This window comes from Pinus tabuliformis, chromosome 3_2, assembly GCF_031772625.1.
Source record: "Pinus tabuliformis cultivar Carrire ecotype Pingquan chromosome 3_2, CPIR1, whole genome shotgun sequence".
In the NCBI taxonomy this organism is placed as follows: domain Eukaryota; kingdom Viridiplantae; phylum Streptophyta; class Pinopsida; order Pinales; family Pinaceae; genus Pinus; species Pinus tabuliformis.
The window spans coordinates 806,413,941-806,558,119 of record NC_142302.1 but is presented as its reverse complement, the minus strand read 5'-3'; the positions used below and the strand labels follow the sequence as shown (position 1 = coordinate 806,558,119).

At 39.3% G+C, this 144,179-nt stretch overlaps 2 pseudogenes; both read left to right on the top strand.

Moving 5' to 3' along the window:
- Nucleotides 1-64,384: 64,384 nt before the first annotated feature.
- On the top strand, nucleotides 64,385-119,137 carry LOC149183050 (uncharacterized; annotated as a pseudogene).
- A 2,145-nt stretch (nucleotides 119,138-121,282) lies between these two features.
- LOC149183049 (uncharacterized) lies at nucleotides 121,283-124,898 on the top strand (annotated as a pseudogene).
- The last annotated feature ends 19,281 nt before the right edge of the window (nucleotides 124,899-144,179 follow it).

Below are 144,179 nucleotides of genomic sequence, written 5' to 3'. Positions count from 1 at the left end.
ACTTCTCTCAACCAATTCACAACCCTAATTCTAGTCCTAATTAGTCCATGATTAAATTTGAAATTAATTAAATTAAGAAAAACTTATAAAAATTAATTTGAAATTAATCCAAAACATATTACAAATTGAATCAAAAGTGATATTAACATCACCTTCATCAAATTAAACAATTTTGAATACACCAAAATTTAAATATACCCAATAAAATTATAATTATATATCATTCCAAAAATTAAAATTAAAATTAATTAGAATTAATTAAATTTGAATTTAATCAAACTAAGAAAAAAAAATTTAAATAATTAATTTGAATTAATCCTAAACATATCATATATTGAATCAATCATTAATCAACATCACCTTCACTAAATTAAATAACTTTGAAAATACCCAAAATTTTGAAGTATATAGAATGAAACACACACAAGAATTAAAATAAAATAAAATAAAAATAAAAATTAATTAATTAAATTCACATAAAGCAAATTTATAAAGATCCAATATATTAATTATAATTAATTAATATCACATAAATTTCATTAATTCAATCAAAGAAAATTTATTGTTTATATAAAATCAATTATAAATAATATAATGAATTATGAATTTAACAATATTATTAAAAATAAAAATTCTTATAATTACAAATTAAAAGAAACTAAAATTAATATTAATTACAATTAAAATAAGTTCAATATTGATTTATAACCCTAATAATATTATAAGATGACTAACTATAATAATTATTAAATATTATTAATTACTAATTAACCTAACCTAAAAACATGTCGACTACCATCATTCCCATTCTCTCACACCTCTTCATATACATCTCATTGAGATATAGCTTATACATATTTTTGATCTATCCTGATGATGAGCCACATGTTGGAAATAACACTGAGAAGGGGGGGTGAATCAGTATTATCTAATCAATAATAACTTTTTCATTTCCATATTCAGATTCATATACACTACTTCAGTTAAGGATACCCGCGTATATATGCAACTGTGTTTAATGCAACTAGCGTATATCCAGTAAACTTATGATTCAATTAGTTGATCTTCAAATGAGTGCATCAGAACATTATTAACCATATTAACAGTAAACAGGTGCAGTAAAACAAAACAGATCATCACACATAAGGAGCACACATGAACACCATGATATAAGGTGGAAACCCAATGTGGGTGAAAACCACCTGCTGCAATTCGTCTCTATCTTCTTTTAATAAGAAACTTCTTTTTACAATAGTACTGGTGCAGTCTTATACCAGTACACAAGCTTCTACCTGCAGAAGGCTACAACCTTCTTAGCTCTTGTACTAGCCAATCCATTTACTAGTACGTAGGCGTCGGCCTACTGAAGGCTCCAACCTTCACTCGTTTTCCAGCTGCTCCTGGAAGGGAGCTACAACCCCCTGGCTCTTGTACTAGCCGATATGTTTACCAATACGTAGGCGCCGGCCTACTGAACTCTACGATCTTCCAGGGACCACGTTTCATACATTTTCATACTGGATCCATAAATACAAAATAATCACCACTGCAATACAATCATCAACTTATACCTGCATCATCAATCTCTGAATCATCCAATACTGAACCACTGAAACCAGAACACAGAATAGACATAGAACTCTGCAACAATAACCAGATCCAACTGCAACTTCAAATATCATATCTCATAATGTATACGCTACTATGAAGAATCAAACCAATGTACATACGCGCTTTTACCAAAGCCAACCCGCGTACAGATCTGCAAATACTTACTCATAACTTTGCAGCTATTCCAGACATCAGTCATACCCAGATCATAACATTCATACAATAAAACATGCGTCAATAATTTAGATCTAGTCTATGATAATGATAATACATTCCAAGCCTTATGATCCCGATCCATCATCCATCATCAACAGCATAGGTGCATCCTTGATTCAGATCAAGCACAACATCACAAACCCATAACCAGCATCCTAGATCTCACACTTCATCAGATATTCATTACTTGCACCTTACCCTTGGCCTAATGATCTTCTCTTTATATAGGTTTAGGCTTCTCTCAATACCATGGTCCAAAACCATGTTGAACCAATACCTTGGACCCAATACCTGGGGTCAACACTTTAGACCAAATACCATGGACCAATACCAAAATACCATGGACCAAATACCACGGACCAAAACTTAGTTTTCCGACATGTACGCGCCTTTCATTCTGTGAACCTGCGTGTGTATGTATACGCGCCTTTTGTTCTTCTCACCTGCGTGTATATGCACTTTCATCAAGGTTAACCTGCATATATCTCTCTCTTGACCTGCTGTACTAAGATCTGTCCTATGATTGAGTTGCCATCACCTGTATCATACCTCTGAGTGAGTTTCCATCAAGGACAACACTTATATAATAATGCCAACAATCTCCCCCTTTGGACTTGATGGCAACCACCACACCAAGTCACTCTCCCCCTTTGACATCAAGGGCAAAGGGTGGCCCAAGATATTCTCTTCTTTGACATACATTCTGCTGTCCATGCTCCCCCTGAGTACATGCTGAAGTTTCTTATTGAGCTTCCCCTTTGTACATGCCAATTTGTACCAATCCGTCCATGCTCCCCCTGAGCACATGCAAGGTCTACAAATGCATAACATAACTCTATACATACATCATCCATCCCATGCATAGTGGGGTAGCAAGATACATTATATGACTCACAAAGACTAGGGACCTAAACAAGACCATGATAGTTATCAGTAGCTATCATACACCATATGATCTGCACTATAAGCATCTTAACCTGCAATCCATTCTCTTGGTCAATCAACAATCAGTAGCAAGATATGTCAATAAGTATCATCACCAAGGACTTCTAACCATAATGCCAACAATGCATTATTCGAAGCATATGCTCCCCCTGAGCCTGTGCCAACCATCATATACCACGACAGAACCATTTCCTAAGTCTGTTCTGTTGCTTTTCTTCATATACGCGACCATGCAGCATCTAACTCATGTATATACGCGACTTATCTTCATGAAACCTACGTATGATATTTAGAACACTGATGTTCCACTCTTCCAGCTTCCCCTGAGTCTGTCATGTCTATGTACTTTTCCATGCCACATCTTTCTGGATGTACTTCCTTTTTCTTCCATATCTTCAACTGTGATGATGTTTTCTCCTTTTGGTATGGTGTCCACAACCTTCTCCTGCATTCTTTTGCTATATGTCTAGGCTTGTTGCATGCATAACATCTTACATATTTCATAATCCTCCTAAAACAGTCAATGGATTTGTGACCAAACATATTGCAAGAAAAACAATATCCCTTAAAATATATGGAACGTGATGATCTTTCTAAGTGATGGTCTTGAACCATTCTACTTCTGCATCTGGCTGCAACATGTCCAAGATTATGACATACATAACATTCAACATTATTCATCGGAGGAAATAATCGTCTATCACTTCCACAGTTAGGAGCAAAAGATATTCTTTGAGGAATTTCTTTCCTTGGCTATTGATGGGGTTGTCTTCTCATCTCCTTGTTGAGCATTTCAGATTTCTCATTAGAGTTCCTTGCCTCACCTTCAACAGATTCATAAAAACCAAGACCAGTTTTGATAGCAGGCGACCTTTGACTACTAAGAATATCATCCAAAATCTTAGTACTATCTTGAAATCGTAATAGTTTATCCTTTTCTTCTAATTTACCTTTCAAGATATTTACCTCAACTTGATGTTGTTCTTCCTTTTCCAGACATTGCTTCTTCAAAATTTCCTCAGACTTTCTTCCTTCTTCCATTTGTTGCCTTAGTTTGAGAATCTCCTTTTCTTGTTCTTCATTCAGCTCCTGCAGCATTTGATGAACTCTGAAGGCACATTCCAGCTGAGCTTTTAAGTTGATAATTTCTTCTTTAAGGGCACTCTCCCTTTTGCTAGGTAGATCTTGTTGATCTGATGCTTCATTTGCTTGTCCATCTTCAATTTGAGGTGATTCAGGATCTGAATACTTGCTTCCACTCAACGGCAGGCTGTCATTGTTCCTTTGAGCTGTCTTCTTCTTTTGACGTGCTTTCTTTCCCATTGTTCTACGGATCTCCTTCAAGCGATCAAGCTTCTACCAAAGGACCTGCTTTGATACCAATTGTTGGAAATAATACTGAGTGGGGGGGGGTGAATCAGTATTATCTAATCAATAATAACTTTTTCATTTCCATATTCAGATTCATATACGCTACTTCAGTTAAGGATACCCGTGTATATACGCAACTGTGTTTAATGCAACTAGCGTATATCCAGTAAACTTATGATTCAATTAGTTGATCTTCAAATGAGTACATCAGAACATTACTAACCATATTAACAGTAAATAGGTGCAGTAAAACAGAACAGATCATCACACATAAGGAGCACACATGAACACCATGATATAAGGTGGAAACCTAATGTGGGTGAAAACCACCTGCTGCAATTCGTCTCTATCTTCTTTTAATAAGAAACTTCTTTTTACAATAGTACTGGTGCAGTCTTATACCAGTACGCAGGCTTCTACCTGCAGAAGGCTACAACCTTCTTAGCTCTTGTACTAGCCGATCCATTTACTAGTACGTAGGCGCCGGCCTACTAAAGGCTCCAACCTTCACTCATTTTCCAGCTGCTCCTAGAAGGGAGCTACAACCCCCTGGCTCTTGTACTGGCCGATATGTTTACCAGTACGTAGGCGCTGGCCTACTGAACTCTACGATCTTCCAGGGACCACGTTTCATACATTTTCATACTGGATCCATAAATACAAAACAATCACCACTGCAATACAATCATCAACTTATACCTGCATCATCAATCTCTGAATCACCCAATACTGAACCACTGAAACCAGAACACAGAACAGACAACAGAACTCTGCAACAATAACCAGATCCAACTGCAACTTCAAATATCATATCTCATAATGTATACGCTACTATGAAGAATCAAACCAGCGTACATACGCACTTTTACCAAAGCCAACCCGCATACAGATCTGCAAATACTTACTCATAACTTTGCAGCTGTTCTAGACATTAGTGATACCTAGATCATAACATTCATACAATAAAACATGCGTCAATAATTCAGATCTAGTCTATGATAATGATAATACATTCCAAGCCTTATGATCCCGATCCATCATCCATCATCAACAACATAGGTGCATCCTTGATTTAGATCAAGCACAACATCACAAACCCATAACTAGCATCCTAGATCTCACACTTCATCAGATATTCATTACTTGCACCTTACCCTTGGCCTAATGATCTTCTCTTTATATAGGTTTAGGCTTCTCTCAATACCATGGTCCAAAACCATGTTGAACCAATACCTTGGACCCAATACCTGGGGTCAACACTTCGGACCAAATACCATGGACCAAATACCACGGACCAAAACTTAGTTTTCCGACATGTACGCGCCTTTCATTCTGTGAACCTGTGTGTGTACGTATACGCGCCTTTTGTTCTTCTCACCTGCGTGTATACGCACTTTCATCAAGGTTAACCTATGTATATCTCTCTCTTGACCTGTTGTACTAAGATCTATCCTCTGATTGAGTTTCCATCACCTGTATCATACCTCTGAGTGAGTTGCCATCAAGGACAACACTTGTATCATAATTCCAACACCACAATGGATGGCTCAAAACGTTGATTTAAACAATCATGGATGCGATAATCCCGATAGAAGAAAACACTACACAAGAGACTAATCGCAAAATCCTCATAACAATGAGTTCCAGGTGTGCTAAGGAGTGAGTAACATGGTATGTTAGGCATCGCTAAGTCATGCTAGAGTGGTAGGGCAACATGCGCACAAGATGTTCTAGGTTCCAGGGTGTGCCATCATGTGCTAGGAAGTGTTAGGGAGTGCCAAGGAAACACAAGAGAACACTAGGTAAAATTAGTGCATGCAAATGAATGAATAAGATTTTGTGATAGGAAGTGTGAATGAGGTCCAAGTGTGCTAAAAAGGGAGTGACAAGGTCTATTAGGTAGTGTTAAGGCATGTTAGAGGTCAAAGCAACATGCCAAGATGTGTTAGGTGCCATGGCATGCTAATGCATGCCAGGGAGTGTTATGGAGTGCCAGGAAACACAAGGGAGCGTTGGTTTTAAATGCATGGAAATGAATCAATAAGAGTGTGTGACAGGGAGTGTCAGTGAGTTCTAGGTGTGCTAAGGAGGGAGTGACAAGGTATGTTAGGTAGTGTCAAGGAATTTTAGAGTTCCAAGGCGACATGCCAAGATGTTCCAGGTTCCATGGTGTTCCAATGCGTGCCAGGGAGTGTTAGGGAGTGCTATGGAAAAGAAAGAGAGAACTAGTTCAAAATGCATGGAAATGAACATACGAGAGTGTGTGATAGGGAGTGTCAGTGAGTTCCAATTGTGTTAAGGAGGGAGTGACAAGGTTATATCCTAGGAAGTGCCAAGGCTTGGTAGAGCTCCAAGGAATGTAGGGGATGCTAACATGTGCAACATAGTGCCAAGGGATTGTTAGACGTACAAGGTTCTATGGCATGTCAAAATGTAAACTATGTTTCTTAGTTGTTTTATGGCCATGGTTGGACATGAGCCTTGACTTGGTAAATTGCTAAGTGGGGTGAGCTGAGATTGAACATGAGTAGCTTCAGATGAGTTATAGGTAGTTCTTAGGTGAACAAGGCGTAGTATAGTTGTAGTCATTGTAACTTGGTCAAGTTGTTGTAGTCGAGGCAGGACTTGGTTGCGTTCCTGAGTCTAAAAAAAATTAAGGATAATGTGACGGCATGATAGCTAGAGAGGTTTAGGACATGCGAAGGAATGAAAACGCACACTAACACATGTCAGAAAATGTCAATGCATGTTGAGGAGTGTTAGGCAGTTCCAAGGGAACACAAGGGAGAACTAGGTGAAAATGCTTGCAACTAAACAAATAAGAGTGTGTGTCAAGGACTGTTAACAAATTCTAGGTGTCCCAAGGATGAAGTGTTTTAGGAGAAGTTTGGAATAGGACTTGCAGGAGGCAAGCTTATGGTTGTGATAAGGTGTGGAAAAATAAATTGTAGAGAAAGGGAGACTTTGGGTTGGGCACAAAATTGTTTTTCCAATGACTTGGTTAGGTTCTGAAGTCGCAAAAAAAGTAAGTCTATCTATGAGGGCATGGAAACTAGGGAGTGCCAAGGTGTTCCATGGAATTCCATGAAGTACTAACACATGCTAGACAGTTCCAAGGCATGTTTTTCATGACAATACATGCTAAGTTCTAAGGCATGCAAATATGTGTCAGGTGTCAAGGTGTGGCTCCAACACATTCTAATGTTTGAGAGGGCCAAGTGCTAGGGAAACACAAAGGAGCACTAGTTTCACATGCATGGAAATGAGTGAATAAGAGTGTGATGGGGAGTGTCAGTGAGTTATAGGTGTGATAGGTGTCAGGGAGTGCTAGGATGTGCTAGGGAGTGCCAAAGCATGTTAAGGAATGCAGGGGATGATACCATGTTGTTATAGACATATTTGGGCACTAAAACCCCAATCACATATGTCAATAAACCAAGGGCTCTCAAACCCCTAAAAGTGTTTTTTCATACCCTAAAGGATCAAGGTCAACTGATTACATCATTTCCCATAAGTTCTCCCTGAAAAACTGCTCAGAACTAGTCAAAACTGGACCATACAGACTGCTCCATGCTGAGGGTGCGATGCATCTCACCTGTTACACATGGGGGGTGCGATGCATATTGAAAAGCCCTTCTATAGGGTGTGATGAGCGAGAGCAGACAAATGGCAGAGGCAGTTTGCTAGGTGGAAACTCAAAGAATCTTCTAGAAGCTACTCATATGACACTTGCCTCTCTGAATTCGCCCAAGGATGAGTAAGAGATCATGAAATCTCCAAGTGGAACCAAGAACTATCAGTGAAATGACACTAATCAAAATCCCAGAAGCTGACTCACTCTCCTGCAAACATCTATATATGGATCCCTCATCCTAGAGATCCAGAGGCTGGAATTTTGTAATTTGTAAGGAAGTGTTGTTGGTTTCTCTTTGAAACATTGTATTATTGGGTGATCTTGCTTTGTATGATGTGAAGAGGGCTTTCATTCTGGGAGGATGATGCTGGATCAAAAAGCTTGGTTGTAATCCTCTCTTCTACTACTTCTATCAATAAAGCTATTTGAGTTTTCCTCCATATACTTGTATATCTTTGAATCTTGTATTTGTATATGCATTTGTATGGTTAATGTACATCTGATCCTACATTGTTTATGGTTATAGATCTCTATGCTATGATAGTATTTTTCTGCTTTGACTCTACAGGTGTTCTTTGAAGCAGGACAAATGAGAAAGGAGTGGCGAAAGCTCTATCAAAGGAGAGAGGAAATAAGTAAGAAGACTAGCAAAAGACTGAGGTTGGTACTCTTTGCTTCTCTCTCATTTATCTCTGATAAAGGAAAACACAAGTGACTTTAGTTTGTTTGTTTCTAAGATAGCTACCCATCTTAGTGGGACTAGCAGCTCTGAATGGACACTAGTTTTCCCGATAACAAAATGGTGACTCCACTGGAGAGCGAATAGTTTGTTTGTTTTGTTACTGTTGTTTGTTTTATATATCACAGATGGAGCCTGAAGTTAAGCCAACTAGCCTTCGAACTGCTTTTGCTATGCAACTGCAAAGTAGATCAACAGTGCTTCAGTCAATCTCCGGGTTGGTTTATGAACTGAACATTTGACTTGCAAACATCCTAAGTGCCCTGGTGGTAGCCCAAGTAACCTCATTAGATCAGCCCCTATACTTTGTGTTTACTGTCTATCATTATCTCAGCCTAAATCCCTGAACTTAGCTACAAACTGTGAGTGAAAACCAAGCTCAGTATCATCCCTGGACCATCACACTATCTCTCATTGGAAATCTAGATGCATCGCACCTCCTGTGTGTTGCAGGTGAGATGCATCCCTGTTTTCCTGTGTAACAGGTGCGATGATTGAGTAAGATTGTTTCTGCCTCCAGATTTTGGTTTTTTCTTCATTGTCTTCAACTTTATTCAATAGTTTTGCTGTCTATGATTAGTATATCACTGTTGAAACCTTCTTCCCTTGCATTATTCAGCCTCCGTTGATAAAGAATTGTGAATGCTTTTATGTATTTTTCATCATTTACAGTTCTCCTTTGCAAAAAGTAGCTTAATCGAACTGTCATCTTGTTGTGGGGGAAAATGCCTATGCAGGACGATCCTATCCACCTAAGGTGTGACAGTACCTTAGCAACAAACAAATACAGCTACTTCGGTTTCTTCCTTTATGAAATATGAAAGAGAGGAGATTGGTAGACTTACCGTTATCTTTCGGTTGTCCCTCAATCTGGATCCTCTCCTCTTTGTGTGTCCACAGCTACTTGCCTCTTTGCTTTTGCTCCCACGAGATCACAAGAGAACAGCTACCTGTGACAAGAGAACAGCTACATGCAGCAAGAGAAGGACACAATACAAAGGCAAATATACATATTCATAAATGATTCAGGATTAGAAGTAAATCAAATACACTAATGCAAATCATACAATAAACACCAGCATATAGGAAAGAACCAAGAAGCTTTATTGATTGATAAACAAGGTTCAGGAAGAGATAGAACCCTTAAGGTTCCAACCCAGCATCTCCTTCCCAGCAGAATGGAATTCCTTCTTCAGCCCCTTTCAAAGCATAAGCACCCAATGATCTAACCACAATCCAACAGCAATTCTTTGCAATTACAATATTCCAGCCTCCTTAGACCTCATGAGAGAGCTCTATATATAGGAGTTTTGGAGAAAGGATGAGTCAGCTTGAGGCTTGCATGGAGCTGACTAGTGTCCTCTCCCACTTCAGTTCTTGAGTCCACTTGGAGGTTCTTGCTTCCACTTGGAGATTTGGAACCTCTTACTCATCACCAGTCGAATTCCCTGATCCAAGTGTCATTTTGGAAGCTTCCTGGGCATTGACACCTTGAGAAATGAGTCTGCCACTTGTCCAGTTACGCTCAGCGCAGGTAGCCTTCTTTGCAGTTGACATTCAGCGCAGGTAGACAGTGGAGCACTTGACATTCAGCGCAGATGCTCAGTGGAGCAGTTGACATGATCCAGAATTGGTCTGTTTTTGAGTGTTTTCAGGTGGAGAACTTTTGTGAATTGCTGTGGTTTGCTGGCCTTGTTCCTCTAGGGGTAGGAACAACATGTTTAGGGACTTTGGGATCCCTTAATTATTGACATTTCATGCTCAGTGATGTAAGGCACAAAAATGTCTATAACAGTTTCCCCCTAAAGTATGAGGTCGTTTATCGGGTGAAATGCTTTATCCAGGGGAGTCCGAAGTTCATCCATTTGCTGGGAGGAGACCCGTAATAAGATACAATACAATACATTATGATTCATACAGCTTTCATAATCTAGCTGAGGCGGGCATTCCCATGCTCAGCTTTATAAATACATTTTGGTACATAGAACAGACGATCGTCTGATGGTAGACTGATAATTCTGGCGAAACTATCATCCTTTGAGTAGGATGATCATCTGTTGCAATGATGTACATGTCAAATGTCTTTATATTTCCTGAATATATATCGCAGCCCGGATGGATGAAACTAGATCCGGGGTCTTCAATCTCGTTCGATCTTCACTCTAAGTACAAGTCGATCCATGTGAGAATTGCGCTGAAGTCGAACATGGAAAGACATCGCTTGATTACCGGTCAATGATGTAAACCGTTAACAAGCGCGAGAGGAATCACCGATAATGATAATGACCCTCAAGGTACTGTAGTACAATTCACGTGGTGTGAATAAAGGACTTGGCGTCGAACACCACGCAAAATCTTCTGGTCGAAGGTCATTGATGTATACCTGTGGCCGGAAGTGAGAAACTTGCCATATAGGCATGCAAGCTTCAAAGTACTGGGGGGGTTGTTCCTAGATCAACTTCTTGGATAATGAGCTGATGTCGACAAGAAGCGATCCGTCAAAGGAGGGCCTTATTGAATCCCACGTCAGTGACACAGAACGGAGCTAATGATTTTAATGGAGGTGAAAACGATCTGTGACATATGATTCAGGGTGGCGGTCATGAATGGATGAAGGATAATGTATGGCAGTGGATGGGACCTGGTTGACTCTTTCTGAACGACTTCTCTTGAACATATGGCGACACTGATGCGATGGATTGGTAGCATTACCCCAAGTATGGATGGTGTGGCAAAGACCATGGTGATGTGGCCGATGAATGAAACAACCCAACCCGATGTGATACGGAGGAAAAGTGTCATGTTCAAGAGCGACCTGCTACCATCAAAGACTTCTCGATTTTTTTCCAATTTTTCCCCAGTCATTTCTGACCAGTACCTCTTTATTTTTGTCAAGCTTGAGGAGGATAACATATGCTTGTTCTATAACCTGCCCTTCGGGCAAGCCCATCGCTATGTTTTAACGAGCCTAGCGATAGGGAAACTCGTTCTCGTCTAAAGACAAGTTTGTCGCTATTTAGTGATTTTAACGAGTCTAACGACAAAGAAAACTCGGCCCTTTTCATTTTTAGACAGTATGAAAAGGTACATAAAGTTAACTCCAAAATTCCTTTTTCGTCATCTAATCCCTTAAGTCCGAAAAAGTATAAAACAATACAAAAGGGATGAGTTTTCGATAGTTTTAACGAGCCGAACAAAACAAGCGCTCGATCTTTTTGTGCAATAATCCCTCAGGTCCAAAAAGATTAAAATCTAGAGGAGGGATAGCTCTTCCGGTCGTTTAACGAGCTGGGAGGCCAAAACTCGGCAATCTTTTCATGTTTTACGAGTCAGTTGAAAAGAGCTTAAAGAAGACTCGTCTTTTGAGGAACGAGTGATGAACAGGGATAGCAGCTGATTCCAGGTACAGGTTGGAATTTTCCAATCACGGCAGTGTCACAAGGATGGCTAGGTGAAATCACTCTTCGCAGCTGTTCCTCAAAATGGGTAAACAATCATATGGAGGTAAACGATCGGCCAAATGAAAAGTGGAGGTGACGGTACACAAACACAAGCAAGGCTTTTATGGTTGATCAGGTTACATACTCAATAGTTATTTACCGGGATGGGTTCATTTTTTAACGAGCTTGAATGCGCCAAAACACTGCTCAAGCTTATGTTTATTTTTTAACGAGCATGAATTCCGCGTTAAAACTGCTCGGATCTTGCGTTTATTTTTTAACGAGCATGAACTTTATGCTAAAACTGCTCGTTACCAGTCATAAGATAAGAGTGTCTCATGAAAGATCCCATTTTTTATAGAGCTTGCGCCTTACCAAAGCTATGCTCCCTCTCCCCTTTTTTTATGCAAGTTCGGAAACGGCTAACCCCAAAAACGGATAAATAACCGCTCTTTCCTTGTACTCCAAAAGGTTTGCATGCCCCTAGGTATAAAATACAATTTCAAGGTTGCCCCTCCTCCTTCTCACCTCTGTTTTTCTTTGGGTGTTCACAGCTACTTGTCGTCTTGCTAGTTTAGTTTTAACGATACTTGTCTTCTCGTTAATTTTAACGGGTCTATATGATACTTGTCTTCTCGTTAGCCCAACTTTTAATAAATTTTTCGCAAGATCGCAAGAGAAGAACACTACTCAAAGACAAGACATTGGTGTTATTGAGGGAGGCTTACCTCTTTCTGGTTACCCAAAGATTGTCTCGTTAGACAAAACACTTCCTTGGTCTACCTTTTTCAGGTTACCTAAAGATTGCTTCGTTAAACAAAACTCTTCCTCGGCAATGCCTACCGAAATAGACAAAGATGGGCGACGGTTCCCGTCTTTCCCAAGTGCCTTGACAAAAGAATCCTATTCTAGAACAACCCTCTTTCCTCCACGGACGGGGTACGGACTAGTCATATTCTTTCGCGGAAATTCTACCTTATACCCAAGGTTCTTTGCCGAAGCAGATCAGGACGCATGCCCCCTGGGTTCCAGTCATGTCTTCCCAAATTACTCGCGCTCATCAGGAGGACGGACCGTGGGTTGAGACACTTCTTGCGTGAATAGACCATTTAGGGATGGTATATGACTATTTGCGATGTGTGATCCAGGAAACGAAAGTTGGTCCACGAGCTTGACCATTCTTTCTCCATGTGGAAAACACATTACTCTAAAGAGTGAGGAGACTACTGCTCCCATGCAATATATATAGTCTCGTCCAAGGAGTAGGTTATAATCCAAGGGTCCTTGAACGACCATCACGTTCATTTGAACGGTCTTCCCTTTCAATGTTATTGGTACATTGGGGAGGATCCCTAAAGAGCGACTGGTTCCTTTATCAAAGCCTGATAGATTTCTCATCTCAGGCAAAAGTGCAGGCGAGCTAAGCGCTTTCCAAGCAATAGAGGAAAGGATACTCACAGATGCCCCCTCATCAATGATAGTGCCAGCCATTACCATTCTGTATATTTGACAAATAATTCTGAACGGTATACTGCCTGGCAACCAGGGTCTGCCTAGTTGGTTCCAATCAAAGGACACAACCAGGTTGCTTGGTGGTGGGACCGAGTAAACGGCCGGATAGCGCTCTGATGAACTTCCTTCCTGCGATAAAGGAATGGTGGCATTGCCCCCTTGATCATCAGAGTCGGTGCTGATGAAGAGAATCTGGACGGTGTCGTCTTGATTCTCCTCTGTGATGGTGTCATTCAAAGATGGAGCCTCTGAAGGCAAAACCGGGTCAACTGCCGTATCAACCTTTTGACTTTCGTCAGGCATGGATCCAGACGGTTCATCTTCAATGACAGGTGCTTCGGCTGACCACCTGGGTGGGTCAACCGGATTCTCAACTAGCGAGGGACTTGGCAAGAGTTTTTGATATCCAGGAGGAAGATTTGCTCGTAATATCGGACGATCTTCCAGAACTCTTTTCGCCTCATCTAAGAAGGGACAACGGTGGATGGCGGGATCGCCCTCACACAGTCTGCAGGGAAATTTAGCTTTCCCGCTCTGTCCTGGAGCTTCACTCCCACTAGTTGACGGTGAACAATCGACATGGCTATCAGAGGTCGATGCTACCGAATTGTGCAAACGGGGGGACTAGTCTCTTAGTATCTGGGGGATACATGGACAATCTCTATGGAAGTGGTCTCCCCTGCATATGACGCATGGCGATTTAGGCCTTACGAGTGCTGTGTGTGGATTTTTGTTAGATGACGCTTGTTTGCCCCCAGTCGCCTTAGGCTCCTTCTGCTTCTTTTCTTTCTTCTTCTTCTCCTTCTTCTCCTTAGGAACTCGGTTCTTTGAACGACCAGTTCCCTCAAGCGAAGAGGAAGGAGGAGAGGAAGATGAAGTGGAAGGCTGGTGGGCAACTCTTGTCTGATCTAACTGTTGACTCGACTGTTCAGGAATGGTGGTATTCTGAACGACATTGGTTGAAAAGAGGCATACTGGTAGGCCAATTGTCAGTCCTGGAAGCGACAATGTGGCCATGTGGGGCGCACCAACATCTCCCCAAGAGGAGAAAGGACTAGGATTTCCATCAAGGGGAACTCCTTGTTTGGTGTGCTCCATCTTTTCAACCTAAAGATCAACGCGGGAATAAGGGTGATTGTTCCGTTTAAAATAAATTGTTAACGACGCTTTAGACACAACTTGCTTTTTCACTTTTAAAGAGTCGAGAAAAAGCTAAAGATGACTCTAGTCTCCTTCGATGTTTTAACGAGCCCGAGGTGACAAATGCTCGGATGGACTTTTTCTGTTATAGAGTCTGAAAAAGGCCAAAAGAAACTGCTCTGGAGATCTAGGCAGAGGGTGTGCCAAACTTTTCGCAAAACCACATAATACTTTTTATGGTACGGGTGGTCGATCTTCGTGAATGCTGTGTTCACTGCATTGCGATCAGTAGGGCGGCCGACACGGCTTCCTAAGGATAAAGGATATATGCCTATAGGGGTCTCCCAATATATACGCGACGGTACGTGGGAGCACAAGTCCGTATTAGTGCAATCGTCCCTCAGGAGGAATCACCCACCTTCTTAGAGATCGACAGTCACTACATTTAACGACGCCGGAACACGTCTCTACCTAGACCTCTACTGTGAGCGTTATGTTGCAAAGCGTTGTTAGGTTCATTCAATATATTTTAAGTTGATCTTTTTAAAGTTTGTCTTTCAGGATCACCACGAGATGTATTGGTACAAATTCCTAAATGCAGTCTAATATGATAAGCAAGCTTTATAATCTTTCAACTTTGAAAATCCTAGCTACTAAGGGAAAAGAGAGCGACTATCTTTTCTCAAAGAGCAATCAGCACACTCTAATGCACTCTTCCTAAATCAAACATGCAATCTTATCAAAATGCAAATGCACAATGCAGCGGTTTGTTTTCACTTTCTTAGTATAAATGCCTACAAAGAAAGCTTTTTGTACAACTTTGAATTTGCTTTTAAATGACTGTAAAATAAACAAGTTTACTTTTTCCAAAATCAGCAAGGGTAGAAGAGATTACAAGCACTTTGCGATTTTTCGAAAGGAATACTCGTTTCGACACTTAAAAGTGACAAATTCAAACCAATAAGCAAAAGCAAATGATAATCAAACTGCAAACAGCCAATGAACTCTCTCCTAAGATCACAATCAATTAATCAATCAGATCTGAATCAAGGCTACAGGATGACTATTTCGCTCATGCAAAGGAAAACTGTAAATGACGCCACAAACACATAAAAACACTTACAGTCTTTTTGTACAAAAATGAGGCGGAATTCAAGCAAAGAAAAGGTTTCAGATGTGGTACCTATGCTGGTTAAAGGCAGCAAAAACAGAGATCAAAACAGGGTAAAAGACAACAAGGAACCCCAGCTGCACAAGGCCACACTGGTTCAGCGCAGGTAGAACACTGTCAGTTTGACATTCAATGCAGGTAGCCTTCACGGGACCTGCGTTGAAATGCAGACTGCCTTCACAGTGTCTGCGCTGAAAGGAGAAACTCTCGTTTCTCTTGGTTTCCGGGTCATAAAATGCTCAAAAATCAACTGTTTCAGGCCAAATCAGAAACACAAGCAAGGTATAAACAGAGGGATGCTTTGATAGGGTACTAAAGACTATCACAAAGGATCATCAAGTCATTTGTGAGTCCATTGTTGAGATCATAGACAAAAACCCAGTGAAGGATCAAAGCAGCAACATTCTACTTTGCGAAGCAGTTCGATTGTTGCCGTTAAGTCTATGAGGTAAACAATGATGCAAACAAAAAAAATGACTAAAACAAAGTTCTTCCCCAGCAGAGTCGCCAATTTGTTGTGGGGAAAAATGCCTATGTAGGACGATCCTATCCACCTAAGGTGTGACAGTACCTTAGCAACAAACGAATACAGCTACTTCGGTTTCTTCCTTTATGAAATATGAAAGAGAGGAGATTGGTAGACTTACCGTTATCTTTCGGTTGTCCCTCAATCTGGATCCTCTCCTCTTTGTGTGTCCACAACTACTTGCCTCTTTGCTTTTGCTCCCACGAGATCACAAGAGAACAGCTACCTGTGACAAGAGAACAGCTACATGCAGCAAGAGAAGGACACAATACAAAGGCAAATATACATATTCATAAATGATTCAGGATTAGAAGTAAATCAAATACACTAATGCAAATCATACAATAAACACCAACATATAGGAAAGAACCAAGAAGCTTTATTGATTGATAAACAAGGTTCAGGAAGAGATAGAACCCTTAAGGTTCCAACCCAGCATCTCCTTCCCAGCAGAATGGAATTCCTTCTTCAGCCCCTTTCAAAGCATAAGCACCCAATGATCTAACCACAATCCAACAGCAATTCTTTGCAATTACAATATTCCAGCCTCCTTAGACCTCATGAGAGAGCTCTATATATAGGAGTTTTGGAGAAAGGATGAGTCAGCTTGAGGCTTGCATGGAGCTGACTAGTGTCCTCTCCCACTTCAGTTCTTGAGTCCACTTGGAGGTTCTTGCTTCCACTTGGAGATTTGGAACCTCTTACTCATCACCAGTCGAATTCCCTGATCCAAGTGTCATTTTGGAAGCTTCCTGGGCATTGACACCTTGAGAAATGAGTCTGCCACTTGTCCAGTTACGCTCAGCGCAGGTAGCCTTCTTTGCAGTTGACATTCAGCACAGGTAGACAGTGGAGCACTTGACATTCAGCGCAGATGCTCAGTGGAGCAGTTGACATGATCCAGAATTGGTCTGTTTTTGAGTGTTTTCAGGTGGAGAACTTTTGTGAATTGCTGTGGTTTGCTAGCCTTGTTCCTCTAGGGGTAGGAAAAACATGTTTAGGGACTTTGGGATCCCTTAATTATTGACATTTCATGCTCAGTGATGTAAGGCACAAAAATTTCTATAACACATCTGTTGATTTTAAAGTGTAGCAAGTGTCGTTTTCAGTCAAGAAAAAGAGTGTCGTAAAGTCTTCCTCTTTTAGATAGTCGATTACACTTTTGCCATTGTATTTGATTTGAATCATTAGTATCTCAAGTGTCGAAAGCAATTTTAAATTCAAAATCGCAAAGTGTCGTCTTAGTCTTCCTTTCATTTTTTGAAGAAAATATTGTCAGTACTGTTGCTTTGAAAGAAAATGGTTCAGATCTGTACTTAGTTTTCTTTTTGTCATTCTCACATTAAGGTAACTGAAAAAAAAATACATGCATGTGCATTTGCATTTAGACTGCATGCGGTGATTGATTTAGGAAAAGTGCATCTAGTGTGTGCTCTCTACTCTATGTTGAAAGAATTTCATTCCTCTTTCCTTAGTAGCTAGGATTTTCATTGCTAAAAGAAAGTAAACGATTGTTTATCATCTTAGATTGCACATTTAGGAATTGTATATCTACATCACGTGGTGAACCTTAACGAAAAACTTCTTAAGAAAGATCAACTATAAAATAAACCTCAATGAACATAAAAACGCTTTGGAACCTAACGCACAACATTTAGAAGCCCAGGCTAGAGACGTATTCTGGCGTCGTAAAGCCTGGTAACTATCGTTTTCATCGTAGGTTGGGTGATTCTTCCTCTTTGATACGACAAGTGCCAGTATGGACTTGTGCTCCCACGTACCGTTGAGTATATATTGGGAGACCACAATAGGCTATATCTTTTATCCTTGGGAAATGTCTTCTGCCCTATCGATCGCAATCCACCGAACACAACATTCGGGAAGATTGACTGCTGTACAGTAAAAAGTATTCTGCAGTTTTGTGATTGGTTTGGTAATCAGTCTGTCAAGATTTTCAGAGTAGTCACTTTCATTCCTTTTTAGACTCCTTAAAAGAAAAGGTCCATCTGAGCACTTGTCACTTCAGGTTTATTAAAAATCAAAGGCGACTAGAGTCATCTTTAGCTTTTTCTCGACTCTTAAAAATCAAAAAAGCAATTTGTGTCAAAGCGTCATAAAATTTATTTTAATTGGAATAACGTCATTATTCCCTTGTTGGTCTTAGGTTGAGAAAATGGAGTCTACCAATCAAGGATTTCCCCTTGGGGGAAATCCTAGTCCTTTCTCCTCCTGGGGAGATGTTGGTGCTCTACACATGGCTACATGTTCCCTTCCAGGACTCACAATTGGCCTGCCAGTATGGCTTTTCTCGACCTCTGTCATTCAAAACACCGCAAATCCTCAGTAATAAAATCAGCAACCAGATGATGCTGAAGTCGCTCCCCCCCCTTCTACTTCGTTTGTTTCTCCCCCTCCTTCTTCCTCTTCGCTTGGTGAAGCTAGTAACACTAAAAACCAAGTAACTGAGAAGAAGAAGAAAGGGAAGGAGAAGAAGAAGAAGAAGCCAGCGGTGAAAGGGGGCAACCATGCATTGTATGGCGAAAATCCACACACTGCACCATCCAAACCTAAATATCCATGTGTAGTTTGCAAAGGAGACCACTATCATAGAGATTGTCCCTACATCCCATGGATCCTGAGGGACTGGTCTCCCCGCTTGCACAATCCGGTGTCTTCAACCTCTGATGATCATGTTGAGAGCACACCATCAACCAGTGAAAACGAAGCCAATGAAAAGAAAGGAAGATCTAAATTTCCTTGTAGACTGTGTGAAGGCAATCATCCCTTCCATCGTTGTCCTTTCCTAGATGAAGCTAAAAGATTCTTGGATAACCGTCCTGCTTCACTGCAGCGACTTCCTCCTGGATACAAGAAACTCTTGCTGAGTCCATCACTAGTTGAAAATTCGACTGACACACCTTTGTTGTTGGTCGAAGCATCTATCATTGAAGATAAACCCTCTGAGTCCACACCAGACCAAAGTCAACAGGTCGAGATGGCAGTCGACCCAGTCTTGTCTTCAGAAGGTCCAACTTCAGATGATACAATCACCAAAGAGGATGAGAATGACACCGTTCAAATTCTTTTTGTTAACATAGAATCCGATGAACATGGGGGCAATCTACGTGTTCCTTCACTGCAGGACAGAAGTTCGTCAGAGATTCATCCGGCCATTTATTCGGTCCCTCCTCCAAGCAATCTAGTCGTTTCCAAATCATAGTACAAGCTTACAGAATGATCATGGTTGGTACTATCATAGATGAAGGGGCTTCTATGAGTATCCTTTCCTCAACTACTTGGAAAGCGCTTGGTTCACCATCGCTTCTGCCTGAGATTCGAAATCTATCAGGCTTCAACAAAGGAACCAGTCAACCTTTAGGGATCCTTCCAAATTTGCCTATAACTTTGAGAAGGAAAACCATTCATCTAAACGTAATGGTAGTCCAAGGGCCTCTAGATTACAATCTACTCCTTAGGCGTGACTACATTTATAGCATGGAAGCTATTGTTTCCTCACTCTTTCGAGTGATGTGTTTTCCGCATGAAGGTAGAGTGGTCCAACTAGTTGACTAGCTTTCATTCCATGGTTCACACATAGCTATTAGTCAAATGCCATCCCTAACTGGTCTTTTTACGCAAGGAATGTCTCATCAACCTCCAGTCTGTCCACCTGATGAACACGAGTGATTCGGTGATAGTGACTAAACCCAGGGGGCATGCTCCCTGGTTTGCTTCAGCAGGAAAACCACAGATATAAGGTAGGTTTCCACGTAGGATTTATGACTAGTCTAACACCCCTGTCCGTTTAGGAAAATGGGATAAGACTGGAAAATGGTCCCACCGTGATTGCCTACTTCTCTTTATACCTGGGGGCATGCAAACCTTTTGCGTGCAAGTGAAAAGTGACCTTTTATTTTCTTAGTTTGTAGGCTCTCAACCCTTTAACCTCATAGGTGGTCATTCCTAGCTTGCATACAAAAGGCTCCGGAGAAAAGTTTCACATAGGGCAAGCTCCCTAAAAAATGAACCGACTAATGAGAGACATCCTTATTATACGACTGGCACGAGTAGGTTTACGCGAAGTTCAAGCTCGTTAAAAAATAAACCTAGCAATGAGCAAATGTTCCCCAGAGTTCAAGCTCATTAAAAAATGAACCCACCTTTGGTAAATAACCATTGCGATCGCATAATTATCAGCTTTTGAACCTTGGTCGTGTTCTTACCATCACCTCCACTCTTTTTTAGTTGATCATACGCCTCCATTTGATTGTTTACCCCTTTTGAGGAATAGCTGTGATGAGTGATTCTATTAGCCACCTTTTTTACACTACCGTGATTGAAAAGTTCCAAACCTTACCTGGAACCAGTTGCTATCAAAAAACATCACTCGTTCCTCAAAAAATGAGTCTCCTTTAAGCTCTTTTCATCTGACTCGTAAAATATGAAAAGATTGCCGAGCAATTGGCCTCTCTAGCTCGTTAAAGTCATTGGAAGTGCCATCCCTCCTCTATATTTTAATCTTTTTGGACCTGAGGGATCATTACACAAAAAGATCAAGCTTTTGTCTTGTTCAACTCATTAAAACTATCGAAAAGTGATCCTTTTCATATTATTTTATACTTTTTTGGACTTAAGGGATTATATTACGAAAAAGGACTACTAGAGTTTCCTTTCCGTCTCTTTTTAGACTCTCTAAAATTGAAAAGGATCGAATTATCTTTGTCATTAAACTCGTTAAAACAATAGCGACAAACTTGTCCATGCAGACAAGAGCGAGTTTCACTGTCGCTAGGCTCATTAAAACATAGCGACAGGTTTGCCCGAAGGGAAGATTTTAGAACAAGCATATGTTATCCTCCTCGAGCTTGACAAAAATAAAGAGGTACTGGTCAGAAATGACTGGGGAAAAAGGGAAGAAAACTTGAATAACTTCATTGGTAGCAGGTCACTCTTGAACATGACACTTTCACTCCATCACCATGATTGAGTCGCGTTGGGTTATTCCGTTCATCGGTCATATCACCATTGGTCCTCCGTACCATCAATTTTGCGGTTGATGCTACCAATCCATTCCAATGTCGCCGATATGTTCAAGAGAAGTCGCTCAGAGAATTCACCAACCCAGCTAATGCCTCATCCACTGCAATACCTTCACTCTCCATTTTTCATGACTGCCACCCTGAACCTTGTATCATCAGATCGTTTTCACCTCCAAAAAATCATTTTCTCCATTCCGTGTCGTAGATGTGTGATTCATTAAGGCCCTCCTACGATGGGTCACTTCTTGTCGACATCAGCTCATTATCCAAGAAGTTGTCTTAGGAACAACCCTTTCAGTAATTTGAAGCTTGCATGCCTCAATGGCAAGTTTCTCACTTCTGGTGACAGGTTTACATCAATGGCCTTCGACCGAAAGATTTTGAGTGGTGTTCGACATTGACTCATGTATTCACACCACATGAATTGTACCACATTACCTTGAGGGTCATCGTCATTATTGGTGATTCCTCTCGTGCCTGTTAACAGCTTACATCATTGGCTGGTAATCAGGCGATGTCTTTCCATGTTCGACATCAGAACATCTTTTCACATGGATCGACTTGTACTTTGGGCGAAGATTGAATGAGTTTGAAGACCCTGGATCTAGTTTCATCCATCTGGGCTGTGATATATTTAGGAAAATAAAGACATCAAATGTACATCATTGCTGCACAGATAATCATCCAAGCTAAGGGATGATGGCTCTACCAGAATCATCAGTCTACCACACAGACAATTTTCTGTCCTATGTACATGAATATGAATTTATAAAGCTGAGCATGGGAATGCCCGCCTCAGCTAGATCATGAAAATATTATGAAGATAATGTATTGTATTGTATCTTATTATAGGTCACCTTCCAGTTCGAAAAACCTCGAATCCTCGTAATAAAGCATTTCACTCGACATCAAAAGATTTACACCCTCATGCTTTAGGGGGCAACTGTTATAGACATATTTGGGCACTGCAACCCCAATCAAATATGTCAATAAACCAAGGGATCTCAAACCCCTAAAAGTTTTGTTTCATACCCTAAATGATCAAGGTCAACTGATTACATCATTTCCCAGAAGTTCTCCCTGAAAAACTACTCAGAACTAGTCAAAACTGGACCATACAGACTGCTCCATGCTGAGGGTGCGATGCATCTCACCTGTTACACACGGGGGGTGCGATGCATACTAAAAAGCCCTTTTGTAGGGTGCGATGAGCGAGAGCAGACAAATGGCAGAGGCAGTTTGCTAGGTGGAAACTCAAAGAATCTTCTAGAAGCTGCTCATATGACACTTGCCTCTCTGAATTCGCCCAGGAATGAGTAAGAGATCATGAAATCTCCAAGTAGAACCAAGAACTATCAGTTAAATGACACTAATCAAAATCCCAGAAGCTGACTCACTCTCCTACAAACATCCATATATGGATCCCTCATCCTAGAGATCCAGAGGTTGGAATTTTGTAATTTGTAAGGAAGTGTTGTTGGTTTCTCTTTGAAACATTGTATTGTTGGGTGATCTTGCTTTGTATGAGGTGAAGAGGGCTTTCATGCTGGGAGGATGATGCTGGATCAGACAGCTTGGTTGTAATCCTCTCATCCTACATTGTTTATGGTTATAGATCTCTATGCTTTGATGGTATTTTGCTGCTTTGACTCTACAGGTGTTCTTTGAAGTGGGACAAGTGAGAAAGGAGTGGCTAAAGCTCTACCAAAGGAGAGAGGAAACAAGTAAGGAGACTAGCAAAAGACTAAGATTGATACTCTTTGCTTCTCTCTCATCTATCTCTCATAAAGGAAAACACAAGTAACTTTAGTTTGTTTGTTTCTAAGATAGCTACCCGTCTTAGTGGGACTAGCAGCTCTGAATGGACACTAGTTTTCCCGATAACACATGTGCCACATAGTGCCAAAGGATTGTTAGACGTGCTATCATGTCAAAATGTAAACTATGTTTCTTAGTTGTTTTATGACCATGGTTGGATGTGAGTCTTGTCTTTGTAACTTGTTAAGTTGTATGACTTTAGATTCAACATGAGTATCATACGAGGAGTTATAGGAAGTTCTTAAGTGAATAAGGAAGTCTAATTATAGTAACTGTAACTTGGTCAAGTTGTTGTAGTCGAGGCAGGATTTTTTTGGGTTCTCAAGTTGCAAAATAAAGTAAGGGTAGTTGCGAGGGCATTAGCCAAGGAGTGTCAGGGCATGCCAGGGAATGAAAATGTGTGCTAACAAATTCCAGACAGTGTCAATGCATTTCGAGGAGTGTTGGGGAGTGTTAGGGAATCACAAGGGAGAACTAGGTAAAAATGCATGTAAATGAACAAATAAGGGTGTGTTCCAAGGAGTGTCGGTGAATTTGAGGTGTCCTAAGGACCAAGTGTGTTAGGATAATTTTATAATAGGACTTGCAGGAGGTAAGCCTACAATTGTGATAAGGGGTTGGACAAAGCAGTTTCAGACAAAGGGAGACTTTGGGCTAGGAAAAACATTATTTTTCAATTACTTGGTTCAGTTCCCTAGTCACAAAAAAAGTAAGGCTATCTATAAGGGAATGAAAACTAGGGAGTGACAAGGTGTGCCAGGGAATGCCAAGAAGTGCTAACATGTGCTAGACAACTCCAAGGAATGTTAGGCATGCCAATACGTGCCAAGTGTTAAGGCATTCCAATATGTGTCAAGTGTTAGGGTGTGGCATCAACACATGCTAGGGAGTGTTAGAGAGTGCCAAGGAAACACAAGGGAGCACCAATTTCAATTGCATTGAAATGAATGAATAAGAGTGTGTGATAGGGAGTGTTAGCGAGTTCCAACTATGCTAAGGAGGGAGTGAAAAGGTATGTTATGCAGTGCCAAGGCATGCTAGAGTGCTAGGGAAACATCCCAAGATGTACCAAGTTCCAAGGTGTGCATATGCATGGCAAGGAGTGCTAGGGAAACTCAATGGAGCACTAGGTCAAAATTCATGAAAATGAATGAATAAGAGTGAGTGACAGGGAGTGTCAATGAGGTCAAGGTGTGGTAAGGATGGAGTGACATGGTATGCTAGGTAGTGCTAAGGCATGCTAGAGTGTATAGGCAGCATTCAGTTAAGATGTGCCAGGTTTCAGGGTGTGCCAACGTGTGCTAGGAAGTGTTAGGGAGTTCTAGGGAAACATAAGGGAGAACTAGGTCAAATTAATGCATGGAAATGAATGAATAAGAGTTTGTGATAGCAAGTGTCAGTGCGTTTAGGGAGTGTTAAGGAGGGAGTGACAAGGTACGCTAAGCAGTGCTAAGGATTGCTAGAGGCCAGGGAAGCATGCTAAGATGTCCAGGTGCCAAGGTGTGCCAATGCATGCCAGAAAGTGTTGAGGAGTGCCAAGGAAATGTAAGGGGGAACTAGTTTCAAATGCACAAAAATCAATGAATAAGAGTGTGTGACAGGGACCAAGGGTTATTTCTTTCACACTCCCAAGCCTGTCCAAGCTTGTCTTGCTCAAGCTGTGGGTTTTTCAATTAGATATCTCCCTTCTAAATATTTGGGGGTCCCCCTCATTATCAACCCCCTCCACATTTCCCCTGGAAAGACCTCTGCAATAAGCTCTCCAAAAGTATCGACCTAGACCTTCCGTGTTCTCAACTTGGTAGGGAGGGCCACCTTGGTGAAATATGCTCTGCAAGCTATGTCGTTATATCAACTATCTACCCTCTTGGCCCCTAAGAGCATCTATGTTGAGTTGGTTGCTGTGTTTAGAAGATTCATTTGGAGTGGGGCAACCATGGAATGGAAGTGGCCATTAGTAGCCTGGCATAAACTTTATCTCCCAAAGACCATGGGAGGGCTCGGTTTGCATGATCCAAATGTCTTGAGTGACACCCTCAGAGAAAATATCTGATGGTAGTGGATACAAGGAGGGAATGAACTTTGGAAGACGATCTGGTCTCAGAAATATGGACAAGGAAAATTACAGGAAGCCTGCCTTCGTGAACCTCTTACAAGCACTGGATTTGCAATATGGAATCACGCTAATAATAAAAATGATCTAATTCAAGACTACTTCTTCTGGGAAGTAAGGAATGGGAAATCCTCCCTCTTCTTGTGGGAGTCCTAGAAGCATCTCCCCTGACTTGCTCAAGATCAATCGCTTTCTAACCTGATATCCCTCTTCCACTCAATATCGGCCCTCTATGTATCGGATTATTGGATGGAAGATGTGGAACACCAGGGATGACAGAGATGGAAATACGATGCTAATTGGCCAAGAGCGATCTCATGGGAGGTCATTGCATGCCTAGGGAATTATCTCTCTCAACACTGGGTCCATATATCCCAGGAGATGGACAAACTAAGATGTGGTTGTTCTACGATAGGAACCTTTTAAGTGAAAGAAGTCTATCTCATCCAGGCTAATGGTCAGGCTCAATCGAATCACCTCTTCTGGTGACACATCTGGAGAAGCAACCTATGGCCCAAGGTTGCTCACTTTCTTTGGCTAGTGGGCCATAAGCAAATTCTTACCTGGGATCGCTTGCAAAAACGAGCTTTTGTTGGCCCGTCAATATGTATCTTGTGCAAGCAAGCAGAAGAATCCCTTTCCCATCTCTTTGGAGATTTCCCCATAACATGTGAAGTTTGGAATCATACCTCCGACCTGTTTGGATGAATAGAGACCCATCTAGATGACATCCACGATCTCATTGAGAATTGGCAAACTAATCAATTCTCCAATCCAGTGGTGAACAGGGCCTCATGGTTAACCTTGGGTCTAATTCTATGGAACAATTGGAAAGAAAGGAACCGGGTCCTGTTCAATTGACAAACTATGTCTAGCGTGCACATATGGAGCTTGATGATGTTGAATATTCGAGAATCCATCCTTTCTAAATCATGGTCCCCTGCTGACTAGAACCCTGACCCATCGTAAGCCTGAATTCTTGCCCATATGAACCTCTCGTTTGCTTTGATCTACCCCAGCATGCCTATCTCGTAAACCCCCCTTTGCCTGCTCCCCCTCTTCATTCCTCCCCTCTCTGATAGTTGCCTCTAGATTAATTTCAATGGGGCTTCCAAAGGTAATCTAGGACTGGTAGGTTTCAGTGGCATCATTCGTGACTCAATAAGCTCCCCAAGGGTAGCTTACTCTGGCTTCTGTGGTATAACAACAAATAATGTGGTTGAGCTGACATGATTGGAAGTGGGTGATGAGCGCCAGTATTGCGGCAAGAATGCTCCAACTCCTGGGCTACCAACTTTACTTTTATCAACCCGGTAGTTCGTAACAAACTTGGAAGCGTCGATGTTATATGCACAAGTAATATTTCTCACTGCAGGTTGTCACTTGGTCAGCCAGCATGAGATCACTAGGAACTCAAGCCAATTTCTATAGATTTCAGAAGAAGTTCTATGTCTGATGAAAGGAACGAATGATTACTCTATAGATGCTATTCTAATTGCAGAAAGGAGAGAGACTGGAAAATAAAGCAAAACCTAGTAAACTCTAATTAACAAGTTAATTCTACTTTTGCCAAAATCACTAGGAGAACCATGAAAGAAATGCCATTACCTACTCAAGGAAGTAAACAACATCTAACCATGCTATTTCTAGAAGCAGATAAGTAAAAAACATATTTTTGGATTTTTATGTGTTTTTATGTGAATTTAACATGCATCAAATTTATTGTGTGTGAGTGTGGTAGCGAACAGGTGGCGTTAGAGGGCGATTTTGGAGCTTAGGATGATGTAGGATGGTGTGGATGGGTCCTAGGAGGTCTTAGGTGGCCTTCTGGAGTATTTTCCCACACTCAACCTTCAAAAGAAAGCCTACAGGAAAAACTACAGGAGGACATGGGAAATCTACAGGAGGAAAATAGGGAAACTACAGGAGGCCTACAAGAGGAGGCCGAGAGCAATTTCCCCTATTTTGAGGGTGTGAGAGTGGGTGGAAAAGATGGATGAAAGTTGGAATGAGGTGTTGGGGTGCCTAAGGTCTACCATGAATCACCAGGAGAGAGAAAGATGATTGGGTTTCCTCAAGGAGAGAGGAAGAAGTTCTATGAAAAATGAAGGAAACTAGGGCGGAATTAAGGTGAGGCTTGGGAGACCTAAAGGGCATGGATTAGATGAAGGGTGTGATTCCTGGTAAGCTAGCCTAATGCTAGAAGAGATATGCTGCATAGAAATTGACAATCAACCAAGAAAATCAAGCAACCAACAAAATGAGTGCATTCTAGGAAAAACAGAGTTTTACATTATAGTGGCCTAAACTATGATGCATAAAAGGAAATTCTAGGAAATGTTGTAAGGAAGGAAAGCATGTAAGAGGACTATTGTAAATTAGGAAGTGAACATGAGAAATAAGATCTAAAGCAAAGAAAAACTGGACTATTAACCTACTAAAGAGCTACAAAAGCTAGAAGTCCTAGGAATGAGGAAAATCTGTGTTTTTGGGGCAGCAAGAGAGTCTTTGCCTCAAATCATGGTCCCATAGGGAGGGAGAGAGCCGAAGGCACTATTTCTAGCCTTTTGAATCTTCTCTAATCACTGCTTAACTTGCTACAGAAAGCACAAATGGAAGAAAACTACTAAATCATCAAAAGCAACCTATTCTTAACCATAAGAGAAATACATTTAACAGCAAACTAATTTACAACTGAAGTAAAGCATACAAATACAAGTAAAGAGGAGCTTGGATACTTGGATTGGGCCTTAACCCAAGAGCTTTAGCCATCTGAGGTAACTCAGTGCTAGCTCAAAAAGGATTCCATCTTTATTATCAAAAAGTAGCCAGATTACATAAAACTGTCATAAAATAGTGAGCTCGAAATTTGAGTAGAGTCTACATAAGAAAAAATTCTGACCCTATTGAGGCCATAGGCCTCTCTACTTATACATATGAAGCTACCAAAATCTTCCTTAAAATCAGGGAGGCTTGGCTCCCAAGACTTGAGATAACTCTCAATCATCTTCCACTTGCTCGGCTACCTTCTAGTGCATGATTCGGCTGCTTGTACTCCAAGATGAATGAAGGGGAATTCGAAGTGAGGAGAAATAAATGAGGGAGATTCCGTCCTATAAGTCCTCTCCTCTGTCTACTTCGATTTATTGCTACAGTTTAACCACCTGATCCTTGACTTTGACCTAGAAATCCATCAATAATTTGCATTAAATACATGTTAGACCTCATGGCATAATAACTAACTCAACTCACCCCATAAGCGTAAATATAATCAAAAAATCATATAATAAGATAAGAGAATGGTCGATTTGACTAGGTTAGGATGTAAAATGAGCCTATATAATTACCGATTTATGACGCTCATCATCACCCCCCTACTGAAGGTGTTGCTCATCCTCTGAGAAACCTAGTCAATCTCTTCATATTTTATGGCCCTGGTGGCCTCCCTAGCTTTCCAAGCTTCTAATGTGGTCTGATCATGTTCTCCATAAAATCCTGCCTTTTTGCCTATGTCCTTCCACTACTCCTTCTCTTCTTCTTCCCTTATGCCTTCCAGCATGCCTAATAGGAGTGGAGGACTCAGTTTGAGGCCAATCCAGTTGACCTTCAGCCTTTGCATGGAGTGTTTGTACATTGGCACTCTTTTCAATGCCTCCCTCAGCCTCATGGGAGAATGGTATTCTCTGATCTGCAGGCTGTGGGGTAGGGTGTTCTATCTTCTCATGCATGCATGCAAACAATCATCCTCGAGTAGCCTTTGCATGTCTTCAAAGTGTGCAATGGCTTGTGCCTGAGTGGCTAGATATTTAGGGGCAAGCTGAGGGTCATTGGCAAGCTGGTTGTGTGTGCTGATGAGTGCCATAGGATTTAATGGCTCAGCTCTTATCATTAATGGTTCATTCTACTCTTTTATCATCAATCTTTTCGTTTCTGCTGCCCTCAATTCTTCATGGTTCATCCATGATGCCATGGCCATTAATTGCAGATCCCCTAGCTTAGCATTGGGGTCCCACACATTCAGGTCTATGAGGGCCATGTTGTGTAGATAGAACTCTGCCATCTTTGCTTTGTCCTTAGAGATGCTTTGGTCACACAAATTCATGAACTGCCTATAATCTTGGAAAGGCATTGTGCCTCTTTGTGCCAAAGATTTTATTTGGAATTGAAGCCATTGATCCTTCAGATAGAGGCCATAAGATTTGGCTGGTGTTCTGCATTTTAATGCTTCCATGGATAAGCTGGCCATGTATACCAAATGAGTCTCTTTCTCCTACAGCTGCCTCCTTAGTATTTCATTCTCATTCTCAAGGTGGCTTCTTGTAATGGCTTCTCTATCTCTTAGAGCACTCAATTCCCTGCCCATTTCATTGAGTTTTTTTTCCATGTGGCCAATATCGTCAACTCCTTTGGATTTGGCTATCTACATCCACCTATGTGTTTGCACTCTCTCTTTTTCCAATTCGAAAAACAGTGGAATTGCAAATTGTTGTGGGATTATCTTACCTCCCTCAAGTATTCTGTAATATGAGTCAAGATTAGGCTAGGGGTCAGGTTCTTGTAGCTCTTGTGCTTCTTCTTTCGCCTTTGTCTATTCTCCTATCCTTTCCTCTAGTTTTTGGGTCTCCTGTAGTTTGGACAGTGCCTCCTATAGGACTGTTTCAACCTCTTGTAGGTCTAGTTTGGGGCCCTATAGAATTTCCTTCCCCTTCCATGTAGAAGATCTTGTAGCCCCCCTTTCATAGGTTATAGGTGTCTTGGAAGGAGAGTCTTTCACCTTGGAAGATGGTGAATCCTCAATGTAAATGGGAGTATTTGATGAGGGCTGAGGTTTGCCTGTTTTGATTATGGTACTCTTCCTTGCCCTGAAATACATGGAGGTTTTTATTTTCCTCTTCCGCTTCTGCTTAACTAGTGTATTGAGGGAAGTGAGGGTAGTTGCTGCTTCTCTTTCCAAAGTTTTAGGGGACTCTTCTCCTTGCTCTACCCTCTCTGCCTCTTTTTCTCCCTCTTTTGTCTCTTTTTCCTCCTTCCTATCTTGCTCTATTATGTCACCACTAGCTTCATCTTCTCATCCTTGCTGTTCTCCCTCCTCACTGATAGCAGGACTGACATCATAGGTTAATGCCTTGATGTCATCCTCAGCTATCATATTTATGAAAAATTCCCATGCTATAGGGAGTGTAAGGGCATGGAGGCCTTCTTCTACTAGGATCTTGATTAGGCCATGGTGAGCTAGCTACTATGAATTTCCTTCTTGTACTTTGGTGCTAGAGTCAATGAGGGACTGAAGGAGAAGGTAAGAGATACCGAGCTTTTGATGTGCTAGGATATCCATGCCATATCTCAATTCTTGGAGGATTCTGAAATGGTATACATAAACAATGTTGTACCTCCCCTCACAAGAAATGTGTTTGATAACTTGGTAGCTAACCTCATCCCAGGGATATGGTATACTAACCCTCCTAACTCCATTTTTGTCTTCAACAGGGGTTTCATTATCTTGGAAAAATTTCTTCTTAACAGCCTGGCCAATTGGTTTCTCATCTTTACTCCAAGGTAACCCAAGAGGAATGGTAGTGACCCTACTGATGAATTCAGGGATTATTTAAATGGAGAGGCCTTTAATGGTTACAGTAGCAAGAGTTCTTATGTGAGGGACCAGAGAGAGAACAAATTCATGGGAAATTTCATCATCAAACCCTCTAAACTTATCACAGAAATTCATCCAGTTTTCCCTTGTAAATATGTCCACCACTTGAGGATGTGCATGGAGCCTAGTGGAGTTAGTGGGCTCTTTTCTCATAAACCCCCCTATCATACTGCCTGTACTTATTTTTGAAAAAAAATCAGATATGGAGGTGGAGACAAAGAATTTTGAGTGAACTAGAAAAACAAAGGGGACTGTGTTTTTTTTTTTTTTTTTTTTTTTTTGAAACAGAAATTTTTCTATGTATTTCTACCCTCCTAAAGACTCCTTTTACTTTCAATTTAAGACCAACCCTTTCACATTTCGGTATTCAACAGAGGGAATTCATGAACCCTACCTCTTTAGACTGAAATTCGTGCCACAAATCACGTTTCCTCCCTTCAAAATGACTCACTGCCCCTCTTGTAGAAGCCCGCTATCCCTCATGTAGGTGCTCCTGTAGAAAATGCCGAGAGCGAAAATATGGAGGAAATCAATGGAGGATGGTGGTTACGAGGTTGTGGGGGCACAAGAAGACTATTGTGTGGCTGAGTTATGAGGAGAAGCTGAAGAAAAGGTGGTGAGAATGCTCAAGGAGGAGTGCTCATTACCCTTTATGGATATTTTCGGTTATGAGTGCTGAGATGGCAAGGTGTACGTTGCCAAAATTAGGATCGTTGGTCCCCACCTGCGTGGTCATCATGCCCCCTCCTCGTAATCATCCCTCATTATTACATCGGAGTTAACTCTTCCTCCCACTACCTGTCCTTGGCATCTTTTGCTTGAGTTGACTGTGCGCACGTGTGGGTGACATCTCAGTTAAGTGAAGTCAACTAAATGAAGGTGGCCAAGTTAACTGGCCACCTTTCCCTCTTTCGATTTCAACCATCTTGTTGCCTTCGTATGATTTATAATTACAGAAATTCAAATAGAGGACTTAGTTACTTACCTCTGATCCAAGTGTATTTGCTGCCATCGACTGTGTGGTGTTGTGGCTTTCTCTGTTGCATGCCTTCATTTTCCTTCATGCATGTTGTCTCTGCTTGCTAATGTGTTTTTGTGTGTGTTTGCAGGTTCCTCTTTTGTTGGAGCTGAGCTGCATGTGCCTTTTCAACCTTCAGATGTGTTTTCCCTTGCTGCTGGTGCTGGACTTCTATGGGATCAACTGCTACAGGAATTCCTACAAGAGCTCCTATGGCTACTTCTCCCCTTGAAACTTCAGCTATTTCCCTGTGCTTGGAGCTGGAGAATGATACCAAAGGTGGAGATGCATGATGAAGGGACAATAGGTAAGTTTCAGGTGAAGTTGATGGTGCTTTTTCCTTCTTTTATTTTTGTTTTTTTTCAAAATTGAAAAACAATTTTTCTGTGTTTTTTCCTTGGAAAGGAAAAAAATAATGATGCTTGGAGTGTGATGTAGGCTTCGAAATGATGGCAAAGAGGTTTAAAGATGGTAAGAGGGATTAAGCTTTTCTTGTCCCTCAAATTGCCTTTTGTAGACATTTTTGGCTCTATGTAATTCCTACAAGAGTCTCCTGTGGAAAACATAGTTTTGGAGAAGATGAGATGGATGCTGGTGTGAATGTCAAGGTCCCCCTAGCACCTTCTCCTTCTCCTTGTAGTCCTCCTACAAACCTGCAATGCAATAAAAATTCATCTTTTTTCCTTCTCTTTTTTTTTTATGAAAACAACTAGGGCGCCTCAGAGAGGTTTTCACCTTAATTACCTGCCCTGGGCAACTCCAAGGGAGGTTTTCACTTAGGGATCTTATTCTTTTCCCTTTTTTTCTCTTTTGACATCACTGGGCCACCTCAGAAGAGGTTTTCAACCGAATGATGTGACTCAAGTTCCTCATGGAGGTTTTCACTTAAGTCCTTATTTCTTTCTCTTTTTTCTTCAGTGAGCGGGTGAAGTGGAAGCTAAGACATGTTCCACTACCATTATTGTTTTATTCAAATGTTCAATAAACTCTCGCTTGGAGATGGGTTTCTTTTAGATTTTCAACTGATGTCCATTGACAAGCATAGGGATGGCTTCATCATCAATGGTTTTGATCAGAACTAAACCATTGTCATTGTAATTGTCCACAGTGTAGGGTCCCAACCATCTTATCCTCAGCTTTCCTTTGAAATCCTTATATCTTGAATCATAGAGTAGTGCCCAATCTCCCTCTTGGAATTGCTTCTCCCTGAGATTTCTTCCATCCCATATCTTTCTCTGAAGCTGAACTACCTATGTATGGAGAAGGGCTTGTAATCTGTATTCATCCAATCCATTAAGCTGAAGTAATCTCTCTTTCTATGCATATCTGAGGTCTAGGTCTAGTTGAGCTGCCATTCTTAGGGTATTGAATTCAAACTCTATTGACAGCAAAGCCTTCTTCCCATAGACCAGTTCATAGGGTGTGAACCAAGTGGTGGTCTTCCATGTGGTGTTGTAGGCCCAAGTGGCCTCAACTAATCTATCCGCCCAGTCTTTTCTGTTGCTGCTCACTACCTTGGTTAGGATCCCTTCTAATGCTCTATTAGTGACCTCCACTTTCCCATTGGCTTGTGGATGGTAAGGAGCGGAAGTCCTGTGCTTGATCTTATGATGTGTGAGCAGGTCTTCAATCAGGTTGGAAGTGAACTCATTGCCTTGGTCTGTGACCAACTCTCTCGGATACCCGAACTTGTAGAATATGTTTTCCCTAAAAAACTCAGCTACATTTTCCTCTGTCGCTACTTTGATTGCTTTTGTCTATGCCCACTTTATTAGGTAGTTGGTGCACACCATGATGTACTGCTTCTGCTTTGAAGGAGGGTTGATAGTCCCCACAAAGTCCATGCCCCACTTCTCAAATGGCTCAAAGGTCACTTCAGGTTGCATGGTAATTTCATCCTTTGGAGTGAGTTTCCCCATCCCCTAACACCGATCACACTAGCTCGTGTATCTCCTCACATCCTGATGAAGAGTGGGTCAGTAGTAGCCTGCTTGCAATATCTTGAAGGCGATTCTTTTTCCTGCAAAATGACCTCCACAAGGCCCATCATGACAGGTCAAGAGGATGTCAAAGACTTCCTCCTCCCTGACACACCTTCTCAAGATCTAATCTCAGCCAAGTTTGAAGAGATTACCCCCAATCCATGTGAAAGGGGAACTTTTCCTTACTATCTTGCTCTTCTCTTTTGAGGATAGGTGTGGTGGGAACTGTGTTGAAACCAAGTAGTTTGCTATATCAGCAAACCATGGAGAGAGTATTGATATAGAAAATAGGTGTTCATCTGGCATTTGGTCATCCACCATTCCTTCTTCACCTGTAGGCAAATTTACTCTAGACAAAAAGTCAACAACAACATTCTCTTTACCAGGCTTATCAATAATGGTTAGATCAAACTGCTGTAGTAAAAGCAACCATCTGATAATGCGAGCATTTACATCTAGTTTGTTCATTAAATATCTAATTGCAACATGATTATTGTGCACAAAGGTTTGATAGCCTGTGATATAATGTCTGAATTTGTTTAAGGAATGCATGACAACTAGGAGTTCCTTCTCAGTCACTATATAGTTTAACTCTGCCTTTGACAAGTTTTTGCTTATAAAGTATATGGCATAAGGTAAATTTTCATCAATTTGTCCTAAGGCTGCTCCTATTGTTTTCTTCGAGGCATCTGTGTGAATGTGAAAGGGTAGGGCCCAGTTTGGGCCTATGAGAATTGGGGCAGTCACTAGCTTGCTCTTCAAGGTATCTAGGGCTTCTTGACAGTTCTCTGACCATATGAACTTAACATCTTTGCCTAGTAGGCCAAACAAAGGAGAGGCTAACTTGTTGAAGTCTTTAATGAATCTCCTGTAATATCTAGCTAAACCTAGGAAACATCTAACATCTCTCACCTTTTGAGGAGGTGGGACCCTTTGGATGATGGCAATTTTGTTGGGGTCGACCTGTAGTCCTTGTTGAGATATTGCATGACCTAGCACGGTCCCTTCAATCATAAAAAATTCACATTTTTTTGGACTGAGGGATAGGTTCATCTCAATACACTTATCTAGAACTTTTCCTAGGTTAGATAAAGTTTCCTGAAAGTCAAAGCCATAAGGAGTAAAATAATCCATATATATTTCTACTGCATCATGAACCAGTTCAAAAAATATACTCAATACCACTCTTTGGAAAGTGGCTGGAGCATTGCACAAACCAAAAGGAAGGACCTGATATGCAAAGGTACCCCAAGGACAAGTGAAGGTGGTCTTATCTTGGTCTTCTGGGCTGATTTGAATCTGATTTTACCCGCTAAACCCATCTAGGAAGGAGAAAAACTTTTTCCCTACCAGACTATCTAACACTTGATCTAAGAAAGGTAAAGGAAAATGGTCCTTTTTAGTGGCTTTGTTCAATTCCTGATAGTCGACATAGATTCTCCACTTACCATTTTTCTTTGGCACTAGCACCAAAGGAGAGACCCATTCATTGTTAGAGATGGGATAGATGAATCCTGCATCAAGCAATTTTTGTAGTTCTTCCTTAACAATATCTTTAAGTGTTGGGTTCATCTTCCTTTGAGGCTACCTGACTGGCTTGCAATCTTCCTTGATGTATATATGATGAGTACATACTAAAGCATGCACTCCCTTCATCTCCTTATAACTCCAGGTAAAGGCATCTAGATGTTTTCTCAGTATGCTGCATAGCTCCTTCTCCTGGGAAGTAGATAGGGATGGATTGATTTTCAATGTTCTATCTAAGCCGAACTCTATATTTTTAACACGGAGAGAAGTAGGGTCAGCCACACAGAGATTAGTTGAATGGTTGTTTTGGGTTTCTCTTACTATGTCTTCTAATGTTGATACACTGGGAGGTGGATTCTGAATCAAATTTTCAATCATATCATCCTCATATTACAGTTTTCCCCCCATGGCGATTTCTAATGCACAAAGTGGTGCAGAATAAACTTCATCCTCATCTTCCTCCTCCAATTAAAGAGGTAGATCGTGTTCTAGCAAGGGTTGGGCAAGAGGATATAGGATTAACTACTTGGACATGTGCCCGTTCTTTATGGTCATGTTCCTAGCTCGGCAAATGATGTAACCATTGGCTGTAGCTAACCAGGGTCTTCCCAAAATGAGAGGATACCCAGTGAGCTTTGCCTTTGGCTAGAGAACTGAGAAATCAGTAGGGTACTCCCAAGAATCAATGGAGACCATCACATCTTCCATAATCCCCTCAGGGGTCACTGTGGAGTGGTCTGCTAAATGTAGCACTATTGTGGTCTTCTTCAAGGAGCCCTGGAGGTTAGGTTTGAGCATTGTGTCCTTTGTCATCACATTAATGGTAGCTCCCAGATCAATCAAGTTATGTGGGATCATTGTGCCATTGATGTGGACATCAACTAATGGGCTTTTAGGGTCCAAATATTTTGGATAGATTATCTGCCCCAACATCAGATCTGACAGTTGTCCTATGACATTAATGGTTGTGGCATCTCTCTTGTGCCCTCTTGGATGCCTAAAGCACTTCTCTTTGATCAACCTATTGTAGATACGCACATCTTTTATGGCTTGGAGAAGTGGTATCTTCACACATAACTGTTTTAATTCTCCCAGGAGTTCGGTCTCTTCTGGGGTAGGCTGGATTGTCATGGATAGTCTCTCAAGAAAGGGTGGAGTTGCTTTAGGTTCACTTTCCTCTTTATCTTCCTCAACCTCCCTGGGTGGAGGCTGGCTATCTGGGATAACTTTCATGGATCGCAAGTTAATTTCTTGAATCTCCACAACATAAGTTGGGCATGATGGTTCCCCACTATACGCTTGTTGAGCCTGTTTGTTGTTCGGGTTCAGATTTGGCTGGGCATGCATTTAGGGTTGCCTTGGTGGAGAAGAAGGTAATGGTTGTGGTTGAGCAGGTGGTGGAGGTAGAAGAGTGGGAAGAGAGTTGTATTGGAGCCTCCACCCCTAATGAGATGCATTCCACTGAGGTTGTGGCTAAGCATAGGATTGAAATGAATTTGTGGCTGGTTGGGCATGATATTGAGATGTGAAGGACAAAGGAGGAGGCATGGACCAGGATGGATGAGTGGGGGGGGCCCAAGAAGGTATGGAGGTGACTTGGTTGGGGTTTTAGTATGCCTGAGATGTCCCTTGCATCCCCTGTTGGTATGGTCTAGGTCCATGCGGCCTCCTTTGGTTTATGTAGTAGAGCTATTCAATGACTCCCTCGGCCCCTTGGTATACAGCTTTAAGTACGGTCAAGGAAGGGCACTTATCTGTAGAATGATCTTCTTCACAGACTGAACAAACCTCTATAGAGTTCAATGTGCATTCATTCCTAGGATGCCTCTTGGTGCATCTAGGGCAAAAAATGGCCAAATCCCTCTTTGTTTCCTCTTGTTTTCTTTTGATATATAAGGCATCCATTTGGATGGAAAGAGTCTGCAGCATCTCACTCTTAAAGTCTTCCATCATGTTTCCAATTTTTCCCTTAATAGATGAATTGGAGGAAGAGGTACTGGCTATGGGCTGACTCCCCCTACCTTTCTTTCTAGCTGCTCTAGAATGGTTTCTAAAAACAGTCTTTATGTCCTCATAGGATAGTTGGTAGATGTCTCCCTTGGCCAGTAGATGGAGGGTGTCTAGAAGGTCTTCTCGAATTCCCCTGAGCAGGACCAACTTTAGAGACTCAAGGTCAAGTGTACACCTGCCCCTTTTGTAACTGAGCTAGAACCTCTCTTCATAGTCTTCCAAGGACTCATCACTTCCCATGGACATTCAGAAGATTTCTTATTTAGTATCTTTTGACCTGCAATAGTATCGATACTTGTCGTTAAAGGCCTGCTGCATCTAAGCCCAAGTTGTGATGCTATTGCCAGGTAATCCCATGAACTAGCGTAGCGCTCCGTCCTTGAGAGTAGAAGGGAACAGTTTCAGCTTTTGCTCATCTTCTGCATAGTCATAAGTTTGGCAGATGACAGCAAACTCGAACAAGAAGGTGTCAGGATCTTCTGTAGTCAGACCATAGAAGTGAGGTCGGGCTGAAGGACTTATATTCTTCATTTTGGTGTCCCCATCGATCTCCCAAATGGGGAAGGTACCCTCTATTCTCTCTCCATTCCCCCTAGCATTTCTGTTTTCAGCCATTGGCTCAGGAGGAATGTTTTCTTCTTCTTCTTCCCCTATAGGTTCCTTAAATATGTCTGGTTGTTCACCTAAGAGTTCTTCTTGATTGCAGCCACCGAAGAAGAGAGAAGGTTGGCTATGTGAAGCAATGGGGGTGTTGGGAAAAAAATTTCCTGAGTTATCTCTATTCCTACGAGGCATGAAAGGAAATCTTTTTGGTTGGTTTTTGTTTCTTTTCCCCACACTAAAAGTACCTGTAGAAACTGAAATTGTGATTGAAGAAAACAAATTACAACTAGCTGAAATGAACTTGCTGAATGGAAATTTGAAGAATTGAAAAGGAAAGCAAGGAAATGTAGAACTGAAAAAAAAAAAAATGACTTGTCTACTTTTCTGAAATAAACTATTAGCAGAATGTTGCAATAGGAAATAGAAGAAAGTAGTAATCGCAGAATACTCTAATGCTTCCCTAGAAATGGTGCCAAAAAGTGATGAGCACCAGTATTGCAGCAAGAATGCTGCAACTCTTGGGCTACCAACTTTACTTTTATCAACCCGGTAGTTCGTAACAATCTTGGAAGCGTCGATGCTATATGCACAAATACTAGTTCTCACTATAGGTTGTCACTTGGTCAGTCGTAGCGAGATCACTAGGAGCTCAAGCCAACTTCTATAGATTTCAGATTACTCTACATATTAGTCTACATATGCTATTCTAACTGTAGAAAGGAGAGAGACTGGAATATAAAGCAAAAACTAGTAAACCCTAATTAACAAGCTAATTCTACTTTTGCCAAAAACACTAGGAGAACCATGAAAGAAATGCCATTACCTACTCAAGGAAGTAAACAACATCTAGCCGTGCTATTTCTAGAAGTAGATAAGCAAAAAACATATTTTTGGATTTTTATGTGTTTTTATGTGAATTTAACATGCATCTTATTTATCGTGTGTGAGTGTGGCAGCAAACAGGTGGCGTTAGAGGGCGATTTTGTAGCCTGGGATGATGTAGGATGGTGTGGATGGGTCCTAGGAGGTCTTAGGTGGCCTTCTGGAGGATTTTCCCACACTCGGCCTTCAAAATAAAGCCTACAAGAAAAACTACAGGAGGACACATGAAATTTATAGGAGGAAAATAGGGAAACTATAGGAGGCCTATGGGAGGAGGCCGAGAGAAATTTCCGCTGTTTTGAGGGTGTGAGAGTGGGTGGAAAAGGTGGTTGAAGGTTGGAATGAGGTTTTAGGGCAGCTAAGATCTACCATGAATCACTAGGAGAGAGAAAGATGATTGGGTTTCCTCAAGGAGAGAGGAAGAAGTTCTATGAAAAAATGAAGGAAATTAGGGCAGAATTAAGGTGAGGCTTGGGAGACCTAAAGGGCATGGATCAGATGGAGGGTGTGATTTTTGGTAAGTTGGCCTATTGCTGGAAGAGATCTGCTACATAGAAATAGACAATCAACCAAGAAAATCAAGCAACCAATGAAATGAATGCATTCTAGGAAAAACAGAGTTTTACATTATAATGGCCTAAACTATGATGCATAAAAGGAAATGCTGGGAAATGTTGTAAGGAAGGAAAACATGCAAGAGCACTATTGTAAATGAGGAATTGAACATGAGAAAGAATATATAAAGCAAAGCAAAACTGGACTATCAACCTACTAAAGAGCTGCAAACACTAGAAGTCCTAGGAATGAGGAAAATCTGTGTTTTTGGGGCAACAAGAGAGTCTTTGCCTCAAATCATGGTCCCAGAGGGAGGAAGAGAGGCCAAGGCACTATTGCTAGCATTTTGAATCTTCTCTAATCACTGCTTAACCTATTATAGAAAGCACAAATGGAAGCAAACTACTAAATCATCAAAAGAAACCTATTCTTAACCATAAAAGAAATACATCTAACATCAAACTAATCTACAACTGAAGTAAAGCATACAAATACAAGTAAAGAGGAGCTTGGCTGATTGGATTGGGCCCTAACCTAAGAGCTTCAGCCCTCTAAGGTAACTCAGTGCTAGCTCAAAAATGATTCCATCTTTATTATCAAAAAATAGCAAGATTACATAAAACTGTCATAAAATAGTGAGCTCGAAATTTGAGTAGAGTTTACATAAGAAAAAATTCCGACCCTAGTGAGGCCCTAGGCCTCTCTACTTATACATCTGAAGCTACCAACATCTTCCTTAAAATCAGGGAGGCTTGGCTCCCAAAACTCGAGATAACTCTCAATCATCTTCCACTTGCTCGGCTGCCCTCTAGTGCATGATTCGGCTGCTTGTACTTCGAGTTGATTGAAGGGGAACTCGAAGTGAGAAGCAATAAATTAGGGGGATTCTCTCCTATAAGTCCTGTCCTCTATCTACTTTGAGTTATTTCTATAGTTTGACCACTTGATCCTTGACTTTGACCTCGAAATCCATCAATAATCTGCATTAAATACATGTTAAACCACATGGCATAATAACTAACTCAACTCACCCTATAAGCATAAATATAATCAGAAAATCATACAATAAGCTAAGAGAATAGTTGATTTGACTAGGTTACGAGGTAAAATGAGCCTATATAATTACCCATTTATGAGGCTCATTAGTGGGCCTGAGCCTAGCCTCTAACCTTCAATATCGAAGAACCAGAATAGTGGGGGACTCACTCCTCATCATAGATATGGTACAAGGGATTATCATTGGATCTTCCCCCCGGAAGGTGGCTAGGAGCTGGAGACTAGAATCTCAACTTTCTTGCATTCAACAAGCCCTAAAAAACTTTGAATACATTAGTACCAATTGTGTACTATGTGAAGGCAATAAAGTCGCGAACTGGTTGGCCAACTGTGGGGGGAAACTGCCACATAAAAACTTCAGGGCAGCTTGGTCAAATCTTCGCACCAAATTGGACCTGGACCCTGTGGAAATGTAGGATCTTCAAAAACTGATACATAAGGATCTAAAAGACCTCAATGGGGTGGTCCAATCAAGGACACAGGTGGTTGTGGGTTGGAGTGTGGAGGAATTAGGTCTCCACGTGCAGCATGCCCAACTTAATGGCTATTGGGAGTCTGGCTCTCCCGCAAGGGTTACTTAATGTAGGAAGGAGACAATAGGGTGGTCATTTGCAGAGGGTTAGCAATGAGTAGGGAGTGTTGGGTGAGGGAGAGAAGTGAGGTACTGGTGTCCTAAATTAGGCAGAGGCTTGGGATGACAGTGCAAGATGGGTTCGGGATTGAAGGGTATGTGGGGGACTGGAACTAGCAAGCTCTTTGGCGTGGGATCCGAGAGAGCACAGGACAAACTATAGCAACAAGAATTGTAGTCTCAGGGCTGGTATGAGTGTCTAGTAGACTCTTGCTTCCCATGCCTCACTCTGAGTCTTCTTCTGTCAAGGAATTGCTCCTTTGGAGCAACAGTTAGGCGGAGAACGTGGGGTGTGGCTCTTCCCCGGGAGTGGTTGGTCTACCTTCGTGACTTGCAATGCGCCACCCATCTAGCTGGCAAAGAGTGGGGAGGTGTACGGGAATTGCACTAGGAAACCTGAGAACTTTGATGCAAGGTAGGTAAGCTGTGTTTCTCTATGTTTAGTTCATATTCGATTGGTGTGGTGGGTTTCTCTGGGTAGCCAGGTTCATGTAATGGGTAGAGGATGAGTCGGTTGCATGCCACGGTAGCGAGGTGGTGCCCGCAGAGGAGGAGTTAGTCACCATATGGAGAATCATCCACCACAAGACATACGTAGCTCGAGCTCAGAGTCAATCGAGAGCTGCCACTCTGATGCAAAGGCATCCATATCTCTAGATCGCTCCCAAGGCCACATACAGGCCCCAGATACCTTGGACTCAATAGAGGCTCAACTGAACAATTGGGACTTCTTACCGAGGAGATCCCCTTGACATGTTTGTGGGTCTAGCACCGTAAATAGATCCTCAAATGCTAAGTTGTTTCCCCTAACCCTAGATTCCTTGTCCCTACACCTTTGTTTGTAGCTAATACAACATTTCCATCCATCACAATGCCTTATCCCCTCATTTTCTGTCATTTTCCTCTAAACCCAATCTACCCTATATATTTCTAGGATAGGCCTATTTTTGGCCTTTTCCACACCCTTCCGTCACTCATTTCCCAAAATTCCTTTTCCCCTACTCACTGACATCATCCCCTACCCTCCTAAATTTCTTTACAAATTTAGGTAACTCCTAAGTCCATCATACCACCTCATTCCCTCACAACAACAGATTTCACTGTTTTTGCTTACCTTTCACCTAGGGTTTGAAGTATGGAGCCTGAATCATCACCATTAGAGAATAGGAAGTACAACAAGGGGGGGAATATAATGAGGTTTGAGCCCTCTAATTGCAATGAAATCACCTCCTCCCCATTTGTCATGAAATTATTTGAAGATATCAATTGTTTAGGGTTTTGTCAAACAGTGCAGGAAGTAGGTTACCATGAGCATCTCATAGGTATATTTTCCCTCACCTTGAAGGAAGAAGAGATCACCATTGCAAGGACTGATTTCATTCTTTCAGTGGATGCCATCTCTCAAGCTACAAGCATACAAAACCATGGTGAAAACTGGTTCAAAGGCATGAACCTAGACCTAGAAGAGTAAAAACCCAACTTGAAATCACATACAAAGGAGCTCACTCAATGTTTTTCCATTTAGATACTTGTTGGAGAGATATGCACTATTGATGAAATTTGTCATGAAGTCCTTCACATGTGAAGGTAGATTTTCTAGGCTATATCAATACCGCATAAGACTTCTCATGCACTTTATAGCTGCCAAGTCTCTAAATTTGTCGAGCTACTTGTATAGGAGCCTAACCAAAATGTCTGAAAGGGTGCAATTGAAAGGCAAAGTGCATTATCCTAGCCTATTTCACCATAGCCTGATAAAGGTTATACTACTCCATCAGTTAAAAGAGAATAACATGACATGGGACACCTTCATTGAGGCATCCTTGAAAGCACGTATAACCACTTCACCAAGCCAACACCAAACCATCTCAGTACAAACCATGGAGGTGCAGTCATCAAGAAACCATGATGAGGTTTCCAAGGCACCTAGGCCTGAGGTGACCAAGACATATTAGAGAGGCAGAAGCTTTGTGTTTTCTCCTCAAATTGAGGAAGGGGCCAAGCCTACTACATCAACAGAACATGGATCACCATCACATCATGAGGCATGTTTGCATGATGAGGAGCCCATTGAGCATGACTTTGACCTAGTTGACTTGGAGGCACATGATGAGCATCAAACCTTGCAACAATTCATCAAAGAGAAGTATTATCATATCATGGAGCTCAAGGACAATTTGGAAAGGGCCAAATTCATCATTTCATTCCTTGAGCAAGAAAACAGTCAACTTAAGGCAAAACAACTATTCATGGAGAAAGAGAAATTTGAAGCCAAGAAACAAAAGATGAAAGGCAAGGTAGTGGTGGAACATGAGGAAACTAAGCAACATGAAGGACATGTGGCAAGGAAGAGACCAAGGACAATGGGTTTTAGGAAGGCACTTCAGAGTGAAAGAGAACAAAAGCTACCAATGGAAGAATTGACCTTTGAAGAGAGGATTGCCATGGAAATAAATGAGGATATGGAGTTTTGGCTTGAAAAAGTCAATTTCCACCTTGAGAAGCTCCTTGAAAAGGCAAACATGGATAACAAGTTTCAAAATAAAATTTCCATCCATTACTACACAAGGAATTAGGTTGCCAAGGTCAAAATCAAGCAGTTGAAGGAAAAACTCAAGGAAACCCTAATTAACCAAGAGGAGAAGGGTAAGTTAGATTTTCTTACTGATGAATCCATTATTGCATAACATACCTCATCAGACATATCTTGACAAATTTTTGGAGGATTTGGAGAAAATTTTGTGTTTTGATGCAGACTTGTGCAAACTTGTAATTTTTTGGCAATTTTCTGTCTAGGAGGGCAGCGAGCTCACGTTCGGCTTCTTCCTCATGACTCCAAATGATGTAAAATAAACATTTTTTGAAATATTATGACCCCCTATCAGAACCCATTTTCCCAGTTTCTTGGTTTGGCACTCATTTTTTAATAAGTTTGCAAAAAAGAGGCCAAAAGTCACCTTTTTGCCCCTTTTTTTCCATTTCGTTGCGCACTTGGAGACACCTTGGGAGAATGGCCATATCTCAGCCAAAAATGGGTCATTTGGAGTGAGAAAATACTCTAAATACATCTAAACTCTCCCATATTTCCATAAAAGGCTTCAGATCTGGATTTGGACTTCAGAAAGGCACTCAAAAATGGCCTCCAACAGCTCCCTACACACCTAGAAATTTCTAAGATTTTTGTAAAATTTTCACTGTGTAATTTTTTGTAATTCCTAGTTTGACTTTGGTAAAAGTCAAAAGGGTGAAGTAGATGAATGTGAGGGGTAAAATTAAATGTAAATAATGGGTGGTTAGTATTTTTAAGTTGTTTTGATGTAAATTTGACCTCATTTATGAGAGAGGTTGGAGTCAAAGTTAATTGTAGAAGTTGTTTTTAACTTCCCTAGACATTAGGGTTTGGTTAGAACACCTCATGGAACAGTTCCTAGAGTCATGGATTTGACCCCTACGAGTGGGGAGATGTTTTTTGGTCTTTATGTATCAGTTTCTCAATTATAGAACGGGTTGGATTTCAGAGGAGAGAACTATTGCAGCTTGTACTTCGACATTTTCTGGAAATCAAAGGACACAGTTTGAAACTATTATCTAGGAATTCATGTGCAGTAAGTTTGTGATGTTATTTTTTCTCTGTTATATCTTTGTATGAAAAATATCCATCTTCTCTTTCCATTCATCAATTCTTTAATGGTTTTCCTTACAGTTTATATACAAAATTCTTTGCATAAAGCTCTGTTTTGATGGAAAAATCATTATGAGTTACTTTCTTTCTTGCTTAATGCATTCATCTTTCATGCTAATTAAGACCTTTTTCTTCTTCTAAACACTACACTACACTGAAAAAACCCTAAGATCCATCACAAAAGTAATGCTACCTTTATTCTTTATATATTTGTTGTTGTAACCCTTTGATCCTCTGACCTAGCTACCCAGTTTTTCTCCATTATCCAGCAACAAAACCCTAAATTTTCCAAAACCCATCTGACCCTAGATATCTAGCCTAAAATCATTTACATTCCAATCATCTATTAGCTGTGATTTCATAGAGAGAGCCCTCTCTGGTTTGGTAGGGCTAGCCACCAAACTAAAATCTTGGTTTGTGGTTACCTCCATCGATCTCCTCATTAGCCTGGGACAATGTGGAGGATAATAGAGAGCATGACAACCAGGGAGTGCCAAGGTGTTCTAGTGAATGTAAGGTTCCCAAGTCATGGAAAAACGTAATGCTAGTTGTGAGGTCATGACTGCCAAGGTGTGTTAGGGAATGCTAGAGCATGCTAATGTGTGCCAGATAGTACAAAGACATGTCAAACAAGATAAAATGTGCCGAGTGCTAAGGCATGCCAAGATGTACAAGGGTGTGATAATGCATGCCAGGGACTTTCAAGGAAAAAAAGGGAGGAACACATTAAACTACAAGGAAATGAGCACATAATAGGGTTAATAAGTCATCCATTTACCTTTTCCATGAGGGGCATGCTAAGCACACCAACACTAGGTGCCAATAGCTGCTAAGTGCCAAGTATCAATGCATTCTAAGTGCCAAGTCTTCCTCTATTTCTTCTCATCTAGTTTCCAATAATTGATCTCAAATAACTTTAATATTAAACCTTTCCAAAGCATACCAAGTCATCTCAATGCATTCCAGACATGCTAAGACTTGCCAAGTGTGACCACGTGCCAAGTGCTAATGTGCATCAGCGAGTGTGATGCATGCTATGAAGTGGCAGAGCATATCGAGTGTGCTAAAGAGTGCCAATGCATGCTAAAGAGTGTTAGGGAGTACTAGGAAAATACAAGGGAGCACTAGGTCAAAATGCATGGAAGTGAATGAACATGAGGGTGTGTTATGGAGTGTCAATGAGTGCTAGTTGTCATGTGAAGGAGGGAGTGACAAGGTATGTTAAGCATGGGTAAGGAATGCCAGGGAATATCACGGAATGTCAAGAAGTGATAGAGTGTGCTAGGTAGTTCCGGGGTGTGCTAACATGTGCCAAATAGTGCCAAGGCATGTCAGGTGCTAAGACATGCTAGGATGTGCATGGTGCCAGAGTATGCCAATATGCGTCAAGGAGTTTCAAGGCAACAAATGGAACAACCAAGCTAAAATGAAAGGAAATGAACACATAAGAGGGTTAATAAGTCAGGACTTTATCTTTTTCAAAAGGAGCATGCTAGGCACACTAATAATATGTTCCAATACATGCCAAGTGCCAATTTGTGCCAAGTGCTAATGTTTGTCAATGCAATATTATGCCAAGGTGTTCCAGGGCATGCTAGGGACTACAGGGCATGCCAACACATGATAGGGGATTTCTATGCTATGCTAGGGCATGCCAACATGTGCTTGGGCATCATACTCATGGCAAGATGTTCTAGGTACAAATATGTTCCAGGTACAAAGATGTTCCAAGACATGCGAGGTGCCAAGGAATGTTAGTGTACTATTCCAAAGCATGTTAAGGTGTGCCATGAGTGTTGAGGAGTGCTATGTCTCTCTCATTAATAGAATTGACAGAGCTTGATTATGTATTAAATAATATAATTCCTACACACACTAGTGGAACTTTATTTAAATTAAATTTGCTAGATAATAAACCTAATAGAGATGAATCATTTGTTGACTCATAGGAAAACTATATTCTTATGACATAACGGAAATGATACACACTAATTACTTCTTAACAAATTGACTCACTGTTATAACCACTATGACCTTGGACACATAATGAAAAAGTCTCCACAATAATGGTCTTAAATTGTTATCTTTTGACAAAAAATATAGTAACAAGTACATAACGTCATTGAAAACTCATTGGAATGATCGACGATGATCAACATTTTTTAACCATCACCAAAAGTAACCAAAAAGAGCATTGGTGAGGGTCAATTAAACATCGTCACTAGAAGTGTCACCAAAAAGAGAATTAGTGATGCGCCTTTAACGACCCTCACCAAAAGTGTCACCAAAGAGATAGTTAGTGACGGGCCTTTAACAACCCTCACCAAAAGTGTCATTGAAAATTGATTTGGTGACAAACCTTAAAGGACCGTCACTATATACACTTACAACAATGATTTTTTAAATACTGTCACCATATGCGACATTGGTGATGGACTTTAAAGGTGCATCAGAGGCATGAAACATCATCAAAAACTCATTGGAATGATCAATGATGAAGAAAATTTATTGACCGTCACCAAAAGTAACCAAAAAGATCACTGGTGACGGTCAATAAAAGACTGTCACTAGAAGTGTCACCAAGGAGAGAATTAGTGATGGGCCTTTAACGACCCTCACCAAAAGTGTCACCACAGAGAGAATTAGTGACGGGCCTTTAACGACCCTCACCAAAAGTGTCATTGAAAATGGATTTGGTGACAAACCTTAAAGGACGATCACTATATACACTCACAAAAATGCTTTTTTAAAGACCGTCACCATATACAACATTGGTGACGGACCTTAAAGGTCCGTGACAGGCATGACCCTCACCAATGACCTTTTTCTTGTAGTGTGTGTTGGCTGCATGTTATTTTTCCTTCATGTTTTGTTGTTCTCTGATGATTCTTTTGATGTGCATCTGTTGTTGAAGATAATGATGTTGCTACTTCTCTGGAGCTCCTTCTGCCCTTAGATCTTGATGTTGGAAGCTTGCTACAATCATGATTTGTATTTTGTGGGATAGGCTGCTACAGGATGTCCTGTAGCTGCTTCTCCCTCAGAACTTTTAATCATACACTCTGATGGGATTTTGAAGATGATGGCATGGATAGAAAGGAGGTCTAGGAGTTTGAATAATGAGGAATACACTCAGGTGTTGTTCCCTTCTGCCCTCTTGTTTCATTTTTTCTCTGTGTTTTCTCTTGAAGACTGTGATTTATTTTTTTGAAACTGATTTTTTTTATGATGAATGCAGGGCTAATCAAGGTGGAGAGAGGTATGGTAATGAAATGGTGATGTAAGGATGTTATTTTTTCATGGAAAGTCATTTTGTCGCCCTAGGGTCACTTCCTGTAGGATTCCTGAGCCACTGTAATTCCTACATGATCATCCTGTAGGTTTTCAGGGGATATTGTAGGTTTACAGGGGATCCTGTAGAAAACATCGTCCCCTTGTAAACTAAAGCGAAGGAGTGAAAAAAATGAAAGAAATGGTGGAGTGATGAATGATGGTGAGTGGAAAAATGAAAATGTGAGTGAAATAGGTCCCTTTTTTATCCTCCCTTGTTCTCTAATCGTCCTCCTACTGACTTGCAAACATAAATTTTTCATGATTTTTTTATTTTTATTTTTTTGAAAACAAATAGTCTTTCTCTAAGAGGTTTTCATCCTAGTTGTTTACCCTGGGTGCCCCAAGAAAGGTTTTCATCCAGAGATCTTTCCATTTTCTCTTTTTTTTTTTTTTTTTGACACCATTGGGCCGCCCCAAGAGGTTTTCAACCCAATAGTGGGACTTAGGCGCCTCATGGAGGTTTTCACTTGAGTCCTTATTTTCTTTTTTCTTTTCTTTTTCTCAGTGAGTTGATGAGACAAGAGCTAAAACTTGCTTCATCACCATCACTGTTTTATTGATACCATCAATGAACTCTTGCTTTGACAATGGCCTCTTGTAAGCTTTCAGTCTGTGCCCATTAACAAGTAAAGGAATGGCCTTTGCATCTATGGTTTTGATCTGCACTGAACCATTATCATGACATTTCTCCATAACATAAGGTCATAACCATCTTGTCCTTAACTTTCCATTAAAGTCTTTATATCTGGAATCATATAACAAGGCACAATCACCTTCTTGAAATTGTTTATCCTTGATGTTCTTATCATGCCAAATCTTCCTCTAAAGTTGAGTTACCTCTATGTGTAGGAGGGTCTGCATTCTGAACTCATCTAAACCATTCAACTGGAGCAATCTCTCTTTTTGTGCACTACTGAGATCTAGATCTAGTTGGGCTACCATCCTTAATGTGTTATACTCAAACTCAATGGACAACAGGGCCTTTTTCCCATAGACCAGCTCATAGGGTGTGAATCCAGTGGTGGTCTTCCAAGTGGTATTATAGGCCCAAGTGGCCTCAACTAGTCTATCTGCCCAATCTTTCCTGCTGTTGCTAACCACTTTGGTCAAGATGCCCTCCAACACTCTATTGGTCACCTCCACCTTCCCATTAGCTTGTGGGTGATATGGAGTGGAGGTCCTATGCTTGATCTTGTGCTGGTTGAGCAAGTATTCAATCATGTTGGAGGTAAACTGGCTGCCTTGATTAGTGACCAGCTCTCTAGGGTACCCAAATTTGTAAAATACATTCTCCCTTAAGAACTCAACTACCTTCTCCTTTGTTGTTGCCTTAATTGCCTTGGTTTTAGCCCACTTAGTCAGATAGTCAATGCACAAAATGATGTACTTTTTTTGCTTGGAAGGAGGGTCAATAGGTCCAATGAATTCCATGCCCCACTGTCAAATGGCTGGAAAGTCACTTGAGGTTGTAGAAGCATTTCATCCCCTGGAATAGGCTTCCCCATCCTTTGGCATCGATCACACTGACTAGTATATCTTTTCACATACTAATGAAGAGTGGGCCAATAATAGCCTACTTGTAACACTTTGAATGTTGTCCTCTTTGCTGCAAAGTGACCTCCACAAGACCTATCATGATAGGTCAGAAGGATGTCAAAAACTTCCTCCTCCCTGACACACCTCCTCAAGATTTGATATGGGCCAAGTTTGAAGATATTGCCCCCAATCCAAGTGAAGGGGGCAGTCTTCCTTATAATATTGCTTTTCTCTTTGGGGGACAAGTTCAGTGGGAATTGTGCAGATGCCAAATAGTTTTTTGTGTCAGAAAACCATGGAGAGAGAAATGAAATGGCAAACAAGTGCTCATCTGGTAACTAGTCATCAACCATTCCCTCCTCACCTGCAGGCAAAGTTAATCTAGACAAAAATTCTGCAATAACATTTTCCTTGCCAGGCTTGTCAACAATAGTTAGATCAAACTGCTGCAATAAAAGTAACCATATTATAATATGAAAATTCACATCGGGTTTATTCATTAAATATTTGATTACAACATGGTCGGTATGGACAAATGTTTGATAGCCTATAATATAATTCCTAAATTTGTTCAATGAATGCATAACAACCAGGTGCTCCTTTTCGGTCACTATGTAGTTCAGTTCAGCCTTTGACAGATTCTTACTGATAAAGTAAATGGAATAAGGCAATTTTTCATCTATATGACTTAGGGCTGCTCCTATGACTTTGTGTGAGGCATAAACATGAATGTGAAAAGGAAGGGCCCAATTTGGGCCTCGAAGAATTGATGCAGTGGTTAACTTGTTCTTCAGGATGTCCAAGGCCTCTTGACAATTTTCTGACCATATAAGCTTAGATTGTTTTGCCAACAACCCAAATAAAGGAGAGGCCAACTTCCTAAAGTCCTCTATGAACCTTCGGTAGTATCCAGCTAACCCTAGGAAGCTTCTGACATCTCTTTGCTTTTGAGGAGGTGGGACTCTTTGGATGATAGCTATTTTGTTTGGGTCCACCCATAGTCCTTGTTGAGATATTGAATGACCTAGCACAGTCCCTGTAGTCATCAAGGATTCACATTTCTTGAGGCGAAGAGATAGGTTCATCTCAATGCATTTGTGTAGAACCTTACCTAAGTTGGATCTTCAAAGATACTCAGAACCACTCTCTGAAAAGTGGTAGGAGCATTGCATAAGACAAAACGAAGGACCCCATAGGCGAATGTACACCATGGACAAGTGAAGGTGGTTTTATCCTGGTCTTCCGAGCAAATTTAGATTTGATTGTACCCGCTAAATCCATCTAGGAAAGAGAAAAACTTTTTCCTTACCAGGCCATCTAGTACTTGGTCGATGAAAGGTAGAGGGAAATGGTCCTTCTTTGTGGCTTTGTTCAATTCCCTGTAATTGACATAAATCCTCCACTTACCATTTTTCTTGGGAACTAACACCAAAGGAGAGACCCACTCACTGTCGAAGATAGGATAAATGAATCTTGCATCTAGCAATTTTTGCAGTTCTTCTTTGACTATATCTTTAAGAGCTGGATTCATCCTCCTTTGGGGTTGTCAGACTGGCTTGCAACCATCTTTGATGTAAATGTAGTGATTACACACTGTGGGGTGTACTCCCTTCATTTCTTTGTAACTCTAAGCGAAGGCATCTAGATGTTCCTAAAGCATGTTGCACAACTTCTCCTCTTGGAGAACAAAAAAAGATGGATTAATTTTCAAAGTTCATGGACCAACTTAGCAAATATACTTAGGACCACTCTTTGAAAAGTGGTAGGAGCATTGCATAAGCCAAAAGGAAGGACCCTATAGGCGAATGTACCCCAAGGACAAGTGAAGGTGTTTTTATCCTGGTCTTCCGAGCAACTTTGGATTTGATTGTCCCTGCTGAATCCATCTAGGAAAGAGAAAAACTTTTTCCTTACCAGGCTATCTAGTACTTGGTCGATGAAAGGTAGAGGGAAATGGTCCTTCTTTGTGGCTTTGTTCAATTCCCTGTAATTGACAAAAATCCTCCACTTACCATTTTTCTTGGGAACTAACACCAAAGGAGAGACCCACTCACTGTCAGAGATAGGATAAATAAATCTTGCATCTAGCAATTTTTGCAGTTCTTCTTTGGCTATATCTTTAAGAGTTGGATTCATCCTCCTTTGGGGTTTTTAGACTGGCTTGCAACCATCTTTGATGTAAATTTGGTGGTTAGACACTGTGGGGTGTACTCGCTTCATTGTTTTGTAACTCCAAGCGAAGGAATCTAGATGTTCCTTTAGCATGTTGCACAACTTCTCCTCTTGGAGAACAGAAAAAGATGGATTGATTTTCAAAGTTCTCTTAGGGCTGAATTCTATGGTTTCGACATGAATAGGGTTGGAATCGGCCAAGTATAGATCAATTGGATGGTTGTTCTGGGTTTCGTTTACTACTTCTTCTAGGGACAATGTATTGGGAGTTAGACTTTGGAGTAGGTGTTCAATCAAATCATCTTCATGCTATTGTCCTCCTCCCATGGTTGTTTCTAAGGTATACAATTGGGAAGAATATAATTCATCCTCTTCCTCCTCTTCTAGCCATAAAGCTAAATCATGCTCTAGAGATGGCTGAGCAGGAGGGTATAAGACTAATAACTTGGACATATGCCCATTCTTGATGGTCATATTCCCAGCTCTGCAGCTGATGTAAGCATCGACAGTGGCCAACCAGGGCCTCCCAAGGATGAGAGGGTAACCAGTAAGCTTAGCCTTAGGCTGGAGGACTAGGAAATCTGTAGGGTACTCCCAAGAGTCAATGGAGACCATCATATGCTCCATAATCCCCTCAGGGGTCACTATGGAGTGGTCTGCAAGTTGCAGGACTATTGTGGTCTTTCTCAATGAAACTTGGACGTTGACCTTGAGCATGGTGTCCTTGGTCATCACATTAATGGTAGCCCCAAGATCGATCAAAGTGTGTGGGACAATGGTGCCATTCATGTGCACATCTACCACAGGGTTTCCAGGGTCCAAATACTCTGGACAGATTACCCGCCCCAGCATTAAGTCAAACAGTTGCCCAATGATATTAATGGTAGGGGCATCTCTTTTTCGTCTCCCTGGATGCTTGAAACACTTCTTCTTAATCAAATTGCTGTAAATAGGTACATCCTTGATGGCTTGGAGAAGTGGAATCTTGAGACATAGGTTTTTCAATTCTCCTAGAAGTTCAATCTCTTCTAGGGTAGGCTGGAGTGGTTGAGTTAATCTCTTAGGAAAGGTTGGATTTACTTTAAGAATGCTTTCTTATCTTCCTTCTCCAACCTCCCTAGGTGGAGGTGGAGGTCGGTTATCCGGGAGAAATCTCCCAGATCTTAGGTTAATTTCCTAGATCTCCACAGCATAAGCTGGATATGATGTCTCTCCACTGTATACTTACTATGCCTGTCTATTTTTTGGGTTCATATTTGGTTGGGCAGGCATCTGGGGTTGTTTAAGTGGAGCAGAGTGTAATAATTGTGGTTGGGTAGGTGGTGAAGGAAATAAATCAGGAACATTATTGTATTGGGGCCTCCACCACTGGGGCGGTGCATTCCAGTGAGGTTGTGGCGGAGCATATGGTTGAAATGACTGGCTGGCTAGCTGGGAATGATACTGAGATGCAAAGGACCAAGGAGGAGGTGTAGACCAGCAAGGATGAGCAGGGGGTCCCTAAGAAGGTATGGATGTGGTCTGGTTGGGGTTGTAATATCCATGGTATAAGCCTTGCATGCCCTTCTTGGTATGGCCTAGGCCCATGATGTCTCCTTTGTTTTATGTAGCAGAGCTACTCAGTGACCAATTCAGCTCCTTGATATACAGCTTTGAGTCCAGGAAAAGAAGGACACTTATCTATGGAGTGGTTTTCTTCACATCCTGAGAAAATTTCAATAGAATTCAATGGACATTCATTCCTAGGGTGCCTCTTGGTTCATCTAGGACAAAAAATGGCTAAGGATCTCTCTGCTTCTTCCCACTTTCTCCTAATGTGCATAGTGTTCATCTGTCAGGCAAGGGTTTGCAGCATCTCACTCTTGAAATCTTCCAGCATGTTTCCAATTTCACCCTTGATGGATTAATTGGAAGAGGATGTATTGAACATAGGTTGACTTCCCCTACCCTTTTTCCTAGCTGCCCTAGAATGGCTTCTAAAGACAGTCTTGATATTCTCATAGGGTAACTAGTATATATCTCCTCCTGCTAACAAGTGTAGGGTATCCAAAAGGTCTTCCCTTACTCCTCTAAGAAGGACCAACCTCAGTGACTTATTGTCAGGTGTGCACCTAGCCCTTTTGTAACTAAGCTGAAATCTTTCTTCATAATCCTCTAGGGATTCATCATTACCTAAGGTCATCCTAAAAGTTTCCTCTTTAGTATCTTTAGACCTATAGTAGTCTCAATACTTGTTGTTGAAGGCTTGCTGGATTTGAGCCCAAGTTGTGATGCTATCCCTAGGTAAAGCCATGAACCAACACAAAACTACATCCTTGAGGGTAGATGGAAATACTTTCAACTTCTACTCATAATTTTTCCAGTCATAGGTTCGATGTATATAAAAACAAACTCAAATAGGAAAGTGTCGGGATCTTCTATGGTCAGGCCATGGAAATGAGGAAGGGAAGAGGGGCTTATATTTTTCATCTTAGTGTCCCCATTGGTTTCCCTGATGGGGAAGGCACCCTCAACTCTCTCTTTGTTCCCTTTGTCATTTTTGTTTTTAGCCATTGGCTCGGTAGGAATGGGTTCCTCTTCTTCCCCTGTAGGTTCTTCAAATATGTCTAGTTTCTCGCCTAAGGGTTCCTCCATTTCACATCCACCGAAGAAGAGGGAAGGTTGGCTGTTGGATGTAGTGGGGATATTTGGCAAAAATTTCCCTAAGTTATCCCTATTCCTACGAGGCATGAAAGGAAATGTTTTTGGTTTGGTTTTGTGATTTTTTCAAACTTTGAAAGTGATTGCAAAATTGAAATTGCAGACTAAATGAAAACTACTAATTGAATGAAAAGATTAACTACTTGATTGAAATCTAACTTGCAGAATGGAAAGGAAAGAAAAGAATGTAGAATGAAAAGGAAGCAAACTAAATTACTTTTATAGAAATGAAACTAAGAGAAGAATATTAGAAACAAGAAATAGAAGAAAGAAAGCAGTAATCACATAGTACTCAGAAACATCCCTGGCAACGATGCCAAAAAGTGATGAGCACCAATATTGCAGCAAGAATGTTGCAACTCTTGGGCTACTAGCTTTACTTTATCAACTAGGGGTTCGTACAAACTTGGCGGTGACAGTGATGTATACACAAGTAAAAGTGATGGTTCTTCCTTTTGTCACTATTCAGCTAGCAAGAGACCACTAGAGTTTTCAAGCCAGACTTCTATGGATTCAGAAGAAGCTTGGTTCCTTGATGAAAAAAATAGAAGTCTACTCTAAGAGAGAGATGATCTACTGCAATAATGAAAAAGAATGAAATTCAATGCTAGGGCACACCATTTCCTAATTAACTGCTAAGAGAGATGTTTTGCAATAATGCTAAATTAACATGAACAAAATGCTAATGTCGTAAGCATGAAAATTCAAAACATCAAACATCACTGTTATGCATGTAAAGGATTGTAATAAATCTATTTTTTCTTTTTATGCTTTTCTTGAAAAATCAAGTGTGCAAGCTAATCTCATTTCGTGATGTGGCAGGTGACTTAGGGATGCTAGTGGATGGCTAGAAGGTTCAGTAGATGGTTGGAAGGTTTGGGAGACCCTTGGGTGACCTTGGGTGGCTTCCTAGAGGTTTTCCCTCAATTTGGTCTCAAAGCAAGACACTACAAGAAAACCTACGTGATGTACTAGAAACCTACAGGATTCCCTGTATTTCTACAAGATACAAGAAGAGAAAAACTATGGGTGTTGGAGGTGATGGAAGTCATAGGGAAGGTTGTTGATGGGTGGAGTCGAGTGAGAAAAGTCCTAGGATCACTCAAAACCCAAAACCAAGTTTAGGAGATGGCTGGATTCGCTCAACATGCTTGAGGGAATTTCTATGTAAAATGATGCAATTGGTGAAGGTCTTGATGAAAATAAGGAATTCGTATGGGTGGATGAATTTGGAAGGTGGTTTCTTGCTATGAGATCCCTTTATACTTCTGAGGCACCTCCTCTACATCAAAAATGTGTAATTTCGAAAAAGTCATGTAAACAAGAAGAATTCTCATGAGCTAGAAAAGCATAATCTAATCAACCAACTGTCTACCTTATACATGAGGAAATTTCTGAATAAAATGGAATCATGAATGAGATCTACTGCAAGAATGAAGATAGAAGAGATGGAAATGAAATCCTACTTGATCAAATGCTGGTCCAAGTACAGTAAACTCTAAATATTATGAAAGAAATGGAAAGTTGTCTTTTTGGGGCTGCATAAGGGTCTTTTCCTCAAATCATGATCCCAGAAGGAAGAAGTGAGGCCAGGACACCTACTGACATCTTTTTGGTGCTTCTTTTGTCCCTTCTAACCTGCTACTGAAGTAAGGCACAAGTGGAAGCAAACTACTAAATAATTAAACAAATCTACACTACTTGCAACGAAATACTTCTAAAGACAGTTTAACCATGAATCTATGAAACTAAGCTAAGCATACAGATACAAGAAGAGGAGCCTTTGCTGCTAGGGTTTGGCCCTAACCCAAGAGCTTCAACCCTCTAAGTTAACTCAGTACTGGATCAAGAAAAAGCTCATTCTTATTACCAAAATAGAAAATTACATCAAAGTCTTCCACAAGTCTGGAGCTCGAAAATAACTACAGTTTTAACAACAAAAATTCGAATCCTAATGAGGCTCTAGGCCTCTCTACTTATAGAACTAAAGTCCCCAACAACTTCCTTAAATTTAGGGAGGCTTGGCTCCTAAAGTCAAGATGAACTAACTCTTTTTTATCACTTGCTCGGCTGCCTTCTTATCTTCATGACTTAGCTTCTTGCACTATGATCTGGTGGGATTAATGGAGGAATATTTGAATGGGGGAGGAGTAAATGAGGAGGATTTACCTCCTACAATCTCTCTCCCTTGTCTCATTCGAGTTTCAAACCTTAGTCTCGCCAAAATTCCTTGATTTTCTCTTCCAAACCTGCATTCAATTCATATTAGTTCTGTAGGAATAATATCTCACTTTAACTCATCTCATTAAAAAAAAATATAATCAAAACATGTAATAAGTTATGAGAAGAGTTTGTTTCACTAAGCTAGGAGGTGGATTAAGGCCCATATGATTACCCAATGATGAGGCTCATCATGTATATGAATGGATGTAAAACAAGTGCAACAATGGATCAAACTGAAGGAACACAAAGCACATGAAGAGAGTTGCCGCAACGATGACTGTTAGTGGAAAAATAGGCAAACTCATGCAACACTTGGGGAAGGCAATGCATAACTTAAAACAACACTCTACAAGCTAAAAAAAGTCAAAACTCCAATGGTCATTCAAGAAAATGAGTGAAGCAACACTCTCACAAGCTAAACAAGGAAAAGCAACAGAAAAAGCAACATAATGCGATAAAAGAAAAACTCACCCTGAAAAATGATGATGATGCTCTAAAGGCTCCTTGATCTCCTAGGGAGGCTAGAGCTTTATGATCGAATGCATAAGTGAGCTCTAGACACATCCATTACATATATTTGAGCAAATGGAGTTCATGAAGCATATGCTTGAGATCAAGGACAATAACGACACTTGCTAGAAACTTCTAACGATGGAAATGTGTCACCTTTAGGAAACTAATAATGGATGCCTACTTCCCAGGTATGCTTTTCCTCTCAAGCTCTACGCAATTTCCAAGCTGAAGGTAGACTGTCAGTTGGATCTGTGTAATTCTGGAGCTAAAGGCTCACTTGCTGGCTTAGGCTTCTTTGCGCAGTTTCCCAACCAAAGACAAGCTTCCAGCTGGGTCTACGCAATATTGGTGTTGAAGCTCATTGTTGGGTGTCACTACGCAATTCTTGAGAGTAAGGCCCACTCCTGGACTGCACTCCATAATTCATGAGAGAAAGGTTGTCTTCCCTCTAGGACTACATAGTTTTCCAAGGCAGTGCAAGAACCAGAGGCAACCAAGTCACGGGGGTCAACTTGTGGTTAGACAATAAAGAAAGTAAGTGAACAAAATTTGTAAAGTGAAAGATAAATTCAAATGAAAACACAAGTACCTAAGCAGTGCAAGACAAGCTGCTAAGATTTAAGGAGGGAGGCTCCAAAACAAAGCGAAGGCAAAATTTTGGAGGGTAGTTGTAGCCGCTACAAAAGTATCCCAAATGCATGTCCATACCTGCACATAATAAAAGTGAATGTATGTCAACCATAATTGCTGTTTTATTCAACATTTAAATCCACCGTGTTCAATAAATTACACCCAACCCATTCTATTTCCCATTAAAATAGATCAAAGCACATGGATCAACAAAAAACAAATTCTCAGTTGTTGAATCACATCCAAATCAATCTACATCACACATTCAAAATGAAGCCATTGCAATCCATGTCCATCCTTGCCACCAATTAAATTCAAGTGCAAAAAAGTATAAAAGAAGTTCAACCACCACTGAAGTTGCATGTTTAACATTCAAAATATTCATCAGCCCTGGAGACAAACCATCATAGAACATTAGACAGTATATTGATGTTATCTAATTCAACTACAACACAGTTTTCTTATAGTTTTATTTTCATGAACATATATATTTTTTCTATTTTTCTATATTCTGAATCATTTTCAAGTTGACTGGAAAATATGACACAACCATAATGCAAAGTATTGGCCAGTATGGCTACTTACATATGAAAAAGAACATAACCCGTTTATTGTTGAACATCAACCCTTTTCTACAGTACAAATTCTAAGCAAGACTTCATCTAAAATTCTACACATTCATCCCAAAGCCAAAACAATGTCATCAAAACTAGTTCTTCAATCAGAATTAGTTTGAAAATGAGGCTTGTAGCTACAATTTAAGAGCAACTACATGACCTTCACATCACAAATCCAACAGATATTGGCCTTGTTCGACTCACAAACCATTTTAGCCAACAATGTTTTGCAAATCTCACATTCCTTTAATGAATGTTATACCATGGTTAGACATAGGGCATTGTCTAATCTCTCTTTTTCTCTGTATATTTTCCACTTACCTAGGCCCTGCCCTGTCCATGGAACCATGTTAATTTACTTTCTGATCTGTTGATATATATAGTGGTTGTTTAGGGATTAAACACTTATCCGAGCCTATAATATATTTATCAAAGTGAATCTTAAATTGAATTCAAAATATATTCATGCCAAATAAACTTTAATCAATATATTCATGCTAGATAAAAATTATTCGAATTCAAAATATATTCATTCCAGATAAAATTTAAATTGAACTGACAACTACATATTCTAATTCTCAAACCACAGGCGTTCATTTCTTCTTTTATTGAAAATAAATATTTCATTAAACTTTTTTCTTGAGAAAAAATAAGTCACAAAACTTGTGGAGACCAGACTTCCACATGTCACAGTTTTCAAGGAGAAAATATGTGTCATGGCATCCAAAAATCAACATGTGATAGACAATCCCATATACCAAATCAAATACATATGTTCAAAAATGAAAAAAACAACAAACCAAAGCAATATTGCCATAGAAACAAGGAGCATCAGAAGGATGTGATATAGAAGATGAAACAGTAAATCAGGATCCATTGTTATGGAAAGCGGACCTCACCAACCTGTCTAATATGATCAATTAACTATCACTGACAAACTTGGAATGACAAAAATATCAGGACAAATTTGGAATGAAAAAAATAGATATAGAAACTCCTTTATACTTAGGATTCAAATGCTCAAGATACTTCATATTTCTTTCAGATTTGCTTAAACCCACATTTTCCTTCCCTTCATCAACTATGACATCTTCCAATGGAAATGAAGTATAATAAGCTTGTCACTGCGATGTTCTTCAAAAACATGAGCAAGCAAATTAACATCAAAATATTCAACTGACCATTATGTCTTTTCCTTCAACCCATTAATGAGAGATCAAGTCTAATGGGAGTGAAATTTTTTGGCAATTTTTCCTTACTAATTCTTTTTGGCTACCATCTATTCATAGTGCAATTTATAACTAGGTCCAAGAACACAACTAAGGCTACCCTCAACAGCCAAAGAACTTGCAAAATTACCATGTCTTCCCAATCCAAACCTAGGATGTTTGTGAGTGTCTCCAACCTTGTCAGACTTTAAATGGAGACTTTACAATTTTCAAGATTTAAGGATTTAATTTAATTCAAACAACAATAAGATAGTTCACTTTATAACTAGGTCCAAGAACACAGCTAAGGCTACCCTTGGTAGCTAAATAACTTGCAAAATTACCATGTCTTCCCAATCCAAACCTAGGATGTCTATGAGTGTCTCCAACTCTGTGATACTTTAAATGGAGACTTTACATTTTTCAAGATTTAAAGATTTAATTTAATTCAAACAACAATAAAGAAGTGCACTTTATAAGGAAATTCACTTTACAACTCAGTCCAAAAACACAACTAAGGCTATCGTTAGTAGCCAAAGAACTTGCAAAATTACCATGTCTTCCCAATCCAAACCTAGGATGTCTATGAGTGTCTCCAACCTTGTAAGACTTTAACTGGAGACTTTATAGTTTTCAATATTTAAGGATTTAATTTAATTCAAACAACAATAGTGCAGTGCACTTTATAACTAGGTCTAAGATCACAACTAAGGCTACCCTTAACAACCAAAGAACTTGCAAAATTACCATGTCTTCCTAATCCAAACCTAGGATGCTTGTGAGTGTCTCCAACCTTGTTAGAATTTAATGGAGGCTTCACAGTTTTCATTATTTAAGGATTTAATTTAATTCAAAAAATAATAAGGCGGTGCAGTTTATAACTAGGTCCAAGAACATAGCTAAGGTTTCCCTCAGCATCCAAAGAACTTGGAAAATTACCATGTCTTCCCAATCCAAACCTAGGATGTCTGTGAGTGTCTTCAACCTTGTCAGACTTTAAATCGAGACTTTAGAGTTTTCAATGTTTAAGGATTTAATTTAATTCAAACAACAATTAGTCAATGCACTTTATAACTTGGTCCAAGAACACAGTTAAGGCTACCCTCGGTAGCCAAACAAATTTCAAAAGTATCATGTCTTCCCAATCCAAACCTAGGATGTCTATGAGTGTCTCCAACCTTCTCAAACTTTAAATAAAGACTTTACAATTTTCAATATTTAAGGATTTAATTTAATTCAAACAATAATAACTAGACTAGAACAACATCTTAACCAGAAAAGGAACCAAGTGTCACTTATTTTAGTTGAAATTCCTCCTAGAGCTTCCTTCATGCCTGAAGAGTGTTATCTATAGGAATAAGAGTATTGAAAAGATCATAACCATTCCCACAATAAATTTGAAAAACTTCGAACCATTCCCACAATAGGAGAATCACTAACCATTACTAAGGCAAGCCTAGAGATTTTATGTAGCTACTAAATTCCTGTAGCAAGGGAAACCTACAACTTCCTCCATGCCTAGAGGTTGTGATGATTAACAATAACAATATTTACAAACACGAGGCTAAATAATTCAATGAAAAACAATAGTAACTAGACCAGATCAACATCTTATCTATAGGAATACCAGTATTGACAAAATTGGAACCATTTTGACAATAAAGTTGAAAAAGTTAGAACTATTCCCACAATAAATTTAACAAACACAAAACCATTCCCACAATAAATTTGACAAACTCATAACCATTCCCACAATAGCGAAATGCCCACACACCAAGCTCAGACAATATAACACAGGTTGGGAAATACATTAAAGAAAATTGGTTAGAAGAAACCCTAGGCCCTCACTTAATGAAAAACTTTATAACTCCCACCAACCGTGACAAGTGGTAGCGTATAAAGGACATGTGTCATACAGTTCACTATGTGGAGTCCATGTCGATTGCTAGTGTGGAAGATAGGGCACTTACAACTTCTTCCATGCCTGGAGGTTGTGAAGATTTGCAATAACAATATTGACAAACATGAGGCTAAATAATTTAATGGAAAACAATAACAACTAGACTAGATCAATGCCTTATCTATAGGAATACTAGTATTGACAAACTCAAAACCATTCCGACAATAAAGTTGACAAACTCATAACCATTCCCACAATAAATTTGACAAAATCAGAACCATTGCCACAATAGGAGAATCACTAACCATTACTAAGGCAAGTCTAGAACATGCAGTTGAGCTACTAAATTCCTTTAGCAAGGCAATCCTACACATTCCTCCATGCCTAGAGATTGTGATGATTATGAATAACAATAATGACAAACATGAGGCTAAACAAATTAATTCAAACAACAATAACTACCAAATCAACATCTTAACCAGAAAAGGAACTAGGTGTCACTTTTTTTAGTTGAAATTCCTCCTAGAGCTTCCTTCATGTCTGAAGAGTGTTATCTATAGGAATAACAACAATATTGACAAACTCAGAACCATTCCCTATAGAGCTTCTATTGAGCTTCTATTGACTGTCATGAAACTAAACAATATTGACAAACATGAGGCTAAACAATTTAAGTCAAATAACAGTTTATAAAAAAGAACTAAACCATATCAACATATTAACCAGAAAGATCACTTTGTTTAGTTGAAATTCCTCCTATAATGCATAAAACATTTTATCCAAAACATATATTGATATAATTGAAGACATACAACCAATTCCTGGTCAATTTCAACACACTAATAGTACCTTTCCAAGTACAAATACAATCATGGTATTATAAGTGTAAAAACAAGCTATCAAAACTACAATCATTGATATATTTGAAGACATACAACAAATTCCTTCATTTAATTTGATTTTTCAAGGATATTTTCAAAAAGGTATATGCATGAAAATCTCTTAATTAACATACATGTTGATAATTGTCTGTAATAAAGAAAAAACTATTTTTGGCTTGTATTAAAGCATTATTTTCAATTATTCTTAACAAAATGCATGCAATAATTTTGCAGTAGTTGCATCTATGGCAAGGGTTGGTTATTTTTCTTGTACAAGGAGAAGTGGTAGGAGAGTGACCAGGGGTGCCTAGCTATGATGCCCTTGATCAGATGAGGACATGACAAGTGATGTGAATGACAACAATGCTCCAAGCAATGTTGTTGAGGATGACCATGCGATTGAAGTTGATTTTGTCACACCGCCACCCACAAAGCCACCGCCAACCACAATCTAAGGGGAAAGTTCAACTAAAAATATTAGTGGTATAAGAGGTTGTAAAAAAGAAGAAATTTTAGATACAATTGACGACATCAAGTTTAATGGATATTTAGTTCGGGCATCTGCAAAAGGATATGGTATTCCTCCCTCATCAATACATTAATGGATAAATGGGCTCACTCATACAAAACATAGCAGGAATGCTACAATTATGACTGAAGAAGAGGAGACCAAGGTGGTTGAGTGGTGTAAACAGATGGCCCAAATGGGCTAGAGTTGATACAACTCAAATTCATAGTTGCTCAAATCTATCAAGGGAGGCCAAACCCATTCAAAGATGGGTTTCCTAGTAAATCATGGTGGTTTGGGTTTCAAAAATGGCATTCAGACCTTGTATTGCATACATTTGAAGGCCTTGACATAGACCAAGCATTAAATTTGTGCCTTGTCGCTGTATGTAAGTTCTGTGACACTCTTTCTAGTGCATACGATAAACATTCTTATGGTGCAAACCATATATGGAACTGTGATGAAACAATTTTACAAGAAGGAAGGAATTGTGGCATGACAGTAGTTTCCAATAGAGGCAGCCGAAACGTGCCAAATATTTTACCTAAGAGAAAAGAGTGGATAACTATTTTATGTTGTGTCAATGCAATTGGTGCTTCAAAGGTAAAAATCAACTAAAAAAATGTATACAAAATTGTGAACCAAGTGCATGCATAGTTGCACATCCCCGTGCATGGATGACTAAAGATTGTTTTTTAAATTGGCTTTGTCACTTTGCTGCATCTATATCAGTTGGTGTCTCACCTAATAACATACACCTATTGATATTAGATGGCCATGGAAGCCACATTGTTGTACAAACAATTGAGGAAGAAAATACTTTGGTCATCGACCTATTAACATTACCTGTAGATACAACTCACAGATTGCAACCCCTTGATGTTAGTGTGTTTGTCCCTTTCAAGAACTATTTCAGGTTAGAGCGTGTTGCATGGATGGCAAATAATCCACGGGTTGAGGTGAAAAGGTTTGAGCTAGCAGAGCTTGCAAGTAAAGGGTTTAAAAGTGTTCTGACACCATCAAATATCAAGGTTGGATTTAGGAGGATAGGAATCTTCCCACTGAATTATGATGCTCTTATGCATGATATTGGTTGTAGCTATGCGTTTCATGTGGATGGTCAGGAAGAAGGGCATGTCCAAGCAAGTGTTGAAGTGCAAGAAGAAGTAGATGAACATGATGATGTGGTTGCAGTTGGTAATATGATTTCCCTCTCTCAAGGACACTTATATGTTGATGATGATGAACATCTATGTGAAACACAATATAATCATGATCAAATTGATAGTAACATGGAGGTATTTCTACCAACTCAATCACATGTAACTTCTGCTATTGATATTCTTAATGACATTATTGAACATGCAGTTGAAAATGAAGATGTATTTGAAAATGGCATTGTTGGTATTGCACTAGGAATCAATAGTGGCCAATTGAAATTTCCAAGACAAGTAACCCCACCATCATGGTTGACACAAGCCATGACTAATTTGAACGAACATAGTGTCTCAAGAACCAATGAACAAAGCATGAACATGCCTTCACAACTAGCAGAATTGAAAAATGAAATTGTTCATTTTTTTGTGGACAATTGGTCAATGGAAGAATATGAAGCACATAATGAGGCATCAGATGAAGATAACAATATAGTTCAATCAGTTGTCTCGGATACTGAAAGGAAAGTGCCAAGCAATGGCATGTAGCTGGGAGGTGTGGAGAAATTACTTAGTCAATGAAAAAAAATAAAGGAACACTAGGTAGTATTTGTTTGGGCCGAAGTTCACAGTTACTCACCTCAGAAGACTATATAAACCTATTAGTTGATCTTGAAAAAAAAGAAATTTGAAATTTAGGAATTAAAACAGAAAAAGAAGGATATAGCTAAGGAGAAGAAGACAGCAAGGATTGTTGCAGCACAACGTCGAGTAGATGAAAGGCTTGAAAGAGATAAATCAAGGTAAGAGAAGGACCAAAAAAAACTAAAGAAGGGACATGAAGAGGAAGCAATACAGGCCAAACAAATTCTTGAAAAATAACAAGGGATGACTGATATGGTTGAAACTGATACAAGCAGAGCTGATGAAACCAAGATTATGTCAAACACATTGGACAATATTGTAGATAATACACCATTATTCCAAGACCTCATAAAAATTCAAGTGCCTCACTATCAAAATGTGGGTTTACCCACTTGCCTTATTCCTACCAGAGGGGGTGTCAATTCTATATATGATCATCACACACCTCCACTTAATGTAGGGGTTAGTAGCTTAAATTTGAGCTATGGGTACTAAATTCCTCCATGGTTGGAAGGGGAAAACTAGACTCAACTATATGGAAGCAATCAACCACATCCTAATCAACCCTTTTAAGGTATGCCAACCTACTTGGCTCAAGCAGGCAACTGAGGGAGTTTTGGCATTGAAGATTTTGAAGGCAATAAAGAATAGGGGTTTCATATGTTTTTGGTTGTAACCACATTATGATGTGGATTTTTGATCGACTGTCTCTTTTTCTTGTCACAGGAAGATTTTGGCTTATATTCTAGGTTGATTTATTTCATACCCTATATGACATTGTAACCAAAATCGATCTTAGAAGGAACATCTATAGTCTATTATAATGGAGAATTCTAACACAGTGGCATGAGAATGAAAATAATAGCTTCTATTATGCTTCAAAAAGAAGCTTACTTCAAAGACAACATTTTATAACAGCAAAAATCCTGCTCTAGACAAGAAGAAATGAATAAAAAAAAGTAGACACAAGTTAAAGGAAATCGATTATTACCACCACATTCACAACACTACATAACTCAGCTAACAACATAGAAATGACAATCAAAAGTTTTAAAGAAACGCCAAGGCTGATTACAAACTTGAACGCAAAATAGTTTTCACATTAATATTTAAAAATGTGTTACAAAGATATTAACAATAATTAGAAATAACTCATTTTGAGGAAAAAAAATACATGTCAATCCATAACATCACATCTGGGATCTGTACTTGCAAAAATATGTTTTTTTTATTTATTTATGGTAATTTGCACTTGAAAATTTAATAGAGGCAATCAAGCCATCACACTGTTGAAGGATATCAATAGTTGACTTGGGCAATATTCTCATTGCTTCTAATGTCAAACTAAGGATGAAAACCAAACCAACTTTTACTAAACTGAGCCAAATAATGCATCAACAAGCCAAGAGAATAATTAAATGAACATTTTCCATCACAAATCAAGCCCAAGAAAGTGTTAGCCTTCACACATTCTATATTGGAAAACCAATGCACAAATTAGCTCTAGATCAAACTACAATACCCCTTAAATCCCAAATAAAAACCCATTCAGAATGCATTGTCATACACTTTGAGTGCCATCAAAACTAACCTTACTTGAAATACAACAAACTATAACAATAGAAATCCTGCTCTACACAAGAAGAAATGAATAAGAAAAAGCAGACACAATATGAAGGAAATGGATTATTACCACTGCATAAACAAACACTACATAACTCAAGTAACAACGCAGAAATGACAGTCAAAAGTTTTAAAGCGGTGCCAAGACCAATTGCAAACTTGAAAGCAAAATAGTTTTCAGATTAATATTTAAATAGGTGTTACAGATATATTAGCAACAATTAGAAATAGCTCATTTTGAGGAAAAAAATACATGCCAATCCAGAACATCACATCTAGGATTTGTACTTGTAAAAATATGTTTTTTGTTATGGTAATTTGCGCTTGAAAAATTAAGATAGGCAATCAAGCCATAATACTATTGAAGAAGATATCAATAGTTGACTTGGGAAATATTCTCATCTCTTCTAATGTCAAACTAAGGATGAAAACCAAACTAAATTCTACTAAACTAAGCCAAATAATGCATCAACAAGCCAAGAAAATAATTAAATGAACTTTTCCCATCCCAAATCAAGCCCAATAAAGTGTGAGTCTTGACAAATTCTAGATTGGAAAACCAATGCACAAAATAGCTTTGGATCAAACTATAATAACACCTTAAATCCCAAATCAATACCCTTTCAGAATGCACTGCCATCCACTCTGAGTGTCGCCAAAACGAACCTTACTTCAAAGACAACAAACTATAACAATAGAAATCCTACTCTACACAAGAAGAAATGAACTACCATTGCATTCACAAACACTACATAACTTAGTTAACAACATAGAAATCATAGTCAAAAGTTTTAAAGCAGTGCCAAGACCAATTAAAAACTTGAAAAAAAAATATTTTTCACATTAATATTTAAAAAGGTGTTATAGAGATATTAGCAACAATTAAAAATAACTCATTTTGAGGAAAAAAAAATACATGTCAATCTATAACATCACATCTAGGATATGTACTTGCAAAAAGAAAGCATAAAAACTCTAGGACAAGCATTTAGCAGGAAAACCTGAAAGTAAATCCTGCATGTCTCTTCTCGAAGATAGGAGGAAACTATTTAAACCAGTAATGATCAAATTGTAACAATATACCAGGAGTGTAGGCACCTATATCGCTTAAACTTTAGCTAGTAATGTAACCAAGTGAATAGACAAACATAGATTAATTACCAGAAAAGGCGGGTTTCATTTAAAGTGGTGGGAGTCTTAAACTCACCATCAGTTCCTTTACTAAAACATATAAATTGATAAATGAATTGGCATGATAAACACTATGAATGGACTTAGGGATTGAGGACTGGTGTTCTATTAAACATTTCCCACTTCCATTAAACATTTCCATATTAGCAATAAGTCATATCGCGTATACACTGAGAGAATTACAAAATTGGAAAGCGAATTGAAGATTATGCGGTAGTCATATATGAACATATCTATAGAACAACAATAGAATCATTTCGACATGTATTACAAATATCAGTAAGACAGTAAAGATGTGCATAGCTCTACAAGACAATTACATAATCAATAAATTTTGTGCCATGACATAGCATAACTTGAGTGATCGTTAAGCATCACAATTGTTCACTGATGCCTATGGTGGATTCCAAATGAACAACGAAAGGAGAAAATTAAATTCAATCTTTAAGTAGTTATTTACATCAAATAGAGAATCAAGAACAAGTACATAATCATTCCATATAAATATTAAATCAGTTTCCATTGCTAACATTGGTGCGCAAAGATGTGCATAGCTCTACACATAATTACATAATCGATAAATTTCGTGCCATGAAATAGTATAACTTGAGCGATTGTTAAACATCGCAATTGTTATCTGATGTCTGTGGTGGATTCCAAATGAACAACAAAAGGAGAAAATTGAATTCAAACTCTGAGTAGTTATTTACATCAATCAAAGAATCAAGAACAAGTACATAATTTTTCCATATAAATATTCAATCAGTTTCGATTGATAACACTGGTCTGCAAAAATAACATGGGACATAAGAACAATAACAAATCTAACTTAAGTTATGAGAAATTATTCACCTCGGACAAATAATTAAAAACAAGTACAATCCTTCAAATGTGAAGGCTAAATCAAAGTCTCAAGAAAATGCAATAACCCCTTAAATCCCAAAGCCCCAATTTTGATTCAATGATAGTAGAGGGAACAACAAGTCCCAAACCCAATAGCCCTCCAAACAAACTACAATAACCCATTAAATCCCAATGCTCCAATTTTGATTTGGTGACAATAGAGGTCACAACAAGACCCAAACCCAATAACCCTGCAACAAAATGCAAAACCCAAGTCAACAAACAACAAACAACTATGAAAAATAGAAAAATCAAGTTTTGATAAACACAAAAATGCAAACAAAGCTAAATTCCCAACAGCATATTAAAGTGTTAAAAACACAAAGTCGCTAGTTGGTAGGATTTAGAATCGTACTGAAGAATCGCAAAAGTCACCACCACATCCAAATGTCAACCCAAACGTCACCATACCTTTTCAATGTACGCGATACGTATTACCTGCAACAAAAACAGAGAAAAGTGAACAATAAACACAAAAATTGCAGCCAATTTTGCCAAAAACCCATAGAAATTCACCAGTTGACCACCGACCTACATGTCGACCATCGAACTTGCTGGAATCTCCCACTAGATCCTTCAAAAACAAGGAAAAGCGCCCAATGGACAACCACAGAACCGCCACGGACAAGGTGAACATACAAAGACGAAACCGTAAACCCAAAACCAACCTATGTAAACAACAATGTCGGCTGAGCAACATTACAATGGCGGACCAGGTGAATAGACAAAGGAGAAACAATAAACCCAACACCAACATCTTCAAACAACAATGCCAACTCAGCAGCTTTACAATGGCAGACTAGGTGAATAGACAAAGACAAAACCACAAATCGAAAACACACTTGTGCAAACAACATTGTCGGCACCTCATCTCAGCATTGGTGGATGAGGAAAATAGGAATTGGAGCTGAAACAGGCCATCATTGGTGGACTAAATGCCCACACATCGGGCCTGGAAAAGATAACACATGACATGAAACACATCAAACAAACCGCCTACAATAAACCCATCGAAATTTCAAATATTAAGAACTCCCACCAGTCGCAATGCGTGGATGCGTATGATGGACACCTGTCATACATAAAATCTAGTAGGGTCCACGTCAATTTCCAACGTGGATGGGAAGGTGCACAGGTAATTGCGTCCCTCCACTAGTCAAGGTGAAAAGGAAGGTGAAAAGGAAAAACCATCTTTGAAGGATCAACCAATCAGATTCAGTTTTCCCCAAGTTAGCGATGGGATATACTCTCGAGCACACAAGCAAAACCATTGTTGGTTTTGGAAAATCATGATTTGGCTCATGTGCAATAAATGCTCTCACAATGCAACCTACACTATAATCCACTCTTATGATGGCACCTGGATGTGATAGGAAATGAGTTTATTAATTTTCTTAAATTGAAATCTGCAATATATTGTTGAAAATTCTAACTCTTCTAGCTAAGGCTTTTTCTACAAAATATTTGAAGCTCTTAGTAATTTAACTAAAAATAATTTGCGGGTACATTTTGCAAAATTCATAACTTAAAATTACACTTTTAGTAATTTTTAATCAAATATTGAACAAATTCTAGAAATTTTTTTGGAGTTGTCTTTAGTGCAACTTTTTGAACTTTTCAATGCTAGAATCTAGCAGAACAATTTGAGGTGAAATCTTGATTTGTGTTATTTAAACTGGTTTTTGGATTGTATTTATGGATTCAACACCCTGAAAAACCCATAGGGCACTTCAATTGTGTAAGGGTTATCCACCAAGATTGTGATTTCAATAAATTCCTCCCAGATTTTAGAGAAATTAGACCAAAAAAGCCCACTAGAAAAGCTTCCAAAAAGTCACACTAAAGACAACTCGATATTATTTTACCAAAAAAGAAAAAAGTTACCTAGTTAAACCACTGCATCACCAATTAATCTGTCATTTATTTGCGGGATCAATTCATAAGTAATGGAGTAACCAGTCCACGTAGATATCTTATAATTTTCAAAATGGGTCTTTTGTTGTCGCACAAAAGGGTTCATTATAATACCTCACGTGGGGCTTTTCTTGTGTGGAGCTTTTCACTTTTCTTGTGTGGAAAGTTATACAAACTACTGAAGAGAAAAGCTCCACACACTATTGAAGAGAGAACTTACCTTGGAGTTGGAAATTACTCTTCACAATGCAAAGATGCCCCTTCTATCCCTACTCTGATCCCTGAAGCTTTACCTTACAGTACATCAACTTCTTAACACTAAGCTAGAACAACCTCGCTATCTCTTCAATCTTCAACACTATGCTCGACACTGGTTGAGTCAACGTGAACCTCAACTCCTCCTCCTTGTCCTTGAACAACCGGAAGATATTGAACATCACACGGTGGGAGATCATGAAAGCTTTTGCACATATAACTAATCATTTCTCCAATCAAAGGCGAATGAAGTTTATTGTATCAAATCAAGATGAAAAGAAAAAACCAACCTTGAAATGGATTAGCCAATTAGATTCATTTTTCCCGAAGTTAGCGATGCGAAATACCACTTGAGCACACAAATGAAACCATTATTAGATTTACAAAATCATGTAAAATAAATATTGTCACAATGCAACCTACACTCTAATCCACTCTTAGAATGATAGTTGAATGCAATAAGACAGAGTCTATTAATTCACTTCTATTGAAACCTACAATATATTATTGATTATTTTAACTCTTTGAGCTAAGGCTTTGTGTACAAAATCTTTGAAGCTGTGAGTAATTTAACTTAATTTTTTTTTACATTACGAGTATGTTTTGCAAAGTTATTAACACAAAATTATACTTTCACTAATTTTTAATCAAATATTGAACAAAATCTGTTAATTTTTTTTTGCCAATAACCAAAAAAATTACCTAGTTAAACCACTGCGTCACCAACGAGTCGGCGCTTATTTTACCACTTCAATTATACTTTCACTAATTTTTAATCAAATATTGAACAAAATCTGTTAATTTTTTTTTGCCAATAACCAAAAAATTACCTAGTTAAACCACTGCGTCACCAACGAGTCGGCGCTTATTTTACCACTTCACTCATTAGCTCCGCACTTCCCTCGATACTATTACTATTATAATTTTTATTTTGGTTGGCGGAACAATTTTGACTGGAAAGGGTAGAGCTCCGTACAAAATCTATTCTACAATTCAATGACTTTTGGCTATGAAGCAATAATTGAAGGGCATTTGTTTTGTCAAAGTCACCCAGGGCTTACAAGTAGCTTCATCCACAAATACTCCAAGAACGTGGGTATCACCATTAACAACACCAACGTATTAGCACTAAACGGGCACTGACTGCATTAAGATGAATTCACAATTGGGAAAGCGATGACGATAAGATTGATTTCGTCGCTGATCAGTATAGAGCAATATTGTATATGAACAATGCCATATCCATAGATTTAAATTGGAATGAGATTGCTGTCTATGAAAAATATCCTCTATCTCAAAATTCGCACAAGTTTTTGTCCAGAATTTATTTCAGAGAATGATGAAACCATAGATCTGCGACATTATGAAAAAATAGGTAACATATGGTCACAAAACTACCCAAACCTCGGTGTTGACTCGAGCTGTGCGTTAGGGCTTGTGAACGAATTACGATAGGTAGCCCATCTTGGCTGCCTATCATTCTTCACAAAAGGGAAAGGACTGCAAGTTGTTCTAAAGCATTGGAGGACGGGAATGCACTGGTAATCCGTTGTGATCACATCATCACAGCGTGTCTTGCAGTTTTAGATGCAAGTCTACAATCGTTTTCTCCATAGAAACCTCCAAACTTCGAGTCCTTTGACGCTTGGAAACCATGATATATTTCAACTGCCACAAATTGCAAAATGCGTAACTTCGGGTGTATGATAGATACAATCGATCGTTGCTTCCTTTAACTCCAAACAACAAAACAAATCGAAGGAAAGTATGCATTTAATTTCGTATGGAGTACTGAGCCTAGTTACCAGAAATGGGACGATGGGCTTCATTTCTCGGAGAAACCGTTCTAAAAATCAGACGACGTGGAAAATGCCGTCTTATAAGCCGTTTTCGTTTAGAGAGGCCATAAACTCGTTTCTTGCAAAACGGGTCGTTTATAATAGCTATGTTTCTAGATTTCGTATCCAAACTCATGTTAAATGCAGGTGTCTTTTCGAGATATACATGCAAGTTATTTTCCTTTTATAGCTCTGCAGCTACCAATGCAAACCAGTTTCCTTTTCGATCTATACATGCAAGTGATTTCCTAGGGATTTAAGCCGTAGAGGAGAGAAAAATCATCACTCGTTAGATGAAGTTCACTTTCTGGATTTCTTGTCCAAACTGATGTTAACTCTAGTTCAGTTAAAAAACGTCACTTGTCTTTTTGAGCTATACATGCAAGTTATTTTCCTTTTATAGCTCTGCAACTACCCATGCAAACCAGTGTCTTTTTTTATATATATATGCAAGTGATTTCCCAAGCCGCAGAAGAGAGAAAAATCATCACTCGTCAGATGCAGGGAAGACACAGATCATAGTGTTGGAGGTACTACACACCTAGGACCTTCATTATTGGCACATGCGGACACTTAGTTAGAGCATTCACTGACATGCAAGGCTTCAACATTGGAATCTTCCCCAGATTAGCATCTTTGACTGTCCATGCATGCATGAGACTACATGCAAGATCCTTTCTGCATGATTTGCTCCTTGATTTGCTCCCCCTTTTGCTCCGCAACTGGCTAGTTCTCTCCGGAACTTGCTGTAGGTGTCGAGTCCTCTCATTGATCACTACATGCAAGATCCTTTCTGCATGATCTACTCCCTGATTTGCTCCTTTCAGGCTAGTTCTCTCCGGAACTTGCTGTAGGTATCAAGTCCTCTCATTGATCACCACTATGGCGCATTACCTTGGGATCTTCACCCAGTGATGTTATATCATGAGCATTGTAACCTATTTTCTATATCAATAATTATTTTAGTTCTTTCGATTTTCTTTTAGTGTTTTCGATCTGCAAAGCTGTGTGTTCAACCTTTACTAGCTAGATTCATCTGTGCAGGTTTTATAACACATTTACATGGTATCAGAGCCCACGGGGTGTTAGAAAAGAAAGGCACACTAGTACTTTATTTTGCAGGTATTACAACTTGGAGATCGAAGATCGACAGAAAAATGGAGTTTCCCAAAGCATCAATCCTAACACCGTACAATTATCACGAATGGAAGGACCAAATGGCTCAATACCTTCATCAGAAAGGGTTGTACAGGATTACCATGGCTGCAGAAGTGGAACCCACTTCAACCATAGAGAAATCCAAGTACCTCAACCGCATGGATGAAGCCCATGGATCCATATGCATGTGCATCTCCCCAGAGTTGCAATTTCATTTATCTGCCTGCAGTACTCCCAATGAGATTTGGAAAAAGGTTGAAGAACTCTACGGGAAACAAGATGAGATGAAAGGACATCTGCTCGAAGTGGAGCTGCTCTCATTGGATCCACAGAACTATGACAGAATTCAAGACTTCTTCACCAAATATAATGATCTATTGCTGCAACTCAAGGGTTGTGGAATTGACAAATCCAAGGAGGAGAGTCGCTAAGTTCTCTCTATTATGTCAAAGCTCGGACCAGAATACTCCGTCTTTGTGTCTACATTTCATTCAGTAAGGCTCGCAATAGGTAAACCCTACACTATGCCGTCTCTCAAAGAGTTCATGGAGTCCCTCACTTTTGAGCAAGATAAACTCATTGTCATGGGCAAAATCAAACCTCCAAAAGCGCATGCACTTGCTGTGCATGATGGCAACCACAATAAAATCATAGATCTAATTCAAATAAGAAAAATCAGCAGCAAAAAGACAAGGGAAAAGCGCATTCCCATCCAAAGGAGGAAGGGTACACCAAGCCCTTCAATGACTCCTCCGACTCCAGAAATGAGAAAGGGAAGAAAGCAGAAAAATACACCTACTATCAATGAGGATTCCATCCGAAATCCTCTTACATGAAGAAACAAATTGACCAAATGGCAGAAATCCTTCAGAAGCACAACCTTGGGGACCACATCCCTCAGGGCGCCAAGAAGAAAACTAAGGATCCGCCACACGGGAAAGGTAACAATTTTCATGCTTTAGTTGCAATTAACTCTTCCCCTGATGCATGGATTATAGATTCTGGTGCATCACATCATATGGTTGCTACAAAGGAAGTCTATTCCTCTTTGGATGCATGCAAAGGACCTCCCATCCTCATGGGAGATGACTCACCTATTGAGGTCACCGAAAAAGGTAGAGTGGAACTTTTACACGGAAGCTTTGAAGATGTGCTTCATGTTCCAAAACTTTCGGTAAACCTGCTTTCAGTTTATCAGATCACTCATTCCAACGCCGGAAACAGAGTGGAATTCACTCTAGATGTAGTGAACATATATGACCTACATAACAACTCCAAAATTGCAACCAATGAGGTAAACAATGGAGCTAGACTGTATACATTTTCTGAATTTATTGAATCTAAATCCTCGTTATTGCTTACGCATGCTGATGATAGTAGTAGGCTTTGGCACGAGAGGTTTGGTCACTTAAATTACAAGTATATGCAGCAACTAAGTAAGCATGAGATGGTGGAAGGCTTGCCAAATATCAGTTTCTCCAAAGGAGTTTGTGAAGGGTGTGTCCTTGGAAAACATCCTAGAGAAAAGTTTGACACCGACAGGACTCTACAGAGCATCCTCTCCTCTAGATCTAATCCATAGTGATCTCATGGGGCCTTTTCCTCATCCTTCCATTAACAAAGCAAGGTATGTGCTTACATTTATTGATGATTTCTCACAGTATACTTGGGTGTATCTTCTTAGGGCCAAATCTGAAGTTTTTGCGCACTTTGAAGATTTCAAAGCACTAGTTGAGACACAGTCAGAGAGAAAGATCAAAGCCCTCCGTATAGACAATGGGGGGAATATGTTAACACAGCACTTCAGAACCTTTGCCTTGAGTCTAGCATAAAGTTGCAACACACAGTTCCATTCACTCTGCAGCAGAACGGAGTTGCTCAGAGAAAGAATCGATCTCTCAAAGAGATGGCTTCCTACATGATGCATGCTAAGTCACTACCTCATAAGCTATGGGCTGAAGCACTTAATTGTGCTAATTACATTCAGAATAGATCTCCTCATAGACCTGCCAAGGATCAGACCCCCTTTGAGGCTTAGAGCGGCACTAAACCCGAGGTCACCCACTTCCATGTTTTCGGCTCCCAAGCATGGGTCAGGATCCCCTCTAAAAATAGGAAAGCTCTTGATCCACAGAGCATTGAGTGCATCTTTGTTGGATACCCTGATGGTGTGAAGGGATACCAACTCCTGATTTCCTCTTCAGACAAGCTCATCATTGAGAGAAGTGTCCAATTTGAGGAAAGTCTCTCGCATGCACCTAAATTGCTGCATGCAAACACCTTTTATCTACCTCATGACCGAGATGATGACTCAGTACACTCAGATGCAAATACAGAGCATGCAGATGTCGAGGTAGAGCATGCAGATGTAGAGACAGAGTCTTTAGATACAAATCCAGTGCATGCATATGATGATCCACATCCAAGCCTAGATCGGGCTTCCAGCAGTGAATCAACTTCCCCTGTCATAAATCAGAAAACAAGGAGCTTAAGTGAGATATATGCACAAGACCACCCAGCGGCTAGAAATGGTCTTGTGGGGGACAATTCTGGTTTGCGGAGGACTAGCTCACAGTTTATTGAGCCTCCTCTTGCCCTCTCTACCACTAAACCAATGCCATCTTGACATTGTCATTTGGTTCAGTCTTCCGATCCGCAGTCTTATGCTGAGGCTACTAGGCATCCCTCTTGGGAGTCCACCATGGAGGAGGAGTACAACTCCCTCCTCGAGAATCAGACCTGGGATATGGTCCCCCTTCCTTCAGGAAGGAAACTTGTCTGATCCAATTGGGTCTACAAGACCAAGAGTGTTGCAGATGGGCAAATCACCAGACATAAAGCCAGGCTAGTAGCCAAAGGCTTCCAGCAAGTGTATGGCATCGATTATGATGTGACCTTTGTTCCAGTAGAAAAGATGGATTCCATACGCCTTGCACTTGCCATTGCAGCTACCTAGGGGTGGGAAGTACATCAGATGGATGTGAAGAATGTATTTCTTCACGGAGACCTATCTGAGGAGATCTACATGGAGCAGCCACATGGTTTCATTCAGGATTCATCTTTGGTCTGCAGACTGAAGAAGTCTTACGACCTTAAGCAAGCCCCGAGAGCTTAGTATGTGAAGATGGTTTCTTTTCTCTTATCACAAAACTTCAAAAGATGTAAGTTTGATCCAAATGTTTACATGCTCAGGACACATGACTCTATTCTTATCTTAGTTTTGTATGTGGATGATCTCCTGATCACCGGCAGCTTGGCTTCAACCATTGCTGCAATCAAGAGGACCCTGCATGATAGGTTCTTGATGAAGGACATGGGTCCATTACACTTCTTTCTTGGTCTTGAGATCAGTCAGGATGCCATAGGCATCAAACTCTCTCAGGCTAATTATGCACGGGATCTCCTTGAGAGATTTCACATGACTGACTGCAAGCTAGCACTGACTCCTTTTCTGTGTGGGGTCTGCCTTGAGGATGGAGGTGACACTCCATTAGTTGACAGTACTCTCTACCGATAGCTAGTGGGGAGCTTACTGTACCTCACCCACTCCAGACCAGATCTCTCATATGCAGTAGGGGCAGTTTCTAGATACATGCAGGAGCCACATGAGCTACACTGGAAAGCTGCCAAGCGCATCTTCCAATATGTGTAGGGTACCATCACCTTTGAGATTCACTATGCAGTAGGCACTACATTGAATCTCCTTAGCTTCACAGGTTCTGATTGGGTGGGTGATAGCATTGATCGCAAGTCCACCTCCGGATATTCATTCAGTCTAGGGTTTGGCCCTATCTATTGGTTGAGTAAGAAGCAGGGTGCTATTGCTCTCTCTTCAGGTGAGGCCGAGTATAGAGGAGTAGTCAACATCACTATTCAGGCTTTGTGGTTACAACACTTCTTCACTGAGTTGGGTGTCCAGTTCGACCAACCAACTATCATCTAGTGTGACAACCAGAGCACTCTCAAATTTTGCAGGGATCTAGTGTAGCGCCAACGGACGAAGCACATAGAGATCCATATGCACTGCATCAAAGACTTAGTACATGATCGGGTCACTGAATTGCAGTTCTGTCCTTTAGCAACACAGACTGCAAACATCTTCACCAAGACATTCACTGAGCAAAAGTTTCACTCTCTGCGCGATCGTCTTGGAGTGAAGGACATAGTTGCTTAGCAACTATCTTTTCTTCCTCTTTTCTTTTGATTACATTGTATTTTGAGGGGGGGTTTTCCCACGAGGTTGTCCCTGTTTCCTCAATTTTAGTACAAGTTGCATTGTATTTTGGGTGACCTTTGGCCTTAGTTTCCAGGGCCCATTTTCTATTTTTCCCCATAGTGGTGTTCAGGGGGGGTGTTGGAGGTACTACACATCTAGGACCTTGAATACTGGCACATGCAGACACTTAGTTAGAGCATTCACTGACATGCAAGGCTTCAACATTGGAATCTTCACCAGATTGGCGCCTTTGACTATCCATGCATGCATGGAACTACATTCAAAATCCTTTCTACATGATTTATCCCCTGATTTTCGCCTCCTTTCACTCCACAATTGGCTAGTTCTCTCTGGAACTTGCTGTAGGTGTCGAGTCCTCTCATTGATCACTACATGCAAGATCCTTTTTGCATGATTTACTCCCTGATTTGCTCCTGCTTTCACTCCACAACTAGCTAGTTCTCTCCGAAGCTTGCCGTAGGTGTCAAGTCCTCTCATTGATCACTACTATGGCGCATTGCCTTGGGATGTTCACCCAGTGATGCTATATCATGAGCATTGTAACCTATTTTTCGTATCAATAATTATTTTTGTTCTTTTGATTTTCTTTTAGTGTTTTTGCTCTGCAAAGCTGTGTGTTCAACCTTTCCTAGCTAGATTCATCTGTGCAGGTTTTCTAACACATTTACACATAGCTAACTCCTGAGCTAAGAAGCTTCACACCCTAGTGAGTTAGCTTGACAACCATCATTAGTTTCTTGTGAACAGAGATCTCGATTCTCAAGTACAAAATCCAATCTCTGTCGTTGAACTTTTCTGGGAAAACGTTTTGACTTACAGTTGGTTTTCCCTCCAATTATAGCTAATAATCTAATCCAAACTCTGCAGTTGAACTTTTCCAGGAAAACATTTTGACTTATAGTTGGTTTTCCCTCCAATTATAGCTAATAATATCTTACTTAGCCAGTTGTTCCAATTCTATTTGTTTATTCTTCTTCATAAATTCTTGCTTTTTGGTTTTGTTATGCTTGCCTAATAAGTTGTTTTCTCTGCTTTGGTAGCTTTTGTTGCTAATAAATGAAGTGAAGTTTTTTCAGTTTCAATTTGGTTAGTGGTTGAATCCATCTACAAACAATAGTTCATTGACAAGAATTAAAGAATTCATTGAAACTATTAGACACTAGACAACTGCATTCCTAATCCTCTGTTGCAAGTCTATAATAATACGAACAAATTAATTTCATTAAAGTAATAATAGAGATTCTTTCGGTTGAATAAGAAAATGGATCACTAGTAGAAATTGGAAAAACTGCGAATGTTTCAAATACAACTACTATGTAAGGATTTACCTCTTTCTGAAGATTACCTTCTTTGTGGCTTGGCATAACCATTTGTTGTTACTGCATTTAAAAATCATATGGTCTTCATTCTGATATCAAAGAATAGGTAGTCAGCGAATGACCACAAAATAGAAAATTAGATAACCTCCTTTTTATTCATACCTAACTTGTTTTGTCACTTCTCTCACAGAGGAACAAAAAACTTCAATCCAAGTCATAAGAACAACACACAGGCTTTAAGCATAAAAGTCAAATAGAACAGAGCATGGAAATGATTTTTTGACATCTTTGCCAAACTGCATATCCCCAATAATTTTTTCTTCATAATGTATGTCAAACATTTTGAGGAATAAGAGGTCATGTCCACGTAGAGAACAAATTCCCACCACGGTAATAAGGTTTGCACCAATATCATAACAAGTTTATCAATAGAAACTGGAAAATTATTAATTTTTTAATTAAATGCTATATATAAATTTAATATATTTATAATATAATCTATAAATATATATTTTATCCAAGGACCTTCAAATTCTGTAAAGTTTGTTCAATTCTGCACAAAATTAAATGTTATCAAAATATAAAATCGAATCGTCTATCTTTGTGTAAAACTGGCTAGATATCACTTTGTAATGTTAGTTCAAATTTGCACAAAATGAAATGTCACAACAAAATATGGACTTTCACTATTTATATAGGGTTTTTACAATTTCACAAGCAGAAACATTAGAGGAGTATGGTTAATGTTTTGTTTATATTGTTCATGTGAAACTTCCAACTATGTTTCTCGTACCATTCTCGTTTCGTTTCTCATCTCTCATTTTTGGTAACATTGTTATTGAGTATCATACTTGTTTGATCATGCCTCATTTTTATGGAAAACAATGATTGTGCTGTCAGATTTCAGCGAGCACTTAGCATTCTCATGAAACGTTGACTGCACTAACATTAATTCATAATTTAGAAAGCCCTCGTAAACCACAATATCACAAAGGAAAGTCTCTCATATAGTTTTTATGAGGGTAAGTATTATGACAATTTCTCTGACTTGTCATTAGACCACATTGACAACTTCACCTTATTCTAATTTACTCGCTCCAGAAATATTTACTTGGAGACCGTGGTGTGTGCAAATATTCCTGAATTCAAGTAGCAAAAAGGGAATCCTATTGTGGATTGTTGAGGTTATGCTTCACAAAATTTACCACACATTTCATAGGAAGGCAACAAATTGAATTCAACACATGCAGATGAAAGAAGTTGATAGGAATGGTCAACAACCTACATTGGAATAGAAATTGTGAAGAGAATGATTTCATGTTTAGTCGAACAATGCTTGGTACTTTAGTGTCAGAATAAAGACAACTGAGAACAGTTAATACCTGGGGAGGAATTCAAAGATTAAATTAACATTAAGGATAAAAGAAATGTCTTTTCTAGCAATATGATGTATTTGAGGCTTGAGATCATCGTAAGTGATTATTGGCAAGAAATTCTTGAAGATGTATCTATCAGTGTGTCCATTGAGGCAATATCTCTTCAGTTACTCGGTATCAACATTTCTCATTAAAATTTATGCGAGTACCTGAGCCTACACCTTGTCGACATTCTAGTGAGATTCTCGACGAATTCCAGAGCTCTCTTGTCTCAACCAGTGGCTTTGTTTTCCACAAAAATCATTGAAGCTCCCACCATCGTTTATAGTTTTGATCTTTGCAGAAATGTTGCAAATATAAAAATTTCAATTTGAACAATTTGATTATATTCATATTTCCACACAAACCCCTTGGATCATAGTTTGAAGATATGAAAATTGTACATTAGTGATATTGGTAGTGCAATTACAATATTCAATGAAAACAAGTGATAGAAAAATGGGGTGGGATGGTTTCAGTGCTCCGAGACCCGTGTGGTAGCTATCAATCACTGCTGAAGGGGATCTCTAACGTGTCTACTGTAGGAAATGTGCATATTAGTATTGCTTGTGTAATATTATTTTTTTGGATATGGTCAAAATGGATGAAACCTACCCATGGTATTTTCTATGGTATTTTGCCATGGTATCTGCCCCTAATATTTTCTTTAGTTTTTCAAGGAAAATAATAATATAAGGCTTCTAGAGAATCCATCAAGCCTATAAAAGGGGATATGAGCTAGGAATTTGATCCAAATTTAAACAAGAAAACAACAAATTACAAATATAACCATAAATACAAATATGTGGTAGAAATAACACTTCATTTCATTAATATCAAATACTAAAGTATGCTTATAAACAGAATGGAAATAAGACCAACTCAGGTGATGGTAGTTTATCTCTAAGAAGAGATGTGGTGGCTACATGCCTTTGAAATGTGTTACAATGATGCTCGAAGGACTATTTATTATTGAGAAACAATGGAAAAACCTAAACATCCAAAAACCTAACCCTAGAAGATGAAGCACCAAACTATGGGCCCTGTTTAGGTAAATTGGTACATCAACTTCTCGGGGGCATAGCTTTGGCATATGACATCCGTTTGATGCACACAATAACTTGTTAGAAATATCTATCCGAGGACTACAACCTTTGAATGCTCTGGTTTTCTCAAAAAACGTTGTTTAGGGCGTCAAAATGGCTCTGAAAATTCAGGACCTGTAAAACCGCCAAAAATAGTAAATTGTGCTACAACTAAGGAAACTGAAAAAACTGAAAGAAACAATGTCGGGGGTCCAAATGGAATAGGTGGGTCACCACCAATATCCACCTGGATCATTCCTCCCCCTTTAGGAAGAAATGGTCCCCATTGCATTGAGTTTCTCCATGAGATGAGGAAACTTTTGCTGAACTTGGTCCCTAGTGAGCTATTCTACAATCTCTGATGTATCCAATAATGGTGGGAAGCATGGTCAAGGGAAATCCATATTGAACACTGGGTGCAAGCCAAGGAATGGGCGAACGCTGCGCTCTAAAGCATTTTCTCCCACAACCTTGGTAATGGTGTAAGGACCATATTGGAGTGGTCTTAGCTTCTGATGGGCTCCGATAAGGCATTATCTTTTGCAGATGAAAACAAACTTTGTTGCCCAACTAAAACTTTTATAGAACCTGATGTTTCTCATGTCACTGCTTGTACTTGCCATTTTCACAATGGAGCAACAATATATCGGCTTGATCTGTAGAGGTGCTCCAGGAGTCAGACCGAATGAATGCTTGACCTGACATATAAGGGTACCCCTATGGGTGAGGAGAAGATGCCCCTGTATTCTTCCACGACTGTATCCACTTGCTTCTACTGTGTGGAGGAACCCTTCCTCGGGGCCATGGATGTGGTTACGCTCTTCCCCTTACTTTGCGAGCGAACTAGAAAGAAAATAAATTTCCTCATTTGTGAAATGATCTTACTGCATTTCTTTGTAGTGATCGAAGAGATGGTGGTAGGCGGAGCTACCTCTGGTATCTTATATAATGTATTACCCAAATAAATAATAACAAAGCAAGGTCTAGACTCATATACATCATGTCAAATCCACAAGTATGGTTTTCCTAATAATACATCACAAACATCAAGAGGAGAAACATTACACAATGCCTCATCTGTGAAGAGCTTGATGCTCTAGGGAAGGCAACACTGCTGGCTGGCTTAGAGATCTCGTCCTTAGTGAAGCCACTCGATGATATACAACTGCGGTTGTGGTATGGTTAGTAGGCCCAGCTGCTTCACAAACTCTGCTGAAATGAGGTTCTTTTGGCTCCCACTGTCAACAATGAATTGCAGTGGTGAACCCTTCACCCACATTTGTGAGTGGAAAAGACGCTCCCCCTCCTCTGGATCTTTGGGCTCATTCTTCTCAATCTTGGTGGTGGAAACATTAGCACTATCCCCTGCATCAATAATTTGCTTCCCTTTGTCATTCCTCTTGTCGGGTTCTGAATCAGGGTTGAAAAATGCATCTGATTCTGAAGCCTTCAACTTAGCTACCAATGACTACTTGGTCTGACACTCACTTATGTTATGAGTGGGGCTCTTATGGAACTCACACCACTTTACCATGTCCTTTAGCTTCGTGGTGGTGTTATTTTCTTGCATCTTTGATGGGTTGACTTGGGTCACCCCGCCTTGGCTCTGTCCTTTGTTCTTCGAATTCATAGATCCAAAGCCTCTCTTCTTTTGTTTAAACTTCTGCTCGATCTTAACAACGTATCAGTACATTGTACTAAGAAAGGAGATGTCCAAGAACTCCATTTCATCCTAGATGTATCTATGTAGGAAACTATAGTATTTGAGTACTAAACGCTACTCAGAATCCTTGATACCTAATTTTGTGCGAAGGGCATGAAAAATATTGGTAAACTCTGGCACATCTTGGTCCCTTCCTTGCCGTAGTGTGGTCCACTTTATGTATTTATCTTCATAGCTTCCGACATGGTAGTACTATTTCTTGATGTCATCCCAGAATGAATTCCAAGTGGGTGTGGCTGAAAACAGTGAGGCCATACTTTCATCCTTCAGCTCGTAGATCACAAATCAATACACCAGTATTCTTAATGTGGTTAAAACCCTCAAATAGGGAAACAGTCCATTGCCTGAGCCAACCCAGCCACCTCAAGCAATTTATTAATAAAAGAAAGAAAATTTACATAAGCTTCTCTCATGAATGGTCACCCTACAAATGACCCTCCATGCTCTTTAAATAGAGATCATGGACCAATCGGGTGTTAAGCCATGGATCAAGTGTTGGTAATACCAAGGAGAGAATGAATTGTCAGATCACTTCATGTCTAGAACATATCATGATTGTCGGATTGTAAGTTACAAAAATACATAGTAAAGAAACACACTTTACCTAACTCTACACTAGACCAAGTTATACTTAACTATTTCCTATGTGTCGAAATATCCTAACATCCCCCCTTAAGAACAATTTGGGATAGGATTGAAGGATGTACAAATATGACACAATAGGAGAAGGAAGGAGGCATTAGATCCTATCACCCCTTAGTGACAACTTCCGGAACTCCAATCATAAATCAAAGTTTAGTAAACTTTGCCTCTGTGAGAGCCTTTGTAAAGATGTTTGCAACTTAATCATTAGTTGTACAATATTGAACTTCAAGAATATGGTGATGAATGAGCTTTTTGATGAAGTGCATGTGTAGTTTAATGTGTTTGCTGCACTGATGTTGAACTAGATCTTTGCATAGTTGAATGGCACTTTGATTATCACGCCAAAGTGTAGTCGGATGTTGCTGCTGGAGGCCAAACTCTAACAAGATCTGATGAAGCCACGGGGCTTCCTTACTAGCTTCAATGACACCACGATACTCTGCTTCTACTGAAGAAAGAGAAATGGCACTTTGTTTCTTGCAAGCCCATGTAATAGGTCCAGAACCAAGAGTGAACACATAACGTGCAATAGACTTCCGGTTATTAGGGTCACCAACCCAATTGTAATCAGTGAAAACAACCAATAGAGGAGATGCTTCTGCATTGTAATGAATCCAAAACTGGACTGTACCTCAAACATAATGAAGTATTCTTTTAGATGATTTCCAATGTCTTTCATGTGGATTTTTCATAAACCGAGCAATAAGGCCAACAACAAAGGAAAGGTCAGGACGAGTATGGGTCAGATACAAAAGTTTTCCTACAAGCTAACGGTATAAGGTAGCATCAAATTCACGGGAAGTACAACTGACTGAAAGTTTGGCTCCAGACTGAAAGGGAGAAGGGGTTGGATTACAATCTTCCATGTGAAAGTGGCGTAGAAGATCATAGGCATACTTGGACTGGGAAAGGGAAATACCTTTCTTGGGTTGCAAGACTTGAAGACCAAGAAAATAATGCAAGTGTCCTAAGTTTGTCATTTAAAACTACTTTTTAAGGCTATACTTCACATGGTTTATAAGGTTTGGATCACTAACAGTAAGGATACGATCATCAACATAATGAACAAGAATGATAAGAGACTTACCCACTTTATTGGTGTAGACAGTATTGTCAGAATGACACCTAGAAAAGCCAATATCTAAAATAAAGCTATCCATTTTGGAATACGAAGCTTGAGGAGCTTGCTTGAGACCATAAAGGGAATTTTTAAGTCGACATATAAGGCTGGATTCTATTTGTATAAATCCAGGAGGTTGTTCCATATATATTTCTTCATGCAAATCCCCATGCAAGAAGGGAGATTTGAAATCCATTTGATGGACTTCCCATTTGAAAGAGGCAGTAAGGGAAAGAATAAGGCAGATAGAGTTCATTTTGGCAACAGGGGAGAAGGTTTCAGTATGGTTAATGCCTTCAACTTGTAAAAATCCCTTAGCAACAAGACGAGCTTTATGTTTATCAACTTTTCCAGCTAATCCAAACTTTCTTCTGTAAACCCATTTACATCTAATAAGTTTTCTTCCCTTTGGAAGAGGAACAAGATCCTATGTATCATTTTCCAATAATGAACGATATTCTTCAGTCATAGATGCATCCTAATTTGAATGGCCTGAAGCTTCTGCAAAGGTGTCAGGATCATAATTCACTCAAGCTTGAGCGAATAAAGAAGAGGCTCTATCGAACTGAGAATGTGTACATTGTTGATCTGTAGGATCACCTGCAAGAGGACCTGCTGCATCCCGAGTAGAACGGACCCATTTTGGAAGCTGATTCCTAACGAGCTGAAGGAGGATCTTGAGAAGGTGGAGGGAGGATTTTCATCCTCGCTGTCATCATCTGAAGAAGAAATATTTTTAGAAGTAGAAGGGATAAAATACGTGGCACATCCACCGAACTAGGCTCATAGGCCGATATATATATTTTAAGCAAACTTTACATCTCTTCTAATGATAACATTTTTTGATTTAGGTGAAAGAAGTCTATATCCTTTGACATCTTCAGAATATCCAACAAATTACAATTTTCACTCTTAGGTTCTAAGGATTTATGTTTCTCATCGGGAATATGGGCCCATGCTTCACTTTCAAAAACATGAAAGTGACTTACATTTGGTTTAATTGAGCTCCATGCTTCTTCTAGAGTGATATTATTTAAAACCTTAGTAGGAGTGCGATTTACTATGTAATTTTCACAGTTAATTGCTTCTGCCTAAAACTTAAGACTAAGTCATTTAGATTGAAGCATACAATTAGCCATTTCCTTTAAGGTGTGATTCTTCCTTTCAACGACACCATTTTGTTTTGGAGTATATGGAAAAATATGTTGTATTTGAATTCCATGCTCAGTGCAAAAGTTGATGAATTTGTTGCTAACATATACTCCACCATTATCAGATCTTAGCTTAAGAATTTGATGTCCTGATTGTTTCTCAACAAAGGCCTTAAAGGGCAAGAACATGTTAAATACTTCACTCTTGAGTTTTAATAAGTATATCCAAGTGCATCTGGGGAAATCGTCAATGAAAGTTAAGAAATACTTGTAGTCAGAGAATGAAACAACTGGAAGTGGACCACATAAATCACTATGCACAAGTTGTAAAGGAGTTGAGGCATGTTAAGAGGCACGTTTTTCAAAACTATTCCGATGATGTTTTTTGAGTACACATCTGGAACAAACATCATATCTGCAAGATCCCATAGGAAGAGTTGTCACCATATTTTATTTACATAGATTTTGAAGGGAGTGATAGTCTAAGTGACCAAATCACTCATGCCAAAGTTTTCTCACTTCATCATTATGAGCAACAAATACCGAGCGAAGATTTGATGACCCAAATTTGTTAAACTTATACAACCTTGTAGAATCATCAGCAATGCTAGTAGCTAAAATCTGTCTAGGATCTCGTAGGTCCTTAATTACAACATCATGAGGTGAAAATTCAATGATTTTACCTTCACCTAAATGAGTTATCTAATATACAAATAGAAGGTTCCAAGGTAAGGTTGGAACACATAATACATCATTAAATTAACAATTGTCTAGATGAATAGTTCCAGTCCCTACAACACTAAAAGATCTATCATCACCATTATATATATTTTTAATGTTACAATCATTTAAAGAAGAAAACATGGCTTTGTTTTTTTCCATGTGATAAGAAGCTCCAAAATCAATGAGCCACACATGAGAATGCGAAGAAGAAGATACATTTAGTGCATAACCAGATTGAGATGCTTGACAACCACATGCAGAAAGTGTTATTCCTGAAGATGAAGTTGAGGTTGAAGAGTGCTCCAAATGGATGTTATGCTTCTTCATTGCTGCTTCCAAGGCTTTCATCTTCTTAAAGCATTTGGATTCTAAGTGGCCATCTCGATTACAAAAGTTGCAATGTCTATCATTCTTATTCCCTTTGTTTTTATTTGCCTTATCATTTTGTTGAATTGATTTTTCATTTTGAGACCGAAAGTGCTTAGGACCTTTGGTTGGTTTAGGACCATTCTTTTTAGGATGATTCTTCTTAGGATTCTTTGAACTTGGTTGCTGTTGGGTGACTAAGGCTTTCTTAGAAGAGTGCCTAATATTAAGAAGACCAAGATGTAAGATTTTTTCTTGTTCTCTTATTAAAGAATCAAAAGAGGCATCAAAAGAGGGGGACTTGTAGGCTTGTCCTTGAAGAATAAAGGCTTCTCTAGTAGAATGGAAGTTGGAAACAAACACATAGTAGGTTGGTCCTAACTTAGTAAGAATGGAATAGATAAGGCCACCATCTTCTTTCTTAACCTTAACACCTTCCAAGAAAAGTCTAAGGGTCTTGAACTTGGACAAAAAATATTCAATGGAAGAAATATTATTAGAGTCCAACGTAAGCAACTCATTTTCAAGTCGATGGGCTCTAATTTCATTTTTAATTGCAAAAACTTTATTGAGTTGTTTCATCGCTTCATCAGGAGTATCAAGTTCTACAATATGGAATCTAAGGTCTGGAGAAATAGACATCCTTATCAACCCACGTGCTTGATCTTGCCTATTTCTCCATTTGGTTGCCTTATCTTCATATTTAGGTTTAGATTATTTTCCTGAGACTATTCTATAAAGACCTTTACTTCTAAGTAAATCCACAATGTAGGATAACCATTGGAAGTAGTTGGTGCTGTCAAGAACTACCTGGCATGGAATTTCCATTTTAACAAAAAGTGAAGCTATAGATGCTGAAACTAAGTGTTCTAATGGAAAGATCTCGAAAAGTTAGGCCGATTAAAAAAAAATGGCTCTGAAAACAACTTCTAGATGAAGAAGTTGTGGCTTTTTGAATAAAAGTCATTGAAGATGACGACAAAGTACGTGAATGTGCGGAAGTGAATGATAATGTTTTATTTAAAAAAAATCCCCCCCATTTTCAAACTTAATCTAATTAGTTTACTTTAAAAAAAATTATGTGAAACATTTTTATAAATAAATGAAAATCACTTTTACAATGGTAATTTATGAGTTACCCACTAAATTGTAACTTAGATAAAAGATAAAGAGATTTTAGAATTATAAGTGACTTACTTTTTATAATGGGTGAGAACACTTTTACATAAAATAACTTTAAAACATAAGTACATGTGCTTTTGAAAAATTAACTCAACAAAAAGAAAGACGTGCTTTTGAAAAAGTAACTTAATAAAAAGAAAGACTTGAACCGAAGACCTCTATTCTCATAAAGTAACTTTGGACCAAGTGAGCTAGTTTAAAAGGTTAATAATTTTTGGAAAAGAGGAAAGGGGATTTTTTTGTTTTTAGCCACTGAAGCTCTGGAGTGCGTGCTTACTTGAAAAAAACCTTTTTGCCTACAAAACAAAACAAACACACAATCCAACACAGACATGCAAAAAAAAACAAACCTTATGGCTTGAATTTAGCTTTCACCAGAAACTAAATATTTTACTCTATGTTTCTGATTTTCCAAGATCACACTAAGGCGCAGCGAAAAAGAGCATACGCATGAGGAAATTCCTTCCTTTCTGTTTCAGATTTTCCTAGATCGCACAGAGTCGCAGGCCAAAGAGCATACGCAGAAATGAAAGGCATACATTTGGTAATAAAAATTAGAGAGCTAAATAAACTGAAATAAACAGAGAGATGAATAACCACAACTGCAAATAAAGACTGTATACCTCAAGATCTTAAAAATGACATAGCTAGGGCTACCAGAAATGTTTTCCAGTGAAAAGAAAGGGGTTCCTCACTGGAACATATGCTCCTAACACAATAGAGTGGCCCTCTTAGCTAGAAAGCAGTCAGAAATAGTAGATATAGGAAACGACAATCGGATGCAGTTGTACAGCTTTGGATTTGGATCACGAATGGATGCGGCCCTCAAATAGATCTGGTACCATGTAGGAATTTACAGGGTAAGTTCCTCAGATAGAACACCAAAGGACACCACTCACAAACAAATCACAGATTAATACACCAATATTCTTGACGTGGTTAAAACCCTCAAAGAGGGAAACAATCCACGGCCTGAGCCAACATGCCCACTTCAGGAAATTTATTAATAAAAGAAAGAAAATTTACATAAGCTTCTCTCATGAATGGTCACCCTAAAAATGACCCTCCATTCTCTTTAAATAGAGAATATGGACCAATCGGGTGTTAAGCCATGAATCAAGTGTCGGTAATACCGAGGAGAGAATGAACCGTCAGATCACTTCATGTCTAGAAAATATCGTGATCGTAGGATTGTTAATTACAAAAGTACATAGTAAAGAAACACACTTTATCTAAATCTACACTAGACCAAATTATACCTAACTATTTCCTATGTGTCGGAATATCCTAACATGTAGTAGGTTTCCCACCAGTCCTAGATATGGGGGGTGGCTTTTAGAAGTGCAAAAGTGATCTTTTCCCTGTTGGAAAAATCATGAACATAAAACTATCCTTCTAGCAGATTTAACCATTTATTTACAACATCTACATCTATATGACTCTCAAATATGGGAATGTCAAAGTTAACTTGTACCTTAAAGGGTGTGGCACTTCCAGAGTAACTACTGGAAGTAGATGCATCGCCCCTGGGTAGTCGTTGAAGGATCTGGGAAAAGTTGGTCATCATCACATTCCTTTGTCGCTCGAGGGCTTGTTCAAGCAAGATTTTGATAGGATATCTTGCCCCTTCATCTTTCTTTTCATCCACCATGGGAGTCCGTCAGGATTTGCGAGGCTGGTCTTGCAAACGTTCGACCAGTTCAAGCCCTAAATCCTTATATCCTGACCTCATTGGGAACATGCAAAGAAAATTAGAGAAAGAGCAGACTGCTCTGATACCACTGATCCAAATTTAAACAAGAACACAATAAATTACAGATGTAACATTAATAACACTTCATTTCATTAATATCAATTATTGAAGTATGCTTATAAATAGAGTGGAAATAAGACTAGCTCGGGCGATGGTAGATTATCTCTGAGAAGAGATATGGCGGCTACATGCCTATGAACTATGTTACAATTAGACTTGAAGGCCTATTTATTATTGAGAAATAATGGAAAACCCTAAACATCCAAAAACCTAACCCTAGGAGATGAAGTGCCAAATTATGGGCCTCGTTTGGGTAAATTGGTACATCAACTTCCCAGGGTCGTATCTTTGGCATACGATCTCTGTTTGACACGTACAATAACTCGTTGGAAAGATATATCTAAGGGATACAATTTTTGAATGGCAAAAATTAGTCCATGTCAAATGTTGGCCCATTTTTCCCAAAAAAACGACGTTTAGGGCCTCAAAACGGCTCCGGAAGGTTAGGACCTGCAAAACTGCCAAAAATAGTAAATTGTGTTACAACTAAGGAAACTAAAAAAAATGAAAGAAACAATGGTGGGGGTCCAAATGGAATATGTGGGTGGCCACCAATATCCACTTGTATCAACATTGGATCATTCCAGGTTTATCTATTTTATTGTATTTTCTTGAGAACTTAGCGTGGTCAATTCTAGTTTGATCCCCGGGAGGAAAACCTCGCATGTGTGATTTGTCTGGTGGATCCATCCAAGGTCTGTGATTGTGCTTCAGTCTTTCTTCCTATTTTAATGAGAAGCCATGCATACTATTACAGGGGCTCTGATATTTTTGTATGGGCATGTACTCATACCTTTAGTGAATAATATAAATAAAGGTTGCAATTCCAGATCATGTTGTGTTCATTGTTTTGATTGCAAGTATTTTTAACTAGAACACTAAAGTGTGCTAGATATATTGAAATTTTTAAGATTTGGGATATTACAACTTGTGCAGATAAGCAGTGTGTAAAGCTTTACTTGGGTAGATATTTCTGCACAGTGAAACCTCCACACAAGTCTTGGAAAACCTGTCGACTAGATATAAAGTCAAATAGTCAATCACTTGATTCGTGCCTGCCCAGCTTGGAAGCTAAAGCATCTAGTGAATTTCCATCCGCTATACTAAGGAGCATGTTTCAAATCACTAGGTGGCCCACAGAAACACCAAGAGTCACCAAAAAAAAGGAAATGACAATATAATTCAAATAGGTTTGATTACAACGCTGTCGCGTGAACTATAGAGCAATATTCGTAACCTTTCAATTATTGGTGCATCATCTATTAATAAAAATGCAACCATATTAAAAGGATCCATTAAAGGCCTGATAACCTAATAGTGCATCCGATCAAGCAGAATGATCCACAATTCTACAACTTATTATGTTGTTAACATTTTATCTAGGCGTTGGCAAGATTAGAGCGCGAGAGAGCGATGCTATGGCTTTTAAGGCTACAAGGTGGACATGGAGACTCACAGCCGGTCAACATGAATTATTCTCAGGCCTATTGAGTATGAAGTCAAATCCATTTGGTTTTTGGAGGTTTACAGAACATTACTTTTGGAGTTGGAATCATCCAGTGGGTTATAATGGAAGGTTCAGTTTGTTAATCTGTTAACCTTCCAAGCACCGCCTGAGTGGGCTTGGGTGAATGAAGACATTGGTAGAAGAAGGAACAAAAGGACATGGTCATGGAGGATTCTAAGCGGAGGAATATGAATGACTCTCAAGGCTTCTGAGTACAAATTCAACTCCATTTTGTTTTTGCAGGTTTATAGAACATATGGTTTGGAGCTGGAATCATCCGGTGGGTCAATGTGGCCTCAACAAAAAAGGAGCCAAAGATGGATGGAGATGATAGGAACTCTAACATTCATTGATAGATTATGATGTGTTCATTGAGCTTTAGGTGGAGGTTACATCTGAATAGGTTTCTGATATGGTTTGGAATATTCTCATCAACTGACCAAGAGTTAGAACAAAATAACATTGGCGGGATTTGAGTATACATGAGTCAAGTATGGATGGAGTTGTTAGGAGTCACAAGCTCACATAACTAATTAGTTAGATTGAAACTAAAGTTAATGTCATCTATTTCTCTTGTATACGCTAAAGAACTATTTTTTAGTTCTTAGGAACAAGATCATAGGTCATCCAAAAGAGGTTAATAAGCTCTATTTTATTCAAAGAGCGAGTCATTACATTCTAAATCTAGGGGACTCAGTTTTCAAGGAACTCACAACATTGATGATTCAGAGATATACTTTTGCAATCGATGACATTGGGATATACTCAGAACTTGATCTTCTTCACTTGAGATATGGTTCCTCCATTCTCAATCTATTTTTCTTCCGTTTCTCTTGGTGCGATCGATTTTCACGATTTTTTTTTTAAATATTGGTTTCCTTTACTAGTCACTGTGTTTTGGTGAGAAGTTATTATTTATAGGTATTGTAAATTATTAGATGGGACCTTTCTTGAGAGGTTGTACTACCCTCGTATAAGCTTGGGGTTAAATGTGTACCTATAATATATCTATCTCCTCTTCTCTTTCCACCACCTAGAGAGGAGTCTTAAGTGAAATTTTATAGTTTTACTACCTATCCATTAAGATTTCGGCTTTCGATTTTAGGTGGCACTATTGGCTTGATGACATTATGACTGATGCTAGGTTAGCCCACTTTTCTATAACATCTGTCATGGTCAATTATGGTACCTCGACGCCTGTCCATCATGAAACTTGCCTCCTCTCCATATCATAAGGCCCTTATCACCATTACAATTGAAGAAGATAATAGGGTTCAGACTTACGAAAAAGTGATGTTTCTTGGGATATTGGGACTGATCCTCTCTCGCGATTCTCTTGAGGTTCTTGTGGTTGATTAAAACCCGATAAACTCATCGAAAAAAGGTGGTGGTAAGTCCTCTAAAGCCTTGAAGGTGATTGATTCTCCGAAGCACTTAACTCTAAGAACCGAGTCCATTTGGGATACCATAGAGCATTTGAGGTTACATTCCCTCCTCGAGCACTGACACTTCACTCATATAAGAGGAGATCAACATAAATAATGGATGTCGAAATTTTGGATTCCTAAGATTGGTTACCAACCTAGGATAGGTATGATGCACAATGGTTGGGTTTGTTTCCATTTTCTCTACCCAGAAGATTGATTTGGTGGATCAAAATAGTGCTCAAAATTCAAAGTGTGTGACAGAGCTCGAAACATCAACGACTGGATAGATCTCGGTGACTTGAATCTAACGCAACTCATTTCAATCAAATCTAACATCGGATGCTCCCAGAATCATGTTCTGTTTGTTTTGGGAAATAACAAAAAAAAAATGAAATTTGGGCTGCAGGGATGCCCAGTCAGCAGTTCGTATAGTGACTGGTCCATGACTTGGCAGGTTGACTAGTCCTCCATCATCCAATGAATGGTCGACATTTGGTGCAACATAGTTAGTTCCATTTGGTGGTTTTCTATTGGTTGATGATTTGGTGTGGTGGCTGAATGAGGGAGTGCCACATGGGCCAACTAGTGGCTATCACATGGCCTCCTCATGGCTGACCAAAATTTTGTTATGAGGCCGAGTTGTCTCTATGGCGTTCGAAACCGATACCTCACACATATTAACCAACGCTAGTACCACCATGCCACTATGTTCCTTATTTAAATAAGGTTTAGTGGTTCTATTTAAAGTGTATGAACACGCATATGGGGGAGGGGATTGACTAAGACCTAGCCCCTGGCCACTCCTGTGCCATAGGACCACAAGCAGGGGGCTAAGGGTTAGGGCCTATCCTAGCCCTCACGATCCTTTGCATAGTCATATGCCCACAGCCATAACCGGGAGGGAAAAAGAGATGAGGGTGAGCCGCAAGGGGCTAGCCCCAAGCCCTATGGGGCCTCAATATGATCAACAACGTGTGCGAAGGAGGGGCCATCCCACAGTCATCACATGCACCACAAGACCAGGGGTGAATGTGGAGACAAAGGCTAGACAGAGCCCCCAAATTTTAGAACATTTTGTGGTCATATGGCCGCCATGCGACAAGGAATTTCAGGATTGGGGGCTTAATGATACCCTTAACAGTCCTACAAATTTACCCACCAAGCTTTGTGTACCGGTTCCGCGTTTGGGGTGCTCAAGCTATGTTTAGGCTGAATTGGAGGATGGTTAGCTGCAAAATTTGGGAAAATGAAGAGACAAGCATAACTTTCTCAGTTTTTGGCCAAATGAGGTGCAAAAAGAATGTAAATGGGGGTTTTTGACTGCTTTGGAGCCATTGGAGACATTTTTTTAGTATTATTAGCACTGTAACTTGATTTAAACATACGTTTTTTTTATAATAATGAAAGATGCCCAACAATGGAATCTGGACCAGGAGATATAGCCTAGGAGGGTTGAACTCCTTTATCATTTGTTGTCGTGTGTATGTTGTTATGGTACTGATGTCTTCTTTATTTTCTACAAAACTAAGATAAAAATCATCTTTTATGTGTTTAGTAAATTTATCCTCTACCCAAAACACATATAATTTACACTTGAAAAATTGTTTAGAAAAATCTTTAAGTTTTACATTCAGATCATTTTGGTATCAGAGCCCAGGTTATTGTGAAGATTTGATTTGTTTACAAGTGTTTTTCTGATGCTTACAAGGTTGAAGCTCAAAAGAGGAGAATGAGAATTTGTGGAGCCAAGAACTCAAATTGTTTCAAGGAGAGCAAACACACCTGAAGCTTCAATAGTCATGGCACATGAAGAAGATCCTTAAGGGATGTTTGAAGACGAGAAGACTTTCAAAAGAGAATTCTTTGAGATATATGAGATGGTTGAGGTTCTGTATGAGGAGAGGAATTCTAGATTGTATGGAGAGAGCTCAAAGCCTCCAAAGGGAGATAGAGGAAAAGGAGACAAGCCTCCAAAAGGGAATGAAGGGAATGGTGACAAACCCCAACCTTTACCTCCATCATCATCCTCATCCTCATCTTCAAATTCTTCTACCCTTTCAAAAACACATACAAATTCCTCAAGGGATCGTGGTAAAACTCCTTTTCTTAAGCTTGACATTAAGTTTTAATTTCCTATGTACACTAGAGAGGTAAATGAAGAAAGAGTAGTGTTATAGACATTTTTGTGCCTAACAGCATGAAGCATGAAATGTCAATAATCTAAGGGATCCAAAGTCCCTAAACATGTTGTTCCTACCCCTAGAGGAACAAGGTCAGCAAACCACAGCACTTCAGATCAGTTCTCCACCTGAAAACACTCAAAAACAAGCAATTTCAGGATCATGTCAACTGCTCCACTGAGCATCTGCGCTGAATGTCAACTGCTCCACTTTGTACCTGCGCTGAATGTCAAAGCTAATGAAGGCTACCTGCGCTGGGCGAGATTGGCCAAGTGGCACCGTCATTCTGCAAGGTGTCAGGTGCCCAGGAAGCTTCTAAAATGACACTTGGATCAGCAAATTCGCCCTATGATGAGTAAGAGGTCCTTAAACTCCAAGTGGAAGCTAGGATCTCCAAGTGGACTCAAGAACTGGAGTATAACTGAAGAGGGAGAGGACACAAGTCAGCTTCATGTCAGTCTCAAGCTGACTCATCCTTTCTCCAAATATCCTATATATAGAGCTCTCTCATGAGGTCTAAGGAGGCTGGAATTTTGTGAATGTAATGAAGTGCTGTTGGTTTGAGTCTAGAACTATTGGGTGATTGCTTTGAAGGAGGTGAAGAGGAGATTTCTTTCTGCTGGGAGGTGTTGCTGGATTGGGCCTCTTATGGTTGTAACACTCTCAGAACTTTACTTCTTCCATTAATAAAGCATTTGAGGTTCTTCTATATGCATGTATCTTAATGGTGTATTGATGCTTGTATATTTGATTTATTCTAATCCTTGAATCAATTATGGATGTATGCTTCTTGTAGTTTCCCTTTCTTGTGCTTTTGCAGGATCTTTGTGTAGCTGGGCCAGTGAAAGAGCAAGGAACTGGGAGCAAGCGGCAAGGAGAGAAGATTGGATCAACACTAGTGAAAGACATCGGTTGGTGGATCTCTTTCTCCCCTGTATACTTTCATAAAGAAGAAATCTTAGATAGCTTTACTTTCAGTTGTTGCTGAGGTACTATCACCCTTAGAGTGGGATAGTGTCATTCCGTGTCGGATACTTTTCCCTACAACAAGTAGATAATTGGATTCATCAGATTGAAGTGTATTGTAGGATACAAAGAATCAAAGATGTTGAAACCAAGATTCAACTTGCTTCTCTTAGATTGGAAGGTGCAACACTAATTTGGTGGGACGCCAAAACTCAAGAGGACATGAAGAAACATGGTAAGGTTTTATCCTATTGGAATGATTTTGTTATTGCAATAAGAAAGTAATTTTATCCATCAGCATACATGCAAGAAGCTATTATGGATTGGCAGAACTTTAGGTAAGCTAAAGGGAAAAATGTGTAATCTTATACTCAAGAATTTATGAAAATATCTTTGATTTTGGGTATATATTTGTCCTCACAAGATACTTTGCTCAAATATATTATAGGATTGCATGGATATTTGAGACATGCCATTTTCATGTTTAACCCTACAAAACTAGATGAAGTTTGTGTTCAGGCAACTCATTTAGAGGCCAGAGGGGAAAATGTTTCTAAAGAAACTAGTGAGATTTCCTTTGAGTGTGGAGAAAGAGGAAAGAGCAAGTTCAAAGGAAAATGGAAGAAGAATGTTGCCATCAAGATGGAGAAAGAAAAACTTACCAATAGGGGAATTTTGAGGTCTAAAATGGGCCTCCTAAGTAAATTATAAAATAATAGTGGAAATAATAAAATGAGATTAAATTGCATTATGAAAATTTTTGAGAAAAAAAATTTTAAAAATAAAAATTCAACTCGTATTTTTAACTTATCTCCCTATGCGTTTGCTCAAATTTCGAGCGGCAACACTTGTTGGATTTGGAATTTTATTCCTCATCTAAGGAGTACCCATGTTGCATACCTCTGATGGACCCTACTACAAGAAAAATTATAAATACATGAAAAACATGATTGCAATCACATTTTTCATGTATTTATCATTTTTCGTGTAATAGGGTCCATCAAAAGTATGCAACATGGGTACTCCTTGGATGAGAAAATAAATTTTGCATCCAACGAGTACTCCAACTTGAAATTGGAGTAAAACCTTAAGGAGATAAGTTGAAAATATGAGTTGAAAAAATATTTTATTATTTTGTTATTTGTTAATATTTTCACCTTTTCACTCCAAAAATGGCGAATCACCCCCCATGGTTGACATCATCATATTGAATCCTATTGGTTCTTATAAAGTTTATTTTGGTTGTACATTTTTCTTAGGAGGCCCATTTTAGACTTTAAAAATTCCCTAATGATGTAAACATTGTTCCAAAGAGTGCCATGATGAAGATCATTGCTAGAAACTTCATCCATAAATGAGATCCAAAAAGTTTAAGAACAATGAGAATGAGAAGACAACAATAACTGCACAACATGATTTAGGTTCAGATTCTGGAAATGAAAAAAGGATCACAACCATGGGTTTGAAAGGTAAGGACATTGCAAGTACTATTTCTTCTAATTGTCTCAATGAAACTCAAGATGAGATAACAAGAATAGAGTTTTTCCATATTAGAGTTATTTCAAAACATACCAAGATAGATACATTGTTTGATAGTGGTTCATAAGCAAATGCTATCTCATAAGACATTGTCAAGAAGTTGAATTTAGAAGCCATTCCTCATCCTAAACCTTATCCTTTAGTTTGGATATGTGACAATGCAAAATTGCATGTGACAAAAAGATGTAAACTGAAATTGGCAATTACTGCAAACTTTCTAGATGAGGTAGAGATTGATGTAATTCCAATTGATATATGTGGTATTGTTTTGGGAAGCCCATGTCTATATGATAGGAGAGCTATTTTTCGTCACCATTAGAACAAATATCATTTGTTCAAGAATGGGATTGGGTACATTGTTAGAGCACACAACAAGAAGTTGAATACATCTCCTGTAAATGCAAGCAAATGAAGAGGATTGTTAATTCTAGTCAGAACTTTGAATTGTTAATGATCAAACATGAAGGTGTTGAAGAATCTAAAGCCTTTCAAGGATATGAATCAAGTTTTAAATCTTATTTCACTGATTTTTCTAATTCATGTGATAATATGTTTCAGTATTCTAACATGCTACCTCCTAAAAAAGGTAAACAAAATGAAGTAAATTTGGAGCAGGATGCATCATTGTTGATCATTGGTTTGGATAAGATGCTAGTGTTAAAGCATGCAAAGGTCAAAGAGAAGCTGCAAAAGAAAATTGACAAAAAGGACATTGGTTCCAAAAATTCTTCTTGTGGGTTTCATAATGTGTTGGCTTTGAAAAGGGATGGTACATGGTGATGGCGATCACATTTGGTCAAGAGTCGAGCCAAGTACAAGGCTAAACATGGTAAGCATCGTCATGACGATAGTGTTCAAGATGAGAAGAATTTGAGATTGTTTAAGTTTACTTTTATTGGAGTCCGAGGAAGAAATGTGTTTATTCCTTCAAAGACATTTTGTTTTTCTGCATAATATGGGAAATTGCAGCAAGATGTCATCTATGATAGCAAGACAAGGACTCTAAAATCAGGGAAAATGATGTATTTTCATGAAAAGCTCAAAATGACAAATTCAAGCAATGGATTGAGACGGGAAGGGTGAGGGAACTGTACCCTCATCTATTTTTTGAATGATAACTAACTTTTGGAGGTCCAAAAGCTTCCAATGGGGAGGAGTGACCCGTTGGCTCAAAATAGTGCTCAAAATTCAAAGTTTACAACAAAGCTCGAAACTTGAACAACTGGATAGATCTCAACAACCTAAATCTAATGTAACTCGTTTCACTCAAATCCGACATCAGATGATCCTAAAATCATGTTCTGTTCTTTTTGGGAAACAACCAAAAAAATTGAAATTTGGGTTGCAGGGATGCCCAGTCAGCAGTCTGTATGTTGACTAGGCCATGAATCGGTAAGGTTGACTGGTCCTCCATCGACCAATGAATGGTCGAAACTTGGCTCGACATGGTTGGTTCCATTTGGTGGTTCTCTATTGGTTGATGATTTGGTGTGGTGGCCCAATGAGGGATTGCCAAACGGGCCAACTAGTGGCTGCCACATGGCCTCCTCATGACCAACCAAAATTTTTTTATGAGGCTGAGCTGCCTCTATGGGGATCGAAACCGAAACCTCGGACATATTAACCAAGTCCAGCACCACCTGGCGACTGTGTTCCTTATTTAAACAAGGTTGAATGGTTCAATTTAAACTGTATGAACACGCATATGAGGTAGGGGCCAGGCTAAGCCCTAGCCCCCCTGATCACCCCTGCACCATAGGATCACAGGCGGGGGGCCAATGGCTAGGGCCTATCCCAACCCTCACAACCCTTTGCATAATCGTATTCCCACAGCTGTAACCGAGAATGCAAAAGAGACAGGGGCCAGCCACAAGGGGACAACCCCAAGCCCTATGGGTCTTTCATGTGACCAAAAACACGTGCGGAGGAGGGGCCAACTCACGATTATCACATGCACCACAAGACCAGGGGTGCGTGTGGAGACAGGGGCTAGACAGAGCCCCCAAATTTCAGCACTTTTTGCAGTCATATGGTTGCCATGCGACCAGGAATTTCAGGACTGAGGGATTAATGACACCCTTAACAATCCTATAAATTCACCCACCGAGCAAGAATTATGGATAGGTTTGCACGCTGGTTCCACATTTTGGGCACTCAATCCAAGTTTAGGTTGAATTAGAGGATGGTTAGCTGTAAAATTTCGGAAAATGAAGAAACAAGCAGAACATTCTCAGTTTTTTTCCAAATGAGGTGCAGAAAGAACCAAAATGGGGGTTTTTTACTATTTTGGAGCCATTAGAGACATTTCTTTATCATTCTGATCACTACAACGTGATGTAGGCACATATTTTTTAGCATAATGAAATAGGCACAACATTGGAAGCTAGACCAGGAGATGTAGCCTAGGTGCAGTGAACTCCTTTATCATTTGTTGTGTTGTGTATGTTGTTATGGTACTAATTTATTCTTTATTTTCTACAAAATTGAGATAAAAATAATCTTTTATGTGTTTATTAAATTGATCATCTACCCAAAACACATATAATTTACACTTGCCAAATTGTTTTAAAAAATCTTCAAGTTTTACATTCAGGTCAAAGATGTTGAACTCATCCTTGGCATGCCCTGGGTAAAAGGAAGGGGCTACCTTATATTACAAAAATGACAGGCCAAATTTAACCCTCACAAGGAATCCCCTCATCGGTAGATTATTTGGGCAAAACTGTTGGGTCTCCCTCTTGAGCTATGGAACTTCTCGGCGATAACTAGCAGTGCCTATTCAATTGGTAATTTATACTATTGGGATGAGGGGAACTTTGGTCAAATGGATACGAAAATTTCCCAGGTGCCCCTCGAAGTCAATTTTGGAGGTGGTCTTCTATCGACATTGTATTTTTCTTGGTGCTCCTCACACAAACTAAACATCGATTACTAGGGGATCCCATACAAGTGTTTGCCTTGTCACTCAATGGGTCACCTCCTAGTAACGTGTCCAAATCACTTTTTGTATGGTCGACATATATCAATGTGGATATGTTATTATTCACTTTCAGCTGAGGCTCACAAAGGGTTGGATGCAAATAATTTGTCGGTTCTAGGTAATTCCGGTCCTCCTTCTGCTACCTTAATATTGTCTCTTCTCCTGATTTATCCTCTGAAGTCCCCCTTAATAGGGATTCACTGGGTAGGGACTCTTCACACCCTCCCCCTGAATCTAGCATGCTTTCCCCTTTGTTGGTTTTCAACCTAGTTCCCCTATCTCCTCCTTTGCACATTCTCCTTTGAGGACCCCTGCTCCCCCCTCATATTATTTTCAGTTTGTATTTGCTTCCCTAGATACCAAGAGTTGGAAGCCCTTTCCTACTATGATTCTATTGACATGGACCCCCTATCCATCAAGAAGTCATTCTTCCATCTAAGGGAGGTGCTAGGGAAAGGAACTTCCCCTTCTACATTTGCTTTTGATAAATCTTCGCTTCCCTTGAAAAAAAATCCACAAAATACAAAAACTCACATCTTGTATGACCTTGACTTTGCCTATGGATGATTGTGCTTCTCTTTCTTCTCTTGGCGAATTATTGACTCTAGATTATCTAGATACTTGGGTCCTTAAAGAGGACAAGCCTAATATTTTGGTTTCCACATGATTATTATGTCCCTTATCATAAGGGGGTTGGGGGCCAGAAACAAATCTCGCTCTCTAAGAGGTCTCATTCTCAGACACAATCTGAATCTCATTCTTCTTCAAGAAACTATGATTCCTAAGGAGAGATATTGGGAAATCCTACTTATAATCTACCTTGGGTGGCTTGTCTGTGCCACTAGTTCATGTTGTCTCTCTGGAGGTTTAGCAATGTCCCAAAAGCCTTCTAGTCTCAAGTTTCTCATTTCCTTGACACATGCATGCATTCTCTTATCTGGGAATTTGCAGGGCTCTACCCCTCGACTTCGCATCATTAATATGTATGCTACATATATAGGAAGAAGATCTTTCTGGGATCGATTCATTGACCTTGGGTTGTTGGACTTGACTTCCCTCATCGTGGCTAGGGATCTTAATTAAAATCTTGATTGCAATGAGAATTGGGGTGATAAGGCCAAGTCTGACAATCTGGAGACTCATTTTTATTTTCTTTTCAACTCTCTGTCTCTTCATGATATCACCACATCTAAGATTGTTCCTTCCTGTAACATTCGTCAGATGGGGATTGAATGCATTTCAAAGTGCCTAAATAGATTTTTGGTGAAAGATCACCTCATTGTGGGTCTGGTGGATCTTAACTCCTCGATCATCCATTCTTTCACTTCAGATCACCTCTCTATTCTACTCACTTATGCTGGGGAATCTTGTCTCAAGGCTTTCCCATTCAAATTCAACCACTCATGGCCGGCCCATAAGGAATTTGTTGATATTTTTCATCGGGTTTGGAAGGATCCCATTATACAATTGAGTATGAATAACATTGATAATATTTGCAACAAACTTAAAAGTCTGAAGCGGGAGGTCCGAAAGTGGGTTTCAACTCAGAAAAAAGGTTGAATCATAGAACTTGGAATCTATTTAAGTTTCTCTGAGTGTTCTCTTTGATTAGGATAATCTTTATTTCTCCTCTGAAAGCTACAAATACCAGATTCTAGATCTGGAAGGCAAGAAAAGAATAATTTGTAAAGCTCAAGAAGAGGCTTGGCGACATAAATGCTGGGCTATGTGGGTAGCACCTTAAGATAAGAATTCCAAAATTTTCCATGGATTTTCCTCTATCAAGAGGAAATAAAATGACATTTGGAATATCCATGATGAAGGGGACACATTATGCACTTCTCAGACAGACATTGAACATGCTGATTTTCGATATTTTAAGAGTCTCTACTCTGCCAAAAATCTCTCGTTCCACACAAAAATAGACTTCATCAACCATTTGCCTCTAATGTTCCAAGGCTCCAAGAATGATGCTTTGGGTAGACCAATCGTGATTAAGGAATTACATATTGTCCTTCTTGCATGTGTTAAGGAAAAGTGCGCTCGACTTGATGGGTGAGGGGTTAAATTGTATATACATTTCTTTGAGCTTATGTCCTCGAATCTCTTGGTAGTGGCAGAAGAATCCAAGGTCAAGGTATTCATATCTAGAGGCATTAATACAACTTTCATCATGTTAATTCCTAAAGCATCCTATTTCTTTTAAATACTTCCGCCCCATATCCCTCTACAAATCTGCCTACAAAATGATTTCTAAGCTTATTGCTTGTAGACTCAATTTTTTTTTGATAGATCACATCTCACATGAGAAATTTGGCTTTCTAGAGTCAAGACAGATACACGATGCAGTGGCCATTGTGTAGGAATGCCTCCATTCCATTAAGGTGAGGAGTCTGAAAGCATGTCTTATGAATATAGATTTAAACAAAGCATTCGACAATGTTGACTGGGAATTCTTGAGACTGATCCTACATAAGATCAGTCTCACCATCAGAACATCAATTGGATTATGGCATGTATGAATACTATCAAATTTGTTGTTATTATCAGTGGACTCCCAATTTTTTTTTTCAAAGCTTCCAAAGGTCTTCGTCAAGAATGCGCTTTGTCTCCCATACTCTTTCTTCTCGTCATGGAAGAACTTAGCAAAAATATAGTTGAATACAACAATATAGGATTGATTGAGGGCATCAAGATGACTTGACAAATCAATGTCTCCCATATGATGTTTCTTGTTGAACTCTTATTTGGTGGAGTGTCTTCTATTCTCGAATGGACCTATTTCCACCACATCCTTACATCATTCGACTTTGCTTCCTGACTTATCATGAATATGAGGAAATATAAACTGATTTTTGTCCACATGGAAGATGAATTTACAACATATATTTGTGACCTTTTTGGGATCACTACTCTTCCATTGGATTCTGGATTTGTGTACTTACGTTTCAAGATAAAGCCGAACCATTAATTGAATGAGGATTGGGGTTGGATTATTCAGAAATTTGAACACAAATTGGCATTGGTTGTTTAGGTGGCTTTCCATAGGAGGTAGACATATTTTGATTAGATTTGTCTTATTTTCCTATTGTAGCAGCTACAACCACCCTCCAAAATTTTGCCTTAGCCTATTTTGGAGCCTCCCCTACCAACCTTACACAGAACTTTGTCTTGCTTCGTCAAGTACTCAAGATTTAGTGCTTTCCTCACACAAAGGCAACCTATCGATATGAACCGTTCTACTTCACCTGTCTTGTGGTGATGTGTCTAAGCAAAAACTTTCCCTTATTGAAGACAACATCGTAGCCTTTGTCCTCCAGCATCGCAATCGATACCAAGTTTTTCTTCAGTCCAGGCACATACTTCACATCTGTCAAGGTAATGAGCGCTCCATGCTCCCTTTGAAAAGCAACCGTGCCCACTCCTGAAACACTATACTTTTCATCATTACCCATCTCTATGTGCATCTGGAGGTCTTTCTCCTCCATGGTACTGAATAAACTCTTATTGTAGGTCATGTGGAATGAGGCTCCACTGTTAAGAAACCAACCACAACCCATCATTGATGAAACCATGCATGTGATGAGGGTAAAATCCAATTTGAACTGAGAGGCCAATGCCTTACCTTCAGATCCTTCCAAGGATCCCTTCTTGGACTTCTTCAATGGACAATTAATTGCATAATGGCCCACCTCATGACAATTAAAGCATCTCACTTGAGATTTTTCAATCTTCTTCCCTCCATGGGAAGAACTCGATTTGGGATGAGAATCCTTCTCCTTCCCTTTCCTTTCCTTACTAAGGCAAAATTTTCTTCATCCTCTTTGGATGAAGAACCATCTCTAGTGCTCCTCCTGATCTCCTCCTGCATAAAATCTGACCATAGTCATTCCCAATCTGGCAGTTTCTCTCTTCCATTCACTGAGTCCTGGTAGTTATGCCAGCTCTTGGGAAGACCGAGGAGAGCAAGACTCATCATTGCTCCGATACCATGTAGAACTTTTTCTACAAAACTTCGCTCCAATACCATGTAGAAATTATCACTGTAGATCACCTGATTATGCAATGTACTAAAGAAAAATACTTGATCTACTTCTACTATCAAACTTTGTGGAAGCTTAATCAATTTGAGAAAGATAAATCGGAACACATATAACAGAGAAGAAGATTCAGTCACACATGAAACACAGATGAATACTCTGGGGAAATCCTCAACTAAAAACTCCACTATTTGTATTATCATACAAGTGGAAATATCTCAAGATTACACAAAGCTTTAGCTCTCAAGCTATCCATTTCTCAGTACAATCCCTCACTATTGCTCATAGACAGAATAGACAACACATATGCCTTCCTTCAGTCCTCCAAGCCTCCTATTTCCTTGCGCAATTTCTCCTGGGTCCTCCAGCTGCAACCTGTGTGATTCTCACCTCACACACAACACTGACCTCTAAAATAACTGCGCAATCTTAAAGGATTTAATTCCTTCTGCATGGATGAGTTTCCTTTATAGGAAAATTCCTCCAACTGATAGTACAATGTCCCTATCTTTAATCTCATCTGGGTCTCTGTCTGAACTGACATGCATGAGTTATTTATAAGAGAATATTCAGTTATCTGGAGAACACTATTTGCATGCATTAACTAACTGAACTCACAATTAGTTCCTCCAATTGTTTGGAACTAATTTAACTGGACTTCACACCTCAAAAATTACTCTACCACATGCTTGGGCTAAATTTGATCTTCTTTGAACCATATTTAGGTCATACTTAATGGGATATTCGTGTTTTTAACATGATGTCAATTTGGTGTTAAAAGTAATATATAAATCCAAGTTATTATTAGTGAAATTCAAGTATAATTCAAAAAACATATAGTGGAAAGAGAAACATCTTCATAATTAGGCTTCTCTATTTTAGTTTAATTTGAATTGAGTTTGTATTTGAATATATAATTTTCTATAAAGAAGTGAAATAGAAATATGAGAATTGAAATAGCCCAGACAATCCCAAACCTTCCTTTCCTGGTTATCCATACCTATCTCCTAGCCTTGTTAAAATAATGTGCTTTAAATTATTCAAAGAGTAGAATGAATTTGCTACAAAAAAATTTGTGGTCATCATGATATTAATTATAAGCTCCACAAATAAAGTTTTCAATTGGGTTTATCTCTAGTGGTTGTGAGGAATGATTGTTATCCTTCCCACCCAGTTTCAATTTCCATAAGTGACGCGTTGAACTGACAACAAGCATATTGGTGTAACGACATTGAACCTTGTTGTTGCAACGTAAATCTTTTGGTCACCATTCTTTATAATTCACTACAAAAATAATTGTTCAGTTGCTACATAAGTGATGTCATAGATGCAACTTGTGAATTATTTCCTAGCATATGGCTTGTTTCATCCTGGCCTTCATCTACCTTAACAAAGCATTCAACTTATTTCTTTCCTATATTCAATAAAAAATGTATGTGGTATTGACAAAGCTAATTCAACTAAATTTCCCATTTTCAGATTTTGACAAGGTTCACTAATCATTTCTTGATTCACTCTTGGCCGCAACTCCTCTTGTATTCGCAAACCATAACATGTAAAAAGTGAACTACCATAAGTTATTTGGCTAGAAAATCCTTCACAATCGAATTTGGAGGTAGTTCTTTCAAAGTCATCTATTTAACAACAATGTGCAATCCTTTATTCATGAAATTGATATGATGTTAGAAACTTCAAACAACATACATAAAAAAATGTGTAAAATATTATCAAATGAATTTCAAAACAAGAAAATTGCAAAGAAACTACATCATAATATCGTGATTTTAAGAATACCATGCTCACTTTTTCATGTTCCAACATAATTAGAAGGAGATTATCATTTGTGCCACATGATGGGCTACAAAATGTATCCATATGTGGGCAACCAACTTTATGGGAAGGGAAAGGGCAAGGTGGTATCATGTTTGCATCCCGAGGAGATAGCCATAGTATAGTGTCCATAATCTCATTGTTCTACATTATCACCCATCATGCCCACTCGACCATCTGAACAATGAAGGAAGAGTGTGTTTCTTCACCCTCCTTGTACCTCCAATGTGCAACAACTCCAAACTCAACTTGTTGATGCATTTCTTTAGTCTATATTTGTATTTCTAGTGGAAGACCATCATCCCCAAAAACAACAGTATGCAAATATTGATACCTAAAGCATTTGGACCACAACAAGTGTTAGGAGAGTAACCCAAAAAATCCCATTGGTTTGTTCCTAACCTAATCTACAAATGATGTAACTTCAATAGAGCAGAATGATGTATATCCCAAATCAGGGAAAGCATAAAATATATATCCTTTGCATACACAAATGTAGTGCTAAATTAAAATTCCTATATTTGGGGAGTGGTAGAAATGAAAAATATTTTCAAAGGGGATGTTGATGAATGATGTAAGTAGAAGCATTTGTTATCCAACATATCCAATGGAATTTTCAAAAAAATTAACAGTGTCTTATCAAGAAATAGTGCAAATTACGACACCAACACCATGAAAAACATGTTGATATGCCACCATGAAAAACTTGTCGATATGATTGGTGATATGCCATTTAAGTTGTACATTCTCCTATAATACCTCAAAAAATTCATCCACATATTTGCAGCGTTTGATTTGAATTCCCTCTCTCACGAGAGATTTCAACATCTGATTTTCTACTTCAAAATGTATGATGATCATAGAAAAGGGGTTTGTTAAAAGAAACTTACTCTCCTATACTACCACTCTATGATCTCCCTTGTCATAATTTATCGACCTCCACGAGGCTTGGGCCTTTCATCTCAGGAACAAAAGCAAGGACAAAAAGGGATGCAACCCCAATAATAGCAGCTAATACTATAAATCTTTTGGATGTGCTCAACACATTAATAAAAGATAAGAATCTCTATGAAATAATCAAATTAAACATACAACGAAATGTTGCAACAATGTGTCCCATGCACGGTGAGAAGAAAACTATATAAACCACACCATGAACAACAAGCCAACCATAGCTAGTTGGACCCACGTCATTGTACCAAGAGCAAAAATGATGGGAATAGTATTTCTTGGGTGTTGGCGTTTTTATTAATGAGGTCTGAGGTCGTCAATTCTACCAAAGCCCCCAATACGTCACTGAGCCTTATCCTTTTTTCAACATGACATATGGGTTGGGAAAACCCAAGCGGAAATGGGACCCTGATATGGAAGGCCTCGTACTCCGTTGAACTCATCAGTAAACCGAGGCCTTGTAGGATATATAGAGATGTTCAAATAATTAATTTTAAACCCTATATGATATTTAAATCCATAGCACTTGCAACACTACCCCTGCTAAGAAGGCTTAAAATTCGAATTAGTTTAGGGACAAGAGTGCCTTTTTTAATAGTGATATTCATACCCTCTACAAGGAAGGACAATTGCAGAAGGTCGAGGCTGCTAATCTATTAATAGACATGAAATCATGAGGTTTCTCTCCCAATGCTATTACATATAATACACTCATTGATGGTCCTACAAGAAGGGAATATTTATAAAAATGTATAAATAAAAAGAGCTTCTTAATGAAATGTTGGTGAAGGGAATATTTCCTACCCAGGTTACTTACAACACTCTCATTGATGGTTACTGCAAGGAATGATATGGGGCTGCCGCATTCAAGATGCTTGAGAAAATGAAGTAACATGGCATTTTTCCCAATGTTTCCACTTATAATGAACTAATCTATGGACTGTGCAACGAGGATAAGACTGAAGAACATTTTAACTTGCATGGTGAAATGCAAGAAATGCTGTGGTGCCTAGCATTATTACTTACAATGCACTCGATAATCGACTTTGGAAAAATGGGCAGACAATAAAAGGGGAAGAATTCTTAGATGAAATCAGAGGAAAAGGTTTAGTTCGCAACATTTTCACATACAACACATTAATTGATGGATACTGAAAAAAGGTGAAATGAAAGAGGCCTTTCGGTTGCCAGAAAGCATGATTACGAAAGGTATTCATGCCAATGTCTCCACATATAATTCCCTCATGAATGGATTTTGCAAGATAAGAAAGATCAAAGAGACTAGGAAACTCCTTGATGAAATGGCAGAGAAAATGTCAAAGCTAATGTTGTTGGCATTATGATACAAGTGTTGTCCTTGATGGCAACTCACACAGATGACATATCATAGTGCAGTAGGTCAGTAGCAAAGAGTTGATGATCAGACTACAAAGAATGAAGAAAGAAGAGTATATACGTAGGTTCACTATATACCAAGTCGCGTACATATGCAGGTTATACATAGTTTCACTATGTACCAAGTCGCGTATATACGCAGGTTCGCTATATACCAAGTAGGGTATACTCATAGGTTATACACGCAGGTTCACTATATACAAAGGCGCATATACACGCGAGATTTCCGATCAAAAGTCGCGTATGTTTATGCACGCACTTTCATGCACGGAAAAGCGTGTACATGTGGGAAAGCTTATTTTTGGGTCCGTGGTATTTAGACCTATGGTTTTGGTCCTTGGTATTGCGTCCGAAGTGTTGAACCCAGGTATTGGGTCCCTAGTATTGGTTCTCAATGGTTTTGGACCATGGTATTGAGTAAGGCCTAAGACTATAAAAGGAGAAGAAAATCATTAGGCAAGGGCATGGAAAAAGTCTTGAATATCTGATGAAGTATGAGATCCAATATGCAAGTTATGGGTTCATGATGCATTGCTTGATATAAGCTAAGGAGGAATCTCAACGGTTTATGGAGAACAAGATCTAAGGATAGATCGGGATCTAATGGCTTGGAATGAATCATCTCTATACGGTTTGATCTTGTTTAGTCTAGATCTGTATACTGATGCATGTAATGTTCTGTAAATATTATGGTCTGGGTATGACTGATGTCTGAACAGTTGCAAAGTTCCGAGTTAATATTTGCAGATGTATACGTGGGTTAGCTTCGGTAAAAGCACGTATGTACGCTGGTTTGGTTCATTGTAGTAGCGTATACATTATGAAGTATGATATTTGAAGTTGCAGTTGGGTCTGATTGTTATTGCAGAGTTCTGTTGTCTGTTCTATGTTCTGGTAACTGTGTTGTTGACAGGGTTTCAATGTTTCAGAATTGGGTGATTCAGAGATTGATGATGTAGGTGTAGTTGATGGGTGTATTGCAGTGATGGTTAATTTTGTGCTTCAATGATATTGATGGGTCCAGTATGAAAATTGGATGAAACGTGGCCTTCAGATTATGATGATGTGTTCCATGAGTATCCAGTCTGAAAATTTATGAAACGTGGTACCTGGAGGAAGAAAGAGAAGGTTGTAGCCTTCTGTAGGTCGGCACCTACATACTAGTACATCTGCTAGTACAAGAGCTAAGGGGGTGGTAGCTCCCTTCCAGTAGCAGCTGGAAAACGAGTAAGGGTTGGAGCATTTCAGTAGGCCGGCACCTACGTACTAGTAAATGGATCGGCTAGTACAAGAGCTAAGGGGGTTGTAGCTCCCTTCCAGGAGAGTCTGGAGAATGAGAGAAGGTTGTAGCCTTCTGCAGGTAGAAGCCTGTGTACTGGTATAAGACTGCACCAGTATAGAACTATTGTGTAAAGAAGTTTCTTATTAAAAAGAAGATTGAGACGACTTGCAGTAGGTGGTTTTCACCCACATTGGGTTTCCACCTTACATCATGGTGTTCATGTGTGCTTCTTGTGTGTGATGATCTGTTCTATTTTACTGCTCCTATTTACTATTCATATGGTTAATAATTTTTTGTTGCACTCATTAAGGATCAACTAACTGAATCATAAGTTTACTGGATATACGCTTGTTGCATTACACACAGTGGCGTATACACGCAGGTTTCCATAACCTAAGTAGTGTATATGAATCTTAATATGGAAATGAAAAGTTTTATTGATTTAATAATACTGATTCACCCCCCCTCCCTCTCAGTATTATTTCCAAGAATTGGAATCAGAGTAGGTCGTTTGGTAGAAGCTTGAACGGTTGAAGGAGATCCGTAGATAAATGGGAAAGAAGCTTAAGAAGAAAGCGCCTAAGAAGAAGAAGACATCTCAAAAGAGCTATGACAGTGGGAGAATCGATTGGGGAATATGTGGAAGAAGCACTTCAAATTCAGAATCACTTCAAGTGGAAGAACTATTAGCCAGATGCAGAAGAAGAGTGGTTCAAGACCATCATGCAAAAAGATCATCACATTCTAGGTACTTTAATGGATATTGTTTTTCTTGCAATATGTTTGGTCACAAAGCTGTTGATTGCTACAGGAGGAATATGAAACATGTAAGATGTTATGCATGTAACAAGCTTGGACATACAGCAAAGGAATGCAGGAACAAAGCATGGGCACCATACCAAAAGGAGAAAACATCATCATCACACTTGAAGATATGGAAGAAGAAGGAAGTACAGTCAGAAAGATGTGGCACATCACAATGTACAGACATAATCAACTCAGAGGGAGATGAAAGCGTAAAACTTCAATATCCTAAATCTCATACGCAAGTTTCATAAAGGGAAGTCGCGTATATACACAAGTTAGACAGTGCACAGTTGTGTATATGTCAATTTGAGAAAAGCAGTGGGACAGGCTCAGGAAAAGGGGCTAATATGATTCAGTCCATTATTTTCTCTATTTGATAATGGTTACAATCTGCTGATGATGTGTGAAAATGTCTTGATACTAGTAAGATGTTTTAAAAGTGTTTTGATCCTAAATTAATGATGATGACGCCTCGATACTTCTTGCTGATATATGCATGATTAGATCTGACAGTAAGCAAGATGGAATAGGTTCAGGGGGAGCATATGCTTTTAATAATGCATTCTTGGCATTATGGTTAGTAGTCCTTGGTGATGATGCTTATATGGCTAAATGATATATCTTGCTATGATATGGGTGTCCATGACAAAATCTCATATGATTCTTGGGGTTACATAGTTGATGTTCAAATCAGATTTGTGGTTGATTCTATGATGATGCATATATGGTTTTTACATGGTGATCTTCATAAGGATAAGGAGAAGTACAAAGCTTGAATACACATCTTCATTACTTGATGATAAGTCACTCATATGTTGCTGTTGTCATATGCATAAAGATCATATAATACAGTTATGATGCAGGATTCCTATAGTTCTTGGTGCTCATGTGGATGAGGATTGTTTCTGTTTGTCTCTGTTATAAATGTCATATCAAGACTCATGATGTAATAGTTTGTCTCTATCTATTGTAGTCATTTGATGAATCCCTTTTGGTCATATGATGTAATTTGTACCCCCACTATGCATGGGAAAGATGATGTAATATTTCAGTCATGTACAAACATTTGGTATCTGGCGTATCCCCACTTGGTTGGGTGGATGAGTAAATATTGGTATATCCCCACTAGGTTGGGAGATGGATGTATGTATGAGACCTTGGTGATAGGAAGGTCATTCTCTTCTTGTAGAACATCTTTTTGCACACTTTAGCACAGCAGAGATTTGAGCATGTACTCAGAGGGAGCATGGACAGATTGATACACCTTGGCATATACAAAGGGGTAGCTCATTCAGAGATTTCAGCAAGTACTCAGGGGGAGAATGGACAGCGGAATGTTTATCAAGGAAAGATAATATCTTGGTCTACCCTTTGCCCTTGATGTCAAAGGGGGAGAGTGATTTGGTGTTGTTGCCATCAAGTCCAAAGGGGGAGATTGTTGGCATTATGATGCATGTGTTGTACTTGATGGCAACCCACTCGTAGAAGAATAACTCACTTATATATATAACTAGATGAATCTATAGAAGAGATATCAGATCTGACAGAATACATGGGATGCAGGATAGCTCAAAGGAATCAGATGACAGTTCTCAGTACGACAAGTTAGCTTTGCCATCAAGTCCAAAGGGGGAGATTGTTGGCATTATGATACAAGTGTTGTCCTTGATGGAAACTCACATAGATGACAGATCATAGTGCAGCAGGTCAGTAGCAAAGATTTGATGATCAGACTACAAAGAATGAAGAAAGAAGAGTATATACGTAGGTTCACTATCTACCAAGTCATGTACATATGCAGGTTATACGCAGTTTCACTATGTACCAAGTCACGTATATACGCAGGTTCACTATATACCAGGTAGGGTATACACGCAAGTTATACAAGCAGGTTCACTATATACAAATGCGCGTATACACACGGGATTGCCGATCAAAAAAGTCATGTATGCGTATGCACACACTTTCATGCACGAAAAAGCGCGTACATGTGGGAAAGCTTATTTTTGGGTCCGTGGTATTTAGGCCTATGGTTTTGGTCCTTGGTATTGCGTACGAAGTGTTGAACCCAGGTATTGGGTCCCTAGTATTGGTTCTCAATGGTTTTGGACCATGGTATTGAGTAAGGCCTAAGACTATAAAAGGAGAAGAAAATCATTAGGCAAGGGCATGGAGAAAGTCTTGAATATCTGATGAAGTATGAGATCCAATATGCAGGTTATGGGTTCATGATGCATTGCTTGATCTAAGCTAAGGAGGAATCTCAACGGTTGATGGAGTAAAAGATCTAAGGATAGATCGGGATCTAATGGCTTGGAATGAATCATCTCTATACGGTTTGATCTTGTTTAGTCTAGATCTGTATACTAACGCATGTAATGTTCTGTAAATATTATGATCTGGGTATGAATGATGTCTGAACAACTGCAAAGTTCCGAGTTAATATTTGCAGATGTATACGCGGGTTAGATTTGGTAAAAGAGCATATGTACTCTGGTTTGGTTCATTGTAGTAGCGTATACATTATGAAGTATGATATTTGAAGTTGTAGTTGGGTCTAATTGTTATTGCAGAGTTCTGTTGTCTGTTCTGTGTTCTGGTGACTGTGTTGTTGACAGAGTTTTAGTGTTTCAGAATTGGGTGATTCAGAGATTGATGATGCAGGTGTAGTTGATGGGTGTATTGCAGTGATGGTTAGTTTTGTGCTTCAATGATATTGATGGGTCCAGTATGAAAATTGGATGAAACGTGGCCTTCAGATTATGATGATGTGTTCCATGAGTATCCAGTCTGAAAATTTATGAAACGTGGTACCTGGAGGAAGAAAGAGAAGGTTGTAGCCTTCTGTAGGTCGGCACTTACGTACTAGTACATCAGCTAGTACAAGAGCTAAGGGGGTGGTAGCTCCCTTCTAGTAGCAGCTGGAAAACGAGTAAAGGTTGGAGCATTTCAGTAGGCCGACACCTACGTACTAGTAAATGGATCGGCTAGTACAAGAGCTAAGGGGGTTGTAGCTCCCTTCCAGGAGAGTCTGGAGAACGAGAGAAGGTTGTAGCCTTCTGCAGGTAGAAGCTTGTGTACTGGTATAAGACTGCACCAGTACAGAACTATTGTATAAAGAAGTTTCTTATTAAAAAGAAGATTGAGACGACTTGCAGCAGGTGGTTTTCACCCACATTGGGTTTCCACCTTACATCATGGTGTTCATGTGTGCTTCTTGTGTGTGATGATCTGTTCTATTTTACTGCTCCTATTTACTGTTCATATGGTTAATAATGTTCTGATGCACTCATTAAGGATCAACTAACTGAATCATAAGTTTACTGGATATATGCTTGTTGCATTACACACAGTTGCGTATACATGCGGTTTGCCTTAACTGAAGTAGCGTATATGAATCTTAATATGGAAATGAAAAAGTTTTATTGATTTAATAATACTGATTCACACCCCCTCTCAGTATTATTTCCAACAATTGGAATCAGAGTAGGTCCTTTGGTAGGAGCTTGATCGCTTGAAGGAGATCCGTAGATCAATGGGAAAGAAGCTTAAGAAGAAAGCACCCAAGAAGAAGAAGAAATCTCAGAAGAGCTATGACAGTGGGAGAATTGATTGGGGAATATGTGGAAGAAGCACTTCAGATTCAGAATCAATTCAAGTGGAAGAACTATCAGCCAAATGCAGAAGAAGAGTGGTTCAAGACCGTCATGTAAAAGGATCATCACATTCCAAGTACTTTAATGGATATTGTTTTTCTTGCAATATGTTTGGTCACAAAGCTGCTGATTGCTATAGGAGGAATATGAAACATGTAAGATGTTATGCATGTAACAAGATTGGACATACAGCAAAGGAATGCAGGAACAAAGTATGGGCACCATACCAAAAGGAGAAAACATCATAATCACACTTGAAGATATGGAAGAAGAAGGAAGTACAATTAGAAAGATGCGGCACAGCAAAATGTACAGACATAATCAAATCAGAGGGAGCTGAAAGTGTAAAACTTCAGTATCCTAAATCTCACACGCAAGTTTCATAAAGGGAAGTCTCGTATATACGCGAGTTAGACAGTGCACAGTCGCGTATATGTCAGTTTGAGAAAAGCAGCGGGATAGGCTCAGGAAAAGGGTCTGATATGATTCAATCCATTATTTTCTCTGTTTAATAATGGTTATAATCTGTTGATGATGTGTGAAAATGTCTTGATACTAGTAAGATGTTTTAAAAGTGTTTTGATCCTAAATTAATGATGATGATGCCTTGATAATTCTTGCTGATATATGCATGATCAGATCTGACAGTAAGCAAGATGGCACAGGTTCAGGGGGAGCATATGCTTTTAATAATGCATTGTTGGCATTATGGTTAGTAGTTCTTGGTGATGATGCTTATATGGCTAAATGATATATCTTGCTATGATATGAGTGTCCATGAAAAACTCTCATATGATTCTTGGGGTTACATAGTTGATGTTCAGATTAGATTTATGGTTGATTCTCTGATGATGCATATATGGTGTTTACGTGGTGATCTTCATAAGGATAAGGAGAAGTAAAAAGCTTGAATACACATCTTCATTACTTGATGATAAGTCACTCATATGCTGCTGTCGTCATATGCATAAAGATCATATAATACAGTTATGATGCAAGATTCCTATAGTTTTTGGCGCTCATGTGGATGAGGATTGTTTGTGTTTGTCTCTGTTATAAATGTCATATCAAGACTCATGATGTAATAGTTTGTCTCTATCTATTGTAGTCATTTGATGAATCCCTTTTGGTCATATGATGTAATTTGTACCCCCACTATGCATGGGAAGGATGATGTAATATTTCAGTCATGTACAAACATTTGGTATCTAGCGTATCCCCACTTGGTTGGGTGGATGAGTCAATATTGGTATATCCCCACTGGGTTGGGAGATGGATGTATGTATGAGACCTTGGTGATAGGAAGGTCATGCTCTTCTTGTAGAACATCTTTTTGCGGACCTTGTTTACAGTCAGGGGGAGCATGAACAACACACTTTAGCAGAGCAGAGATTTCAACATGTACTTAGAGGGAGCATGGACAGATTGATACACCTTGGCATATACAAAGGTGTAGCTCATTCAGAGATTTCAGCAAGTACTCAGGGGGAGTATGGACAGCGGAATGTTTATCAAGGAAAGAGAATATCTTGGTCCGCCCTTTGGCATTGATGTCAAAGGGGGAGAGTGATTTGGTGTTGTTGCCATCAAGTCCAAAGGGGGAGATTGTTGGCATTATGATGCATGTGTTGTACTTGATGGTAACCCACTCGTAGAAGAACAACTCACTTATATATATAGCTAGATGAATCTATAGAAGAGATATCAGATGTGACAGAATACATGGGATGTAGGATAGCTCAAAGGAATTAGATGACAGTTCTCAGTACGACAAGTTAGGTTTGCCATCAAGTCCAAAGGGGGAGATTGTTGGCATTATGATACAAGTGTTGTCCTTGATGGCAACTCACACAGATGACAGATCATAGTGCAGCAGGTCAGTAGCAAAGATTTGATGATCAGACTACAAAGAATGAAGAAAGAAGAGTATATACGTAGGTTCACTATATACCAAGTCGCGTACATATGCAGGTTATACGCAGTTTCACTATGTACCAAGTCGCATATATACACAGGTTCGCTATATACCAAGTAGGGTATACACGCAGGTTGACTATATACAAAGGCGCGTATACACGCGGGATTTCCGATCAAAAGTCACATATGCGTATGCACGCACTTTCATGCATGGAAAAGTGCATACATGTGGGAAAGCTTATTTTTGGGTCCGTGGTATTTAGACCTATGGTTTTGGTCCTTGGTATTGCATCTGAAGTGTTGAACCCAGGTATTGGATCCCTAGTATTGGTTCTCAATGGTTTTGGACCATGGTATTGAGTAAGGCCTAAGACTATAAAAGGAGAAGAAAATCATTAGGCAAGGGCATGGAGAAAGTCTTGAATATCTGATGAAGTATGAGATCCAGTATGCAGGTTATGGGTTCATGATGCATTGCTTGATCTAAGCTAAGGTGAAATCTCAATGGTTGATGGAGAACAAGATCTAAGGATAGATCGGGATCTAATGGCTTGGAATGAATCATCTCTATACGGTTTGATCTTGTTTAGTCTAGATCTGTATACTGATGCATGTAAGGTTCTGTAAATATTATGATCTGGGTATGACTGATGTCTGAACAGCTGCAAAGTTCCGAGTTAATATTTGTAGATGTATACGTGGGTTAGCTTTGGTAAAAGCGCGTATGTACGCCGGTTTGGTTCATTGTAGTAGCGTATACATTATGAAGTATGATATTTGAAGTTGCAGTTGGGTCTGATTGTTATTGCAGAGTTCTGTTGTCTGTTCTGTGTTCTGGTGACTGTGTTGTTGACAGGGTTTCAGTGTTTCAGAATTGGGTGATTCAGAGATTGATGATGCAGGTGTAGTTGATGGGTGTATTGCAGTGATGGTTAATTTTGTGCTTCAATAATATTGATGGGTCTAGTATGAAAATTGGATGAAACATGGCCTTCAGATTATGGTGATGTGTTCCATGAGTATCCAGTTTGAAAATTTATGAAACGTGGTACTTGGAGGAAGAAAGAGAAGGTTGTAGCCTTTTGTAGGTAGGCACTTATGTACTAGTACATCTGCTAGTACAAGAGCTAAGGGGGTGGTAGCTCCCTTCCAGTAGCAGCTGGAAAACGAGTAAGGGTTGGAGCATTTCAGTAGGCCAGCACCTACGTACTAGTAAATGGATTGGCTAGTACAAGAGCTAAGGGGGTTGTAGCTCCCTTCCAGGAGAGTCTGGAGAATGAGAGAAGGTTGTAGCCTTCTGCAGGTAGAAGCCTGTGTACTAGTATAAGACTGCACCAGTACAGAACTATTGTATAAAGAAGTTTCTTATTAAAAAGAAGATTGAGACGACTTGCAGCAGGTGGTTTTCACCCACATTGGGTTTCCACCTTACATCATGGTGTTCATGTGTGCTTCTTGTGTGTGATGATCTGTTCTATTTTACTGCTCCTGTTTACTGTTCATATGGTTAATAATGTTCTGATGCACTCATTAAGGATCAACTAACTGAATCATAAGTTTACTGGATATACGCTTGTTGCATTACACACAGTTGCGTATACACGTGGGTTGCCTTAACTGAAGTACCGTATATGAATCTTAATATGGAAATGAAAAAGTTTTATTGATTTAATAATACTGATTCACCCCCCCTCTCAATGTTATTTCCAACAAATGTTATTACATATAATATATTGATCAGTGCCTTGTGCTAGAAAGGAATAACCCCAAAGGCTAACAAGCTCTTGAATGAGATGTTGGAAGTTAGGCTAGCTCCAAATTACATGACCTATAATACATTGACGAATGGTTTCTGTGAATAAGGTAATATTAATTCGGCTTTGAGACTACGCAAGGAAATGGAAAAAAGAGGCCAATGGGCTAACATTGCAACATATAATGTACTCATCAAGGGGTTGTGCAGAAAGAGAAAAATGTAGGATGCCAATGCACTTTTTAATTTCATATTGGAGAAGGGTATGACCCCTAATCGTGTCATCGACAAGGTAGTTCGGGTAGAAATGATTGAGAAAGGTTTTGGTCCTAACATTGAAGGGCATTTTACTTGATATTGTCTTTAACAACATAGAAAACAATTGAGTTTCTTGTTGTCAGTGTAATCTGAGTCATGCGTGTAGTTGCTATGTGACTATGCAATTATGAGGTAACTATTTCAATGATCTTTGAAGGAACTTCAATTCATCCAGTGAAAACAAGAACTAGATTCTAAGTGAACAACAATGATGAAAGGGAAGATTTTGGCTTTAAAGGGTACGATGTCACATAGAGTTCAACCCTTTTTTGGTAGACTACAGGGTGATGTTGTAAAATAACTTAGATACACTATTTTGGTAGTTGTCAAAGGGAAACTCATCCAGGGAGCTTTTCTATTTCAAATTTCCCCTTAATGTATCTTCCATGTCATGTATAAAATATTGATTTTCCAAGGTCTTTTCCAACAAAAGAAACAAAAGATGGTTATGTTGACTTGTTTTTTTCATTAGTATAACTTCTTATCTATAACCGATGTTGATTATATTTAAGAAAATTACCTTCGCAAGTATTTGAGTTTGAAAAATAATTTGGATATTTATGTTATATTGAGGGGGTAGGGCATGGTTTCGAAGGTCGAAGATAATGGTGAAGATTTCGAGGAAGAAAAAAAACACAGAGACACTTGGTTGAAGGTTGAAGTTTGAAGAAAGTTTAGAATGATTTTTTTTTGAAGAAATATATGTGACATGATTTAAGATTTTTTAGTGGCACCTTGGAGGATAACGGATACAACAACTCTCAAGTTTGGTATTTGATTTTGGGTGATGGAATTCACTTTTTGCAACTGGGGTTTTTCAGTCTTTGTCTCATTTGCAAGTGTTCCTGGTCTAAGTCCAGGAGCATATTTTCTCTTGTGCTAATCTGAAATTTGTGACAAACAGATTGGAGATACGTTCTTAAATGAAAGTGGATAGTTTATTATTTTCTGAGGACAAACAGGACTATGGCCTAGTGAATCCTTTTGGAAAATTGAAGTCTTGGGTTCTGTCTCTTTTACTTGTATTTGGTTTCACTGGTATTATGTTTTCTCTTGCAGGTTGAAGATGTATGTTCCAAGGGCTTAATATTGGATCTTTGAAATTGTTTTGACAAAAGAGAATAACCCTGGAGCTCAACCAATGTCTTTATGAACTATACTATTGAATTTCACTCAATTATTTTGTCTAGTGTTTGCAATCTATGATCTAAAGAAAATGTGAAGTGCCTATTTGATATGCGACCTCAATTGGAGGCACAATTTGCTCGAGTATAGCAAACTCCAAGCTCTAATCTATTCACACATACTTATCTATTTTGAAGGATAAATTTTCGAATTGATTTTCCATGGAACTAGTCCCATGTCAGGTGAGAAGAAAGCTATATATAAAACCAAACCACGAACAACAAGCCAACCATAGCTAATTGCACCCACATCATTGTACCAAGAGAGAAAATGATGAGAATAGTATTTCTCGGGTGTTGGCCCTTTTATTAATGAGGTCTAAGGGCATTAGTTCTGTCGAAGCCCCCAATACGATACCCAACCTTATCCTTTTTTCCACATGACATATGGGTTGGTTGAACCCAAGTGAAAATGGGACCCTGGTAGGGAAGGACTCGTACTCTGTTTAACTCAACACTAACCTGAGGCCCTATTGGCTATAGAAAGCTACTAAAATAATTAATTTTAAATCCTCTATGATCTTTAAAGCCTTAGCACTTCCAATAGTACTCGTGCTAAGAAGGATTGAAATTCGAAATAGTTTAGGGACAACAATGCCTTTTTAATTAGTGTGATTCATTCCCTCTACAAGGAAGGAAAATTATAAGAGGAGGCTACAGATATATTAATAGACATGCAATCATGGTGTTTCTCTCCCAATGTTATTACGTATAATACACTCATTTATGGTCACTACAAGAAGTGTATAATTCGAAAAATGTATAAAGAAAAAGAGCTTCTTAACGAAATGTTGGTGAAGGGATCATTTCCTACCCAGGTTACTTACAACACTCCCATTGACGGTTACTGTAAGGAAGGAGATGGGGTTGTTGCTTTCAAGATGCCTTAGAAATTTAAGGAAAATGGAATTTTTCCCAATGTTGTCACTTATAATGCACTAATCTGTGGACTGTGCAATGAGGATAAGACCGAAGAAGCTTTTAACTTGCATGGTGAAATGCAAGAAAAGGGTATGGTACCTAGAATTATTACTTACAATGCACTCATTAATGGACTTTGCAAACATTGGCAGACAATAAAAGGGGAAGAAATATTAGATGAAATCCTGAGAAAAGGTTTGGTTCCCAACTCTATCACATACAACATACTAATTGATGGACACTGCAAAAAAGGTGAAATGCAATAGGATTTTCAGTTGCTGGAAAGTATGATTAAGAAAGGTATCCATGCCAATGTCTCCACATACAATTTCCTCATGAATGGCTTTTGTAAGATAAGAAAGATGAAAGAGACTGAGATACTCATTGATGAAAGGATATAGAAAAATGTCAAAGCTGATGTTATTACATATAATATATTGATCATTGCCTTGTGTCAGCAAGGAAGAACCCCAAAGGCGAACAAGCTCTTGAATGAGATGTTGGAAGTTGGGCCAGCTCCACATTATGTGACCTATACTACTTTGATGAATGGTTTCAAATATGTGAGGAAGGTGATATTAAGTCATCTTTGAGATTGCATAAGGAAAGGGAAAAAAGAGGTCAATGGGCTAACATTGCAACATATAATGTACTCATCAAGGGGTTGTGCAGAAAGGGAAAATTACATGATGCTAACAAACTTTTGAATGAGATACCGGAGAAGGGTATGACCCCTAATCATGTCACCTACAATGTAGTTCGGGAAGAAATGACTGAGAAAGGTTTTGTTCTTGACATTGAAGGGAATTTTACTTTGTATTGTCTTTAACAAAATAGAGAACAATTAAGGTTCTTGCTGTCAGTGTAATCTGAGGCATAAAAGAAGTTTCTTTATGACTATGCATTTATGAGGTAACTATTTCAATGGACTTTGAAGGAACTTAAATGCATCCAGTGAAAACAAGAACTATATTATGAGTGAACAACAATGATGAAAGAGAAGATTTTGGCTTTAAATTGTACGATGTCACATACATGGAAACTTTGCTATGGTAGATTGCACGGTGATGCTATAAAATAACTTAGCTACTCTGTTTTGGTAGTTATTGTAGGGTATGTCTTCGAGGGAGCCTTTCTATTTCAATTTTCCCCTTAATGTCTCTTCCATGTCATGTGTAAAATTTTGATTTTCCAAGGTCTTTTCCCACAAAAGAATCAACAGATGGCTATGTTGACTTGGTTTTTTCATTAGGATAACTTCTTATCTATAATTGTTGTTGATTATATTTAAGAAAAATACCCTCTCAAGTATTTGATTTTGAAAACTAATTTTGATGTTTATATTATATCGGAGGGGGCAGGTTAGGGTTTCGAAGGTCGAACACACTGGTGGAGATCTCGAGGAAGGAAAAAACATGGAGACACTTAGCTGAAGGTTGAAGGAAGTAATTTTTGTTTTTGAAGAAATATATGTGAAATGCTTTAAGATTTTTTTAGTGGTCCCATGGAGGATATTTGATACAACAAACAACAACTCTTAAGTTTGGTATTTGATTTTGGGTGATGGAATTCACTTTTTGGCACTAGGGTTTCACAGTATTTGTCTCATTTGCAGATGAAATTTGTTTAAGACCTAGAGCATATTTTTTCATGTGTTGATATGAAATTTGTGACAAACAAATTGGAGATAAGTTCTTAAATGGCAATGGATAGTTTATGATTTTCTGAGGACAAATAGGACTACAACCTAGTGAATCCCTTTGGGAAATTGAAATCTTGGGTTTTGTCTCTTTTGCTTGGATTTTGTTTCATTGGTATTTTATTTTCTCTTGCATGTTGAAGATGTATGTTCCAATGGTTTAATATTGGATCTTTGAAATCATTTTGACAATATAGCATAACCCTAGAGCTCGACCAAAGACTTTCTGAACTATACTATTGAATTTTGTTTGATTATTCTGTAGTGTTTGCAATTTATGATCTGAAGCAATGTTGAAGTTTCTATTTGAGATGCGATCTCAGTTGGAGGCATAGTTTGCTCCAGTATAGCGAACTCCAAGATCTAATTTATCTACACATACTTCTATATTTTGAAGGATAAATTTTGGAATTGATTTTCCATGGAACTGGTCCCATGCTAGGTGAGAAGAAATATATATATATATAACCAAACCATGAACAACAAGCCAACCATAGATAATTGGACCCACATCATTGTACCAAGAGTGAAAATGATGGGAATAGTATTTTGCAGGTGTTGACCTTTTTATTAATGAGGTCTTAGGGCATTAGTTCCACCAAATCCAAGAATACAGTGCCCAACCTTCTCCTTTTTCCAAAATGACATATGGGATGGGAAAAACCAAGTGAAAATGGGACCCTATTACGGAAGGCCTCATACTCCATTGAACTCAACAGGAAACCGAGGCCATTTTGGCAATATAGAGCTACTAAAATAATCAATTTTAAACCTTATATGATATTTAAAACCCTAGAACTAGCAACAATACCCCTTCTAAGAATGCTTAAAATTCAAAATAGTTTAGGGACAACAATGACTTTTTTATTAGTGTGATTCATGCCCTCTACAAGGAAGGAAAATTTTAGAAGGAGGCTACTAATCTATTAACAAACATGCAATCATGCAGTTTCTCTCCCAATGTTATTACATATAATACACTAATTGATGGTCACTGCAAGAAGGGTATAACTGGAAAAATATATAAAGAAAAAGAGATTCTTAACGAAATGTTGGCGAAGGGATTAATTCCTACTCGGATTACTTACAACACTCTCATTGATGGTTACTGCAAGGAAGGAGACGGGGTTGATGCATTCAAGATGCTTGAGAAAATGAAGCAAAATGGCGTTTTGCCCAATATTGTCACTTATAATGCACTAATATGTGGATTGTGCAACGAGGATAAGACCAAAGAAGCTTTTAACTTGCATGGTGAATGAAAGAAAAAAGTGTGGTAACTATCATTATTACTTACAATGCACTCATTAATGGACTTTACAAAAATGGGAAAACAATAAAAAGGGAAGAAATCTTAGATGAAATCACGAGAAAAAGTTTTGGTTCCCAACTTTGTCACATACAACACACTAATTGATGGATACTGCAAAAAAGGTGAAATGCAAGAGGCTTTTCGGTTGCTGGAAAGTATGATTAAGAAAGGTATTCATGCCAATGTCTCCACATACAATTCCCTCATGAATGGATTTTGCAAGATAAGAAAGATGAAAGAGACTAAGAAATTCATTGATTAAATGGTAGAGAAAAATGTCAAAGTTGATTATATTACATATAATATATTTATCAGTGCCTTGTGCTAGCAAGGAAGAACCCTAAAGGCTAACAATCTCTTGAATGAGATGTTCGAAGTTGGACTAGCTCCAAACTAGATGACCTATAATACTTTGATCAATGGTTTCTGTGAGGAAGGTGATATTAAGTTAGCTTTGAGACTACACAAGGAAATGGAAAAAATAGGTATATGGGCTAACATTGCAACATATAATGTATGCATCAAGGGGATGTGCAGAAAGGGAAAAGTGCGGGATGTTAATGAAATTCTGAATGAGATGCTGGAGAAGGGTATGACCCCTAATCACATCACCTACAATGTAGTTTGGGAAGAAATGATTGAGAAAAGTTTTGTTCCTGACATTGAAGAGAATTTTACATGATATTGTCTTTAACAACATAGAAAACAATTGAGGTTCTTGATGTCAGTGTAATCTGAGGCATGCGTGCAGTTTCTCTGTGACTATGCAATTATGAGGTAACTATTTCAATGGGCTTTGAAGGAAATTCAATGCATCCAATGAAAACAAGAACTAGATTTTGAGTGAACAACAATGATGAAAGGGAATATTTTGGATTTAAATGGTATGATGTCACATACATGGAAACTTTGTTTGGTAGATTGCAGGGCATTGTTGTAAAACAACTTAGATACTCTGTTTTGGTAGTTATTACAAGGCAACATTTTCAAGGAGATTTTCTATTTCAATTTTCCCCTTAATGTTTCTTCCATGTCATGTGTAAAATGTTGATTTTACAAGGTATTTTCCCACAAAAAATCAACAAATGGCTATGCTGACTTGGATTTTTCATTAGGATAACTTCTTATCTATAATTGTTATTGATTATATTTAAGAAAATTACCCTCTCAAGTATTTGATTTTGAAAACTAATTTGGATGTTTATATTATATCGGAGGGGGCAAGGCCTAGTTTCTGAGGTCGAAGACATTGGTGGAGATCTCAAGGAAGGAAGAAAACATGGAGACACTTGGTTGAAGGTTGAAGTTTGAAGGATGTTTCCAATAACTTTTTCTTTTCTGAAGAAATATATGTGAAATTCTTTAATATTTTTTAGCGGCCCCATGGAGAATAGTAGATACAATGAACAACTTTCATGTTTGGTATTTGATTTTGGGTGATGGAATTCACTTTTTGGCACCGATGTTTCACAGTATTTGTCTCATTTGCAGGTGATGTTTGTCTAAGGCCTGGAGTATATTTTTTCTTGTGTTGATCTAAAATTTGTGACAAATAGATTGGGGATAAGTTCTTAAATGGCAATGGATAGTTTATGATTTTCTGAGGACAAACATGACTGTAGCCTAGTGAATCCTTTTAAGAAATTAAAGTCTTGGGTTCTATCTATTTTTCTTGGATTTGGTTTCGTTGGTATTTTCTTTTCTCTTGTAGCTTGAAGATGTTTGTTGCAAGGGCTTAATATTGGATCTCTAAAATCGTTTTAACAATAGTGTATACCCCTGGAGCTCAACCAAAGACTTTTTAAACTATACTATTGAATTTCGATGGATCATTTTGTAGCCTTTGTAATATCTGATTTAAAGCAACGTTTAAGTGCCTATTTGAGATGCAATCTCAGTTGGAGGCACATTTTTCTCTAGTATAGCAAACTACAAGCTCTAATTTATCCATTGCACTAGCTCCTTTACTATTAAGGATCGATTTTTTAAATATTATCGAGCTTTGAATCCTTGCTAAAATTTTCTTGGTTCAGTTCACCTAACTTATGTGATGTTTGAAGAATTTTGGACATTTGAGCAAATGAATTCTGCTCTAACCCTGTGGAAGAAGCTAACCAAAAATTAGGCCTATTGTTTGTAGCTTTCCAACATCCTATATAAAGTACAAATCTGCCTAAAATATCTCTGTTTTCTGGCCTATGTTCTATTCAGACACTTGTATTACACCTTTCAGTAGATCCTTAACATTTGACAAGACCTTGGTCTGCAACCTAATGGAGCTTTGAGAGGAGGATCAAATTAATTTCAACATCTAGTATCTAAGCAAGAAGAAGGGTTAAATGTTATAGTTCTGGGTTGTTAACTATTGTGAGAGTTTGTGTTGATGGGTCATGATGGGATTTGTTGGTGGACTACTATTTGTTGTTGATTGTGTGACAATCACCTCTATATGACTTGATGACTGTGTTTGAGTGTATAGAACTGTAGCATCACTCCTTGTTACTATATAATTTGTTTTTTATAGTGCTACTGAAATTCTTGTATTCTGAAATCTATACATTCTTAAAGTCGTATGGTTTGATGATGATTTGTGGAGTATGGTACCCAAATGAGACTTTTATTCTTCCTGTGATAAAGTGTTTGTTACACTAAAAAATGTCACCTTGACTACTTACAGTTAGTATGGCTCAAATCAACAGTCATGCTACCCTCTTAGGCAAGTCTCATGCCTCTGTTATCCATCTCAAACTCAAAGAAGAGAGAAAGTCTTGTAAAAACTATGTTTATCTCTGGGGTCGCAGGTTCTCTCAAGCCTTACCTGCGGGGACGCTGACCATGTTCATAAAATCTGCGTCCATGGACGCTCTGTATGTTAAGGGACAGGTGCGTCCTTCTGTAAAAGGCAAAATGCGCAAGTTTCATCTTAAAAAAGTTACTTGTGGTTACTTCTAGAACATTCTAGAGGTCGGTTTGATGAAATGGATGCGCCTCCAGTTGGTTCATGTATCTCTATTAAGGGGGAACTTATCCCATCAATAAGGGAGCTATCCCACCCAAAGAGGGGGATGATCCCATTGATAGTGGACCTGAATAACCTCTTTACAGCACTATAAATAAAGGCATTGAGCCAGAAGGAGAGGAGGTTGGAGCTATACATTTTCTTTGGGTAAATGCTGCAGGATTTAGGTCTTCCATTAGAGCCTTTGTGAGGAGAGATTGTCTTCACTTGATTCTACTTGGGAGAGGGTGAGCTTTGTCAAAGTAGAGGAAAACCCTTGATGGACCCTGGGAGGAACTTGCACAACACCAAGGCCAGGTTGTAAGAGTTTCTTTGTTTCGTTATTAATACAAACTGGTTTATTTTTCTCAATAGCTTGTGTTAATGAGTTATTTCATGTGTTCCTTGGTCTGCATGTTGAATATATGTTTTATTATATGAAATGCAAGTGCTTGGTAATTGTTTGATTGTTTGTGGTTGCAGGAATTGACTTGAAGGAGGAGCTCATCCGGATCGTCAAGAACGAACTTCAACAACAGCGTTTTGGAATAATGTAAGCCTAAACACTTGTAGTTTTCATATTGTAAAAGGTGTATTTAGAGAAAGATCACTCCATTTTGTCTTGTTTGTCATTAGAATGTCTTAGACTTCTAGGAAGGTCAGCTGTGTCCGCACCCTTGACCAATTCCGTGTGACAAATTGGCGACTCCGCTGGGGAATCCATTAATGAGAGAGTCTTTTCCTTTATATGAACTTTGCTTTGAGAAAATCATTTTTATTTTCTGGTTTTTGACTGTGAGAATTAGTATTTGGGTGGCTTAGCTTTAGATTTAGTTAGATTTGGTTTTTGTTCATTTTTCCAGAGAGACGCACCCTCTGAGTTCTGCACAGTGCGTCTTTGGACGCGCTGTTGCCATCTGCACAGAGCGGGCCCGCGCCTGTTTTAACGGGTTGCCTGCGTCTTCCTGTAAACTTTAAGAAAATTCCATTTTTGCTTTAAATTGCTTTTAGATTTTGATTTTCCTTAGTGTTTCCTGCCCAGATCCTTTAGTACCCTGTCAAGAATTTTCACCTGAACTTGTTTTGTGAGCTTTGAGTGTTTTAGTGGATTTCAACGAAGTTTAGGCCTAGGGTTTGATTTTTGAATAGGTCTTGTAGTGACTTTGATAGTAGAAAGTTGTCCAACCTTAGATCTCTCTGGTTAGTCAACCTTCTTAGAGGTCGGACCTGTCGTAAAGTCTCCTTGTGTGAGCAACTTGCCATTTGAGTTGTTTTGGGTCAAATTTTGATTTGCTTGTTTATAAAGTATTGATTTCCATTTTACAAAAAGAACAAAAAGATTAGAATTTTGTTTTGGCTAGTTTTTGGTTATGCAATAAGCTAGTCCTTGATTTGATTGTGATCAAGTAAAACACCTTAGAATAATCATTGTTAGTTTTGGCCTCGTTAAGATTGCTTAGAGTAAATTTGCCCTTAGTTTGCTTATGAGTGCATTTTCATAGATTTTAAGAGTTGTTAAGATTGATTTTTGGTTATATTAGATTTATTTGCTTTATTAAAAGAAAAATACAAAAACATCTTCTTAAAAAGTCTTGTTTCAAGTAGCTTTTTGTTTTCAAAAGAAGAAAAGAGTTTTTCGTGCATGTAAAGAGAGGTTATGTTTTTATGCTTGGAAAAGAAAAACGAATTGTTTCTTTGATTGTCTTCAATTAAGAAGTTGCTTTTATAAAGATTGCATTCTCTCAACTTTTTAGTTAAGCAATTCATCGAAAAAGTAAAGTAGTGGGTAAATCATCCTAGGTGCATTTTGTAGTGGTTTCGAGTCGAGTCAACACACCACTGGTTTCACTTCCATCACCTTTTGACTTAAGAAACAACCTTAAAAGTAACGCTTAAATTAAAATCAATCTAGTAATCTTTATTTTTCTAGGGCTCTGAAACACCAACATAGCTTAGGCTAGGGTCTTGGAGTAGGTGAGTACTTAACTCTCCAAGACTACAAAACCAAACAGATAGTTTATCTTGAGTAGATTAAATCCAATTGTTTCAGTTACATTCTGGGAAAGCTCCTCTTAAAGGAGAAGCACGAGCTCGTGTCCGAACCAGTGAGGGGATCATTCCTCCCTCGTTGGGAACGACGCCAGGCAGTACGTATTACAAACGGTAAACCTCGGATTAACCATTGTCGAGGAGCCAGGGGTCACTTATCGGTAAACCTTGGATTGTTGTCAAGGAGCCGGTAAGGGGATTGGAGCTTGTTACTCTGCCCTTGCGTGCTGTCGGAGTTTAGACTGTTCCCCCAGGTGTAATTGTTGTGATTGGTAACTTTAGTGACCATAATCTTTAGGGTTCTACCGAGGTGACGGTGGAGGGAAGGTCCCACTGTACCTGGAGCAGACGTCGGTTATACTCACTTGGATTTTCTGGGGGGTTCACTTCACTTCGAGACGGTTAAAGTGGAGGAACTTGTGCCGGTCTATTCATTAAGCAGGTTGCCGGGGTAACTGTTCCACCCGCCATTTCTGTACTGAATCCTGCGAGGTTGGGCCTAATCACCAACTAGCGCTTTTGGTCCGGAAGACTACTGTTTGTGTGTGGTTTGACGCTCTAGATTATTTAGGCGTGTGCTTCAAATTGTTTGGTTCTTTAGAAGACTTTAGGTGGTTTGATTTGAAATTTTTTACTTTGTTTTCGTGTGTTGTAGTTAAAATCTTTAATTGTGGCGGAATTACCGAGACAGTCCCGTAGACTTCGGGGCAAGTCTCCTGAGATTGTTACCGGAATAGATTTGTTAAGAAAACTCCGTAAATCGCGGGGTGAATCTCCTGAAGACATTCCGGGTCATTTAGAAGGGTTAAAAGTCCTTGTAACTCCTCCTAGTGGCAGTAGAGTAGGTTCACCTGAAGAAGGAGAATCTTCCTTGGTAGTCCATCCAGATTACCAAAGTTTAGAAACAGGTTACAATCCCGAAGCTGTTACAGTTTCCGAGCTTGCTGGTAGTTTTTCATCTGCCAGTGAAACAGGCGAAGAACCTGAAATTTCCGAACCTGTTACTCCAACTCCTAGTGTTCCTGATTCACCAAGAATAGAAAGAATTATCACCGAAAATCTTCCTGTTGGATTAATTGCTATAGAAGAACTTGTTCCAGAGGAAGAAATAGGCGTTTCTGATTCTGAAGATCTAATTACCCTTGATCTAAGGGAGCGTGAATCCATCTTTTACAGTCCTCCTAGAAGTGAATCTTGGTACCTTGCATTAACCAATTTTTTAGACAACTCAGTAGGTTTTTCTACACCTCGTACTCCTTTTCCACCTAGAGGAATTCATTCTCCTGTAAATATGTCTGGTCAGTCATCTGTGTTTTCGCAAAGTCCTGAATCATTTTTACATGGCGGTCCTTCTGTTCCTACTGGGTATCAATCACTTTCTGGTACCTTTGCGGGAGCATCTCCTCAACCCATTGATCATGGGTTATTAGTTGGAAACAGTGGTAATGTACCATTGAGTATAGGTGACGTTTATATGATGTCAGGTTCAACTCCCATTAACCAACCTCAAGGTGGCCAATTACCGCCTGGGGGGCAACCTTCGTTAATGCCTGGGGGGCAACCTCAAGGTACTTCATTCGTGACTGGGGGGCAACCTCAAGGGTATCAACCCCAAGGGTATCAACCCCAGCCTCAATATGTACCCCAAAGTCAACCTCAGTATCAATATCAACCTCAAGGATGGCAACCTCAAGGATGGCAACCCCAAGGGTATCAACCCCAAGGGTATCAACCTCAAGGATACCAACCTCAAGGTCAAGGTCAACCCCAGTATTCGTATTTACCTCAAGGTTATCAACCTACGGGTCAATACCCTGGTCAAGGTTATCAACCACCTCAAGGGCAATCATATGGGACTGCACCTTACAGTTATCAACCCTATCCTCAATACGGCTATGGATCTCAGTATCCTCAACCTGTTACGAGTCAATACCCTGGAATGTTAACATGGGATCCGTCACAGGGTCAACAGATGTCGCAACAGTCGGTACCTCAAGCAGGACAACCTGCAGTTCCTGGTCCACCCCAGCAACCGCAACCTGTCCAGTCAAGTGTTCAGACCCCTGTAACTTCCGTAGTTACTCAGCCGCCAATTGCACCTAGTACTCCACCTCACACGGCTGCAGCAACTACCGCTTCATCTACCATGCTTACTTCTGGAGTATCGGCAGCTCCGGTTTCTACTGTCCCTGTAACCACTCCTCAGACATCTGTACCGTTGTCTGGACCTACGGTTCAAACCACAGTCCAGATGCCTGCAGGCCAACCTGGTACAAGTACGGTTGTTACTACTCAACCTCAATTTGTTCAACCTCCGTACCAGGGACAGTATCAACCTGGGCAAGCTGCCCAACAACCGGTTTACCAGTATCAACCGTATCCTGGGTACACTTATCAACAACCTCAGCAACCCCAGTACGGTCCGGTTAATCCTGGTTTTCCAGGAGGATATAATATCCCAAATGCGACTCCTGTTCCTAGTTATCCTGGATATCCTCCTCCTGGGGCTGGTATTGTGACTCAGAGTTTTAGAGATCCTAACCGGCAGTTACCGTTTATTGCGACTTTAGATTTACCCGACTTGACGCGCCTAACGAACGATCCAATTCAATATCCAGTTCTGGCCGCCAATGCCAAATAAGTTGCCCAGCGATATACCCAAGTTCGAAGGTAAGTCTGGAGAGGATCCGTCTAATCACGTGATGACTTACCACCTCTGGTGTGCATCAAATTCCATCTCAGATGATTCCATCCGCTTACGTCTTTTCCAGCGTACACTCATTGGTCTCGCAGCCAAGTGGTACATTGAGTTACCACGGGCCTCTTTTTACAACTTTAGCCAGTTAGCTACCTCGTTCTTAACTCATTTTCAGTTACCAGTCAGATACGATAATGGTACAGAATTATTAACTTCGCTAAAACAATCGACATCCACGTACATTTCTGATCACATCCATGAGTGGAGACGTCGAAGGAGATTAGTGAAAGTTTTTATCCCGGACCAAATCTTAGCTGAATGGTTTGTCAAATCATTATTACCAAGAATTACTGAAGATGTAGCTAAGGCCGGAGTAGTTACTGAGGAGCAAGTCATTGCTCAGGCACAATACCTTGACTTAGTTTACACTCAGTCGGGTACGTTACACGAGAAAATTCCGGATCTTCCAAAGTCAAACCAAATCGCTGCTGCTCCTTCGGGATCTCATGCCGCTGATGGTATGATTGGTATCGTGACTACGAAGAGTAAGAAGAAGTCTTCCAAGACCTCCAATACTCCAATTATCACTTTGCCTGATTCTCCGACAGGAGAGTCTTCTCCTCCTGAACTTACCGCCGACATTCACGCTGTAGAGTCATCTACGGCCAAATCAAAAAACGGTGGAAAGAAGAAAGGAAAGAAGAAGGCTAAAGCAGACAAGGCTCCAAAGGAGAAAACGGAAAAGTCGGAAACCAATGACGAAAAACGCAAACCTCGATATCCTTGTCTTATTTGTGAAGAAGATCATTTTACGAGAGACTGCCCTCATCGGGCCGAGGTAGTGAAAATAGTCAAAGGTTCTCCCACTCCTGCTGTGTTAAAAAATCCATTTCCAGAGCAGGAGAATAAGATGATAGGTTCTTCTTCGAATGCCAGTGAAGAACCCATTTTGATGATGTCTCATGTCAGGATTGCGACTCGATCGCAAGATTATGGTAGTAAGGCTCCTGTTGATGGTAAGGAAGCAGAATCTTCTCACTCTAACCCATCAACCTCAGCTCCTGGTTCCGATCCACTACAGATCGAAAAACCTAACCCAGACTTAGTGATTAAGCCGCCCGCCAAGGGTGTACTTCGAAGGTCTGCTTTCAATCCACATGCGAGAGCAGCCCAGAATTACAACATTGTTGAAGACTTAGCTGTTTCACCTTCAGCAATGTCGGCACTCGAAGTGCTGCAATCATGTCCAGCGCAACGAAAATTGCTTTTGTCGGCTATCGGAGCTGTCGATGTTCAGGACCCGAACCTAATGATCTTTGATCTAGAAAATAGTACACCACGTCTCCCCCATCAAATGGCTTTCCAAATTCCAGTGATAGTCAAAAACAGGCCTATTCATCGGACTGTGATTGATGAGGGAGCTTCTACGTGTATTATGTCGATTCAATGTTGGAGATCGCTTGGTTCTCCTTCGTTGAACCAATCCCCCACCATCCTTAAGGCCTTTGATGGCCGTGGGTTCCGTCCGTTTGGTATTCTACAAGAATTGCCTATAGGGGTCGAAGGTAAAACCGTTAGTCTGGATGTGGAAGTGGTTGATGCCCCTCTAGACTACAACCTTCTTTTGGGTCGAAGTTGGTCATATGCTATGACAGCGGTCGTTTCATCGGTCTTCAGAGTCATTAAGTTTCCACATAACGGTAAGATCGTGACTATTGATCAGCTGACATACTTTTCATCCGACCCAACCTCTTTAGAAACTATCCAGCATGTTGGTAAAACGACAATCCCTTATAGGGACATTGGTGTAGGTTTAGTTAAGGATTCCGGTTTACTGGGAACTTTTCCTCTCCCTCCACTCAATGCAGACCCTTCGTTTGCAACAATTCATATGATCACGTCAGAAAACATTATTTATGATGATCCTTGGTATGTTCCCTCTGACTCTGAGCTAGACTCACTCGGTGATGTTATGCCGTTGAGTCCGTATGAGATTGCTTATGAAGCTCTTATGTCTTTTACCGACTTTCATTCAACCGAAACCGACCAAATGAATGTGGTCAGTGAAGAGTCACTTTTCACCTCACCCTTAGAACGGATAACGTTTCCCGAAGAAGTGTCATCTGACGAACAACTTCGCGAAATCCTAAGTGTAGATGATCTACCATGGGAAGATCTCCATCACAGATCTTCGTTTTTACCTAAGGATGATGCATTTGAAAATGATTTTTATTTATCTTTACCTAAATCCCACTGAGTCAAAATCGCAACGAGAAATTTCTGATTCAAGCTGAATTTCGTCACTACATTCTTCTTCGCAAAACTACGGTTATTTCAGTGAACCTATGAACCATTATTTTTGACAAGACATGCTAGGGGCAAGTACTAAATGAAGAATAGATTTACCGAGACAGTCCCTATTCCAAGTTCCTGAGATTGTTACCGGAATAGTTTGTTAAGAAACTCCGTAAATGCGGGGTGAATCTCCTGAAGACATTCCGGGTCATTTAGAAATAAAAGTCCTTGTAACTCCTCCTAGTGGCAGTTGAGTAGATTCACCTCGAAAAGCAGCTGCCTTAAAGCATCCAGATTCGAAAGTTTGAAAGCAGGTTTCAATCCCGATCCCGTTACGGTTTGGGTTGCGGTATTTTTCCTGTCAATAAAAAACAAGAACAAATAAGAATCTGTATCGACTATAGGGTTCCTGATTGTCCAAAATAGAAAGAATTATCACCGAAAATCTTATATCGATCAATTTCTATGATGATTGTTCCGGAAGTGAGAGGTTTTCCTTCTGAAGATCTAATTCCCTTGATCTAATCAATCCATCTTTTACAGTCCTCCAAGGAGGAATTTGTACCTTGCATTAACCAATATTAGACAACTTTAGGTTTTTCTACACCTCGTACTCCTTTTCAACGGAATTCATTCTCCTGTAAATATGTCTGGTCACATTGTGCAACCAAATCTCGATCATTTTGCCTGCTCATTCTTTACTACTGATCAATCACTTCCTACGAGCAATCTTTATGAGGTGTAGGCATTATCGAATTCGGTTGAATCCCCACAAGTGTGTTTTCTGTATAGAAACAGGTCGATTGCTGGGATTTGTTGTTTCAAAAGCCGGCATTCGCGTCGATCCCTCGAAAGTCGAGGCTATCATCAAATTGCCTCCTCCTTCGAGTTTGCGCCAACTCCAAAGTTTGCAAGGGAAAGCGAACTTTTTACGCCGATTCATCCCAAACTACGCCGAGGTCACTAAAGGTTTTACACGGTTGTTGAAACAGAACGCACAATTCTTTTGGGACGAGATTGCCCAACAATCTTTTGATGCACTTAAACACGCGTTGACCCATGCACCGTTATTGCATCCTCCCAACTACAACCAGGACTACTTCTTATACCTCGCAGCTTCGCATTCCACCATTGGAATGGTGTTAGTTCAAGAAGATGAATTCAAAGCAGAGCATGTGATATATTATCTTAGTAGAACCTTAAATCCCACTGAGTTAAAATATTCGCATGTGGAGAAATTGGCCCTGGCAGCCGTTCAAGCTGTCCAGCGTTTTCGTCACTACATTCTTCTTCGCAAAACTACAGTTATTTCGGATTGCAACCCTATGATTTATATTTTGACAAAACAACTGCTAGGGGGCAAGTACTCTAAATGGATTGTTATCCTGCAAGAGTTCGACTTGGAGTTCGAGAAGTCCAAGTCTAAGAAATCTTTAGTTTTTGCGGAATTGATGTGTGATTTCCCGAGTGCTGACACAGAGACTGTGGCAGAGGAGTCCATTGCGGACGAATCTTTGTTTCTTATTAGCACTTTAGATCCGTGGTATGGGGATATAATCATCTATCTCCAAACCCAAACCTTTCGGCCTGAAGCTTCCAAGGAAGACCGTCGAAAAATTCGGTTTCGATCCCAGCAATACAGAATTATTGGAGATACACTTTATCGCCGGGGGCAGACTTAGTTTTTCGACGTTGTTTAACTCACGAAGAGGCTGAGAGAGTTTTGAATGATTGTCACTCTGGAGCATGTGGCGGTCATATGTCTGGGTATGCCACAGCTCAGAAGGTGTTGCGCGCTGGCTATTTCTGGCCGTCTATGTTTAAAGATTGTATCCTTGCCGTCAGAAAATGCCACAACTGTCAAGTGTTTGATCGAAAGATGCGCGCTCCACCTGCTCCTCTCCACCCTATAATTGCCGCTGGTCCATTCGCCAAATGGGGCATTGACTTTATTACTTGTAACCCTCACTCGGCCGGGGGGCATGCGTATATCATCCTCGCGGTTGATTATTTTACAAAATGGGCCGAGGCGATGCCTACATTCGACGCAAGCGGCAAGACAGCTGCAGTTTTCGTATTCAATCATATCATAACTAGGTTTGGTGTCCCACAAGCAATCATTACTGACCATGGGAGCCATTTTCGAAACGTCATGATGACTGAGCTTACAAGCCAGCTTGGTTTGCGCCACGATAGCTCTACTCCTTATTATCCGCAAGCCAACGGTTTGGTTGAGTCAATCAACAAAGTTCTAGTCATCATGATTCGACGGATCATTGGTATCCATCGAACGAATTGGCATAACATGTTATTTTCGGCGCTATGGGCATATCGAACTTCAGTGAAAAATTCAACAGGTTTCACCCCTTTCCAGCTAGTTTATGGCTTAGAAGCTGTGTTACCTATTGAATGCGAAATCCCATCACTTCAAATGGCTGTCGAATTACTTCCAGCTACTTCCGAAGAGGAGAAACGGTTATTATACTTGGCTAAATTAGATGAGACTCGACGTGACGCTACTTTAGCTATCGAGACTCACGCGAAACGAATGAAAGCTCAGTACGATAAAAATGTAACCCCTCGAAGTTTTTCGGAAGGAGACCTAGTACTATTATATGATCAAGCTAACGATAAGCTAGGTGCCGGAAAATTCGTTCCCATGTGGCATGGGCCCTACATTGTAAAGCGAAAGCTAGCAAAAGGGGCTTATGAGTTAGTTGATTTTGATGGGGACTCTTTGGGTAAACCCAGAAATGGACTTTACCTAAAGAGGTATTATGCTTAAAATGATGGGTATGGAGAAATTTTTAGATAGGTTAGATTTCCTTTCTAGCTAGCAAGTGTGTTAGTTTAGTCAGTGTGCTTAGCTTAGCGAGTGTGGTTTTTCGTCATTATTCTGGCTTATCTTGGTTTTACTCTTGATATTGTAGATGTCGACGCCTCTCCAAACATACATTGGATTTGCTGATGGTGCTTGTCGTAATACACGGAATATCTCTTCCGCAGCTTGGGTTATCTATTCGCCCTCTGACGAGTTAGTTTCTATGCATGGGGTAAGCCTCGGTCAAACAACGAATAACATTGCAGAATACAGTGCAGTGGTTGAATTATTATCCGAATCTATTTCATTTGGAATTCGACGTTTGATAGTGAGGTTAGATTCTGAACTTGTTGTATTACAGCTTAATAGAGTTTATGCCATTAGAAATCCTGTGTTATTAAGGTTGTTTTTGAGAGTGCGTCTCTTGGAACGTGAATTTGATTACATTGAATATCAACATATTCCAAGGTCTTTGAATACATTAGCAGATGCAATTGCTTCTCGAATGTTGGACAGACATTTATAATAATCATGCAAGTAAATTTAAAAACATTTCATCATACATGTTAAACAAGATAAGCCGGTAATAGTGATATATATATAGGTAGAAGTGTGTCAAAAATATATACATCGTCTTCGATCATAGGTTTAAAACACCTTATGATCGGCAAAATGATAGTGCAAAAAGTCAAAAATGTCACATGTGACTACAAAAGTGACTAGTCAATCACTGGTGGTGCTCTCTGTACGACACCACTGCGCGGGCTACCTTACGCAAAAATCTCCTAAACGGTCCAGGGACCGCGACTACGAAGCGCTGAAGCCTGATAGGAATGTCGTCCATAGTAGTCTCAGGTATATCTGCCGTGAGACGCTCTAGATCATGCTCCAACTCAGCTAGTACGTCTGCAGCCGCGTCCTGTGGGGCCGGTACCGGTGCAGCTGGATGTAGTCTATCATAAGGCCGGAGGTTGGCTGGACGCTGTGGACCAACATCTGCATTTTGAAAAAGTTTACTATTAGTTTTGAGACGATATATATAAAAAATACAAAAAATACATAACTAGAAAACTTGTGAAAATAAAAAGTACCTCTGTCGTCCCATTGTTCTCCCTGTGGAAGAACCATGTCCGGATCACCTCTGAAATCCATTCCGGCATAAGGAAAGTCCTGTATCGAAAAAACCTGGTCCTCTAACCAGTGAAAGTAACTATCTGAGAATCGAACCACCGCTGCGCCCTCGTCAGGATGCCGGGCCATCACCGCAACCCATCGTATCAGCTTTGGCTGCCGAGGACCCAACGTATCAACAGTGAGTTGCTGAGGGATCAGCATTGGAACTCTCTCCAAAGCAAAGCTCACGACTAGAGGCCCATATCCAAAAGTCTTTAGTCGTCCGTTCTTTGCCTTGGTCAGTTGGCTCTTCATATGAGCCGACACAGCTTCACACCAGTTGAAAATGGTGCCTTGGTAACAGTCAATTGCCATCCGCATTTGGGATCCGGAAGCAATGTGTAAAGCGGCCGCGCCGCAAATTCTGGTAACCGTGAACGCTATGACTTTGAGTTCATGGAGAGTGATGTGTTTTATCTCTATGCCTTTTGAATGGTGAGCCCCAGGTGTGCACCACTCGTCGCGGAGACTATCAAGGGATTGGCCACCCGGCCTAGTCCCCGCAAGACTGAGTTGCTCACCTCTGTTTGGCAAGCCAGTGAGAAAGTATACATCCGAGGGCTCTATCTCGAGCTGGTGCCCTCCTATGTAAAAGCATTGTTCTTGTACGTTCCATCGCTCAACCAGCCATTCCAAGAATCTTACCTGGCCCCTCATGCCCGGTATGGTCCAATATTTGTATAATCCGCATGCTCTTAGGGCATCCAGGGAAGGTTGATGATTTATTGCAGCTTCATCTTCCTCTACATGCTCTCTTTCTCTCCAGTCTAACATGATTAATGCCCTGCATATCAAAAATAGCAATTAGAAATTGATTTGGGAATTTTTGGTGGTTTTTTGAGAGAGTTGGGGTTTTGAAATGCGCATTTCTTGGAAGACGCACCCCGGCTTTGTAGCACAGGGCGCCCGGACGCGGCTGGCCTGAAGGCGGACCGCGTCTTCCGACCGTTTTCCCGTATGAGAAAAAGTCGGGGGACGCGGTTCACCCGAAGGGCACCCGCGTCCGCCGAGAGGCGCATTCCAAAACCAAAACCCCCCCAAAAAATGAAACTAAAACCTAAAAATTAATTCTAAACGGATAGAAATGCAGAGTAGGATGTGTAAAATACCTGGTTAAGACGGCGTTCGATTCCGACGGTCAGATTTTCCGCAGCAACCACGGGAAGTTTCTTGTCAAAAGCTCCTTTTTCAACCTCAACAGTGAAACGGTAAAAATGACATGGTAAAAGGTCTTTTTATAGGTTTTTTGGATGAATTAGTTCATTTTTTACCATGAAAAGATGTTTTCAATGTATTTTTGCCTATTTTAAACAGGTATGAGTAATGTATTGCTTTTGTGCAGGACAAAGGGATTTCGAGGGAAATTGTAATTTTTCACAAACAAAAATATCAGAGTCATCTTTTAAGCCCTTTTCTGACTCCTAAAACATGAAAAGATCGCCGAGTGTTTCTTTTTCACTCGTTAAAACGGAATTAAAAGACGGTCCCCTTTTAGCTCTTTTCTGACCGCAAAATCAGGAAAAGATTGCCGGGTTTTTGTCGTTTCGAACTCGATAAGGAAATAAAACGACGTGTCCTTGATCGCTTTTTACTTTTCAGGTCAACGACACTATTATGAAAGTACTCCTTGGTCGCAAGATCAAGCGGTTCCCCCAGGTATTATTTTATACTTTTTCGGGCTTGAGGGACACAAATATACGAAAAAGTTCAACGTGGAGTCTCCTTTAGTTTTTTCAGACTCTCTAAAATTGAAAAACGCCGAGTTTCTCCTATACTGGGCTCGTTAAACTTTTACAGTAGAGGACCTGTTCAATTACAAACAGGAACGAACCACTCCTTCCTAGGGTTCGAATTTAAACTAGGTTGGACTCGTCCGAAGGATGAGCTTATAATCAAGCATATGTTATCCTCCTCAAGCTTGTTAAAAATAAAGAGGTACTTGCCAGAAATGGTGGGGGAAAAGAGAGAAAAATGAACTTGTTTGTCACCTTTTGTCTCAGAAGAAACTTTATTACCGCTCTTGAACACGACACTTTTCATTCACCTGGGTTGGGAAATCTTTTACCTCACAGTTGACCAAATCACTTTGAAAATCTTTAACCGGGTTTCAGGGATTAACTTTGAGTTATTCGTCACCAAGCCATCTGTTGTGTCGTTATGTGTTCAAGAGGTCTGCAAGCAAAACTTTCATCTGCAAAATACTTGTCATCCATTTGACCATCCCTGAGTCAGTCCTTACAGCAACATTTCTTCAACTTGAACAATGATTTCGTGTTGCAGGCTTGCCTGCAACGGGTCGCTTTCTATCGACATCGACACATTATCTAGAAAGATGACTTAGGAATCGACAGTACCTTGAAGTCTGCATGCATCAATGGCAGGTTTCTCGCCTTTGACGTCATTTTACATCATTGACTTTCGATCAAAGGATTCCGTGAAGTGTTCGACATCAAAACATCTATTCACATTTCACGGGTTGTGCTTGGTACTTTGAGAACCATTGACATTACTGGTGGTCTCTCTCACGCTTGTTAACAGTTTACATCATTGACTGGTAATCAAGTGGTTTCTACCATGTTCGACATCGAATCATTTAATCACATGGTTAGAATCGTACCAATTCGGGAAGTAGAAGTGAAGACCCTGGATCTAGTTTCTACCATCCAGGCTGCGAGGAGTTTTGTATTCATTATCTATGTAGACTAATCATAAACAGATGGCTGCGTCCATACTGTGTCTACAAAAGTCTATTAAAATGATGTACTGCAAGATCATTCCTGTATCAGAATAGTTAGTCCATTAGTTAAAGTTTTGAATCTGAGTATGGGAATGCCTACCTCAGTGATGATATAATCTTATCCATGTATTTTGTGTTGAAAATTGCAGGTTCCAACCAGGCCATCCACAAGACAATCCTTGAAATGATAAAGCGCTTCACCCTTCCTAGAATTACAAAACCCTACTCTATTCCAGGCTTCGCACTTTAGGGGGCAATCTGTTACACTAAAAAATGTCACCTTGACTACTTACAGTTAGTATGGCTCAAATCAACAGTCATGCTACCCTCTTAGGCAAGTCTCATGCCTCTGTTATCCATCTCAAACTCAAAGAAGAGAGAAAGTCTTGTAAAAACTATGTTTATCTCTGGGGTCGCAGGTTCTCTCAAGCCTTACCTGCGGGGACGCTGACCATGTTCATAAAATCTGCGTCCATGGACGCTCTGTATGTTAAGGGACAGGTGCGTCCTTCTGTAAAAGGCAAAATGCGCAAGTTTCATCTTAAAAAAGTTACTTGTGGTTACTTCTAGAACATTCTAGAGGTCGGTTTGATGAAATGGATGCGCCTCCAGTTGGTTCATGTATCTCTATTAAGGGGGAACTTATCCCATCAATAAGGGAGCTATCCCACCCAAAGAGGGGGATGATCCCATTGATAGTGGACCTGAATAACCTCTTTACAGCACTATAAATAAAGGCATTGAGCCAGAAGGAGAGGAGGTTGGAGCTATACATTTTCTTTGGGTAAATGATGCAGGATTTAGGTCTTCCATTAGAGCCTTTGTGAGGAGAGATTGTCTTCACTTGATTCTACTTGGGAGAGGGTGAGCTTTGTCAAAGTAGAGGAAAACCCTTGATGGACCCTGGGAGGAACTTGCACAACACCAAGGCCAGGTTGTAAGAGTTTCTTTGTTTCGTTATTAATACAAACTGGTTTATTTTTCTCAATAGCTTGTGTTAATGAGTTATTTCATGTGTTCCTTGGTCTGCATGTTGAATATATGTTTTATTATATGAAATGCAAGTGCTTGGTAATTGTTTGATTGTTTGTGGTTGCAGGAATTGACTTGAAGGAGGAGCTCATCCGGATCGTCAAGAACGAACTTCAACAACAGCGTTTTGGAATAAGGTAAGCCTAAACACTTGTAGTTTTCATATTGTAAAAGGTGTATTTAGAGAAAGATCACTCCATTTTGTCTTGTTTGTCATTAGAATGTCTTAGACTTCTAGGAAGGTCAGCTGTGTCCGCACCCTTGACCAATTCCGTGTGACAGTGTTGAAATATTAGCTTTAGGAATCCATCTATTTAAGGGCTTCGCACACAATACAAGAAAATTGTCATGCCATCTTTGGAAGAAATACATCTCCTATAGACATGTCTTAATGCTGCAACCCTTAAGCTTACTTATCACCCTTATGAGAAGACTTGGTGGAACTTTACTATATAGAAACACTCTATGGGCTCAAGATAATAAATTGTTTAGAGCTCCTAAGAGCGAGATTCTGTTTGCGCATAGGTAGAGCTATTAAAAGGGTCTGCAAAGTTCAACATAGGAAGGACATTTGAAAAGGTAGTAAGACTCGTGGATCTTTTCATGTTCTAGCATAGGAAAGATCTTCGGAAGGCAACAAATTTACTAGAATAATTCTTATCCAGGAAAACTGATCCTTTTCTATATTTTTGTGTATCGTTTGTCATAAATCAAGCCTTGGCATTAGCTCAACAATATAAGCCCAAAAACAAAAGGTAGGTTGGAGTCTTAGAAAATATAAAAAGAGTGACTCGGCACTTATCAAAGGATTTCTAAGCCTAAACATTTTTCAAATCCGAGTTTCCGGAAGAATAACCTGTTTGATTAAGAATCAAGAAGGGTTTCCAAATTGTAGGAGCTTTAAGGTGACCACTAAGATCATCTTCCCTTCGAACTATGGAGAAAAGTCCTATACATGCCAGTAAATACAATTCCTGCAATTCAGGATTGTCTGCAATTCAGATCCTTCAGTAGAAGGACGTAGTCATGTAGAAGGGGAATATTGGGGTGAAGCTGACTTTGTAACAGGTTTAGAATTGACTTCTTAGATAACATAAAACTCAGGAAGTGTAGGAAACATAATTCATTTAAGATTGGACTTCTGGTATTGCAAAATTGGATTTAACGAGTAGTTCATAGTTCCCATCAGTAACGGACTAAAATTGCTCGAATTGAATTTCATGTTGTACTCTGGGTTTATATGTTATTGGATAATGTAATGCCAAAAACTATGGTATTGTTGTTTTATATTTCAGATATCTCCATTCACTACAATCACTGAAGACAGAGTGATAATTGTGAATCAAAATTAACTACTGTAATAGGAAAAGAAAGGTTAATTATTAAGAAAACCTTAGGTGAATAATCATAACATTGCATAGTAGTATTAGTGGTAGGAGTGCACTGTTAGATTTATTGTTGTACAAGAAGAATGAAATTGGTCAAAATCTAGGGCAAAATTACCCTAGCACACTACAATATCATAGACTTCACTTCCATCCATGCAAATCTCTCCCCCAAGTCATCTTTATTCATCCACCATGACTGGAGTTTGACACTACATTCCTCACCTTATGCCAAAATCTAGATCCTACAACTGATCAACAAAAATATCAAAGAAAACCGCTATGCTAGTAATATGCTACGCAAACTGCTATAGACATTCCACTAGACATCTCATCACATTAGATTTCAATAAGCTACTACAATGACAGTAAGGTATACTTTATTTTGTATTGATTACTTATGGTCAAGTTATAATATTAGATGCATACCAATCTCTTCACGAGAAATAACTGAGAAGAAAAGAACAAAATTACAATTGTCAAAAGTGCACGAAATTAACACATTGAACACAAAACTCTAGCAAGAAATATGGATTCTTCCTTGCTCTTTTATCTCAGATTCATAGTACAGAATACAAATAAATATAATCAGTTTATATGGAGTAGATGTACATTGTGGCTTGAATAGGTTACTACAAGATTGCCTACTTCTTTTGCTCTGCCTTGATTTCCTACTAATTCACTATGTTTGGCTATGAAACAGTAAAGAAAACAACATGAACATAACCCCTTTTTTCCCTTGTAGTTTAGATTCTAGCATGCCCTAATAGCCTCC